The sequence below is a fragment of the Erpetoichthys calabaricus genome, chromosome 3 (assembly GCF_900747795.2).
Source record: "Erpetoichthys calabaricus chromosome 3, fErpCal1.3, whole genome shotgun sequence".
NCBI classification, from domain to species: Eukaryota; Metazoa; Chordata; class Cladistia; order Polypteriformes; family Polypteridae; genus Erpetoichthys; species Erpetoichthys calabaricus.
This window is the reverse complement of record NC_041396.2, coordinates 11326590-11470768: the sequence shown is the minus strand read 5'-3', so window position 1 is coordinate 11470768 and position 144179 is coordinate 11326590. Positions and strand designations below refer to the sequence as shown.

The 144179-nt window shown below is 41.3% G+C and overlaps 2 protein-coding genes across 3 annotated transcripts in view; one reads left to right on the top strand and one right to left on the bottom strand.

Annotated features, from left to right (window-relative positions):
• si:ch211-278j3.3 (E3 ubiquitin-protein ligase RNF19A) overlaps positions 1-20504 on the bottom strand; it is a 144991-nt gene extending 124487 nt beyond the window's left edge. Inside the window, exon 1 of the mRNA XM_028796366.2 lies at positions 20332-20504. The gene's annotated coding sequence lies outside the window, so the exon portion shown is untranslated. The remainder of the gene's footprint in view (positions 1-20331) is intronic.
• A 34718-nt stretch (positions 20505-55222) lies between these two features.
• znf513a (zinc finger protein 513a) lies at positions 55223-124880 on the top strand. 2 transcript variants are annotated; one of them, XM_051924433.1, is made up of 4 exons: positions 55223-55695; positions 97334-97465; positions 108590-108898; positions 123514-124880. In XM_051924433.1, exons 1-4 carry the CDS (start codon positions 55656-55658, stop codon positions 124266-124268), a joined length of 1236 nt encoding a protein of 411 aa, XP_051780393.1. In that variant the 5' UTR covers positions 55223-55655; the 3' UTR covers positions 124269-124880. The 2 variants fall into 2 exon arrangements, with proteins under 2 accessions (XP_051780393.1, XP_028652198.1); XM_028796365.2 differs by having other exon boundaries at positions 108590-109264; positions 123514-124876.
• Positions 124881-144179: the final 19299 nt, after the last annotated feature.

Genomic DNA, 144179 nt, shown 5'->3' with positions numbered 1-144179 from the left:
CTCCACAAAACGAGACCACTTTACTACAGATATGCTTATGTAGTTGAATGACATTTCCCCAGACGCACCCACCCTCCATGATATGTCATCCATCCAGATATCGGACGGAACAGAAAACTGATTGGCACTCTTGGATTTCCGATTCGCTAGCGAATCGCGGGCTTACTAGTTTCTCTCTATTATAAAAAAATAAAACTTGCGACGAGATGTGACTTTTGAAGAGAGACAGAGAGACACTTTCACGTTCCGCGAGACGGTCAAGTCACGTCATACGTACAACCTTTGGAATCAACTGCCATAATACACAAGCAGAGCAGGTTAGAGATAATGGAAGTCGGAAAATTCGAAAAGTCTCAAAAAAAAAGGATAGTAAAGATTGCATTAGCGCAAACAAACGGAAAATATTACTCGGTGAAATAGTGGAAAAGCAAAAAGAGATAGAATAGTGTTTGAGGATATCTGGGGGAGAAGTGATACGAGATGTAGATCACGCAGCACAGCAGCAGCAGCAAGCCAGCAGTTGATCGAGCAAACAGGAGGTAAAACAAAAACTGTATTTGTTTCCAATTGTATCACCGTTGAAGAGGGGGTTTCAGAAAAGCGACCGCATCTCCTTGGGGTGCGTTCAGACCCCCTCTTCACAACAGCATGCAGCACTGGCAGGGGGCGAAGCCAAAGTCTTCCATAAAAACATCAAGTCGAGTTTTGAAAGTCCCTAAAGTCTTACTGTCCACCACACTACTTGGTCGCTTATTCCAAGTGTCTATCGTTCTTTGTGTAAAGAAAAACTTCCTAATGTTTGTGCGAAATTTACCCTTAACAAGTATTCAACTGTGTCCCCATGTTCTTGATGAACTCATTTTAAAATAACAGTCTCGATCCACTGCACTAATTCCCTTCATAATTTTAAACACTTCAGTCAGGTCCCTCTTAATCTTCTTTTGTTTAAACTGTAAAGGCTCAGCTCTTTTCATCTTTCCTCATAACTCATCCCCTGTAGTCCTCTAATCAGTTTAGTTGCTCTTCTCCGGACACTTTCTTGTGCTGTTATGTCCTTTTTGTAGCCTGGAGACCAAAACTGCACCCAGTACTCCAGATGAGGCCTCACAAGTGTGTTATAAAGCTTGAACAGAACCTCCTGTGACTTGTACTCCACACATCAAGGCGCTATATAACCTGACAATCTTAATGGCTTCTGAATACTGACTGGAAGTTGATAGCTTAGAGTCCACTTCTTCCTCTTCTTCATTCGGCTGCCCCCGTTAGGGGTTGCCACAGCGGATCATCTTCTTCCATCTCTTCCTGTCTTCATCATCTTGCTCTGTCACCACCATCACCTTCATGTCCTCTCTCACCACATCCATATTCCTTCTCTCAGGCCTTCTTCTTCTCCTCTTCCCTGGCAGCTCCATCCTTAGCATCCTTCTCCCAATATACCCAGCATCTCTCCTCTGCACATGTCCAAACCAACGCAATCTCACCTCTCTGACCCTCTAATGTCCTCATTTCTAATCCTATCCATCCTCGTCTCACCCAATGCAAATCTTAACATCTTTAACTCTGCCACCTCCAGCTCTGTCTCCTGCTTTCTGGTCAGTGTCACCGTCTCCAGTCCATATAACATAGCTGGTCTCACTACCATCCTGTAGACCTTCCCTTTCACTCTTGCTGATACCCGTTTGTCACAAATCACTCCTGACATTCTTCTCCACCTATTCCACCTTGCCTGCACTCTCTTTTTTACTTCTCTTCCACACTCTGTACTGTCGATCCCAAGTATTTAAATTCATCCACCTTCACCAACTTCGACTCCCTGCATCCTCACCATTCCACTGACCTCCCTCTCATTCACACACATGTATTCATTCTGTCTTGTTCCTACTGACCTTCCTCTCCTCTCTAGATCATATCTCCACCTCTCCAGGGTCTCCTCAACCTGCTCCCTACTATCACTACAGATCACAATGTCATCACCAAACATCATAGTCCACGGGGACTCCTGTCTAATCTCGTTTGTCAACCTGTCCATCACCATTGCTAATAAGAAAGGGCTCAGAGCCGATCCCTGATGTAATCCCACCTCCGTCACTCCTACCACAGACCTCACCACAGTCACACTTCCCTCGTACATATCCTGTACAACTCTTACGTACTTCTCTGCCACTCCTGACTTCCTCATACAATACCACAAAAATCCTTCTCATAAGGTGGACTCTCGATTTTCCGACCGCCCATTGCGTATTCAAACAACTTGATTCATGTAACACTCTGACAATCATGCTAAATTCACAGAGGGGGACCCCCCTAATGTCAAAGACCGATGACGCCACAAAGGCTGGAAGACACCGCTGCAGATCGAGCTGTAGCCACATAACTAATTGAAGATGTGAGTTCCAAAATCTGCTAATTACACCTTTTGGTAAAATTTAGTGAACACATGATTGTGACTGGGCAACACGGTGGCGCAGTGGGTAGCGCTGCTGCCTCGCAGTTGGGTGATCTGGGGACCTGGGTTCGCTTCCCGGGTCCTCCCTGCGTGGAGTTTGCATGTTCTCCCCGTGTCTGCGTGGGTTTCCTCCGGGCGCTCTGGTTTCATCCCACAGTCCAAAGACATGCAGGTTAGGTGGATTGGCGATTCTAAATTGGCCCTAGTGTGTGCTTGGTGTGTGGGTGTGTTTGTGTGTGTCCTGCGGTGGGTTGGCACCCTGCCCAGGATTGTTTCCTGCCTTGTGCCCTGTGTTGGCTGGGATTGGCTCCAGCAGACCCCCGTGACCCTGTGTTCGGATTCAGCGGGTTGGAAAATGGATGGATGGATGGATGATTGTGACTTTTCATGCAGTTGGTCATGCACCGAAAATATGTTTGAGCTTCAAAACCTGCTAATTGCAACAGTGTAGCGCTATAGTTTTAGGTATTTAGTTTCAAAATCTGCTTATGGACCCAGATTTTCCTATTTATCTCCAAAATGTATCTTTTGTACTTAGCTGATTTTGGAACTGAGCTCTTCAATTACAGGCAGGTGGACCTAATGAAGTGGCCACCGAGGGTACATGAAGGACAAGAAAGTGACAGCTCCGGGCTGAGCTCCACAGAGGGGCTCTCAGAGGCAGGCGGCGTAATTCCATCCCACCCTCCCCACTGCTTTATTAGCGCATTCAACTTGTTTGTGTAATCGTGCAAAGCTGCTTTGAATTAAAACTCTCAGCTCAAAGGGTTTCACTGTTCACAAAAGCTCTTTCACGTTGCGAGGAGTAATTGGGAATTATGATTCAGCCAGTGTGTTGGGGGGGGGGGGGGGTGTTGCGGTTACAGGGAAGAGTTGACACATCGCTAAGCAGCACGCGATAAGGCACGAACAACGGCCCCATTTTTCAATCCTTTTTTTTCTGTGCTGCCTCACTGTTGTCAGGAGAACAGAGATTAGGTTCCGCAAGAAGCGTGGAAGGCAGCAACAGACTCGACGTCGAGCACTCCGATCATGGAAAAACTTGTCTGTTCTCATCGTGGGTGATCAAAACAACAGGACAGCCAAGGTGACATGTGGCTGCCTGGAGTGTTTCATTAAATGGAACATCATTCATAATCAAGGGCCTAAAGGACGGCAAGAGCAGGGCGGCCTCAGCAATCTGTTCATCACTTGCCTCCTGTCATGGACAGCATATTAATTCTATTAGACCTCAGTGCAACATTTGACACTCAGGTCAGACATGACATCCTACTGTCCAGAATGGAGAACATGCTGGGTATCTCTGGCACTGCCCTCCAGTGGCTCATGTCCTATCTGACTGATAGGCAAGAGTTTGTTAGTCTTGGCAACAGCAGATCCAGCCCATCACCGGTCACGCAAGGAGTTCCTCAGGTTTTCTGTCCTCGGCCCTCTGCTTTTCTGTATTTATGTGCTTCCCCTTGGCCATATTATCCGTAGCTATGGACTGGGTTATCATTTTTATGCAGATGATACTCAACTCTACTTCAATGTTAAAAGTGGAACTTCATCAGAGCTTTCTCAGCTCACAACCTGCCTTAGTGAAATTAAAACCTGGATGGAGCAGACCTCTTTAAAATTAAATTGCAATAAAACTGAACTCCTGAATGCAACTTAATAAAATGAGCTCCTTCCCAGTTTATCTTGGCGGTGATCTCATCAGACCTGCCTCTACTGCAAAGAATCTTGGTGTCATTTTTGATTCCTCCCTCTCTTATTCTGCCCACATAAATCACATTAAGAAACTTTCTTACTTTCACCTCCGTAACATATCCCGTGTTCGCTCCTTCCTCTCTTTCTCTAATGCTGAGAAACGTGTCCATGCTTTTATCACATCCACCATCGATTATTGTAATTCCCTACTGGCAGGAGTCCCTTCTAATCTTCTATCACAGCTCCAGCTTATTCAAAACTCAGCTGCAAGACTCAAACCAGCAGCAGCGAGCACATCACACCCATCCTGCTCCGTCTCCACTGGCTCCTTGTGTCTTATAGAATCGAATATAAAATCCTACTAATAACCTACAAAGCCTTAAATAACCTCACGCCAAACTACATCAGTGACCTTCTCCATCACTAAGTGCCTGCCCGCCCACTAAGGTTCTCTGATTCTGGCAATCTTGTTGTGCCCCTCACTAATCTACACTCCATGGGTGACAGCAGGGCCTTCAGCTGTATAGCGCCCAGACTCTGGAATGACCTACCAAAATTAATCAGGTCAGCTGACTCCATGAATTCTTTTAAAAAACAACTCAAAACTCATCTGTTCAGGAAGGCTTTTAGCTCTACTTGACTTTATTACCCTTCTCTCAGTTTACCTCCATGTCAAGATGTTCATGTAACCTGTGTGTGTGTGCGAGACCATCAATTATGTTGTCTGTTTTTTTCAGAATTCACTGTCTTAATCTTCTTTATTTATCTGGTTTGTACAATGCTATATACTGTATATCCTGCCATTCTTTATTATATTCTGTAAGTGCCTTGAGCATGGGAAAGGCGCTATATAAATAAAATGTATTATCCATCCTTCCATCCATTGTCCAACATGCTGAATCCGAACACAGGGTCACGGGGGTCTGCTGGAGCCAATCCCAGCCAACACAGGGCACAAGGCAGGAACCAATCCTGGGCAGGGTGCCAACCCACCGCAGGACTCACACACAAACACACCCACACACCAAGCACACACTAGGGCCAATTTAGAATCGCCAATCCACCTAACTTGCATGTCTTTGGACAGTTGGAGGAAACCGGAGCGCCCGGAGGAAACCCACGCAGACACGGGGAGAACATGCAAACTCCACGCAGGGAGGACCCGGGAAGCGAACCCAGGTCCCCAGATCTCCCAACTGCGAGGCAGCAGCGCTACCCACTGTGCCACCGTGTCGCCCAAATGTATTATTATTATTATTATTTATTATGGACTGGGAGCCCCACAAATGCCTGCTTAGAGGGGGATTTACCATCAAACCCCGGCTAGACACAAGGGCAAATGCAGTGTGGTGGATGGCTAGGGCCCTTGCTACAATGGAAGGAATGAGGGAGGAAGCGTGGCCAGGGCATTACCTCTCTCGGAGCTCTAGGTGGCAGCCCCCAAGGGGTTTTAATGAATACAGCCCTGTTGTGATTGGGGGCACCGCCAGGGGGTGCTGCAGCCCATATGGCTGGTGTGAAGTCAACCCGGACACAGAGTGTTAGCATCCAGCGTACGTTTATTTACAATTGGGGAGCGTTTCACCCTGCTCCCCAAAACACCACACAGCACAACACAGTCCCTTCCTTCTCTGCCGCCAATCCACTCCCCCTCAGGATTTGTCCTCTTCCTCCCGACTCTGGCTCCTTTTAAAGGGCACCCAGAAGGACTCCAGCTGCCCAGCAAGCTTCTTCCAGCCACACTTCCGGGTGTGGCAGAAGTGTGACCAACTAAGGCCCAGGAAAGGTCCATATGCCCCCTCCAACAGCGTTGAGCTCCCATGCTCGTGACCCGTGGCTCCAAAAGGGGGGCTGCCCTCTGTCGGCCCATTGGAGAAACTGTCCTGAAAATACTCTCTCCCCAGGTCCTTCCAAGGTCAGGGCGTCCCAGCCGGGCAAAGGACTCCGGCCGTCATCCATAGCAGTTCTTCACCAAAACCCGGAAATGTGTGCAGAAAAGAAGATTTTTAAACTTGATGATTTGCATACATTCAAAGAGAATCATAAGCATATATGAAAATAAAGTATTATATCCTAATGCACGCTAGTATAGTAAAGGTTAAACCATAAAAATCCCTCGCCTGCCTATTTTATTAATTTTCTCTTTGCAACTGTAAACCACCAATATCTGGCTGCTAAGCTTAAAAACTTTAGTCAAGGACAGCGTGTACGTTTAGGGGGCTAAAGAAACGCAAGTCATGAAGGCTTTGGCCATGAGAGAAAAACCAGATAGGCCGTTAGCTTCCACTTGCAGCGGCTAGGCCTCTGCCATCCTGTCTGCCTACCTGGACAGGTGATGTCAAGTCGAGGAAATTGTAGTTTATAAGAAGCAGCGTTATTGTTTTAGGGGTGCAGCTGCCTCAACCTCTAGCCCAATATCTTATGTGTGGGTCCGCCTGATTCCGACTTACTGGTGGGAATCGATTGATAAATAAGTATCAGACGCCTCCACAGGATATGAAGTAATGATGGCAGTTTCGGTCAAGTAATGGACATTAGGTAATGATGGGTTTGAACATTAGGTAATGGTGGGAAGAGCCAAACGGAGGAGAACATTTTGCATAAGTGATAAGAATTTTAATAAATGTAAAGCCCACTGAATTGGCTAATTGCTCATTGAACTCGATTTGGGTCCATGTATGCATCGATTACATCAGGGATCGGCTCTGAGCCCTTTCTTATTTGCAATAGTGATGGACAGGTTGACAGACGAGATTAGACAGGAGTCCCCGTGGACTGTGATGTTTGCTGATAACATTGTGATCTGTAGCAATAGTAGGGAGCAAGTTGAGGAGACCCTGAAGAGGTGGAGATATGAGGAGAGGAATGAAGGTCAGTAGGACCACCAAGACAGAATACATGTGTGTGAATGAGAGGGAGGTTGGTGGAATGGTGAGGATGAGGGAGTAGAGTTGGTGAAGTTGGATGAGTGTTAAATACTTGGGATCAACAGTACAGAGTAACGGGGAGTGTGGAAGAGAGGTGAAGAAGAGAGTGCAGGCAGGGTGGAATGGGTGGAGAAGAGTGTCAGGAGTGATTTGTGACAGATGGGTATAAGCAGGAGTGAAAGGGAAGGTCTACATGACGGTAGTGAGACCAGCTATGTTATATGGGTTGGAGACGGTAGCACTTTACCAGAAAGCAGGAGACAGAGCTGGAGGTGGCAGAGTTAAAGATGCTAAGATTTGCATTGGGTGTCACTACGGTGGACAGGATTAGAAATGAGGACATTAGAGGGTCAGCTCAAGTTGGGAGACAAAGTCAGAGAGGCAAGATTGCGTTGGTTTGGACATGTGCAGAGGAGAGATGACGGATATATTGGGAGAAGAGTGCTAAGGATAGAGCTGCCAGGGAAGAGGAAAAGAGGAAGGCCTAAGAGAAGGTTTATGGATGTGGTGAGAGAGGACATGCAGGTGATGGACAAGAAGAGATGGACAAAGATGATCTGCTGTGGCGACCCCTAACAGGATCAGCAGAAGAAGAAGATGCATCATGCAATAAAGCTTGATCCTGCTGCAGTTTCCTAAGACTATGAGTAGCTTGTTTCTGCCACAACAAGTGCTGCCGGAGGTAGGCCATCAAGTACCTGGAGCACTTCCGGGTGCCTTATAAAAGGAGCCAGCAGACACTACTCCGGGAGCCAGAGTCAGGAGAAGGGAGACAAAGCTTGACCAGAGGAGTGGAGGAAGGAAAAAGAGAAAGAGAAAAAGAAGAAATGGTGTTGTGTTGTGCTTGTTTGGACTGTGCTGGGCTTGTGGGAAACAGGGAAGACGTTTCCCACAAGGGAAAAAAAAAGAAAAAAATAAAGCGTGTGCTTGCACTTGTGCTTCCTGTGTCGGTCTGTCTGTGTCAGGGTTGGTTTCACAACAGGATCTTCATAAAGTAAAAGATTTAACTTGTTTCAAAATGCTCTGTAAACCTTCCCAGAGAATCTAGACGTTCCAAATTGGGACCCAAGTGCTGCCATTTAGCAGGCGACACCACAACACCACATCAGTTCTGATCCCCAACAGGCCTGACCCCATTGGCTCTCCAACGGTTCTAACGGTCGTCTCATAGCCGTGTGAAGTTTTTTTTTTATGGTGGCTGGAGTGCCAATCCTGCCACCAACCCCAATGATTTCCCTGCAAGTTGGAGGACCACTTGCAGGGCCGGGTACAATTTAATATCATACCCGGGACAGAATCCTGGGGTACTGCTGGTTTGACTTGAGAGCTGTGTTGCTCACAGAGTCCCAAATGAGGTACATTGTGAGGGGAGTGTCAGTTACGGCACTATGGCCATGTGGTGTGATTCCCCGAGGGTGATCCGGCTCAATCGTTGAAGGGCCGAGTGGCTGGACCAGGCCAAGGGGGCACACACATACCACCTGGCTGCTTTCTGGAGTGGGGGCCTGGACTGTGTATCTGCGTGAGGGGTTGCTGTCGTCGCTGAAAGTCGGGAACGACGAAGAAACGGACACCAATCTTAATACATAATTCGCCTGCCTCCTCACTCACTCACTCACTCACGTCCGTCCGAAGCCGAATGTGCAGTCGCCTTTTGTGCAGCTGCCCGAAAAACCTTATGAGACCGACATCTTAATCCAACATCACGGCAGGCGGCGGATTTACGGCCGCATAAATTCAAAGAGAAAGGTGACTTCGATTAAAGCTCTAGAGGCCTGAAAGGCGAATTCGACTACAGCTCAAGGCCTAATTACGCATTCTGATTCAATTACACATTCATTCAATACACCAATATCAGGTTTGTGGTGCTTATACTTATTACTATTCCATATTGTACTGGAACATTCATCATTCAATATTATACTATAGGCCTGGAAAATTCATCAACTAACAGTACAAGCCTGTACAGTAATGAGTAAAGCGGACTACAATCATTACAAAACAACTTCTTCGTTACTTATCATTTGTTCTTCATACACGGCTGACACAAACTCGTGCCCATTTCATCTTATGTTGTCGAAACGGGCTCTTTGTCTAGTATAAAATAAAAAGCAATTTCTTTATTCTTGGTGAGTTAAAGAGACTGCAGCCCCCCAGCTCAGTGCCACTGGCTGGTCAGAACAGAAAGTCTGTTAAAGGTAAGAAATCCTCTCTTATATTACCTAGCTAATTCATTAGCCAAAGAGAAAAAAACATGACAGTTCATTTTGAGGTTATACATAGATTCAGTACATTAGTTATAAAGAAATTACATTCCATCCATTTTCCAACCTGCTGAATCCAAACACAGGGTCACGGGGATCTGCTGGAGCCAATCCCAGCCAACACAGGGTACAAGGCAGGGAACCAATCCCGGGCAGGGCGCCAACCCACCGCAGGACAAGAAATTACATTCTTATAGCTTTAATATCTTCATTAGAGTTTGTCTGGTTAGATTAATAAATCCTTATTTATTAATCCATAAGGGACATGTTTCTTATAGTTTTAAGCAAGAATTCAGAAACTATCACATCTACAGTGGTGTGAAAAACTATTTGCCCCCTTCCTGATTTCTTATTCTTTTGCATGTTTGTCACACAAAATGTTTCTGATCATCAAACACATTTAACCATTAGTCAAATATAACACAAGTAAACACAAAATGCAGTTTTTAAATGATGGTTTTTATTATTTAGGGAGAAAAAAAATCCAAACCTACATGGCCCTGTGTGAAAAAGTAATTGCCCCCCTTGTTAAAAAATAACCTAACTGTGGTGTATCACACCTGAGTTCAATTTCCGTAGCCACCCCCAGGCCTGATTACTGCCACACCTTTTTCAATCAAGAAATCACTTAAATAGGAGCTGCCTGACACAGAGAAGTAGACCAAAAGCACCTCAAAAGCTAGACATCATGCCAAGATCCAAAGAAATTCAGGAACAAATGAGAACAGAAGTAATTGAGATCTATCAGTCTGGTAAAGGTTATAAAGCCATTTCTAAAGCTTTGGGACTCCAGCGAACCACAGTGAGAGCCATTATCCACAAATGGCAAAAACATGGAACAGTGGTGAACCTTCCCAGGAGTGGCCGGCCGACCAAAATTACTCCAAGAGCGCAGAGACGACTCATCCGAGAGGTCACAAAAGACCCCAGGACAACGTCTAAAGAACTGCAGGCCTCACTTGCCTCAATTAAGGTCAGTGTTCACGACTCCACCATAAGAAAGAGACTGGGCAATAACGGCCTGCATGGCAGATTTCCAAGACGCAAACCACTGTTAAGCAAAAAGAACATTAGGGCTCGTCTCAATTTTGCTAAGAAACATCTCAATGATTGCCAAGACTTTTGGGAAAATACCTTGTGGACTGATGAGACAAAAGTTGAACTTTTTGGAAGGCAAATGTCCCATTACATCTGGCGTAAAAGGAACACAGCATTTCAGAAAAAGAACATCATACCACAGTAAAATATGGTGGTGGTAGTGTGATGGTCTGGGGTTGTTTTGCTGCTTCAGGACCTGGAAGGCTTGCTGTGATAGATGGAACCATGAATTCTACTGTCTACCAAAAAATCCTGAAGGAGAATGTCCGGCCATCTGTTCGTCAACTCAAGCTGAAGCGATCTTGGGTGCTGCAACAGGACAATGACCCAAAACACACCAGCAAATCCACCTCTGAATGGCTGAAGAAAAACAAAATGAAGACTTTGGAGTGGCCTAGTCAAAGTCCTGACCTGAATCCAATTGAGATGCTATGGCATGACCTTAAAAAGGCGGTTCATGCTAGAAAACCCTCAAATAAAGCTGAATTACAACAATTTTGCAAAGATGAGTGGGCCAAAATTCCTCCAGAGCGCTGTAATAGACTCATTGCAAGTTATCGCAAACGCTTGATTGCAGTTATTGCTGCTAAGGGTGGCCCAACCAGTTATTAGGTTCAGGGGGCAATTACTTTTTCACACAGGGCCATGTAGGTTTGGATTTTTTTTTCTCCCTAAATAATAAAAACCACCATTTACAAACTGCATTTTGTGTTTACTTGTGTTATATTTGACTAATGGTTAAATGTGTTTGATGATCAGAAACATTTTTTGTGACAAACATGCAAAAGAATAAGAAATCAGGAAGGGGGCAAATAGTTTTTCACACCACTGTATATATATAATTCACTAAGCCGCCGCCAGCGCAAGCAAGACACCCATGGAAGCACGCAGGACGGAGCCACGCCCACCAACTCTAAGACCATTGGATAGAATGACAACTCGCAGAGCCACGCCCACTAACTCAGACGCAGCAACTCACAGAGCAGGGCGTCATTCACGTTTGTCTCTGCTACACTCCACATGCACCTCTGAAGAAGCATTTTTATCACGAATGTGAATCGCTGTATGCAGCGTGTAGAACAGTTTGCGAGGGGAATCCCATGGTCTTACAGTTGGTGGGTAGGTCTCTGTTAGTTGCTCTTGCGAGCGGGCACATGACCAGGTGGTGAGTATGCTTTGAGACTGAGGGTGGACACGACAGCACCATCTAAGAAGAATCATATTTGTCGCAGGTGTGAATTGCTGTATGCAGCGTGTAAACCGCTGTATTGTATGTTGCCCTCTCCAGAGTTCCATCTTTTCATTCACCTACAGTCGTATCCTCAAAACCAACCCCATTTGGACAACTGTGTCTTTCAGGGAGTGTTCACCCATCAATACATAATTATGCGGTGTATGCTATGCCGCATGTTGGCTAGTTGTTATTTATAATATCACAAGGTATTCTGTTAGTATCAAGAGGTCAGCATTTTCTCATAAAAGAATGCAAGTTAGTCCCTCAAACTGTGCACAAGCTTAATTCTTTTTCTACATACAGTTAGGTCCATAAATATTTGGACAGATACAACTTTTTTCTAATTTTGGTTCTGTACATTACCACAGTGAATTTTAAATGAAACAACTCAGATGCAGTTGAAGTGCAGACTTTCAGCTTTAATTCAGTGGGGTGAACAAAACGATTACATAAAAATGTGAGGCAACTAAAACATTTTTTTAACACAATCTCTTCATTTCAGGGGCTCAAAAGTAATTGGACAAATGAAATAACTGAATATCAAATGTTCATTTCTAATACTTGGTTGAAACCCCTTTGCTGGCAATGACAGCCTGAAGTCTTGAACTCCTGGACATCACCAGATGCTGGGTTTCCTCCTTTTTAATGCTCTGCCAGGCCTTTACTGCAGCGGCTTTCAGTTGCTGTTTGTTTGTGGGCCTTTCTGTCTGAAGTTTAGTCTTCAACAAGTGAAATGCCTGCTCAGTTGGGTTAAGATCAGGTGACTGACTTGGCCATTCAAGAATTTTCCACTTCTTTGCTTTAATAAACTCCTGGGTTGCTTTGGCTGTATGTTTTGGGTCATTGTCCATCTGTATCATGAATCAATTTGACTGCATTTAGCTGATTTGAGCAGACAGTATGTCTCTGAACACCTCAGAATTCATTCGGCTGCTTCTGTCCTGTGTCACATCATCAATAAACACGAGTGTCCCAGTGCCACTGGCAGCCATGCACGCCCAAGCCATCACACTGCCTCCCTCCACCGTGTTTTACAGATGATGTGCTATGCTTTGGATAATGAGCTGTTCCACGCCTTCTCCGTACTTTTTTCTTGCCATCATTCTGGTAGAGGTTGATCTTGGTTTCATCTGTCCAAAGAATGTTTTTCCAGAACTGTGCTGGCTTTTTTAGATGTTCTTTAGCAAAGTCCAATCTAGCCTTTCTATTCTTGAGGCTTATGAGTGGCTTGCACCTTGCAGAGCACCCTCTGGATTTACTTTCATGCAGTCTTCTCTTTATGGTAGACTTGGATATCGATACGCCTACCTCCTGGAGAGTGTTGTTCACTTGGTTGGCTGTTGTGAAGGGGTTTCTCTTCACCATGGAAATGATTCTGCGATCATCCACCACTGTTGTCTTTCGTGGACGTCCAGGTCTTTTTGCGTTGTTGACTTCACCAGTGCTTGCTTTCTTTCTCAGGATGGACCAAACTGTAGATTTTGCCACTCGTAATATTGGAGCAATTTCTCAGATGGGTTTTTTCTGTTTTTGCAGCTTAAGGATGGCTTCTTTCACCTGCATGGAGAGCTCCTTTGACCGCATGTTGTCTGTTCACAGCAAAATCTTCCACATGCAAGCACCACACCTCAAATCAACTCAAGGCCTTTTATCTGCTTAATTTATAAGGACATAACGACGGACTTGACCACACCTGCCCATGAAATAGCCTTGGAGTCAATTGTCCAATTACTTTTGAGTCCCTGAAATGAAGGGATTGTGTTCAAAAAATGCTTTAGTTGCCTCACATTTTTATGCAATTGTTTTGTTCAACCCACTGAATTAAAGCTGAAAGTCTGCACTTCAACTGCATCGGAGTTGTTTCATTTAAAATTCATTGTGGTAATGTACAGAACCAAAATTAGAAAAAAGTTGTCTCTGTCCAAATATTTATGGACCGAACTGTAAATGAAGAACAAATCATATAGAAGTAATAAATCATATAGCTCTCTGCAGCATGACTAATACAAAATACAGTCCTTGGTATTTGTGAGTTAGATACTTATAATCATTACAGTCAATAATGTTTTTTTCTTCTTTCTCACTGCCAACCAGGATCCTGAGCTGTTTTCTTCATGTGGTGGGTGCAGTAACACGTTGTACCAGTGCCTGCTCCCCAACCTAACTATCCTGCTCTGCAACAAAAGAAAGTTCTGTGGAGCACAAAAGGCGAAAGGATGTGCTCTGTAACATTAATGGCCATCCAATGAACCCCTTTGGACTAGGGGTTCACATAAACAACCAACTGGGCTGCTCTGACAACATGGTGGCACTAGGCCAAATCTGACTGGACCTCCTGAGGAGAGACTCAGGTCTTTTGAATTGTACATCAAGCTGCTGGAAATGTTCTACCGGCCAAGAGGAGCCAGTGTGGAGTTCTACTCTGCAGTCTCCTGGTCAAGCAACCTGAGCTCAAAAGAAAGGCAATACCTGAACAAACGTACCATGAAAGCCTGCGCCATCGCTGGACAGTCTGGACTGGTGGAGGGGGGGGGCAAAATCAGATGTCATCATGAAAAAAATCCCCTCCATCACCTCCAGGAGGCGCTCTGTCTTGAAGCACTTTTAGCCACAGTCTCATTCCCACCACAGTGGCGTCTTTTCTGCCCACTGCTATCTGGCAAATTCAATGCTTCCACTCGTTAAGTTTATTTTTTATTTATTTATTTATTTACTTACTTATCGACTGAGTGATTGATTGGCTGTATTATCTGTCCTGTGAGTCTGTATTCTTGTCTTTAGTGTTATATGCTTCTGAATTTCCCCCTTGGGGTAAATAAAACTTATCTCATGTAATTGAAGTCTCGCGGGGCCTGACGTGATTCTCAAATGAGAATCCACACCTGGAGACAAACCCACTAGAAAGTGTGTAGTGCATAGCGGCAAAGGCTCCGCCCACTTCCTGAAACACCCACCCCCTTTCATTTCTCCAGTCCATGAAGTTCAAAACTCCGCTGGGGTTTTAGGGAGAGAGCAAAAGAAATGAAAAAGACTTGCCGCCAAGAGAAAATAAAGAGTTAAAATTGTTGTCATCCATTCAGAAGCTCAGCAGCACAGAAGATCAATAATTCCTCTCTTCATTGCCATAAGCGCAGTGACAGAAGAGGCACACACACACACACACACACACACACACACATTGTGGCGCCCTGGCTGCTTATCCAGGGCATTACCTCCCTCCAGGAATGCTAGAGGGCAGCCTCCCTGGCTTGCAGCAGTGCCACAGGTTTGGACCATGGAAGCTGAACCCTGCTGGGGACCCGTAGCCACCGCCAGAGGGCATATGGAGAATTGTGAGCCCTTGGTTTGAAGCACTTCTGCCACACCCAGAAGATCTGCTGGAAGAACGTCATCAAGCACCTGGAGCACTTCCGGGTGCCCTATAAAGAAAGCCAGCTGTCACTACAGTACTCCGGGAGCCAGAGTCGGGAGGTGGAAAGAGGAGAAGATGAAAAAGAGAGAGGAAGAAAAGAAGAAGAGAAGTGTGCTGTGTGTACTGCGATTGTGCTGGGAACTGTGAAGGTGGGAGGGAGAGGGAGAGTAGGACTCTCTAGACACCCCTTGGCTGCACCCCATGGTACCCAACAGGGCCGTGCCTACAAACTCCAACTCCCATTAAGTGTCCTGTGGGAATTCGTGGTGGTGCTGCTGCAACCCCGAGCGTCTGCCATCTAATGTTTCGGGGGAGACAATACCAGGAGCATGCCGTATCCCCCTGTCCTTACCAACTGAGGGCATCCCGGCCGGGACAGACTCCTGGCCGTCCCTCACACTAGGAACAAGAGCAAACAAGAATTTTTATATATAAAAACTAGCCGTCCTCCACAGCTCCGCCAGTGTAGCAGTGAAACAGGACAAACTTTAAAAATCAATAAACAAAAAGGTATCGCTAGCTGTAACCAGCAGAGGGCATTCGCTCCCTTGGAATGAGTTCTTTTGTAATTGCGGGGTGTTAAAACTCAAAACTATATAGATATAATATAAAAAGGGCGATACCCCTCCCTTAGTGACACAGCGGTAAGAAATGACATTGGAGAAATAACTTAGCTTTGTTTAGTGACAGCTCACGCTGCACAACAGACGAAGGAAGACAATTCAAAAGAAGTTAATTAGCAGCAAAAACTGGTCACCAATTAAGAAAAGAGTCAGAATGAAAACCTGAAGCCACTGGTGCACTCCAGGGCCGGAGTTGGGGACCCCTGAGATAGATAGATAGATAGATAGATAGATAGATAGATAGATAGATAGATAGATAGATAGATAGATAGATAGATAGATAGATAGATAGATAGATAGATAGATAGATAGATAGATAGATAGATAGATAGTGAAAGGCACTATATAATACACAGATAGAAAGATTGCTGTGAAAGGCACTGTATAGAAAGATTGATAAATAGATGTGAAAGGCACTTTATAATAGATAGATAGATAGATAGATAGATAGATAGATAGATAGATAGATAGATAGATAGATAGATAGATAGATAGATAGATAGATAGATAGATAGATAGTGAAAGGCACTATATAATACACAGATTGACAGATTGCTGTGAAAGGCACTATATAGAAAGATTGATAAATAGATGTGAAAGGCACTATATAATAGATAGATAGATAGATAGATAGATAGATAGATAGATAGATAGATAGATAGATAGATAGATAGATGTGAAAGGCACTAGATAGATAGATAGATAGATAGATAGATAGATAGATAGATAGATAGATAGATAGATGTGAAAGGCACTATATAAGAGATAGATAGATAGATAGATAGATAGATAGATAGATAGATAGATAGATGTGAAAGGCACTAGATAGATAGATAGATAGATAGATAGATAGATAGATAGATAGATAGATAGATAGATAGATAGATAGATAGATAGATAGATAGATAGATAAATGTGAAAGGCACTATATAAGAGATAGATAGATAGATAGATAGATAGATAGATAGATAGATAGATAGATAGATAGATAGATAGATAGATAGATAGATAGATAGATAGATGTGAAAGGCACTATATAACAGATAGATAGATAGATAGATAGATAGATAGATAGATAGATAGATAGATAGATAGATAGATAGATAGATAGATATGAAAGGCACTATATAATAGATAGATAGATAGATAGATAGATAGATAGATAGATAGATAGATAGATAGTGAAAGGCACTATATAATAAATAGATAGAAAAATGTGAAAGGCACTATATAATAAATAGATAGAAAGATGTGAAAGGCACTATATAATAGATAGATAGATAGATAGATAGATAGATAGATAGATAGATAGATAGATAGATAGATAGATAGATGTGAAAGGCACTATATAATAGATAGATAGAAAGATGTGAAAGGCACTATATAATAGATAGATAGATAGATAGATAGATAGATAGATAGATAGATAGATAGATAGATAGATAGATAGATAGATAGATGTGAAAGGCACTATATAAGAGATAGATAGATAGATAGATAGATAGATAGATAGATAGATAGATAGATAGATAGATAGATAGATAGATAGATAGATGTGAAAGGCACTATATAATAGATAGATAGATAGATAGATAGATAGATAGATAGATAGATAGATAGATAGATAGATAGATAGATATGAAAGGCACTATATAATAGATAGATAGATAGATAGATAGATAGATAGATAGATAGATAGATAGATAGATAGATAGATAGATAGATAGATAGATAGATAGATAGATAGATAGATAGATGTGAAAGGCACTATATAATACACAGACGCATCATTAGGTAGCACATTATTTTCTGTCACAAAAGGGACGAGGATGGCTATGCTGGAAGGTCAGCACGGAGTCACTATGTTTGATGTGCCCAGTAATTTTTATGTTCTGCCAATGAGATCAGAAACTGAAGCTGGCAGGCAGTGTGGTGTAGCGGTTAAGACTTTGGACATCAAACACTGAGGTTGTGGGTTCAAATCTTGCTAATGACAGCACTGTGCGACCCTGAACAAGTCACCTGACTTGTGCTCCAACTGGGAAAACCAAAAAGAAATGCAACCTAACACATGTTGTAAGTCACCTTGGATAAAGGTGTCAGCCAAATAAGTAAATGTAAATATAAGTCTGACATACCCAACAAATAGAAGTTGCATAATCAGGCCTATGTTTTCCCTTTATATTTTGTACTGCCATTGTGTGCTGCATAATATTTTATTATTTTACCTCTTTATATATTTATTTTTTGTATATTATGTTGTCCTTATATTTTGCACCAACACTATTAAGACAAATTAGTGTACCTGGCCAATAAAGTGAATTCTGATTCCGATGTCAGCTTGAGGAGCAAGGGACCTGGTGTGCTGCCAGGGAAACAGGGGACATTTGGTTAATAATAATAAAAGATTAATAATTAATTACATTTATTTAGCGCTCTTCTCCTAATCAAGGCGCTTTACATAGATAGTGTGGAGCCACTTCAACCACCACCACCAATGTGTAGCATCCATCTGGACAATGCGACGGCAGCCACTTACGTGCCAGTGCACTCAATACACATTAGCTAATTAGGTGGTGAAGGGGTGAGAGGGATAGTTAGCCAGTAAGGGACAGGGGATGATTAGGAGGCCAGAGTGACCAGGTCATGGTGGGCAGTTTAGCCAGGACGTCGGGAAGCACCCTACTCTTTACGAAACATGCATAGGGATCTTTTATGATATCAGAGAGTCGGGACCTCAGTTTTATGTCTCATCTGAAGGATTGCGCCATTTTCTACAGCCTAGTGTCCCCATCACTGCAGTAGATCACAGGATAAACGCCTTCTGCTGGCCTCAGCAGCAACTCCAGCTTTTCGTAGATGTTCTCCCATCCTAGTGCAGTCTGGTCCCAAACATGCTCAACTCCCAGTGGATAACCTGTTTATTACTTCACCCTGTGTTTTTGTCTTTGTTTATTAACTCTTTCTCTTGTTGTTGTAACACACCCCTGTCACTTGATCTCCTTGGTGTGCTTTGAATTTATGGTGAAGCCCAAGACCACCCCGTCCAGGTAACAAACAACGCCTTCTTCCATCAGGACATTTCTCAGTCTACTTTTCTACTGTAGAACCCATTCAACCATTAGATAGATAGATAGATAGATAGATAGATAGATAGATAGATAGATAGATAGATAGATAGATAGATAGATAGATAGATAGATAGATAGACTGAAAGGCACTATATGATAGATAGATAGATAGATAGATAGATAGATAGATAGATAGATAGATAGATAGATAGACTGAAAGGCACTATATGATAGATAGATAGATAGATAGATAGATAGATAGATAGATAGATAGATAGATAGATAGATAGATAGATAGACTGAAAGGCACTATATGATAGATAGATAGATAGATAGATAGATAGATAGATAGATAGATAGATAGATAGATAGATAGATAGATAATTAATCCCAATGGGAAATTCACATTATCCATTATCCAACCCGCTATATCCTAACTATAGGGTCACGGGGGTCTGCTGGAGTCAATCCCAGCCAACACAGGGCACAAGGCAGGAAACAAACCTCAGGCTGGGTTTGGCACACACACACACACACACACACTTGGGCCAATTTAGAATCGCCAATCCACCTAACCTGCATGTCTTTGGACTGTGGGAGGAAACCGGAGCGCCCGGAGGAAACCCACGCAGACACTGGGAGAACATGCAAACTCCATGCAGGGAGGACCCGGGAAGCGAACTGTAGAACCCTAGTAATGCAAAGCCTACCTCAGAACCAATGGATACAAAGCAGGAACCACTACTGGGTGGTACATCAGCACACACCCTGGCTCAAACCACAACAATTTCAGGACACTGAAGAACCTGTCAGAAAGTCTTTGGACTCTACAAAGACGTCAGAAACCACAGTCAGAAGCCAAACAAACAGAAGGCAACCCTGCCAGCCATCGATCCACAGACTAAGCACTATGACGTGATTCCTCTAGTCACTGGACTACAGATGCCAGTCTGCTGACAAACTTTAATTGGTGAAATTGACCTAATGCTCACAATGATGCCATGCAGTACTCTACACCGGACTGAAAAAAACGACTTTATCTTTTTTAATGAAAGATCTGTTTCTCTCCTCAAAACACCTGTTCTGCATGGATAGAATTCCACATGATGGCAACGCAGATGGGGCATTTGCTGGACACTGCCAAGCAGAAAGGGGGCAACTTTCCAGGCAATCTCTCACCGAGGACGGACGCCAAATTCATAGACAAATATTAATAATGAATTGCTGGGCTGTCTTCTGTTGCCAAAACGCAGGAGGGAGGTGTCATTCGGACTAATTGGTAATGAAAGGTCACTTTCCAGATTGTACCTGCACCGGATGACGTGTTTCTCCTTCAGTTCATCACATCCCAGAGTAAAAGCGATGTGCCACATACTGAGCTGGAGTAAGCGGCTATAGTTCCACAAACACCATCAATTCCCGCATCACCAGACCAACCCCCAACTCCCGGTACAATCATCGATCAGCCCCCATTCAGCAGTTAAAAACCCCCGAAAGGTCGAGACTGGACTCTCTCGTCATGCAGCGTCCGGGCCCGTTGGTTTACAGCACAAGAAGCACGTACCTTTTGTTATTTTTTTTTTTTTAGAAAAGATACACAAGACTCCAAGCGAAGCGGCCCCTCCTGTGCGGCGACATACTACACGGCACTCCTCCGTGGATGCTCCTCACCTCCGAGCACAGCACCGCAATCTGCGTTCGGTTCCTGCTGAGGCTCTAGGCCTGCCCCCTGTCCCCGCCTCCGTCACGTTTACCACGCCCCTTCACTGTACGAGATCACCGCCCAGCTTACGTCACCGACACGCCCCTCTCCCCGCTCGCGTTTTTCTCGCTTCGTCCGCGTCGTTTTGAAAGCGCAGTGCTGATCCATTAGGGGGACTTCACCCAAGCGTCACATAAAATTCGCGAGTATTTCCCGGACCCCCCGTGCTAACGTCACGGCAAGCGGGCAAGGAAAGGACACAGCGGAGAAGATGCGGAATCCAATCCTTAAAGAGAGCGCCTCAGTCAGGAAGCATAAAACGAGAACTGTTTCCAGAGGAGACGACTCAAACGCTTTTTAAAGAGAGCGCATGCGTGAGCTCCTGACCTGAAGGACGACAAGATGAGGAGGGAAGGCGAATGTGGATGCCAGGGGGAGATGATTATTGCAGGCGGTGTTGATGTCCACTTACTGATGATGCTGTGCCAGCCACTGCGACTGTGAAACGCCACTTGGGCTACTGATGTCTCAAATATTTGAGCTTCTTCCGTTAGGTTATTGTGATGAGAAAGAAGGCTCGAGTTCTGAAAGCCTATGTCACACAATACTCCACTTTGGAATACGAGACACATTATAATCCGAAACAAATTCTTTGAAGAAATGAGGTTTCCACATGGGGCGGGGGTGGGGGGTTCATAAGGGTAGGGGGTGCACACCACCCCACCCCACTCCACCTCTTCAGATCAATTCCAGGTATATTTGTGAATTTCCCCTTGGGATTAATAAAGTATCTATCTATCTATCTATAATATAGTGCCTTTCATATCTATCTATCTATCTATCTATCTATAATTAAAAAAATCACTGCTGCACTCTTTATTTAAAACTTTCTTTATAACAACATTTCGGCATGTTTGGCTGACATTAGCAGAACCTTAGGTGCCTCAAAATCACATCAGTGTGTGTTGACAAATTTGCTGATTTTCCAGGATGGCAAATAATAATAAAAATACATTTTATTTAAGGCAGTACAGTGTTAGTGCTGCTGCCTCACTGTAAGGAGACCTTGTCCTGGGGGCTCCCCGTGTCTGCGCGGGTTTCCTCCCAAAGAGCAAAGACATGCAGGTGAGGTGAGATGGTGATGTTAAGTCGGCCTTAGGGTGTGTTTGGTGGGTGGGTGTGTGTTCGCCCCTGAGATGGACTGGCGTCCTGTCCGGGATTTGTGCCTGCCTTGCACCCTATGCTAGCTGGGATCAGCTGCAGCCCCCCACTTCAACCCTGGTCTGGATTAAGTGTATTAGAAAAAAAATGTTTTATTTATGTAGCGCTTGAATTTGCATTGAAACAGCTTAAAGGAAAGCGTCAAGATAAGGTCTGAATTAGCATAGACTGTCCTAATTTCAGGTGTTCATAAGAGATGTAATGATTTACTTCATGAGGTAGAAGTACATAATAAACAAGTACAAGTTATAGTTGTGTCCAGTATTTGAAATATTAAAATGTGTGCTTCAATTTAAATGCCAAATATTTAAATTTTCTCGATTGTAGTGAAAATGACATTTTTTCACTCTCAGATAGAAGTCCATAGTGGCCTAGATCTCTAGTGAAGGATCAAAAATCAAAAAATAATATCATATTCATAATCACTGGCCTTGAAATTGTCATAAAATATGCTTTATGTTTATGCATTTTTAACTTTGTGGGAGTGTCTCTTAGAGGACTGGGACCACCAATAAAGAATCAAGTATCAGAAATATATTTATATTCATGACCAGCACCCTCGAAATCGCATAAAATAATACCATTCCACATGGCCATGCAGGTTGAGGATCTGCAATCGAAAATGTCGGGGAACAGAAGCATTTGAGATTTTAAATATTTTTGGATTTTGAAATAGATAGATAGATAGATAGATAGATAGATAGATAGATAGATAGATAGATAGATAGATAGATAGATAGATAGATAGATAGATAGATAGATGCAAAAGGCACTATATAATAAATAGATAGATAGATGTGAAAGTCACTATATTATCTATAGATAGATGCGAAAGGCACTATATATTAAATAGATAGAAAGATGAGAAAGGCACTATATAATAGATAGATAGATAGATAGATAGATAGATAGATAGATAGATAGATAGATAGATAGATAGATAGATAGATAGATGCAAAAGGCACTATATAATAAATAGATAGATAGATGTGAAAGGCACTATATTATCTATAGATAGATGTGAAAGGCACTATATAATAAATAGATAGATAGATGTGAAAGGCACTATATTATCTATAGATCAATGTGAAAGGCACTATATAATAAATAGATAGATAGATAGATGTGAAAGGCACTATATTATCTATAGATAGATGTGAAAGGCACTATATAATAAATAGAAAGATGTGAAAGGCACTAGATAGATAGATAGATAGATAGATAGATAGATAGATAGATAGATAGATAGATAGATAGATAGATAGATAGATAGATGCGAAAGGCACTATATAAGAGATAGATAGATGTGAAAGACACTATATAATAGATAGATAGATAGATAGATAGATAGATAGATAGATAGATAGATAGATAGATAGATAGATAGATATGAAAGGCACTATATTATCTATAAATAGATGTGAAAGGCTCTATATAATAAATAGATAGATACAAAGATGTGAAAGGCACTATACAATAGATAGATAGAAAAATGTGAAAGGCACTATATAATAGATAGATAGATAGATATATAGATGTGAAAGGCACTATATAATAGATAGATAGATAGATAGATAGATAGATAGATAGATAGATAGATAGATAGATAGATAGATGTGAAAGGCACTATATAATAAATAGATAGATAGAAAGATGTGAAAAACACTATATAATAGATAGATAGATAGATAGATAGATAGATAGATAGATAGATAGATAGATAGATAGATAGATAGATGTGAAAGGCACTATATAATAAATCGATAGATAGAAAAATGTGAAAGGCACTATATAATAGATAGATAGATAGATAGATAGATAGATAGATAGATAGATAGATAGATAGATAGATAGATAGATAGATGTGAAAGGCACTATATAATAAATAGATAGATAGAAAAATGTGAAAGGCACTATATAATAGATAGATAGATAGATAGATAGATAGATAGATAGATAGATAGATAGATAGATAGATAGATAGATGTGAAAGGCACTATATAATAGATAGATAGATAGATAGATAGATAGATAGATAGATAGATAGATAGATAGATAGATAGATAGATAGATAGATAGATAGATATGAAAGGCACTATATAATAGATAGATAGATAGATAGATAGATAGATAGATAGATAGATAGATAGATAGATAGATAGATAGATGTGAAAGGCACTATATAATAGATAGATAGATAGATAGATAGATAGATAGATAGATAGATAGATAGATAGATAGATAGATAGATAGATAGATAGATAGATGTGAAAGGCACTATATAATAGATAGATAGAGAGATAGTAATGACACCACGGTCAGAACAAAACACCAGAATGGTTAAATAACTTTCACCACCAAAGGTGATGCGAAAAGACAATTTCCCTTTGGGGAATCAATGAAGTATGTCAAAATAAAAAAACAGCAAGAAAATTAAAAAGAAAGAATCCTTCTGACTTGGCTGTCACAGTCCCAGTGAGGTGCTGTTTCTATAAAGGACCTATCATTTGTTTCTTCACACACTTCTGCTGAATGTACATAATACTTTACTTATACATAATATGATATCTCAGGGACGCCCTCGATCAAGTAGGGAAATGCAACCAAACTTGTTAAATGATGTCTCTCATATAATAAATAATTCACATCACTGAGCCAAATGAAGTAAAAAAAGCCCATTTGAAAAAAGAAAAAACTCTTCTCATGAAACTTGTATAAAAAAGGAAGAGGACAAAGCCTGAAGAGGAGTGGAGGCCATCCCCCACATCTACCCCCGTGTATTAGTGAAACAGGACAGTGAGGGGGGGTCCCGCCCGGCTCCCCACTCTTAACGTCAGGCTTCCCCCTCCCTTCGGCCTGCTCCATGTCTCTCAGATTTGCACAAATACATCACTCCTGCAAACGAACTATGATTCTTAGTGCGATGAGAGAAGTCACACAGTCAACCGGAATGTTCTCTTGTTCGCTAGCTATACAGAGGTAAGGGACACCCCGAGGCTGGAGTGTAAGTGAGGAGGGCCCCACCACACCTTCCCTCGGCCCACTGCTTTTCTCTCGGATTCGCACAAATAAATCGGTACCGCAAGTGAACTATGGATACATAGCGCGATGAGAGAAGTCGGAAAATCAACCGGAATGTTCAAGCAAATTCTAGAAAAAACCCGATCTAAATCTGTTAAGTAGTTCTCTCGTGAAAAGTGGACAGACAGACAGACAGGTGTTGGATTTCATATATATACAGATAAAAACACAAATGCAAATGGCGTGGACAAAAATGATGGGATCCTTAACCTCATGTTTGGTTGCACAGCCTTTAGAGTTTTCAGTTGTGACCTGCAGAGGGCCCAAACCCGACACGGACAGACGCAGAGGCACAACTGCAAGCTCACACAGTTTTTTTATTTTATTTTTCCTCATGGGAAACACCTTCCTCTGTTTCCCACAAGCACAACACAGTCACCAAGCACAGCACAATACAAAAGTCTGTTCTTCTTCTTCTCCAGTCCCTTTTTCCGCCTCCACTCTTCCTGGCAAGCTTCACCTACTCCCACCCGACTCTGGCATCCCGGAGTAGTGGCTGCTGGCTCCTTTTATAAGGCACCCAGAAGTGCTCCAGGTGCTTGTTGACCTTTTTCTAGCAGCACTTCCGGGAGTGGAGGAAGTGCTGCAATTAAGGGCTCAGCAGCTCTCCAGGTGCCCCCTTGGTGGTGGCCACGAGCCCCAGCAGGGTTGAGCTTCCATGCTCCAAACCTGTGAGGAGCTGCCCTCTAGCAGTCCGGGGGAGGTAATGTTCTGGATGGTCTCTCTCCCCTGGACCTTCCATTAAAGGGGGCGTCCCAGCCGGGGCCCTTGCGCCACACAGTCCTTGCACACAAGTGATTTCTGGAGCTCTGATTCCATGAGACTTCTGCTCCTCTCCACAGGTCATGCGGCCCACTCGTCCTGAACAAACTGCTCCAGCTGGGTCAGGTTTGAAGGGGTCTTCTCCAGACTGCTTCAGTTCTTTCCATTGGTGTTTGATAGCATTCAAATCAGGGCTCCTAGAAGGCCACTTCAGAACAGTCCAATGTCCTTGTTGTTCATTCTTGGTTGCTTTTAGCTGTGTGTTTTGGCCCCTTACCCCATTGGAGGATCCATGGCCAGTGACTGACACAGAGCCTTCTGACACTGGGCAGGACATTTCACTCCAGAATGTCCTGATGGTCTTGAGATTTCATTGTTCCCTGCATAAACTCAAAGCACCCCGTGCCAAATGCAGCAAATCAACCCCAAAACATAACTTCGCCTCCTCCATGTTTCACAGTATCTCTGGTGTTCTCTTCTTTGAAAGCTTCATTGTTTTGTCTGTGACTTGCCAAAAAGCTTCAATTTGGTCTTATCTGTCCAAAGGACATTCTCCATGAAGAAGCATTGTGGCTTGTCAATGTGCATTTTAGCAAATTCCAGTCTGGCCTTTTTCCATTGAGCCCACTGCCACTCAGAAAGCAATGGATGGTGTGATCAGACACTGATGGACCTTCACCTTGGAGTTCAGCTTGGATCTTTTTGGAAGTTGTCCTTGGCTTTTTGTCTGCCATTCTCACTAACCTTCTGCCCCTTCTGGGGTCGAATTTCCTCTTGTGGCCGAGTCCAGGGAGGTTGTCTACAGTCCCATGGGCCTTAAATTTCTTATTAATATTTGACACTGTCGTCACAGGAGCATCAAGCTGCCTGTAGATGGTGGTCTTCTATCCTTTCCCTTTCACATACTGGTCCGTCATTTTCTTTCTGATCAACTCAGACGTCTCTCTGCTTCACTTTCTCTGGTCCAGGTTCAGTGTGGGACACACAATGACACCAAACAGCAGAGTGACAAGTTTTCTCATTCTCTGAATGATTGATGGCACGGCTGGAGACGTGTGTGACACAAATTCAAGAAAACTGCTAGTCTGGAAAAAATCCCTCAAGTCCAATCATTGAGGATCTTTTCTTTGGTGTACAAACAAACACATCCAGGCAATTATAGGAGATCTTTATCGAAGAAGCAACACTGATCTCTTTTCAAACAAGGATAAGGAGGGTAGACTAGGATAAGCTTATAAGTGTGGAGACATTCGAAGAGCTGTGGAACGGGTTTAAAAATGTTTTACATGTAATGCAGGACAGATACAGACCTATATTTGGAATTAATAGGAAATTCTAAAAAAAAAACTCCACGGTGGATTAATAAAGATTTAAAAGAGAAGTTGCAAAGGAAAAAACTTCTTTGCGTAAGAGCGTATGAGAACATGAGAGCAATCATTAAGAAGGATATCAGGGAGGCTAAAAGGAATATAGCAAATAAGGCGAAAGACGACCCGAAGAGATTCTTTCAGTATTTTAATAGTAAAAGAACAGACAAGGAGGAGGAAATAGTGAAGGGGAATTAAAAGATACAGACAGTGAAATAACGGATGCATTAAACTTACATTGAAGTGAAGTGAGCAAGTGGATAACCTGCCAGTGGTAACAGGGACTACTAAGGAAGTACTGAGGGATTTGGAAATTGTAGAGGGAGAAGTGCTGCTGAGATTAAATAAGATGAAATCAAACAAATCACCAGGACCAGATAATATTTATCCTCATGTTCTTAAGGAGGATAGCGAGTGCAGATATAAACCTTTTGACACATATTATTAGGAAGTCACAGCACACTGTAGAGAATCCGAAGGACTGGAAAATGGCAAATATCATCCCATTATATAAAAAGGGTGACAGGGCAGATCCAAGCAACTATAGGCCAGTAAGCTTAACATGTATCACAGGAAAATTAATGGAAGGAATTATTAAAGATAAGATAAGATTGAACAACACCTGGCAAGGACAGGAGACATTCTGAACAGTCGGCATGGGCTCAGAAGTGGGAGGTCGTATTTTACTAACATGCTGAAATTCTATGAGGAGGTAACAAAAGGATACGACCAGAGTGAAGCAGATGAGATTATTTATCTGGACTTTCGGAAAGCATTTGATAAGGTGCCACAGGAGAGGGTGGGCATCAAACTATAAGATGTGGGAGTTCAGGGTGATGTTTTTAGTTGGGCGCAGAATTGGCTCAGACACAGGAAGCAGAGGGTGATGGTGCGTGGAACCTCATCAGAACTGGCCAATGTTAAGAGTGGTGACCAGCAGAGGTTTAGTGTTAGGCCTGCAGCTATTTTTAATAAATATAAATATAAATAACAAGCTGGTTAAGTTTGCAGATGATACCAAGATAGGTGGATTAGCAGATAATTTGGAATCCGTTATATCATCACAGAAGGACTTGGACAGCAGACAGGCCTGGGCAGATTTGTGGACGATGGAATTTAATGTCAGTAAATGTAAAGAATTACACATAGGAAGTAAAAATGTGAGGTTTGTATACACAATGGGAGGTCGGAAAATCGAGAGTCCACCTTATGAGAAGGATTTAGGAGTCGTAGTGGACTCTAAGCTATTGACTTCCTGACAGTGTTCAGAAGCCATTAAGAAGGCTAACAGAATGTCAGGTTATATAGTGCCTTGACGTGTGGAGTACAAGTCACAGGAGGTTCTGCTCAGTCTTTATAACACACTGGTGAGGCCTCATCTGGAGTACTGGGTGCAGTTTTGGTCTCCAGGCTACAAAAGGACATAACAGCACTAGAAAAGGTCCAGAGAAGAGCGACGAGGCTGATTAGAGGACTACAGGGGATGAGTTATGAGGAAAGATTAAAAGAGCTGAGTCTTTACAGTTTAAACAAAAGAAGATTAAGAGGAGACCTGATTGAAGTGTTTAAAATTATGAAGTGAATTAGTCCAGCAGATCGAGACGGTGACTTTAAAATGAGTTCATCAAGAACACGGGGACACAGTTAGAAACTTGTGAAGGGTAAATTTCACACAAACATTAGGAAGTTTTTCTTTACACAAAGAACGATAGACACTTGGAATAAGCGACCAAGTAGTGTGGTAGACAGTAAGACTTTAGGGACTTTCAAAACTCGAATTGATGTTTTTTTGGAAGAAATAAGGGGATAGGACTGGCGAGCTTTGTTGGGCTGAATGGCCTGTTCTCATCTGGAGTGTTCTAATGTTCTTTTCAAACTTAATGACACATCAAAGGCCTGTAGATATCCAATTGCTTGTCATCTCACCAGCTTTTCAGGAGGTGTACAACACATTTTCAATGAGCTGTTAAGGGACCAGGGACGGCACAGTGGCACAGTGGCACAGTGGGTAGCGCTGCTGCCTCACAGTTAGGAGACCTGAGGTTTGCTTCCCGGGTCCTCCCTGTATGGAGTCTGCATGTTCTCCCCGTGTCTACGTGGGTTTGACATTGGTGATCCTAAATCATCCCTAGTGTGTGTTTGGTGTGTGTGTGTGTGTGTGCCCTGCCTGTGATTTGTTCCTACCTTGCGTCCTGTGCTGGCTGGGATTGGCTCCAGCAGACCCCCGTGACCCTGTGTTAGGATATAGCAGGTTGGGCAATGACTGACTGACTGTTAAGGGACCAACAAATTTGTCCATGTCTATGTCTGAGAAATAATGAACTGCATCAAAACTTGTAAAAACTGTAAAGAAATGTATTAGAATGTTGTGGTTTTATTATACTGTACAATACAACTAAGATTTTGCATATGGTGCTCTCCACTGAGTGCAGTACAAGTATGATTGACAGTGCAAGTACAAGTGTAGAAGATACTAACTACTCAATACAGAACATATACATGCAGATTTGTTAAAACACAGAGAGAAGAAGATAGAAGCTTTTTAATCCTAATTGGAAAACAACAATAGCTGTTGTCATACACGTGCGCATGGGAGGAAGTTGAAGGGCTCACGAAAGGATAGTTCCATGCCAGACCAGGGCATGGCAGGGTGCACTAATCCTCCTTCTTTTTCATCGGCAGACCAAGGAGATTCTGCCTGGACTCGAGTTCCTGGCCCGAATGCATCATTGCCGATTCCTGTCCTGATGACATCACTTCCCCTGCCCGGCTATAAAACCGCCATCTTTGCCTGTTACGATTGTTCTATTGTTGGACTGAAGTCTGTTGAGACCTGTTCTATGGAACCAACCTTTCAATTTTAGCGGCCTAATTCAAGTATATGGGCGGCTGCCCCCAAACCCTCTTCCTGTGTTTGTCCAATCTTTTCACACTGTCCATTACTTAATTGGTGAGCTATGGCCAGTTGACAACGGAGCAGATTCAAATTGTAAAAGAGAAAGTCGAAGGCAAAGTTATCATCAACTGCAACTCCGTCAAAAGTCTGAAAAGGTACATAAATCCAATGAATAATATAATGAAGCTGTTAATTACTTTATTTTTACAGCAGCACAACTAAAAGACTGCAACTGAATGAGACGCCTTGAAGAATGTCGTCTTTAATTAGTTGTGTTAGTGAATTAAAGGAGTGGATGGATGAGAACTACTTGTCTTTAAACACCAATAAAACAGAGATGTTAATTATTGGAATGAATGACGCTGATCACAACAATATTCTGTCATCATTTAACTCAGTTGGAATCGCCATTAATTTTACTGAATCAGCCCGCAATCTAGGAGTTATCTTTGACTCTAGCATGTCATTTAAAGCACACATTACAAAGTTGTCCAAATGAGGTTTCTTTCATCTTAAAAATGTTGGGAAATTAAGGCGCTTTCTAAATAAACAGAATTCTGAGAAATTAATTCATGCATTCATTTCTAGTAGAATGGACTACTGCAATGTGGTGTTCACTGGATGTTCAAACTGTTCTTTATTTAGCCTCCAGTTAATCCAAAATGCAGCTGCAAGAATTATTACAAGAACAAGAAAATACGAACACATAACACCAGTTCTAGAGTCGTTACACTGGTTCCCGGCTACATTAACACTAGAATTACCAGAGCCTACGAAAAAACTTGTATATCCGGCCCACCTTAAATCGCTTCTTAAAACCTTTCTCACCTCTCCGCCAGCGTCTTTTGTCATCTAAATGTACTGATAAAGATAAGCTGCCAGCAGCCGGCTATTCCATCCCCCCAACGACTTAGAACGTAAACAGGCTTTTCCCAGCTCTTGCCTTGATTGATTATCTGGGAGTGAAGTGGAGTTTTAGAGTAGAAATAATAAGATTGTTATTTGAAACACACGCATTTCATATGTGTTGCATTTCTACAGTAATTTGTGTAAACACATTGTTAAAACAGAAACGTGTTATATATTCTAGTAGCAATTGACAAAATGTAGGCATAAACTATATAATGTACGAGCTGTATATACCCGGCGTTGCCCGGGGCAGAAGTAACCTAATCGGTCAAACACTTACATATATACCAAAGTAAACCTAATCGGTCAAACAGTTACATATATAAAAAAAGCGAACCTAATCGGATAAACAGCTTCATATATACAGAAGCGAACCTAATCGGACAAACAGCTAATCTATATACATAAGCAAACCTAATTGGTCAAACAGTTACATAAATACAAAAGCAAACCTAATCGATGAAACAGCTTCATATATACAGAAGCGAACCTAATTGGTCAAACAGTTATGCATGTGCAGAATAATTTTACAAACATTATGCGTGTTAACAATCATTAAAAAGAAAAGATTGAGGAACTGTTCTTCTATATGTGATGAAGCCACTAATAAGACAGATTTTTTTCAGGACCCAGCTGTTTCATAACTAAACTACTGCCACCCCAAAGTAATGCCTAATAGTGGTTTTTGGGGTAGCTGTGGAATAAAAAGGGTGTTTTTTAGTCAGTAAGAATCTGACACTACCCTTCAGTACAGGCTGAAGGGTGCCTATGTAAGGTTTTACATCCTTCCCGTATGGAAAAAAAAACATACTAAACTTTTTTTTCATCATTACACATAATCTCAGTCAAATGGAAGTACGCATTCTCAATTTATTTTTATCTAATTTTTACTTTTTCACAAAGCCATCCCATGCCAATTTGTATGAATAAACTTTTGCTAGAGAGTTAGCAAAAGTTTATTCATGCACATATTTTAATATGGATAATCTATCTCTAATCAAGGTTCTCATTTTCATTCTAATTTAAAATAATAATAGATACTCATTTTTTTCTTCTGTTTTAGAAAAACCAATCTATGCCACCTACGTCTTCGTCAAGTCAGCTTCATCCAGCTTCATCACATATAGAAGAAGAGTTCCTCAATCTTTTCTTTTTAATGATTGTTAACACGCATAATCTTTGTAAAATTATTCTGCACATGCATAACTGTTTGACCAATTAGGTTCGCTTCTGTATATATGAAGCTGTTTCATCGATTAGGTTTGCTTTTGTATTTATGTAACTGTTTGACCAATTAGGTTTGCTTATGTATATAGATTAGCTGTTTGTCCGATTAGGTTCGCTTCTGTATATATGAAGCTGTTTATCTGATTAGGTTCACTTTTTTTATATATGTAACTGTTTGACCGATTAGGTTTACTTTGGTATATATGTAAGTGTTTGACCGATTAGGTTACTTCTGCCCCGGGCAACGCCGGGTATATACAGCTCGTATATAATATACACACACACATAAACATTTATATACATATACATATATATACATATCTACATATACACATGTACATATATATACACACACATACATAAACACACACATAAGACTTACTGAGTGAAACGGGCTTTCATTGACAATCATGTTACGTTATTTTTAAAATGTTTCCTTTTTTTTTCATAACCTCTTTAACACACTACTTCTCCGCTGCGAAGCGCGGGTATTTTGCTAGTATATATATATATATATATATATATATATATATATATATATATATATATATATATATACATATACACACATACATGCAGTTTTAATAACACAGAAATCAATATAAACATTAACATCATTATCATATGAGAATATGAAGTAATATATAAGAAGCACATTTCATATAAATATAAATTATTAAACAGTAAAATCTTCTTCTGTAATTTGCTACCGTGGCAATTTGTGTGTCTGTCCAGGATTTTAAATGACCTGTAGCTCGCAAACCGTTGCACCTATACACTTGAAATGTGGTACACATATAGTACGTCACGTCTACTATCCGCTTTATGGGTGATGATTGTTTTAGTCTTTTTATCTTTATTTTATTTTATTGTACAATCAAGTCCTATCTGCGCACAGCAGGGCAGCCGTGTGCGGATGCGTATGGTGTATTCACTCCATGTTATCGTGCATTGCGCTGTCACTGCTATTTTGATAAAAGAATTTGAACAACATATAAGAAGCGTATAAATTATTAAACAGTAAAACATTAACATTTAAGAAATAAAGTTACATTAAGTACTACTGCTGTGCCTTCGGGTATACCTCATTTTTTGTTTGCCCATTACATGCTTAAATGTATACATTTTTTGGTGCACCTACCCGAGAACACGCGACATATAACCGAGCGTGGGAGAAGCATGGATTTTAAACACGCGTTGAGTTGATCTGCTGGTCTCCCTCGTGAAATAACTGGTAATGTTTGACTAAAATCTACAGCGAGTAAAACGACATTAGCTCCTATTTTTTTTTTACGATCTCTGAGATGTTGCTTTTTTTGGTTCAAGGCTTCATAAGCTCTTTTATGTTGTATGGTGTACTTATCCCAAACCATCATCTTTGAATGTTGCAAGACTTTCGCCTTGTATGTAGATCGGGGTAATTACATTCATTGCATTCCTAGTCTGAATCACAATCTGATTGTATGGGTGGTTACCTGGCACTGTAGGGTTGCCACCCGTCCTTTAAAATACGGAATCGTGCCGCGTTTGAGAATGAAATTGCTCGTCCCGTTTTGAATCAATACTGGACGGGATTTATCCCGTATTTTTTTTATCATTTTTTTTTTAAAGCAGCGTCTCATGCAAATCATCCCACACGCATTTTATGAAGATGCCTCCTTTCCTACTTTTGATTGGGTAATACTTGATGTCATCGTTAGTTTGATTGGTGTTTTTAACTGTCCAGTGAGTAGGGCGTGTCTTTCAACCGTAAGCAGATTTTTTGCACTGGTATCACTGACCTCGACGACGGCGACGTTATACGTCAAAAATAAATTACGATAAATGACGATTTTAGCGATACTTTATTACGACGGCGGCTACATAGACACGATCAAATAAAAACAAAAAAATCAAATAATCATTCTACATTTTCAAAACGTCGAAAAAACGACGGAATGAAAAAAAGGCCCACCCGACGACCCACCCATTCCATTTTTATATATATAGATGAAGCCTGAAGTCCAAATATCAAAGACACACTTTCACAAAAGATACAAAAAAAAAATCACCGCCAAAAAAACCCGCCTTAGTGTGCGACATTGATATGAGTTAACTACCACTGCTTCCGTGGCGTAACAGTATCAGTCGCTGACTATGCATCAGAAGCTCATGATTTCGATCCTGCACAACTCCCATTTAAGAAGCGTTCTTATTTTCACTATTTTAGAATAAAAAGATACATTTGATTTCAGTCTGTAACAGCTGGTGTAATTTATGATATTTGTAAAGGTTAGCTTTATTTTTTTTAAATTCACTTTTCATTGTATCAGTCGCGTTCAGGATCCATCCCTACCGCCCCCAACCTGACACTGCATTTTTTACATAAAGACGCGCTATAGTTCTGCAGTGTATCACGATACATCCGACCGCGTGTTTTTTTCCCCCAGTATTCCCAGTCCCCACGTGTTGCTGTATGCTGTTTCTTTTGTACTCCAGGACATGCAGAGGAAAGCATAGTAAAGAGCAGTAACTTCAGCGCTATATGCAATCATCAGACACTCCCCATCTGACACTGCTATTTTCACATAAAGACTCGCTATAGTTCTGCAGTGTACTTGTGACTGCATTGTCGTACCAATGCTTGCGAACTGAAGTGTCTGCATGCACTTTTTGTGGCATTACACGCGTATTTTTTGAGCATGCCCATGTAGCTCAAACACAGGAACATATGTTGTTGTAAAAGTATAACAAAACAAGTGCACTTTTATTCAAGACTATAACAGAAGAAAAAAGAAAGCAAGTTACAGTAGGCGGTTGATATGACAGCTTGCGTGGTGGAATGCTAAGAACTGCTGATTTCCATTCTGTGCTATAAAACTTAACATTTGAATCTGATGATTGCATATAGCGCTGTCTGATTTAGTGTGCGCAAGAACATGCAGGTGGCCAGTTGCTGAGTGCTACAATGCACATTTTAAAAAAAGAAATAGACAAATATATGTGACGTTTTGAAGAAATCATTTTATGACGCGAATAGTACCAATCAGAAAACATCGTCGAAGTAATGCAATATTATTTGAAAACGAACAGCGTCAGGTTGGGTGTGAAGTTTTACTGGCGCTGTTTGAGTCAGATCAGAAGCTGAATAAGCTGAACAAGCTCCTGTTCTGACTCTAAGTAAAAAGCATGAATTAACCAACAGAAATAACTGCGATTGACATTTTAAAGTTAACGATTTACAGTGCATGCCAATTTATAAATTCAATGTCCGTTTGAGGAAAAAAAAATCTTCAAAGCTGGGAATCGAACTTGCGTCTCTGTGGCACAGTAAGGCAGTGGTGCTCCAAGTCAGCAAACTGTCCTTATAACTTATTTTTTTCAAGATCCATAACACACAGACAGACAGAGCACTGCGTAATACAGAGACAGACAGGCAGAGATATACAAACAAACAGGGAAGGCACACGTACTGAAAGAAAAAAAAAATGAACATGTGCGTTGTTTCTGCAGCACTGAATGAGCTCACCCGCTCTAACATCACCCCTCACCCTCGATCTGACTCTCTAAGTAACAGCGCAAGTACAGACACAAATCAAGTGCATGTGTGTACTGTATAATATTAACAAAAAGAGCAGCTTACTACTGAAAACGGCAAATATAGGAGTGAGTGGGGATCGAACCCTTGACTCTTGATTACACTTGGTTTGCGTCTGTACTTGCGCTGTTACTTAGAGAGTCAGATCGTGGAGGGGTGATGTTAGTGGGCGTGAGCTCATTCAGTGCTGCAGAAACAACGCACATGTTGATTTTTTTTTTTTTCAGTACATGTGCCTTCCCTGTTTGTTTGTATATCTCTGCCTGTCTGTCTCTGTATTACGCAGTGCTCTGTCTGTCTGTGTGTTATGGATCTTGAAAAAAATAAGTTATAAGGACAGTTGTTCATGTTAATTGCAGTCTCAATTGTTAAAAAAATATTTTAAAAGGAGCATCCCACATGAAAATATAACGATCTCATTACCTGACAGTCCATACCAATTTACAAACTTTATGTCCGTTTGAGGTTAAAAAGAAAAAAAAGAAGTAACAGTTTATCCCCAGCGGGGAATTGAACTCATGTTTGTGAGGCAGAGAAAAGCTACTCAGTCTGAGAAGCAAATCTTAGCGTGCTATGCCACTGAAACTGTTACACAGGGTTTAAAGCTTTTGTGGAAGTGTTTATTTGATCTTAGGAACTCGGGCTTTACACATTCTACATTTTGTAACATTTATTACTAACATATGAAAAAGTTTCTGTTTTAGCAATGTGTTTACACAGATTACTGTAGAAACGGAACACGCATGAAATGCAAGTATTCCAAATAGCAATCTATTATTTCTATTCTAAAACTCCAGCAGTTCAGTCACTCCCAGATAATCAAACAAGCCATGAGCTGGAAAAACTTAGTGAACGTTCTGCAACGGTGGGGGATGGAATAGCCGGCTGCTCGCTGCTCCTCCAAATCGGCACATTTAGAAGACAAAAGAGGTGAGAACGGTTTTAAGGTGGGCCGGATCTACGAGTTTTTTCGCAGACTCTGGTAATTCTAGTGTTAAGGGCAGATTTCAAAATCCTCCTTTTAACATATAAAGCATTAAATGCTTGCTTGTCTGAACTTATCATGACTTACAAACCTGAGCACACATTAAGATCTCAAGATGCCAGTCTGCTTAGGATTCCAAGGATTAATAAAATAACAGCGGGAGGTCGAGCTTTTAGTTACAGGCCCCCCTAAACTGTGGAGTGGTCTGCCTGCTACTATAAGAGATGCCCCTTCGGTCTCAGCTTTTAAATCCTGGCTGAAGACTCACTACTTCAGTTTAGCACACCCTGACTAGAGCTGCTGATTAACTGTACAGACTGCATCTCTGTTGTTAGTCATTAGCACTAAAACATAAGTAACATGATAGTTATAATTGGATACTAACCCTCACCTATTCTAGATAGATAGATAGATAGATAGATAGATAGATAGATAGATAGATAGATAGATAGATAGATAGATAGATAGATAGATAGATAGATAGATAGATAGATAGATAGATAGATAGATAGATAGATAGATAGATAGATAGATAGATAGATAGATAGATAGATAGATCTTTATTGTCATTGTCACTTTTTACAAAGGAACAACAAAATTGAAGGTGCAGTCGACTCAGTGTGAGGAATAAGAGTTAAAAAGACAAAAAGACAAGAAGAGAGAAAATAATAACAAACCGAATAGTAATAAATATACAAATTGCACTTGTTGACTTAAGGTCTATATTGCACATTGGTAGAATGATACGGATCAGTTTTATTCTGAGTTCAGGGCCATGATTACTTTCGGATAAAAGCTGTCTTTAAGGCGGTTTCTCCTGGTTTTCATTGCTCTGTATCTTCTGCCCGATGGCAAAAGCTGGAAGAGGCAATGACCGGGATGTGATGAGTCCTGTGAAATGTCAATTGCTTTTTTGCGGCTACGGGAGGTGTAGATTTGTTCCAGAGTGGGGAGGGTACAACCAATTGTTCTCTCCACTGTCCTGACGACCCTGGTGAGCGGTTTCTTTTCTGAGGAAGTGCAGCTGCCGTACCACACACACAGTCCGTACGTGAGCACACTCTCGGTGGAACAGCGATAAAAAGCAAGGAGCAGATTTTTTGGGAGGTGGTTCTTTCTGAGAATTCTCAAAAAATACAGTCTCTGCTGCGCCTTCTTCAGCAGCTCCTTGGTGTTGGCGCTCCAGGTCAGGTCATCCTCCAGCTCCATACCCAGAAACCTGAACACCGGGATCCTCTCCACACAGGCCCCGCCAATGATGAGTGGCTGGATGTCAGTTTTGTTTTTCCTAAAGTCAATAACAAGCTCCTTTGTTTTTTTGGTGTTGAGGAGCAGGTTATTGACTGTGCACCACTCTGACAGTCGCTCCACCTCATCCCTGTATGCCAGCTCACCCTCCTTGCCTGAGATGAGTCCGACCACCGTCGTGTCATCCGCAAACTTTATAATCTTGTTGCTATGATGAGTGGGGACACAGTCATATGTGTAGAGGGTGTAGAGGAGCGGGCTGAGCACACAACCCTGCGGCGTCCCGGTGTTGAGGCTGAGAGCAATGGATGTGTGGAGACCCAGCCTGACCCTCTGGGGGCGACCAGACAGGAATTACAGTATCCAACTGCAGGTGAGTAATGGAAGTCCCAGATCTGCCAGTTTGGACACCAGTCGTTGTGGGAGGATGGTGTTAAACGCCGAGCTGAAGTCTACAAAGAGCAGTCTGGCGTAACTCCCTTGCTGCTCCAGGTGGGTCAGGGCAGCATGAAGGGCTGTGGCCACAGCATCCTCCGTGGATCTCTTTGCTTTGTAAGCAAATTGAAATGGGTCCAGGTCTGCTGGCAGGCAGGCGATGATATGACTCCACACCAGTTTCTCAAAGCACTTCATGATGACAGATGTGAGTGCCACTGGGCGGAAATCATTCAGACTGTTCGTGATGGATTTTTTCAGCAGCGGAACAATGATTGAGGACTTGAGGCAGGATGGGACAGTGGCCTGGGACAGGGACTGGTTGAAAATCCTGGTGAAGATTCTGTTTCTCTTCTTGGTACTCAAATGTGCCACTTGGTGCCACGGCCCACCTGCCAAGTTGTTTTGCCTGCCTAAGGTAAAGTCGTCCCTGATGGAGGATCGCAGGAGTCATGGGGTAGAGGGGTCCTTTCATCGGATTGGCTGGCCCAGCGCTGTCTCAGCTGTGGAATGGCCAATAGGGGGAGGCAGCTTGATGGCTGAGGTCTCCAGGACTCTGAACAAATCCAAATCATATTATGGGATATCATCTACTGTTAAATTTTGGTCCGTACTTGTAAAATTTTCATTTTTATACTGTATTGAGGATTACTCCTGTTCTGTTCTGTGTATTGTATTGTATTGACCCCCTTCTTTTTGACACCCCCACCCTACCTGGACAGGAGTCTCTCTTTGAACTGCATTTCCGGAGGTTTCTTCCATTTTTCCCCCTACAAGGGTTTTATTTCTTGTCTTCTTAGAGAGTCAAGGCTGGGGGGCTGTCAAGAGGCAGGGCCTGTTAAAGCCCATTGCGGCACTTCTTGTGTGATTTTGGGCCATACAGACATACATTGTATTGTATTGTATAAGGAGGGCACTGTGCCAAGCGCAGGCTGCGAAGCACAAGTGCCATAATTATAATGCGTTTCTTTGTGCTGCCCACGCTTGTGACACAAAACACATTTGGTAGTTGGTGACAGTTCTTGAGCTTAGTGTTGGGCAGAATGTCCATGTCATGCTGTCTGGACAGTTGTGATAAGTCACACACCTTGTGATGAAGAAACACCTTTAGGGGCAGCGATCTTCATCAGTGCCAGAGCCTGCAGGTTCCACATCATGCCATTGCTCTCTCAATCATTGTTCTTGTTTCAGAATAACATCAGCTTTCTACATTTTTCACAATGACCTAACTATGGACTGTCTATTTATAACTTTATTTTCCTCAAACTGTTGCCTCCAAAACAAATTCTATGGCTATCCGCTAGATGGCAGTATTGTGGTAGGTAACTGAGCCGCGGCCGCAGGGATGACTGCGTCTATCATGGCTGTACATTGAAGTACGAATCCATCCATCCATCCATCCATCCATTATCCAACCTGCTATATCCTAACTACAGGGTCACAGGGGTCTGCTGGAGCCAATCCCAGCCAACACAGGGCACAAGGCAGGAAACAAACCTCGGGCAGGGCGCCAGCCCATCACAGTGAAGTACGAATGATCCTGTTTTTCTTTTTGTTCTTTATTTTTGCCTTATTCAATTTCTTGTATTAGGAATTTGTTACTTTTCACATACCCTCCCCTTGGGGTCAGACTGCAGGGTCAGTCATTTTATATCGCCCCTGGAGTAATTACAGGTTAAGGGCCTTACTCAAGGGCCCAGCAAAGTAGGATCTCTTTTGGCAGTATTGAGGATTCGAACCAGCAACCTTCTGGATACCAGCGCAGATCCTTAGCCTCAAAGTCATCATTCCAATCTGAGCACTCCTCTTCCACCTTTGCTTCCTCTTAAGGGGTTCCACTGCCATCTTGGACCAAACATCGTTGTTGCTATCAATTACTTTCTTTCCACCAGAGTTTGCCTTACGGTGTCCCAACTCTCGATGATATCTATCTAGTCTTCTCTCCACAAGTTTTTGAGTGGCCAAGCCAAATCCCAGAGTTAAACCCCATTGAACAACAGCTGCTATGTCTCTGTCATTCCAACAGATGGCACACCACAAACATTTGTAATAATAAAGTGCATTGTATTTATCATTCCAACAGATACCGCATCACAAACATTAACACTGCTTTTATGAATCCCATTTACAACCTACCTGGACCACCCATTAGCGTCAAGTCTATCCTACCGGGATATCTTGTACCAAATGGCATATAATCAAGACGTATGCATTGCATTTGTCACTACAACGGATGGTACATTACAAATATTAAAGTTGCTTTTATGAATTCCATACCAAATGAGTTTAGTATTTTTGAGTTACATCGCCCTTCAACAATCCTAATCCTGCCTGTAGTGTAAACTGGTGTAGCACTGGGAATCTGCAACTAGAATCTAATGGTGCAACTCCTCCTTGGACCGCCAACTGGAGTCAACCCCATCTTACTTAATTTGTAGCTCCAGGGGTCCTAATGCAATTAACTTCACAGAACATGAAGGGCTAAACTACTTATAAAGCACGACGAGATGATCACCGTTTGTTGTCTCTCTGGCACGATTCCTGGCGGTTCATATATCGGTAGGGCTGGCAACTTTCCTAAACAAAAAGTAGGGACGGTCTAAGGCCAGAGTGGGCAATGTCAGTCTGGAAGGGTCGCAGTGACTGCAGGTGTATGTGCCAACCCAGTTTCTTAATGAGAAGTGAATAATTGCTAATGAAGCCTTTATTGATGCTTCATTTTAGTGGTCTCGCGTGTTAAGGTTCCCCACCCATAGTCTTAAACTGCTGCATTTCCTGCTTTAATGGCTCCTTATTAGCAACTAGCTGTGTAAGCCCATGGTGTAAAAAGCCCAGGCTCCTAGAAACTATTGAAATCATCAGAAAAAAATTTGAAATCCAGAATCGGCTATTTCGTTTTTGCAGACGGGCTCTCCCCCTTGTCTATCAGCGGCTAAGCGAGTTTCTCTCTCATTTGTCTTTCCACAGAGGTTTCACTTTGGCAACGCATAAAGTATCTATCTATCTATCTATCTATCTATCTATCTATCTATCTATCTATCTATCTATCTATCTATCTATCTATCTATCTATCTATCTATCTATCTATCTATCTATAGTGCCTTTCATATCTATCTATCTATCTATCTATCTATCTATCTATCTATCTATCTATCTATCTATCTATCTATCTATCTATCTATCTATCTATCATATAGTGCCTTTCACATCTATCTATCTATCTATCTATCTATCTATCTATCTATCTATCTATCTATCTATCTATCTATCTATCTATCTATCTATCTATCTATCTATCATATAGTGCCTTTCATATCTATCTATCTATCTATCTATCTATCTATCTATCTATCTATCTATCTATCTATCTATCTATCTATCTATCTATCTATCTATCATATAGTGCCTTTCATATCTATCTATCTATCTATCTATCTATCTATCTATCTATCTATCTATCTATCTATCTATCTATCTATCTATCTATCTATCTATCATATACTGCCTTTCATATCTATCTATCTATCTATCTATCTATCTATCTATCTATCTATCTATCTATCTATCTATCTATCATATAGTGCCTTTCATATCTATCTATCTATCTATCTATCTATCTATCTATCTATCTATCTATCTATCTATCTATCTATCTATCTATCTATCTATCTATCTATCATATAGTGCCTTTCATATATCTATCTATCTATCTATCTATCTATCTATCTATCTATCTATCTATCTATCTATCTATCTATCTATCTATCATATAATGCCTTTCATATCTATCTATCTATCTATCTATCTATCTATCTATCTATCTATCTATCTATCATATAGTGCCTTTCATATCTATCTATCTATCTATCTATCTATCTATCTATCTATCTATCTATCTATCTATCTATCTATCTATCATATAGTGCCTTTCATATCTATCTATCTATCTATCTATCTATCTATCTATCTATCTATCTATCTATCTATCTATCGTGCCTTTCATATCTATCTATCTATCTATCTATCTATCTATCTATCTATCTATCTATCTATCTATCTATCTATCTATCTATCTATCTATCTATCTATCTATCTATCTATCTATCTATCATATAGTGCCTTTCATATCTATCTATCTATCTATCTATCTATCTATCTATCTATCTATCTATCTATCTATCTATCTATCTATCTATCTATCTATCTATCTTTCTTTCAGCTTCATGCAGTAGCCTCATCCTTCTTTCTTCTTCCGTCTCGTTAACTTAGGGCTTCATGCTGTAGCCTCACACTTCTGGGACAGACAGACACACACACTTCCACACGTAGATGTTTACATATAACACTAGGGGGCTTCCCCCCTGCCCGCTTCGCTCACCAACCTCTTACCCCGCCTGCGCTATGCTCCGTTGTGAAGGGGGGGGGGGGGCTGAGCGCACTCTGAAACCCCTCTTAAACGGTGATACATTGGGAAACAAGTAACAGTTGTTTTTTTTCTTACCTCCTCTTTGCTCGATCAGCTGCTGGCTTGCTGCTGCTGTCGCGCCACGTGATCTGCACCTCGTGTGGTGCTTCGAACATTTAAAAGCCTGTACAGCACCTGAATATTCGATCTCTTTTCGCTGTTCCGTTATTTCACCGAGTAATATTTTCAGTTTGCTTGCACTAATGTGAGCTTTACTCTCATTTTTTGAGACTTTCGAAGTTTCCAACTTCCATTATCTAACCTGCTCTGCACGTGTATCTCAGGATTTGCCTCCAAAGGTTGTAAGTATGACGTGACTTGTCCGTCTCGCGGGAAGTGAAAGTGTCTCTATGTCTGTCTTCAAAAGATCACGTCTCATCACAGGAAGAAACTCTCGTATCATCGCAAGATTTTTTTTTTAATAATAGAGAGATAAGAGGCAAATGACAAAGGAGCCAGTAGTCCTCCATCTCACTTGTTCCCATTTACACCTGTGTGGATTCATCAGTAACTCTCTGGCTTAATAAAAGACTTAAGTGAAAAATGTGTCAGACTGAAAATGATCCATTTTAGGCTTCACATCATTTGCACGGTGGCACAGTGGTAATGCTGCTGCCTCGCATTAAGCAGACTTGGGTTCGCTTCCCGGTCCTCTCTGCATGGAGATTGCATGTTCTCTCCGTGTTTGCGTGAGTTTCCTCCCACAGTCCAAAGACATGCAGGTTACGTGGATTTGCGATTCTAAATTGTCCCGCGTGTGTGTGTGTCCTGTGGTGGGTTGGCAACCTACCCGGGATTGGTTCATGCCTTGTGCCCTGTGTTGGCTGGGTCCCCCGTGACCCTGTGTTTGGATTCAGTGGGTTGGAAAATGGATGGATGGACATCATTTGGATGATTTCTTTGGAAAGGAAAAAATCTACGATATAAGAGCCTAACATTGCAGACTAAGGCCGGGTGTGGCGCAGTGGTAGTGCTGCTGCTTTGCAGACTGTGGAAGATTGTGGGTTTGCTTCCCGGTTCCTCTCTATGTGGATAGTGTTTTGAGTACTGAGAAAAGCGCTATATAAATGTAATGAATTATTATTATTTAAACTTCACGCGACGCATGCTGCAGCAGACGCTCCTGCTACGCAAACGTTGTAGTGTTTATACTTGCGCGCGTACTTTGCGTACATCTGGAGGAATCCACCAGGTGGCAGTGTGAGATATTATCACGGTGAGAACATGCTTGGCTTCTCTGTGTTGTGAATTGCCTAGAACACCCATTAAATTCCGATGACACCTTACAGCAATATCTCTGAAAAGGATGTTTATTGATTAAATCCAGGGATGTGTCCATTCCAGCAAGCATTGGACACGAGTGAGAAACAATCCCTGGACGAGGCCTCGGCTCATCGCAAAGTGAATACAAGCACACACATACGCTCGCGTCATTTTAGCGCCACCAAATCCCCAAATCTGCATATCTTTGGAAGGAAACTGGAGCACACTGAGGAAACCCAGCAGGAAAACGTGTAAACTCCAGGCAGGGAATACCAGCGACGTGAGTCCCTGCAAGACAGCAGCGCTAACGCTCCGCCACTGTGTCACCCCATGTGTGTAATTATTAACAGTATTCATTATTTAAACAAAATTACTGATTTATCTGTAAAATGTAATATACATACTGTACTTCAATGCATTTCATCATGAAAGTGATATCAAGTATAAATCTAAGGATTCTAAATGTGCAGAGAGTTGGAATATCATACATTTAATGTGCTCAGTGTGGCGATCTATTGTTGGCGATCCGCTGCTGTCAGGAGCAGAGGAAGCCCTAGAAAAAAAGATGGCACAGAAGACGGTATGTGAGACTTTTAAAACGTATCGTGTCATTACGATCGGGAATATGTGACGCTTGAATATAAAAGCACCATGAATACATCTGTATGTCGGCATTTTGCTTCACCACATCGAACCATTTATCAAATATCGAAGCGCGCACACCGATCTCGTAGGATCCACAAAGCGGCTTTCTGTCACATGTAGATAGTAAACAGAGACTCTGATGTCACATTCCAGCTTTTAGCACACTGCGCCCCCCGACTTTTTGCCGGTACAGCAACTCGCGCACGCGTCGCGTTAATTTCTGAGGACCTGCTCAGAGGACGCATCAAATGAACTCTCACAACGCGTGGCGGCCATGATGCGGGTGCATACGCATTCTGAGCGTGAAGTATAAATGAGCCCTTCCATAACATTAAATAAGGCCTGAGATTGGCAAGGATTGGTTTCTAATTAACTCTTTCAGGGCAGATGCCAATCTTTGTCAGCAGGAGGGGTTGAGAGGGGTAATCAACTGTGCACGGTGACAAAACTCGCTGTTACGTTTTAGTTCAACTCTCTTTGTTAGAAGCAAATTTAGCTTCGTTGATCAGACAGAGATTCCCTGCACTTGTGAGCAGTGAAGAGCAAACAATGATAAAAATGGCACTGATATCTGCCGAGAGATTGAAGCGAATGCACAAAGCAAAATACTCCAATGGCAACATTTTGCATATTATCTCTGAATCTGATTCTGATGCAAGTGATCTGGAGAACGAAATCGCAAATGAAAGTGAGGTACTGGCATTAGCTGATCGATCCCCGGCTAATTGAGGTGCTGAGAACATTTGTGTAGCTGACGTGCCTACGGCAGTGTTTGCCTGGGCAGACCACCACTTATAATGACAAAAGGTACAAACCAGATTACATTGCACTGCGACTGCGGCTGTCGTTACCCAATGCGATGCAAAAACAGCTGGACAGCCAGCCTGCCACGCATTTCTGCAAGCCATCATGTCACCCCTGAGGGTCTCGAGCCATAAGAGACTGCGTACTGGCAGCCACAGCACTCAGCAACAGATGTTTTAAGTTGTTTTATGTGTGGAACCATTGCTTTGTGTGCTTTTCAGAAAACTGCGTTTTTTGGAAAAAATTTATTCAGCCCTCAGAGAGTTAAGCAATTAGGTTGGAACGAAAACCTGCAGTCACAGCAGCCACCTGGGACTGACGCTACCCACTCCTGATCTAAAGTAATGAACTGCCTAGAATGGGGGTTTGAAGGGGCATTGCCAGGCCATCCCTCTTGGAGTTTTGACCCAGTATAAAATATGGAACAAACAGAATTCTGTTAGGGAACACAACACATCTGTTTCAAATATGGACAATTCTCTAAAACAGCAAATGGTCGGTCACCCTATATATGGACTTAGCATTTAATGAAAAGAATGAAGAATGGAAAGGCAATAGGACCAGGTGAAAAACCAGCAGAAGTGTGAACGAGTTTAGGAGAAGATGGGGGAGATGTGTTGTGGGATTGAATACAGAAGGTCTATGAACAGGAGGGATACCATAGGATTGGAGGGACAGTGGGTCTGTACCCATTTATATACGCAACGCAGAAGACTGATATTCACAACTATAGAGGGATAAAGCTGATGTCACACACAATGACAGTTTGGGAAAGGGTTAGTGAGAAAAGGCTTAGTATTGAGACCACCACAGGGGGAAGAGCAGTTTGGTTTTATGGCAGGAAGAGGAACAACTGATGTAGTCTTTCCATTGAAACAGCCCATAGAGAAGCATTGAGAAAAACAGAAAGTTTTGCATATGGTGGTCATTAATTTGGAGAAGGTGCCACGTCGAGAGGTCTAGAGGGGCATAAGAGGCAAAGGAGTACCAGAGAAGTATTTGAATGAGGTGAGTGAAGGTGCAGGTTAAAAGCAGTGTTGGGGTAACAGACAAGACCCTATTGTGAGGAGGTCTGCACCAGGGGTCTTCTTGAAGTTCTGATCTCGTTGATCTTCTTATAGATGTGTTGACTCAACAGATAAAAGAACAATCCCCCGGTGCAGGCTTTGCGCTGGTGATGTTGTGTTGTGTAACACCAGAGATGAGGAAGTGGAGAGGAAGTTGGAAGAATGGAGAAGGGCTTTGGAAGATAGAGGGTGAATGAAGAAGAAGAAGAAGAAAGAATATCTGAGGTTTAATGATGATCACGATTCAGAAGTTAGCCTACAGAGAGAGCAACTGAAAAGAGTGGAGAAACTTAAATATCTAGGACCAGTGGTAGCCCAAGATGGTGCATTAGATGTAGAGATAACACACAGAGTGCAGTGTGGATGGAACAGTTGGAAGAAGGTATCAGGAGTATTGTGTGATCAAAGAATTAAGGTGAAGGTTAAAGGTCAGGTTTTTAAGATGGTGGTAAGACCAGCAATGATGTATGGAGGTGAGAAATGGACAGTAAAGAAGACGTTGGATGTGGCAGAAATGAGAATGTGGAGATAGATGTGTGGAGTTACAAAGAAGGGCAGAATAAGAAATAAGATCATCAGAGGTCCAACTAGTGGGAGAGAAATCTAAGAAAGGACAGGAAAGTAGGCTGAAGTGTCATGGACATGTGGTGGAGATACAAGGAATACATGGCCAAAAGAGTGATGGGATTGGAAGTCCAGGGGAAGATAATGTGAGGAAGGCCAAAGCGAAGGTGGACAGATAAAGGTAAAGAAGATCTGATGGAAATCAGCTTGACTGGTGAGGAGGTGCAGGGCCGAGCTGTTTGGAGAAGGTTGATCGAGCACATCAACCACACATAGAAGTGGGGAAAGAAAAAGAAGAAGAAGAAGAAGCTGGCAAGTGAAATGTAAAGTTTTTCATTCAACAGAAGAAAAAGTAACACAAAAGTAAGACACTGTTTATGACACATTACATTTTATAGTAAGTAACTTTATCACATATATTTTTTTAATGGGTAGTGAAACTAAGCTACTTTTAAAAGTAACATTCTCCAGCACTGCTCGGGGCACACAGGCTCCATGCTTGTTTTAGGATTCATGGCAGCTGTTGATGATGTTTAATCTTTTTTTTTAGTGCATTTTGATAACGTTGGCGCAATTTCACAAAGGAGAACTCCATAAGCAGACTTATGGTGTCGTGACTCATTTTGTAATACAGGATATCACAAGGTTAAAAAAATTAAAAAGTCTGCTACTTTTTACCAGTATTAGTTCTGGTTGGCTCATTCTGAAAGCTTCGATGACAGTTGCTGCAACCCTGTTGTGAGGAAAAGTACAAATTCTCTCTTTGTACATAATCAGTTGAATGGGTTGCCAGGTTGTGCAAAAATTTCCAGCCCAGTGGTAGCTGAAAACCTGGCTACTGGTGCTGTGGAGGAGCCCACTGAATTACAGTTAGGTCCATAAATATTTGGACAGAGACAACTTTTTTCTAATTTTGGTTCTGTACATCACCACAATGAATTTTAAATGAAACAACTCAGATGCAGTTGAAGTGCAGACTTTCAGCTTTAATTCAGTGGGGTGAACAAAACGATTACATAAAAATTTGAGGCAACTAAAGCATTTTTTGAACACAATCCCTTCATTTCAGGGGCTCAAAAGTAATTGGACAATTGACTCAAAGGCTATTTCATGGGCAGGTGTGGGCAAGTCCGTCGTTATGTCCTTATCAATTAAGCAGATAAAAGGCCTGGAGTTGATTTGAGGTGTGGTGCTTGCATGTGGAAGATTTTGCTGTGAACAGACAACATGCGGTCAAAGGAGCTCTCCATGCAGGTGAAAGAAGCCATCAGAAAAAAACCCATCCTAGAAATTGCTCCAATATTATGAGTGGCAAAATCTGCAGTTTGGTACATCCTGAGAAAGAAAGCAAGCACTGGTGAACTCAGCAACGCAAAAAGACCTGGGGCCTCATGTATAAACGGTACGTACGCACAGAAATGTTGCGTACAAACGTTTCCACGCTCAAATCGTGATGTATAAAACCTAAACTTGCCGTAAAGACACACACATTTCCACAGTAACTCATACCTTGGCGTACGCAATTTCTCCACTCGGTTTTGCAGACTGGTGGCACCCAGTGTCAAAGCAGTGCTACTGTTCCTGTGTGGTCACCCTTTCTTTCTTAGCTCCACATTCCTGACGCGGCTTTATAAATACACTGAAACTAACTGCATATTGTTTATTAGTGTAATGCATCTGATTGTAATTAACCTGCAGCAATATAATGGTCCAGGGAATAGCCATAGTATTCCAAATACCATAACTGCTTTAGCGTTGTTACTCTCACTGCATCTTCTTCTTCTTTAAGCTGCTCCTGTTAAGGGTTGCCACAGCAGATCATCTTTTTCCACATTACTCTCACTGCACCACTCGGAGTATTTATATTACTGTATCTGAGTGGGGAATCACAGCAGCAGCTAATTGGAAAGAATTATCGGTATACAGCATGAAGCAGACGCTGCCTAAGCCACCGCAAAACGCTTCAGAGACTTTCCTGTACGGACTTTGCGATTTAGAAAAAGTTTCATCCCAAGAACTCTAAACGCACTCAATCAGTCCATCAAGTGCTCCTTGTAGAACTGTTTGTACTTATAAGTACAATCACCTCACTGTAAACTCACACTACAGTTATAATATTACACAACCTCCGCCACTTTATAAAGCGTGTATTACATATGATGACGATATTATTTTTAAAATGAAATGCAGCAAAATATGTTGATTATATTATACAGATAAAACTTTAACTTCATTTAAATAATCAATATTGTTAATAATTAAACATGTGAGGACACGGTGCTGCAGCGCTAGCTAGTTCAGGGATTGTTCCTGCAATGCGTTGTATTCTTGCTGGTGCTGACGCGACACTGGAAAGATAGACGGATATAATAATTAAACACGTACTACTAAGATATTTCAATGTTCCTTAAACGTTTTGAAGAATCGGCGTTCTAAGCTTACAAATGGCTTCACATCTATTACAGAGCTGATTGTGTGGCGATTGGGTATTTGGAGAAAGAAAAGTAAGGACAGGAATTGGAGGTTAGTACGTTTGAAAGAGACAGTACTGCTGTGATAAATTATTTCATCGAAGGTCGCGCATGACGCAGCAAGCCTCTTGCGTGAGACATGAACAAGCACTGCGCCACTGTGTTCCCATGTTTAATAACATGCTTTCATTCCTATCATCATGAAAAAGATGTCACGTATACATCTCAGTATTTTAATTATTCAGAGAGCTGTAATATCATGAATGTAATGGATTATGTGTCCTGTTGGAGAAAGAGAAAGCCTGTTTAAGAAGCAGGTAGTGATTCACACACATAGAGCACAAAGAAGATCAAATACAGAACAAAGCATTTAATGTCCTACTTTAGTTACAATGGGATTTGAGAAACTAGTAAATTAAACGATTTTAAGATGAAGTTTATGATGTTCTACTTTAATGGCAAAATAAACTACGTGATTAAAGTGGAAATTTCGAGATTAAAGTTGACATTTCGTGCTTTTTTCCCACTGTGTGCCTTTTTTTTTTGTCTGTACCCTAATAAGCTTTCATATGACACTCAGACGGTGGGCTACGACTCGCCTTTTCACGCCGACTTTGATATGTGATTTCTTTTTTATTTCGGGCACTGTGCGACTTTGTGAACTTGATCTTTCGAGTTTCTCCGACACTCTGTCACTCGATCAACTTTCTTTTGTTGATTATACCACTGTTTAAATGAACAAATAGTACGTTTTTCCTTTGCCTCCACTTGGTATTCGCTGAAATTCTTATATTTTCCCCCGTGCTTTTCCCATTGACTTTTCACAGAAGGCTATTTATATCGATTTGCATATTCAAAGAGGCATAATTCTGGGAGGAGTTGGGGCGGGACAGAAGGCGCGTGCACGTGCGTTACTTTTCACGCTGATGTAGCGGAAGAACGTGGAAGTTTGCGTACGTACAGATTCCTGCATCTGGATTTTTCTGTGCGTACGCACATTCCCACTTTTGTGCTTACGCCATGTTATAGTGTGAGTTCTACGCACGGCGTTATACATTAGGCCCATGGATGTTCACGGAAGACAACAGTGGTGGATGATCACAGAATCATTTCCATGGTGAAGAGAAACCCCTTCATAACAGCCAACAGAGAAAGCAGAAAAAACATTATTAACTGTAATGATTATAAGTATCCATGTATCCATCCATTATCCAACCTGCTATATCATAACTGCAGGGTTGCAGGGGTCTGCTGGAGCCAATCCTAGCCAACACAGGGCACAAGGCAGGAAGCAGACCCCGGGCAGGGAGCCAGCCCACTGCATATTAAGTATTTAAGTCACAAAATACCAATGACTGTATTTTGTATTAATCATGCTGCAGAGAACTATATGATTTTATACTTCTATATGATTGATCTGCATTTAGTTGGACAGGAATTATGTTTAAGCACAGAAAATGAGACTAATTTAATTCTTCTATGTGAAAATGCTAACCTCTTGATTTTAATAGAACAACCTGTGATATTATGAATCAATGTGATCGTTTTCTTCACTCTTGCTTAAAAATATAAGAAAATTGTCATTTATGAATTAATAAATAAGGATTATTAATCTAATCAAACAAATATAATCTAATGAAGATATTAAAATGATAAGAATGTGAACTCTTTATAACTAATGCAATGAACTTTAAGAAAACTGCTTAAAATGGGTTTGTGTGGGGACTGAGAAGGTCACAGTCTTTAGATAATGTAGGCACCTGGTACTGCTTTGTTTTTCTGTACTCCTATGTCATAAATTAAGATGTCCCCTAATCTATGTATGACCTCAAAATGAACTGTTATTTTTTTATCTGTTCTCTCTTTGGCTAATGAACAAGCTAGGCGATAAAAGGGGGAACATTTTTTCCTTTTTTCAGTCTGCCCAGAACTCAAATCAGTTAGCTGAGCTGGGTGGGTGCAGTCTCACAATTTCTAACTCACCAAGAATAAATAATAAAGAAATTGCTTTTAATTTTAAATTGGTTTTTATCTCGTCATTTCCCGACTTCAGCGCTAACACAACCAAGTGAACAACACTCTCCAGGGGGTCGGCGTATCGATATCCAAGTCTACCATAAAGAGAAGACTGCATGTAAGTAAATCCAGAGGGTGCACTGCAAGGTGCAAGCCACTCATAAGCCTCAAGAACAGAAAGGCTAGATTGGACTTTGCTAAAGAACATCTAAAAAAGCCAGCACAGTTCTGGAAAAACATTCTTTGGACAGATGAAACCAAGGTCAACCTCTACTAGAATGATGGCAAGAAAAAAGTATGGAGAAGGCGTGGAACAGCTCATTATCCAAAGCATACCACATCATCTGTAAAACACGGTGGAGGGAGGCAGTGTGATAGCTTGGGCGTGCATGGCTGCCAGTGGCACTGGGACACTAGTGTTTATTGATGATGTGACACAGGACAGAAGCAGCCGAATGAATTCTGAGGTGTTCAGAGACATACTGTCTGCTCCAATCTAGCTAAATGACGTCAAATTGATTCATGATACAGATGGACAATGACCCAAAACATACAGCCAAAGCAACCCAGGAGTTTATTAAAGCAAAGAAGTGGAAAATTCTTGAATGGCCAAGTCAGTCACCTGATCTTAACCCAACTGAGCAGGCATTTCACTTGTTGAAGACTAAACTTCAGACAGATGTACTGACTGTACATATGCTCTCTTTACATTTTAATATACAATATTAAATCAGCTGGGGTTGGTTGCCTTTCCAGTTTTGAGAATGATGACGAGATGTGTGTCTCGAAGTCCAAACCATTTTCGCCCTGTTTACTCCATGGCAACTTTTCAAAGGTAAGTTTCCCTCCATCCTGTTTTGTTTAGTAATTTGAGTTTATACTCAAATCAACCATAATAAAAGGATCCACAAAGGTTAAATATTAAGATATTGTTTTTAACATTTTTATTTTAAGTCAATGGAGGCTCTGTTCGGGGCTCTTGAGAAGCTAAGCGAGGAGTCTGAGTGTCCTGATAAGAACCAACATCCAGGCCTTTAATGGCATCTTAGGCACGACCATCAGCATTGTGTCTGTCTGCGGTGAGAGTGTCGACCTCGTCATTGAGAGGTTTACTTATGACATTCACGTCTCTGGTGACTCTTCCTATGAAGTCAGTAGACGGATTGGGAGAGCATGGGGGGGTCATGAGGTTGCTGGATATCATGGCCGGCCTGTACACTGGTACTGTGAGTGCTGTGCAGAGTGGAGGCAGGACCCTCTGTGTTGTTCCCAGTTGATTCTGGGGTTCATCAGCGTTGTACTCGCTGTTCTGCTCCTACTCTGTTCAATGCTTGTATGGACTGACTGGGTGTTGGGCAAGGTCCTGGGGGTCCAGCGGCTGTGGGGCATCTGCTGGTGAGGAAAGATTTACAGATCTTGACTTTGCTGACGATGCTGTGATCTTCACGGAGTCAATGGGACTCTGATCGGAGTGCTCGAGAGACTGAGTGAGGAGTCTGAGTGTCTGGGCTTGTGAGTGTCCTGGTTAAAACCAACAGCCAGGCCTTTAATGACCTTTTGGGCATGGCCATCAGCAGTATGTCTGTCTCGTCGAGAGGTTTACTTACCTAGCAATGACATTCATGTGACTCTTCCTATGGATAGATAGATAGATAGATAGATAGATAGATAGATAGATAGATAGATAGATAGATAGATAGATAGATAGATAGATAGATAGATAGATAGATAGATAGATACTTTATTAATCCCAATGGGAAATTCACATTCTTCAGCAGCAGCATACTGATACAATAAATAATATTAAATTAAAGAATGATAATAATACAGGTGAAAAAAACAGACAATAACTATGTATAATGTTAAATATTAACGTTTACCCCCCCTGGTGGAATTAAAGAGTCGCATAGTTTGGGGGAGGAACGATCTCCTCAATCTGTCTGTGGAGCAGGACAGTGACAGCAGTCTGTCGCTGAAGCTGCTCTTCTGTCTGGAGATGACATTATTTAGTGGATGCAGTGGATTCTCCATAATTGATAGGAGCCTGCTGAGCGCCCTTCGCTCTGCCACAGATGTTAAACTGTCCAGCTCCATGCCAACAATAGAGCCTGCCTTCCTCACCAGTTTGTCCAGGCGTGAGGCGTCTTTCCTCTTAATGCTGCCTCCCCAGCACACCACTGCGTAGAAGAGGGCGCTCGCCACAACTGTTTGATAGAACATCTGCAGCATCTTATTGCAGATGTTGAAGGAAGCCAGCCTTCTAAGGAAGTATAACCGGCTTTGTCCTTTCTTGCACAGCGCATCAGTATTGGCAGTCCAGTCTAATTTATCATCCAGCTGCACTCCCAGATATTTATAGGTCTGCACCATCTATGAAGTCAGTAGACGGATTGGGAGAGCATGGGGGAGTCATGAGGTCACTGGAAAGGGGTGTGTGGCGCTCCTGATATCTCTGCTAAGGAACGAAGGTCCAAGTCTTTAGAATCCTGGTGCTTCCTGTCTTGCTATATGGTTGCGACACATGGATGCTATCCAGTGACCTGAGATGAAGACTGGACTCCTTCATGTGTGTCTCATTGGAGAATCCCTGGGTACTGCTGGTTTGATTTTGTGTTGCTCACAGAGTCATGAATGAGACACATGACCTGCATTGTGAGGGAGCGTCAGTTACGGCACAATGGCCATGTGGCGCAATTCTCGGTGGGTCATCCAGCTTGCAGGATCCTAATTGTTGAGGACTTGAGTGGCTGGATCAGGCCAAGGGGACGCCCATGTAACACCTGGCTGTAGCAGATAGAGGGTAATTTCCGGAGGATTCCGAGTTGTTTCATCGTGTGGTGGGTGCGGCAACGCGCTGTAGCAGTGCATGCTGACCTGACCTGACCTTTTGTTTTTAACAAGTTCAAATAACAATAATAATAGCACAAAATAATTCATACATCTAAAACAACTAATGATTAGCAGATACTGGTATACCAAATGAAACACACTGAGCCATCTTCATCCTGTAAAGCACTTTGAGCTACATCATTTGTATGAAAACGTGCTATAGAAGTAAATGTTGTTGTTGATGTTGCGTAAATGAGAAGAACTCAGTCGGTGAGACTTTCACCAACGCCTACTTTCTTTCTACTTTGTCATTAATATGTGAATTTCCCCTTGGGATTAATAAAGTATCTATCTATCTATCTATCTATCTATCTATCTATCTATCTATCTATCTATCTATCTATCTATCTATCTATCTATCTAATTTCTTAAAAGAGTTATTCTCTTCTGAATTAGACTACTGTATTGGAAATACGATAATTAAGAAGTATAAACCACCGAATGTCAAGATCAAAATGTTAAAAAAAATAAAATAAAATAGTATTTTTTCACAAAATACTCTGGCTTGTAATTTTCTTCTTGACGTATTTTTTAAGCAAATTTATCTCCTGAGTAGGTGAAATTTACCCCCCCCCCCCCCCCCCCCCCCCCCCCCGCCTCCGCCTCCGCCTCCGCCTCCGGTTAAGAAAACTCCTGCTCTAAGTATTCTAGGTGTTTTTTGGTGGCATGGTTATGTTCTAAAAATAGCCCACCGCCAAACTAATATTTTTACCAGCAAAGTGCTTTCCAAAATGGCACAGTTTGCCTGAAAAACCGCACAGCTGATAACCATCCCGGGGCTGTTTTAAAGTTAGAAACTACATCTCCCAGAAAGCCTATGCGCGCGTTTGCGCACTTCAACGCGGAAGTCCTTTTTTTTTATTAGGTTCCGTAGTGGGAGCGGAAGTAGATAGCGGCAGAAGGCTGCAAGAGACAGGCAGAAAGTAATTGGATGTGATGAATGTAATGAAGGCTTTCAGGAGGTTCCACTAAAGCCGAGTCATTGGAATACGGCATTCGGCATTTTTCTGAATGGAGCTATCGGATGCTGAACTTCTACCTTGTCCTTGTGTTCTGCTTGCTTGGTGACTTGTCACGCCGCGGCGCGGAGCAAGACTTGCGGGTAGGGCCTTTTTTTTTTGCGGGGCTTTTTCAAAAATGTGAGCGGAGCCCAGATTTAATGGCAGAGCGCGATACGAGGCGCTCTGACAGCAGGCCCCATTGTCTGAGAAGGCGGGCAGGGTGATGCGATAGGCGCGGCGGAGAGCCCGTGCATCCGAAGGCTGGCCCGAGGACGAGTGAAGCTGCACGGAAGATGCCCAGAAGGAAGCAGTCCAACCCGCAGCCGGTGAAATGTAAGTGCTGGTAGTTTGCCTTATCTCTGTATTTGCATTCAGTGTCCCAGATCAGTGCCGGCATTGCATTTTAACGTGAATGGTGCATGGCAGTGTACACATGATCAATCGATAATGCTTGAAAACTCATTTTGGGAGAAGTACTTTGAATGGCATGTAGCGCCTTTTGTCTTCGTGTAGAACTTTTGGGAAGCCAGGTTTAGTAACCATCGCTTTCCGAATGTAATCGTGGTGGCTGTTTCGTGATAAGTTTTCTCGTTGTAGAGTCTCTTAGTGATGTAGATTTAACATGACCTTATGATTTTATATTTAAGAAGTTTTCTATTGTCAGACATCACCTTGGGGTTCTTCAAAGTTGTTTCTATACTTACACTGTGACCCAGTCAGGATTATACAGCAAATCAGTCACGGGAATTTATTTCAATAAGCAAACTTGCATTTGGTATTGCAGTGCAAAGGTGGACCAGTCCAGCCGTAGAGGTCAGCACAGGGTTCTCAAACTCCATTCCTGGAGGGCTGCAGGTGTTCATTCTAACCCTTTTCTTAATTAGTGACTTGTTTTTGCTGCTAATTAACGTCTTTTGAATTCATTTTCATTCACTTGCTCTTGAAGACTCAGACCCCATAATCGTTTCTTTTTCCTCAATTAGCTGTCAAACAATAATGAGAGGGTGGCACGGTGGCGCAGTGGGTAGCGCTGCTGCCTTGCAGTTAGGAGACCTCGCTTCCCGGGTCCTCCCTGCGTGGAGTTTGCATGTTCTCCCCTTATCTTTCCACCGGGTACTCCGGTTTCCTCCCACAGTCCAAAGACATGCAGGTTAGGTGCATTGGTGATTCTAAGTTGTCCCTAGTGTGAGCTTGGTGTGTGTGTGTGTGTGTGTGTGTGTGTGTGTGTGTGTGTGTGTGTGTGTGCACGCCCTGCCCGGGGTTTGTTTCCTGCCTTGCGCCCTGTGTTGGCTGGGATTGGCTCCAGCAGATCCCCATGACCCTGTAGTTAGGTTATAGTGGTTTGGATAATGGGTGGATGGACAATAATGAGATACAAAATGAGCCAGCAAACTGTGTCCATTGTACAATATCTGAAAATAAAGAAAGGTGGATGCCTTGTGAACGTTGATCTGCTCAGGTCCCCAACTGATTTTGACAGTGCTCCTAAGAAAGGGAAAATCAACAATTTCGGAAATGTATGCGGGCAGCAACAAGCCATGGAATTGAAGAACGAGTTTGGTTAACAACAAGAATTAATCAACTGGTTGGAGTGAAATTGGTTGGAGTCTGAGGCCCTGACTTAGTTGGTTTTTCTGTTGGCTCACTCACTTCACATTTCATTTCTGTTTGGGTGCCATTTAAGGAAAGAAATGAAGAAATTCAGAGGGAACAAATCTTAAAAAAAAGTAGTACATTAAGAAGAATTCAAAAGAAGTTAATTAGCAGCAAAAACAGGTCACTAATTAAGAAAACAACAACTACATTTGTTTCTATAACACATTTTCATACAAATGATGAAGCTCAAAGTGCTAACAACAACAACATTTATTTATATAGCACATTTTCATACAAAAAGTAGCTCAAAGTGCTTTACATAATGAAGAAAAATAAAAGACAAAATAAGAAATTAAAATAAGGCAACATTAGTTAACATAGAAAAGGAGTAAGGTCCAATGGCCAGGGTGGATGAAAAATTATAAAAATAAAATAAGAAAAATGAAGAAAGAAAAATATAAAAATAAGATTAGGCAATACTAAGTAACAAAGAATAAAGTAAGGTCCGATGGCCAGGAGGACAGAAAAAACAAAAAAATCCAGAGGGCTGGAGAAAAAAAAAAAAAAAAATCTGCAGGGATTCCGAGGCCATGAGACCACCCAGCCCCCACTGGGCATTCTACCTAACATCAATGATCTCAATTAGTCCTTGGGGTTTTCAGGCATCACGTGGAAGAATTAGATGATCACGGTCATGTGAACCTCTGGCCTTTAATCCATCAATGTAAGGACATCATGGTGCCCTGATCAGGTGGTGGTGGTAGTGCAGGTCACCACCACAGAAAAAGGGCAGCAGAGAAAGTAGAGTTAGTATGGATCACAGAACCATGATAAAAATAATTATGTGAATATACAGAATATCAGGATTACACTATATTGAAGTTATGAGAAAGCCAAGTTACACTACACTCGCCCGGCGAATTTCTGTTGGTCATCCCTTCCAGATTTTAGGTGCATAACAGCAGAAGGCCGCCTCACCACTTCTTTTAAGTTTAGTTCTTGGAATTGTAAGCTGGGACTCATTTGAAAATCTAAGGTTACGATTTGGAGTGTAAGGTGACAGACATTCTGAAATATAGGATGGAGCAGATTATTGAAGGCTTTGTAACCCATAAGCAGTATTTTTAAAGTTGAGTCTCAATGACATGGGTAACCAGTGTAGTGACATCAGTACTGGAGGAGATGTGCTCGGATTTTCTTTTCCTAGTTAAGAAAAGGGTTAGAATGAAAACCTGCAGTCTCTGCGGCCCTCTAGTACCGGAGTTTGAGAACCCTGGGTTAACAGTACCTTAAAAGTAAGTAAGGAAATACAGTGGGTACGGAAAGTATTCAAACCCCCTTCAATTTTTCACTCTTTGTTATATTACAGCCATTTGCTAAAATCATTTAAATTAATTTTTTTCCTCATTAATGTACACACAGCACCCCATATTGACAGACAAAAAAAAGAATTTTTGAAATTGTTGCAGATTTATTAAAAAAGACAAACTGAAATATCACATGGTCCTAAGTATTCAGACCCTTTGCTCAGTATTTAGTAGAAGCACCCTTTTGAGCTAATACAGCCGTGAGTCTTCTTGGGAAAGATGCAACAAGTTTTTCACACCTGGATTTGGGGATCCTCTGCCATTCCTCCTTGCAGATCCTCTCCAGTTCTGTCAGGTTGGATGGTAAACGTTGGTGGACAGCCATTTTTAGGTCTCTCCAGAGATGCTCAATTGGGTTTAAGTCAGGGCTCTGGCTGGGCCTTTCAAGAACAGTCACAGAGTTGTTGTGAAGCCACTCCTTCGTTATTTTAGCTGTGTTCTTAGGGTCATTGTCTTGTTGGAAGGTAAACCTTCGGCCCAGTCTGAGGTTCTTAGCACTCTGGAGAAGGTTTTTGTCCAGGATATCCCTGTACTTGGCCGCATTCATCTTTCCCTCGATTGCAACCAGTCGTCCTGTCCCTGCAGCTGAAAAACACCCCACAGCATGATGCTGCCACCGCCATGCTTCACTGTGGGGACTGTATTGGACAAGTGATGAGCAGTGCCTGGTTGTCTCCACACATACCGCTTAGAATTAAGGCCAAAAAGTTCTATCTTGGTCTCATCAGACCAGAGAATCTTATTTCTCACCATCTCAGAGTCCTTCAGGTGTCTTTTAGCAAACTCCATGCGGGCTGTCCTGTGTCTTGCACTGAGGAGAGGCTTTTGACAGGCCACTCTGCCATAAAGCCCTGACTGGTGGAGGGCTGCAGTGATGGTTGACTTTCTACAACTTTCTTCCATCTCCTGACTGCATCTCTGGAGCTCAGCCAAAGTGATCTTTGGGTTCTTCTTTACCTTTCTCACCAAGGCTCTTCTCCCCCGGCAGCTCAGCTTGGCCGGACGGCCGGCTCTAGGAAGGGTTCTGGTCGTCCCAAACGTCTTCCATTTAAGGATTATGGAGGCCACTGTGCTCTTGGGAACCTTAAGTGCAGCAGAGATTTTTTTGTAACCTTGGCCAGATCTGTGCCTTGCCACAATTCTGTCTCTGAGCTCTTCAGGCAGTTCCTTTGACCTCATGATTCTCATTTGCTCTGACATGCATTGTGAGCTGTAAGGTCTTATATAGACAGGTGTGTGGCTTTCCTAATCAAGTCCAATCAGTATAATCACACACAGCTGGACTCAAATGAAGGTGATCTCCAGGATGATCAGAAGAAATGGAAAGCACCTGAGTTAAATATATAAGTGTCACAGCAAAGGGTCTGAATACTTAGGACCATGTCATATTTCAGTTTTTCTTTTTTAATAAATCTGCAACAATTTCAAAAATTCTTTTTTTGTCTTTCAATATGGGGTGCTGTGTGTACATTAATGAGGAAAAAAAATTAATTTAAATGATTTTAGCAAACGGCTGCAACATAACAAAGAGTGAAAAATTGAAGGGGGTCTGAATACTTTCCGTACCCACTGTAAATAAAGAAAAGGTTATAAAAGTGAATCATAATTATCATATGGATATCCTAATAGTACATGGGATCATTCTTTAAGAGACATTAGAAACTTTGCTTTTTGATGCCGAAAGAGTTGTCGGCAGCTTATCATTCTAACCAAGGAACTGCTTCTTGACTTTTGCCATACCAAAGAGTCTCTACGCCCAGTCCATATTATGGATATAGAGATCCTGCATTGCACTGTACTTAGGGGTCCACATTTATGGAAGATTATTCATGGCAAAATGAAGGTCAATACAACGCGTTTACTACATTGCAATACATATGCATGTGGTGCATTTAATCTTGAAAATTTTTATTATGAAACTAGCTGATCACCCAGTGGCTTCGCTCACTGAGTGCAAGGGAAAAAAATAAAATAATAAGTTTGTTAATTGCCAATTTTATTTTTCAACAAATAAAGAGCATTTACAATAACCTAGAAATCAATATAAACATTATTAACATCATTATCATATGAGAATATGAAGTAATATATAAGAAGCACATTGCATATAAATATAAATTATTAAACAGTAAAATATTTTGATAAAAGTATTTGAACAAGATATAAGAAGCATATACATTATTAAACAGTAAAACATTAACATTTAAGAAGTAAAGATACATTGAGTACTACTACTGTGCTTTCGGGTATACTACATTTTTTGTTTGCCCATTACGTCCATAAATGTATAAATTTTTTGGTGTACCCACCTGAGAACACGCGACATATAGCTGACCATGGGAGAAGCATGGATTTTAAACACGCATTGAGTTCATCCGCTGGTGTCCCTCGTGGAATAACTGGTAATGTTTGACGAAAATCTCCTGCAAGTAAAACGACAGTACCTCCCATTATTTTGGTAGGATCTCTGAGATCTTGCATTGTTCGGTTCAAGGCTTCATAAGCTCTTTTATGTGCCATTGTGCACTCATCCCAAACTATTATCTTTGAATGTTGCAAGACTTTTGCCTTTCCAGAGCCCTTGTGTATGTTGGAAATTGCATTTTTGTCGTGAGTGAGGTTTAATAGTAATTGCAATGCCGAATGTGCTGTATGGCCTCCATCTAATAATGTAGAAGCAATTCCCGATGACGCTACAGCCAGAGCTATGTCACCATTTGCTCTCTCGGCAAGAATCAGGTTTATTAAGAATGTTTTTTCCTGTTCCTCTGTGGTCATACGTAATTTCCGCTTCAAACGCTCATACATTATTTCCGTTTTAAAAGCGAAAAGAATTTTTTATATACAATGGAACCTCGGTTTGCGAGCATAATTCGTTCCGGAAACGTGCTCGTAGTCCAAAGCACTCGTATATCAAAATGAATTTCCCCATAAGAAATAATAGAAACTCAGATGATTTGTTCCACAACCTAAAACTATTCATATAAAAATTATTAATGCAAAATATAAAGTAAAAATACATAAAACAAATTAACTTGCACTTTACCTTTGAAAAGAACCATGGCTGGTGTGAGTGAGTTTCTAAACTGTTGTGGGATTGCACCCAACGGGATGACATGCTGAAGAGCATCCCAAAGCAATCGCAGTCTCCCAGCGCTGTAGCAGTTCTCCATAAAAGCGAATCCGAAAAGATCGCGAACATGCTATAATCACCTGCCGTCAATGGATGATACAAGGAGCATTATAAATGTGCAGTGCCCTGCCTGACTGCTGTGTCTGTGTATAAATGACCGCGCTGTTGCTGTTTCAAGCTGAATAAAGCTTGTGTTGCTAAAGTACTGAGACTCAGCTTCGTGTTTTAGGGTGCAAGACGGGGACTCGCACGTCACAGCACACACGCACACACACGCGCACAGTCACAATGCTAATGCTGTAGTAAACACTATACGCTCGTACGGATGTTGACTATATGAGTGAGGCACGCCGACTCAGATGGCGAATAGGAGACGATTGCCCACAATCCCGCAGTGAGAGAGAGAGAAGAACCATCAGCTCAGTTGTGATCACATGACGCTCAGCAGACAAACTACTCGTACTGCAAGACCTCGCTCGTTTATCAAGTGAAAATTTATTAAAAATTTTTGCTCGTCTTGCAAAACACTCGTAAACCAAGTTACTCGCAAACCGAGGTTCCACTGTGTGTGTGTGTGTGTGTATATATATATATATATATATATATATATATATATATATATATATATATAGAGGTAATTAAAAACAAACCAACCGAATGTTTGATTGCTTTTCACTACAGCACACACTCATCCTGTCAGTTTAAAATGTAATACCAAAGTGTACTTTATTTTATGTCATGTTTATAGGTCACCTATCATAACTAACAGCAAATGAAACCAATTGAGTTTCCACTTAGCCTCTTCTCCTAGTGCAGGATTGGGTAGTGTCGGTCCTGGAGAGTCGCAGTGGCTGCAGGTTTTTGTTCCAACCCAGTTTCTTAAAGAATAGTCAACTATTGCTGATGAAGCACTTACTGCTCAAGTGACGTTTTGATGCTTCATTTTAGTGGTCTCGCTTGTTAAGGTTGCCCGCCCTTAATTGCTCATTTCAGTCTGCATTCACTGTGTTTAATGGCTCCTTATTAGCAGTAAGCAGCCAGCAGTTCTCCATCTCACTTGTCTCCATTTACATCTGTGTGTGTTCATCATGCACTGTTTGATTTAATAAAACACTTAATAGAAAAATGTGACACACTCAAAATTATCCATTTTTGGCTTCAAATCATTTGGATGATATTCTTGGAAAGAAAAAAAAATCTACACTATAAGAATCTTGCATTACAGACAAACAAGCCATAAAACTAAATAAGGTCTGAGATTGGCGAGGATTGGTCTCTAATTAAGCAACTGCGTTGCCAAGCAGCTCTCTAGGACCGACATTGCCCACCCCTGTCCTAACGCATTGCATTTTGATTCAAGACCATACGTGAGTCACGCCAAAACTGAATGTATCATATTCAAGATTCATTTTATTCATCAGATACACTATTATACATGTACATTGTGCAGTGAAATGTAAGCCTGATTAGCTCAACAGACAGTGCATTACAGAAATAATATAAGTAAAAGATCCCAAACTATTCTTTAACATTTCAGTAATTATTTACTGCTTTGATGCTGATCGTCTGATCATAAAATAGGTCATTACGATGGAAATTAACAAGAAGAATTCCGAATTAATTGCAGAATTCCGGTATTTGAGGGTTCCTCTAAGCCAGTGTTTCCCAGCCTCGGTCATGTGGCCTGAGATTCCTAATCGGTGACAACACCTGATAACACTGATCTCATTAAATTAGCTGCGATTATTTTTCTTTTATTCTACATTCAGAAAAGCACAGCAGCATGATTTTTACATTTATAAGACATTTAGAAATATTTCTTCTTTTCCTATATTATATTTTGCCCTTTCTCTGTGCAGATTTTCCCCTTTGTTGTATCTTATCTTATTAATAATAATTAAAAATGAGCAGAGCAGACATGCTGGCAAACAACACTGAATAATCAAAGGCTGCAAGTACTTTAGCATCAGACCCACTAATTAGTAAATAATGGATTAATTAAACAATAAAAACCCTTATAAAAGTAGAATGAAAATCACGATGAAAATATTGTTAAAAAGAAAAAAACTTAAATTATTACCATACTAGTAACGACGCACTGCACTATAATATGCAGTGAATGCACTTGACTAGAGCATTCCTAGTCTTCCTCCTCTTTCTCTGTACATTTACCATTCATTCGCTCAGACATTGATGCGCTTGCTGCTTCCTGAGCAGCTCATGTTTTCTCCATCCTAGCGGCCCGCTTCTGCTCTTCTTTCTTTGTCATCTTTTCGCATTAAAACTGATTAAGTCAGTGTTTGTGTTGCAATTACTTAGGACGTTTTCTTTACTTTTTCACTGAAGCTGGCACTCATGTCTTCAATGTGCCTCAAGAATGATTTAAGATATGAAGAGGTAGGGGAAGTGACGGCGAAGGTGGTAGGGATGAGGACACCCATACGCATGTGCTGCATGGCCACCCCGCTAGCCGCTACCAAGCGTTGATTCTACAAAAAATAAAATAAAATAAAAATAAAAAGAGGAATAGCCTTGGAGATCAATCATCACCCTGAAAGCGGATGGTAGATGTCACATAGTATATGTGTACCAAATTTCAGGTCAATAGGTGAAACGGTTTGCAAGCTACAGGTGATTTAAAATACTGGACAGACAAATGGACAGCTCGGTAGCGTATTATATGTAAAGATAACTGCTTGGTACATTTTAATATAAATATGTATGTGTGTGTGTGTGTGTGTGTGTGTGTGTGTGTGTGTGTATATATATATATATCTATATATATAAAAATGGAATGGGTGGGTCGTCGGGTGGGCCTTTTTTTCATTCCGTCGTTTTTTCGACGTTTTGAAAATGTAGAATGATTATTTGATTTTTTTGTTTTTATTTGATCGTGTCTATGTAGCCGCCGTCGTAATAAAGTATCGCTAAAATCGTCATTTATCGTAATTTATTTTTGACGTATAACGTCACCGTCGTCGAGGTCAGTGATACCAGTGCAAAAAATCTGCTTACGGTTGAAAGACACGCCCTACTCACTGGACAGTTAAAAACACCAATCAAACTAACGATGACATCAAGTATTACCCAATCAAAAGTAGGAAAGGAGGCATCTTCATAAAATGCGTGTGGGATGATTTGCATGAGACGCTGCTTTAAAAAAAAAATGCTAAAAAAAATACGGGATAAATCCCGTCCAGTATTGATTCAAAACGGGACGCGCAATTTCATTCTCAAATGCGGCACGATTCCGTATTTTAAAGGACGGGTGGCAACCCTACAGTGCCAGGTAACCACCCATACAATCACATTGTGATTCAGACTAGGAATGCAATGAATGTAATTACCCCGATCTACATACAAGGCGAAAGTCTTGCAACATTCAAAGATGATGGTTTGGGATAAGTACACCATACAACATAAAAGAGCTTATGAAGCCTTGAACCGAAAAAAGCAACATCTCAGAGATCGTAAAAAAAAAAATAGGAGCTAATGTCGTTTTACTCGCTGTAGATTTTAGTCAGACATTACCAGTTATTTCACGAGGGAGACCAGCACATCAACTCAACGCGTGTTTAAAATCCATGCTTCTCCCACGCTCGGTTATATGTCGCGTGTTCTCGGGTAGGTGCACCAAAAAATGTATACATTTAAGCATGTAATGGGCAAACAAAAAATGAGGTATACCCGAAGGCACAGCAGTAGTACTTAATGTAACTTCTTAAATGTTAATGTTTTACTGTTTAATAATTTATACGCTTCTTATATGTTGTTCAAATTCTTTTATCAAAATACCACTGACAGCGCAATGCACGATAACATCGAGTGAATACACCATACGCATCCGCCCACGGCTGCCCTGCTGTGCGCAGATAGGACTTGATTGTACAATAAAATAAAATAAAGATAAAAAGACTAAAACAATCATCACCCATAAAGCGGATAGTAGACGTGACGTACTATATGTGTACCACATTTCAAGTGTATAGGTGCAACGGTTTGCGAGCTACAGGTCATTTAAAATCCTGGACAGACACACAAATTGCCACGGTAGCAAATTACAGAAGAAGATTTTACTGTTTAATAATTTATATTTATATGAAATGTGCTTCTTATATATTACTTCATATTCACATATGATAATGATGTTAATGTTTATATTGATTTCTGTGTTATTAAAACTGCATGTATGTGTGTATATGTGTATATATATATATATATATATATACTAGCAAAATACCCGCGCTTCGCAGCGGAGAAGTAGTGTGTTAAAGAGGTTATGAAAAAAAAAAAGGAAACATTTTAAAAATAAGGTAACATGATTGTCAATGAAAGCCCGTTTCACTCAGTAAGTCTTATGTGTGTGTTTATGTATGTGTGTGTATATATATGTACATGTGTATATGTAGATATGTATATATATGTATATGTATATAAATGTTTATGTGTGTGTGTATATTATATATATAATATATATATATATATATATATATATATATATATATATATATATATATAAAAGACAGCAACAGTTATAACAATGACAACACAATTACATTGACAATCATGTTACGTTATTTTTAAAATGTTTCCTTTTTTTTTCATAACCTCTTTAACACACTACTTCTCCGCTGCGAAGCGCGGGTATTTTGCTATATATATATAACGAGCTGTATATACCCGGCGTTGCCCGGGGCAGAAGTAACCTAATCGGTCAAACACTTACATATATACCAAAGTAAACCTAATCGGTCAAACAGCTTCATATATACAGAAGCGAACCTAATTGGTCAAACAGTTATGCATGTGCAGAATGATTTTACAAACATTATGCGTGTTAACAATCATTAAAAAGAAAAGATTGAGGAACTGTTCTTCTATATGTGATGAAGCCACTAATAAGACAGATTTTTTTCAGGACCCAGCTGTTTCATAACTAAACTACTGCCACCCCAAAGTAATGCCTAATAGTGGTTTTTGGGGTAGCTGTGGAATAAAAAGGGTGTTTTTTAGTCAGTAAGAATCTGACAGTACCCTTCAGTACGGGCTGAAGGGTGCCTATGTAAGGTTTTACATCCTTCCCGTATGGAAAAAAAAACATACTAAACTTTTTTTTCATCATTACAGATAATCTCAGTCAAATCGAAGTACGCATTCTCAATTTATTTTTATCTAATTTTTACTTTTTCACAAAGCCATCCCATGCCAATTTGTATGAATAAACTTTTGCTAGAGAGTTAGCAAAAGTTTATTCATGCACATATTTTAATACGGATAATCTATCTCTAATCAAGGTTCTCATTTTCATTCTAATTTAAAATAATAATAGATACTCATTTTTTTCTTCTGTTTTAGAAAAACCAATCTATGCCACCCACGTCTTCGTCAAGTCAGCTTCATCCAGCTTCATTACATATAGAAGAAGAGTTCCTCAATCTTTTCTTTTTAATGATTGTTAACACGCATAATCTTTGTAAAATTATTCTGCACATGCATAACTGTTTGACCAATTAGGTTCGCTTCTGTATATATGAAGCTGTTTCATCGATTAGGTTTGCTTTTGTATTTATGTAACTGTTTGACCAATTAGGTTTGCTTATGTATATAGATTAGCTGTTTGTCCGATTAGGTTCGCTTCTGTATATATGAAGCTGTTTATCCGATTAGGTTCGCTTTTTTTATATATGTAACTGTTTGACCGATTAGGTTTACTTTGGTATATATGTAAGTGTTTGACCGATTAGGTTACTTCTGCCCCGGGCAACGCCGGGTATATACAGCTCGTTATATATATATATATATATATATTATATATATATATATATATATTTTTTTTTTACCAAACTTAGCGAGGTTGGGAAACACTGCTCTAGAGTGCCTCTTTCTCTTGCACGATTTTGGCTCAAAAACTAATCGGCACATCGTCATCTCATAACAGGCATCAGTTTTGAGTTTGGTATTGTTCCTTCCACCTGTTTTTGCTCCAAACCGTCCTCAAGAAACTGTAACACACACACACAGATGCACACCCATCATCGAGATATCAATATCTTCGGCAAAAACCTAAAATGTTGAGATCCATTGAAAACTGGAGATAAAAAATTTTGACATCTAAAGCTTTGCTCCACCTCTATAGACGAAAGGTTATTCTGGGGGTGGGCGCAAAGCAAAAAATGACCATTCTGCACCCAGAGGTGGGGCAAGGGGTGTCAACATTTGGGGTAATAGGTGCTCTGTCACTTCAGAGTCTTTCTCTGTTCTAGCAGCTAGCTCAAGTTTCGTCAGTGTGAAATGACTAGCCAAAACGGAGAAAAATATTTTATGGGTGTTCTTCAAAAGTTTACTGTTACGTTGTCTATATAATGCGTTATGCTTACCTTATTTCATATTGTTCAATTCTTCTTCTGTTAGTCCTAATAGATCCGTCTGGAAGTTTAGCAATAGCTGGTGCATCCCTCTGAGCAATCTGATTGGTCATTTTGGTTTTGGTAACGGAATCGAATGATCAAGTACGAGTGTGAGACACACGAGGTGGAGTAAAGGCTTAGGAGGCATGCTGACATTCGCCTTCATAGAATGGAGGTATAAAAGTGGACCTTGAAATGACAGAGTCTGAGAAGCAGACTTTATGGGAACACGTTTGAAAGAGAGAATTTTGAGCGAGAGAGGTTCAGACACACGAGAAAAGGCACTGAAGATGAAGGTTCATGCAGGGCAAGAGATATCAGATATTTTTAAAATGTATGTTGCCCGTCATTTCATTTTTCCACCTGCTTAACCTGGTTAGGGGGACTGGAGCCAAAATCAATTTTTTTTTCCTCTCCCCTTTTTTCAGCGTCTGCATCTTTAGCTTCAGTGCTCCTTTACATGCAGCATTACGGTAGTTGAGCGAGCACACATCTTTTTGCTGGAAACTTCCTGTAACCAAAAAGCAATTAAGCAGACTTAGAGAGAGAGAGAGAGGACCAAAATATCAGCTTTTACATTAAAGCAAGTGGAATAATAAAGTGAGAAAAAGGAATCGGAGCAGTCGTCCTGTGCACTTAGACAAATTTCAAGAGAAGTTACTTTAATGAGTTCATGTAATTTTCTAAGCCGCTTAAACTAGGCCTGGGTCACAGCGAGTGGGGGGCTGGAGCCTATCCCAGCTAGGGCACAAGATGGGAATAAACCTTGGGCAGGGCTCCAGTCTATTGCAGAGTTAACACACACACACACACACACACACCCAACACACACTAGGGCTACTTTAGCATGGGAGAAAACCCACACAGATATGGGGAGACCATGTAAATTCCACGCAGGGAGGACCCAGGACGCAAACACTGGTTTACTCCAATAGATAACATGGAAGGAGAGTAGAATATAAAATATATATAAATACTGACAGTAATTTTTAAACCTGCTTGGTCCTGTACAGGGTTGAAGGGTTGTGCTGGAGCCAGTTAGCAGCACAAGGCAGGAACAGACCCTGGGCAGGGTGCCAGTCCATCACAGGACTAGCACTCACCCAGCACACAGTAGGGCCAATTTAAGATTTCCAGTCCACCTAAACCACATGTTTATGAACTGTGGGAAGAAACCCACACAGACATAGAGAGAATATGCAAACTCCACACAGGGAGTGCCATTGTACCGACTACTAACAGTAACGGCAGCTTTAAAATACTGGTGTATCCGTGAAGTTGTTCCCCAACTATCATATAAGTAAAGAAGTATTGGCATTCATAAATAAGTATAAAGCAGTGCTTTAATTTTAATGTTTGATGAAAATGCAGATTCCCCCAGCGTAACAACTAATCGGTGAGAAGTTTTAATCCTAGGGGGAATTCAGTGTATGTTTTGTAAAGAACTAGTCGTGGTGCCTGTTCAAAGACAGGTAGTTACAAATATTTTTTTATTTATTTATCTTTTGCCCTACGTGTACCTCTGTGCACCTTTCCTCTATTTCCTCTATTTTCACGTGTCTGACCCTCCGTTTAATGGTGCTGCCTTTCTTGAGCATATTCCCGTTAAGCCTGCTTCTCAGACTCTCATTATTTTTGAGACGCAAAAATCTCCTCCTTTTGAGGTTTAATATCTGCCATCTTTTGAAGGCAACTCTTTCGGCCTGTCTTATACTCCTCCTTGTGCGTCTCACACCCGCACTTCCTCTTTCATTGCGTCACCAAAGCCAACCTGACCAATCGGATTGTTCAGGAAGACATGGACCTTAGTGTTTTATTATATAGTAGGTGATATCATCATGGACTACCTTATTTATCTGACCATGTGCACATACTAAATTTATTCTCTGATATTTTCTCTTTAGTAACTGAAAAATTCTGCTTAAAATCAATAGTAAAAATGAAAATTCAAACATTATTATGTAACTACCATTGAGTCATTGAATCCGGTTTAAACAAACCCTTTAAAGCGGTTTTTCTAACCTGCTTTTAAAACCTACATTGACAGAGACTCTCTCTGTTAGGTTTGTATCATTTACTATCGCATCATTAGCTGGTTAGATAGATAGATAGATAGATAGATATAGATAGATACTTTATTAATCCCAGTGGGAAATTCACATTCTCCAGCAGCAGCATACTGATACAATAAATAATATTAAATTAAAGAATGATAATAATGCAGGTGAAAAACAGACAATAACTTTGTATAATGTTAAATGTTAACATTTACCCCCCCGGGTGGAATTAAAGAGTCGCATAGTTTGGGGGAGGAACGATCTCCTCAATCTGTCAGTGGAGCAGGACGGTGACAGCAGTCTGTCGCTGAAGCTGCTCTTCTGTCTGGAGATGATACTATTTAGTGGATGCAGTGGATTCTCCATAATTGATAGGTTAGAAGACTTCCTTCTTTTTTCGGGCTACTTCTATTTAGGGGTCGCCCAATCGGATCATCAGTCTCTATCCGTCCGTCTTTTACGTCATTTTCTGCCACACCGACTATCTTCATGTCCTCCCTTACCACATCCATAAACCTCCGCTTTAGCCATCCTCGTTTCCTCTTGCCTAGCAGTTCCACCCTCAACATTGTTTTCTCCATGTACCCCTCATCTCTTCCTTGCATGTGTCTAAATCATCTAAACCAGGCCTCTCTCACATTGTCACCAATCTGTGTTGTCCCTCTAATATACTCATTTCTAACTCTTTCTACCCTTGTTAATCGTAGCATCTTTAATTCCGCCACTTTCAGATCTGCCTCTGTCTTTTCATCAGTGCCTGCGTCTCTAAACCATGCAACAAAGCTGGTCTCACTACCATTTTATAGACATTCCCCTTTACTCTTGTAGTTGCTCTTTCTTCTATCACAGATCACTTCTGCCACTTTTCTCCACCCAGTCCACCCTGCCTGCACTCTCTTATTCATCTCTCTGCCGCAATCTCTGTTGCATTGGGCTGTTGAACCCAAGTATAGTGGAACCTCGGGTCACGACCGTAATTCGTTCCAAAACTCTGGTCGCAACCTGATTTGGTCGTAACCCGAAGTCATCTTCCCCCATAGGATTGTATGAAAACACAATTAATCCGTTCATGGACCATACGAGCTGTATATAAATATATATTTTTTTAAAGAATTTTAAGCACAAAAATAGTTAATTATACCATAGAATGCACAGTGTAATAGTAAACTAAATGTTTACTTACTTCTTCTGGTCACTCCACTCCAGTTCCTTGATCGCTCAGCTGGAGCGACCGCTGCCCCATCAAGTGTCAGCCAAAACACCCTTAGTTTGGGCTCTCTCACTCACTCACTCACTCGCTCTCTCTCTCACTCTCTCTCTCTCGCGCTCTCTCTCTCACTCAGTCGCGCTCGCGCTCTCTCGCTGCACAGCGAATGCACAGGGAAAGACGGAACACGTGCAGAAATCATCGGCACGTACGGACCGGAAGGGAAACTGGCTTGTTCGTCACCAGAGTGTGTGGTTGTGAACAGATGCAAAAGTTTGGCGTACTTTTTGGTCGTAACCCGATTGTTACGTGGTCCAGGACATTCGTGACCCGAGGTTCCAGTGTATTTAAATTTGTCTACCTTCACCCCATGTGCTCCTTGCAGTGACACTTTTCCAATGCCTTCCCTCTCATTCATGCACATGTACTCCATCTTACTCCTACTGACTCGCATTACTCTTCTCTCCAATGCATACCTACACCTCTCCAGGTTTGCCTCAACCTGCTGTCTACTCTCACTACAAATCACAGTTTCATCTGCGAACATCATAATCTACAGAAACTCCTGTCTGGCCTCATCTGTCAACCTGTCCATCACCATTGCAAACAGGAAAGGGCTCAGAGCTGATCCTTGATGTAATCCCACTCTCACCTTGAACCAGACTGTCATTCTTACCACACACCTCACCACAGTTGCACTGTCCTCATGCATCTCCTGCACCAGTCTCACATACTTTTCTGCTACTCCCGACTTCCTCATACAGAACTATAACTCCTTTCTTGGCACCCTGTCATACGCTTTCTCTAAGTCCACAAACACGCAATGTAATTCTTCTGACCTACCATCCACACTCTTAAAGGAAACATTGCATCCAGAGCATTGGAAAGGCATTATATAAATAATGTGTTACTATTATGATGATTATTTGTAGTACTCTTTCCAGGCATGAAACCATATTGCTGCTCACAGATCACCATCTCTCCTCCCAGCCTAGCATTCATCAGTCTTTCCCATACCTCCATGGTGTGGCTGATCAACTTTTATACACCTGTAGTTACTGCAACTCTGCACAGCTCCCTTATTTTTACTTTCTTGTATACGAAGTATAGGGAAAGTATTGTGATCATCCGAAGATTTCATTTCGAGATGTTGATGAATCTCAAAGTTTTAGACCTCCCTGAGTCCGAAAATACCATTTTTGGAATCGTGTGATAACTTGAGTGCACTTTCGCTTAGGTCAACCAAATTTTGCATACAAGTTTTAGGTAGATTTCTGTCAACATTTGGGCTATTCCTGTTAATCGGAAGTGGCACTTTACCTTTTATTCATGCAGCTGCAGAGTCCAATTTATTCAGCTTTACTTTTATAATAATTGTTCAATATATTATTAATTTGATTTGATTTGTTGTTGATGGCTCTTTAATGTACATAATATAAAAATATAATCATTGTCTTGTGGTTTTCTCCTCAAATATCCATCCCCATATCTGAGTTTACAAGAAAGTCTAGAGGAGACCACTCACGATTTTTGAAAATTGGCACTAATGTACTTCTCCAATCCTCGGGCATCTTCTAGCTTTTTCAAGATTTTGTTAAATAATCCATTTAGAAACTCAACTGCCATGGCACCTGAGTATCTCCATTCCTCCACAGGTATATTGTCCGGGCTAACTGCTTTTCCATTTTTCATCCTCCTCAAAGCTTCCTTCACTTCAGCCTTGCTGATCCCCAGTACCTTGTCATTTACTATCTCCACTTCATCAAACCTACACATTCTCTTCTTTTTCAATATTCATAAGTCCTTCAAAGTATTCCTTCCACATCTGCACACTCTCCCCGTTTGTCAGCAAATTTCCATCTGCTCTCTTTATCACCGTGATCTGCATCATGTCCTTCTCTGCTTGATCCCTCTGTCTGGCCGATTGGTACAAGTGCTTTTCTCCTTCCTATCTATCCAGCTCCTCGTATAGCTCGGCATATTCCATTTCCACCTCTCTCTTCAGCTTACACAGCATCTATTTGTACACTGGTCTGCTTTCGCCATCTCTCTGGTTATCCCAATTCTTTTTCACTACCCTCTTTCTCTTTATGCTTTTCTTTACTTCCTCATTCCACCACCAAGTCTCTTTGTCTTCCTTCCTCTGTCCAGATGTCACTCCAAGCACCTTCCTAGCTCTCTCCTTTCCTACTTCAGCTTTGTTGTTCCAATCATGTATCAGGTCTTCACCACCACCCAGCACCTGTCTCACTTCATTTCTGGATTTCACACAGTAGTCGTCCTCTTTCAGCTTCCACCACCTAATCTTTGCTTCCATTCCCACTCACTTCCTCTTTGACACAATGAAATTCATCCTGCATACCACCAATCAATGCTGTCTAGTTACACTATCAACCTGCCATCACCTTACAGTCTCTAATCTCTTTCACATTGCATCTCCTACATAGGACATGATCCACCTGTGTGCACCTTCCTCCACTGTTGTACGTCACTCTGTGTTCCTCGTCCTTCTTCTTGCCCAGTAAGGTGCCCATTAACATGTGGATGAGAAGACTTACTAGGTTAAATTAATTAAAATGTCACAAACTCCTAGTGCTTTAATTGTCCAAACCTGCCCCCCTCTTTTTTTTTATATTTGTCCAAAATTTAAGGCTTCCTGTATAAAATCAATCTCGTCGGCTTAACATTAATTCTTTATTACAGAACTCTCATAAAACAACCATTGTTTTGTAGTTTCCACATTACTGCAGTCTCCAAACATGCACAAATCTATTTCTGAGCCAACTCCATAATGAGATACAGTAAAAGTGGAAATAATGAAACCCTGTTTGTGTGCTTGTTGGCTTTTTTTTTCTTCTTCAATAAGTACAATTCTTGCAAATGGTCTGTAAAATTCCCAGGTTCAAACATAACACCTTTCCAGACAGGACTTCTCCTGTTTTTCTTTTCAACATGTGTTGATGTGTATTATCACCATTGTGAACCATTTTTGTACTAGGGGGCTCCGCCCCCTGCTCGCTTCGCTCGCCAACCCCTGGCGTTGGGGCATGACAAAGAGTGAGATGTATGAATTAGATATAGAATAGTGTTCAGGTTTGGATGATGCCTATAGAAATAACAAATAGAGTGTTTGGCATAGAGTAATGTTTTATTGGAATATTTCTTTGTATACAACATTAGTAGTAAAGATGGTTGCTGCTATACCTTCTGCATTTGCTTTTGTATTGGCCTCCTTTTCAACTTCATGTAGCATTTTTATAGACTTAGCTAATGGGTGATTGTTTATGACATGAGTGATGTTTCTCATTATAAGCTCTGTGCATTGTTTGTTTTCAGGAAGGTTCATTCGTTGATAGATTGCCTCATCTGTATCTAGGATGTAGATTTGTGCATATTTGCGTTGTTGATTTGTTTCAGGGTGCACTGTTCCAATGCGATGCAATAGTTGTCCACATATGCGAAAGCAGTATGGGCCATTGCCTTTTGGTGGCCTGATATGTACTCCGGTAGATGCAAAAGCAAATGAACTATTGTAGGATCTAATGCAGTTCATAAAGTTTTTACTTTCAGGCACATCGTTAGTTAGAAGCTTCTGTAGATATTCAGGATATGAATGTAAAGGAGGCAGTCTAATCTGCCCCTTTTGACAACAACGTTTAAGTTCATTATTTGTATTGCCAGTTGTTTCTTCTGGGAAGTTAAGTGAATGACAATGATTGCAAATGACATTCATTAATCCCAATGAATTTTCCTCAATAGTGGACTCATTATTGAAGGCGTTGTCAGCCAACTGGCGTAAGCGTTTAGCAGGTGTCTGGCGTTGATGTCCGCAACGGGCATGTTTTGCTTGTGGCGTTTGAGTGCCGTGTTGTTGCATGTCCATTATTTGTGACGCGCTATTTTGGAGTTTTAATTGATTCGCCTCCGCTTTGCAAAAAGTCCGTTTCAGTCTACGTCGTGCATTGTTTGTATCGAGCCTTGTCCGTTTTTGTATGTCGGTCAGTTGAGCTTTCTGCTTTTGGAGGCTTGCTTGCTTGTTTTCTGGCAGTTCATATGCGCGTTGTACACGTCTGCGTTCATTTATTCTGTCTCTTCGCTCCCTTTTTTGTATGTGTGAGACACGAGCTCTTTCGGTTTGAAATCGTGCTTGTTTCGATGCAGCACTTTGAGACGCGCGCTGTATGCGTCTACGTTCATTGTGTCTGTCCATTTGGGCACGTCTCTGTAACGGGTTTACTTGAGCTTTGCGTTTTTTGATCCGAGACATTTTTTCTCCCGGAGTTTCCTTTGCGCGTTGTATGCGCCGCCGTGTATTTTGTTGTTTCATTCGTGTTCGTGTGTTTGGTCCCGTTATCCGATCTGAATCGTTTTGTACCCGTGACCGTGTATTCATGACTTGTTTGTTCCGCAGCATGCGAAATATGGATAAGTAATAAGGAGGATCGCACTCACTGTTAATATGTAGCCTTTTCTGCAGTTGAACGGTTAATAGTGCTTTATTGTAAGGAGATCCACCTATGCTGACACCTATGCTGCCTAGTGTGAAGGTGTTGAGATGACGTATGTTTAATATGGACGTTTCCTTTAGAAATGTGGCTTTGGGTGTCACTTCTTATTGATGTTGGGAGGGGGGGAGGGGGGGGTTGAGGATTGTTGTTGCGCGAGCGTCTTCTTTCTTTTTGTGTTCCAGGGGCTTGTTGAATCCCCCTCTTTGTGTGTGTCCCGTCCGTTGCTTGTAGGGTGTGTGGGGTGGTTTTGTGTTCTTTTTTTTTTGTGTTCCAGGGGCTTGTTGAATCCCCCTCTTGGTGTGTGTCCCGTCCGGTGCCTGTAGGGGGGGGGGGGGGGGGGGGCCTTGCTGTTGTGCGCGAGCGTCTTCTTTTTTTTTTTGTGTGCTAGTTTCGTGTGCAGTGGGTTTCGTGCGGCGCCTGCGTTTGACTAATTTTTCTGTGCCTTTTCCTTTTTTCTGTGCTCGCGGCGCCTCATTTCTTTGACTCCTTTTTTTATGTGCTCACTCCTTTTTTCTGTGGTCTTGTCCGCCTCTCGCGGCCCCTCATCCGCCTCTCGCGGCCCCTCATTTCTTGTGGTGCCTGCGCAGTACGTCTTTTTGCGGCTACGGCCCATGGCCGGATGTCCCTGCGTCCATCCGGTTTAGCATTCTCAGTTAGTAATATGGATTGTATTACCCCTGCATCCAGAACAGGGTTAACACATTTTTTGGGAGTACAAGTACCTTACACGTCAGAGGTGGCAGGGATACCCAGTTTAGCCAACTAAAACCCATTGGTCTACCTGTGTGGCTGCTGGCAAGACTCTGATGTGGACCCAGGCCTTAGTTCAATTCACAAAGGCCCGAGGATAGTCTGGCAGACAAGTTGATCTGTGACTGTGGATGAGCGGAATGAGGCTTGCAGAGCTGGACAGCGTGTTTGTTCAAGCAAAACAGATGAAGTAGCAGGGAGTATACGGCGCTGCACAACACCTAAGCGGCATGGCGGAGCAACTGCTGAAGAAGCCAGTAGTTCTCTTTAGGGACACTCGCCACCAGTCTGGCCTAAAGTGCAGATTCTATTGCTCCGTCTCCAAGCACCATGGTTCATTACAATATACAGTTTTTACTTGCATATTATTGTGCCTTCCTAAGTAAATCATGTACTTGCAGTCACGCATGAGTGCGGTACTGACTTTTACTCAGTACTACTGATACTGTAAAAAAGCTATTACCTTTACAATTTTGAAATTTTGGTACTAAAATATTATATGATATAAAATGTTATATAACACTGAACCACTGACGTTCACAGGAACAGCCTCTAACTCGCTAAGTTTATGTAAAAGAAGTCTATGACTGAAAATTGACGGAAAAGTTGTGTAACTTTATGACATTGGCTTTACAAGAAAACGAGGTGAAATATTTAAAAATTAGTGATGAAGTTGCAAGAAATTAACAGGCAAAGGTTTTCCAGTGGGCTGTAGACTAAGGAAAGAGAGAAGGGCTTTTGGGATTGTATAGAAGATGGCAGAAAAAAGACAAGATAAAGTAGATGAGATGGGAATTATGAAGGATAAAAATACCTGTAAAAAGTGCATTGTTAACCCTTGTATACTGTACATGGAACTTTCAACAAACAGAATTGCGTACCTCAGGTCTTTAGAGACCCGGCATATATTTTTATTTAAATCAAGTCACAAATAACAATAACTGTCCAAACTTGTATTGAAACATTTCCCCTGAACACTTCTTTTTAAATTTATTTTTAATAATCTCTTTTTGTTTTTAATATTTATAAATAACGAGCTGTATATACCCGGCGTTGCCCGGGGCAGAAGTAACCTAATCGGTCAAACACTTACATATATACCAAAGTAAACCTAATCGGTCAAACAGTTACATATATAAAAAAAGCGAACCTAATTGGATAAACAGCTTCATATATACAGAAGCGAACCTAATCGGACAAACAGCTAATCTATATACATAAGCAAACCTAATTGGTCAAACAGTTACATAAATACAAAAGCAAACCTAATCGATGAAACAGCTTCATATATACAGAAGCGAACCTAATTGGTCAAACAGTTATGCATGTGCAGAATAATTTTACAAAGATTATGCGTGTTAACAATCATTAAAAAGAAAAGATTGAGGAACTCTTCTTCTATATGTAATGAAGCTGGATGAAGCTGACTTGACGAAGACGTGGGTGGCATAGATTGGTTTTTCTAAAACAGAAGAAAAAAATGAGTATCTATTATTATTTTAAATTAGAATGAAAATGAGAACCTTGATTAGAGATAGATTATCCGTATTAAAATATGTGCATGAATAAACTTTTGCTAACTCTCTAGCAAAAGTTTATTCATACAAATTGGCATGGGATGGCTTTGTGAAAAAGTAAAAATTAGATAAAAATAAATTGAGAATGCGTACTTCGATTTGACTGAGATTATCTGTAATGATGAAAAAAAAGTTTAGTATGTTTTTTTTTCCATACGGGAAGGATGTAAAACCTTACATAGGCACCCTTCAGCCCGTACTGAAGGGTACTGTCAGATTCTTACTGACTAAAAAACACCCTTTTTATTCCACAGCTACCCCAAAAACCACTATTAGGCATTACTTTGGGGTGGCAGTAGTTTAGTTATGAAACAGCTGGGTCCTGAAAAAAATCTGTCTTATTAGTGGCTTCATCACATATAGAAGAACAGTTCCTCAATCTTTTCTTTTTAATGATTGTTAACACGCATAATGTTTGTAAAATCATTCTGCACATGCATAACTGTTTGACCAATTAGGTTCGCTTCTGTATATATGAAGCTGTTTGACCGATTAGGTTTACTTTGGTATATATGTAAGTGTTTGACCGATTAGGTTACTTCTGCCCCAGGGCAACGCCGGGTATATACAGCTCGTTATATATATATAGCAAAATACCCGCGCTTCGCAGCGGAGAAGTAGTGTGTTAAAGAGGTTATGAAAAAAAAAGGAAACATTTTAAAAATAACGTAACATGATTGTCAATGTAATTGTGTTGTCATTGTTATAACTGTTGCTGTCTATTATATATATATATATATATATATATGTATATATATATATGTATATATATATATATATATACATATATATACAAATATGTATATATATACATATACATTATATATACATATACACACACACACAAACATATACACATATACATATATACATATCTACACACATACATATATATACACACACATAAGACTTACTGAGTGAAACGGGCTTTCATTGACAATCATGTTACCTTATTTTTAAAATGTTTCCTTTTTTTTTCATAACCTCTTTAACACACTACTTCTCCGCTGCGAAGCGCGGGTATTTTGCTAGTATATATATATATATATATATATATACATATACATACATATACATGCAGTTTTAATAACACAGAAATCAATATAAACATTAACATCATTATCATATGAGAATATGAAGTAATATATAAGAAGCACATTTCATATAAATATAAATTATTAAACAGTAAAATCTTCTTCTGTAATTTGCTACCGTGGCAATTTGTGTGTCTGTCCAGGATTTTAAATGACCTGTAGCTCGCAAACCGTTGCACCTATACACTTGAAATGTGGTACACATATAGTACGTCACGTCTACTATCCGCTTTATGGGTGATGATTGTTTTAGTCTTTTTATCTTTATTTTATTTTATTGTACAATCAAGTCCTATCTGCGCACAGCATGACAGCCGTGGGCGGATGCGTATGGTGTATTCACTCGATGTTATCGTGCATTGCGCTGTCAGTGGTATTTTGATAAAAGAATTTGAACAACATATAAGAAGCGTATAAATTATTAAACAGTAAAACATTAACATTTAAGAAGTAAAGTTACATTAAGTACTACTGCTGTGCCTTCGGGTATACCTCATTTTTTGTTTGCCCATTACATGCTTAAATGTATACATTTTTTGGTGCACCTACCCGAGAACACGCGACATATAACTGAGCGTGGGAGAAGCATGGATTTTAAACACGCGTTGAGTTGATGTGCTGGTCTCTCTCGTGAAATAACTGGTAATGTTTGACTAAAATCTACAGCGAGTAAAACGACATTAGCTCCTATTTTTTTTTTTACGATCTCTGAGATGTTGCTTTTTTCGGTTCAAGGCTTCATAAGCTCTTTTATGTTGTATGGTGTACTTATCCCAAACCATCATCTTTGAATGTTGCAAGACTTTCGCCTTGTATGTAGATCGGGGTAATTACATTCATTGCATTCCTAGTCTGAATCACAATGTGATTGTATGGGTGGTTACCTGGCACTGTAGGGTTGCCACCCGTCCTTTAAAATACGGAATCGTGCCGCGTTTGAGAATGAAATTGCGCGTCCCGTTTTGAATCAATACTGGACGGGATTTATCCCGTATTTTTTTTATCATTTTTTTTTTAAAGCAGCGTCTCATGCAAATCATCCCACACGCATTTTATGAAGATGCCTCCTTTCCTACTTTTGATTGGGTAATACTTGATGTCATCGTTAGTTTGATTGGTGTTTTTAACTGTCCAGTGAGTAGGGCGTGTCTTTCAACCGTAAGCAGATTTTTTGCACTGGTATCACTGACCTCGACGACGGCGACGTTATACGTCAAAAATAAATTACGATAAATGACGATTTTAGCGATACTTTATTACGACGGCGGCTACATAGACACGATCAAATAAAAACAAAAAAATCAAATAATCATTCTACATTTTCAAAACGTCGAAAAAACGACGGAATGAAAAAAAGGCCCACCCGACGACCCACCCATTCCATTTTTATATATATAGATTACACAATCAGGTTCACCTACTAAGCCCAGAAATGCAAGACCACTGTAAAATGTAATCCCTGATGGAGGATTGCAGGAATCATGGGAAAGAGGGGTCCTTTCATTGGGTTAGCGCAATTTCAGCTGTGGAATGGCCAAATGGGGGAGGCAGCTTGAAGAATGAGGTCTCCAGGACTCTAAACAAATCCAAATCATATTATGTGATATCATCTACTGTTAAATTGTACTCCGTACTTCTAAAATTTTTATTTTTATACTATATTGAGGATTTGTTCTGTTGTATTGTATTGTATTGTATTGTATTGACCCCCTTCTTTTTGACACCCACTGCACGCCCAACCTACCTGGAAAGGGGTCTCTCTTTGAACTGCCTTTCCTGAGGTTTCTTTCACTTTTTCTGTACAAGGGTGTTTTTTGGGAGTTTTTTCTTAGAGAGTCAAGGCTGGGGGGCTGTCAAGAGGCAGGGCCTGTTAAAGCCCATTACGGCACTTCTTGTGTGATTTTGGGCTATGCAAAAAATAAATTGTATTGCATTGTATATGGCTCCTGGTACACTCGGCAACAATTAACTGTTTTGCAGTCCAGTGATATGTAGAACATATTTGTGTTTTTTTTTTTTTGTGCACTTTTGTGTTTGTAAGAAGTTTATTCAGGTGATATGACTTATGCTGTTTCACTTTGTGATGCTGCTACAGCTGCCTGTCCCCTTCACCTTCAAACTCCTCTGCCTCCTTGTCTCATCTCTGCCCCTCTACAGTTCCCTGCCCAGAATGTTCATAATCTAGATAGCATCAAAGGTATCTCTCTGTACTGCTTCACTTTGTTGTTCATCGCTTGTCTCCTTGGTGCGTGCTTCTCAGTCTCTCTCTCTCTCTGACTGCTGTCAATGACAGGGACTGTTTGGAGGGCTTCCTATGCTGATAAGTGCCACCAGCATTTCTTTTCTTATCCCTGATCCCTTTCTAAACTCATAAATACCTAAAAAAAGAAAAACAAAATTAGCAACATGATAGAAACGCTGCTGTCCTGATACCCTATGTGTTTTGGGTTTTTTTTGTCCACTTTTGCTTCTGTAAAAAGCTGTTTCAGGTGAAGTCGCTTGTGCCGTTTCACTTTTTGCAGCTTCCTGACTCCTTCACCTTCATTATCCTCTTCCTCATCTGAGCTCTGTCCTTCTACAATTTACTTCAAACAACATTCATGGTCTGATGGCATCAGATATAGCCCTCTTCCTGACTTATAATCTGCTATCAACAACAAAGGCTGGCTAAGCGTTGTGGGGTTTTTTTCTTATCTCTTTCCTTTGTAAACACATAAATGCCTGCATAAGAAGTAACAAGATAGAAATACGGTTGTAATGAATATATAGAGGTACAAAGAAATCTGGGGGGGGGGGGGGGCACATTCTGTTTGAGAGCAGTTTACAAACACTGCACTTAAAATACGCAGGAAAAAATTACTGACACTTTACTGCATTCAGGGTTGCTAGCAGCCCAATACGTTTTAGGCAAATAAATGATCCTGGTAAAAATACATTTAAATTATGTTGGCATATTTTTGATAGTAAATTGTTGTAGATGAAATGAATGAAGCATACCTGGGGAAACTGCATCCACACTTTATTATATGACCCCTTGAAACCTGTAAACATGACATTATGTGTTGCTAATGACCTGAAGTATGTATACTAGGGTTCAATTGGTAAATGGAAACATAATGAGTAATGATTAGCTTGAGAATATGGAAGGGCTTTGAAATCAAAATGAGGGTTTTAAAGGGACAGCGGAGATGGGGAATGGACCCAACTGAATTGTTGTCTTGAGGAGTTGGACCTGGACCTGGAGGACCGATTGATGTTGATAGATTGAAAAGAAATGATCCTGGACTAAGAGAAAAAAACTCTGCTAGTACAATAACAATGGTTAATCCTTGGCCGTTCCACTAAATTACAAACTAAACTGATTGATTTCCTTTTTAACTATCTTGGGCCAAACCTCACTTTAGATTTACTTGTTTCCAACATCTTGCAGAAGATATGAAACACAAGCACTTGTTGCCAGTGTTTTCTTGCCTGAGACTCTTTTGCTTCTGTGGTTCTTGTGCTGTCTATGTTCTCATTGTCTTTGTTGTTCCTGTTCTGGTAAATCAGCTGAAGCATGTAGGAGAGTGGGAAATGAGATCTTAAGTTCATCCAAGCTGAATGAAAGGTCTTTTTAGCTAAGTAAACCTGTTTCTCCCTCCATTTTAGGCTTATCCTCGAGCCCCATGCAAAGTGCACCATTTTCCCTTGACTTCAAACATTTTGCTTTAAGGTGTAATTACCTTTTACAGTTGTAACGATGCCACGTATTAGGGTTTCTTGTTTTGTATGTCCTACTTAATATCGTATTATTACTGCACCAGTAACGGCGTACTGTACGATGATGTGCAGTGAATACACTTGACTTGAGCATTCCTAGTTTTCATCCTCTTTCTCTGTACATTTAGCATTCGTTTGCTAAGAGGTTGATGCGCTTGCTGCTACGTGAGCAGCTCGTTTTATCCACTCGAGTGTCCCATTTCTTCTCTTCTTCTGCCGGCATCTTTTCACGTTAAAACTGATTCAGTGTTTGTGTTGCAATGACTTAGTATGTTTTTCTTAAGTGCCAGTTTAAGTGAAAAATTAAGTCTTCAATCTGCCTCAAGAATGATTTAAGATATGAAGAGGTAGGGGAAGTGACGGCGAAGGTGGTAGGGATGAGAACGGCGCCCGTACACATGTGCTGCACGGCCACCCTGCTGACGAAAGTTGATTCTACAAGAAAATAAAAGAGTAATAAAAATCATCACCCCGAAAGTGGACAGTAGAGGTCACGTAGTATATGTGTACCAAATTTCAGGTCAATAGGTCAAATAGTTTGTGAGCTACAGGTGACTTAAAATCCTGGACAGACAAAAACAGCCATGGTAGCGTATTGTATAAGAAGATATGCAGAGATTCCTATGAGTGTTTTGCAGGGAAATTTTATGAGAGTTGTAGTTGTGTTATTTAGGATTGGAGACTAACCGAACAGAATATCAAGGAAATTCATTTCCATTGTATGTATCTTCACAAGCAAACATGAGGCAGTGAGATGACCTGACGGGAAAACTTACTTACCAACCTTCAAAATTTACACCATTGGCAAACAATAAGATCATTCCTGATCTAGTGGTGCTCATCAGCAAAGAGTCGTCTTGGGCAGTTAGAGTCTGAATGTCTGAAAGATCTTTTACACCAAGAAAATCTGCTTCATCTGGACCCTATGACTCTCCCTGCAATGGAATACATTCTGGAATGTGTATGTAGTGTTTGGGAGATTTTGTATGCATGTATAATATGATTCATTTAAAGTGTTTATAAATAGTTTTACGTACGACGGTATGTCGTTAATTTTCCACACTTTTGGGATAATTTTTTTGCTGTTGGCTGTACAGTTTTCCTCACGCACATGCGGAAATGTGCCATGTTTGTAGTCTGATCAAGGTTGAAACTTTACCACTATGTCAGTTTCTCTTGTTGTTTTCTTGGAGTAAACATGGCTGCTTCACTCACTCATTTGCACCAGAGAAGAGCAGCAAGCAGTGATCCATGGTCAGCTACTCTACGTAACTTGCTCAAAAAAATCTAAAAGATTGTATTGGCAAGATTTTCCTCTTGGAAATCTATGCTGGCAGTTATTTAGTATATTATTCTCATTTAGGTATGTTTCTAATTTGTTTCTTATTATACAGGGAGATTCACTCAAAAGAGGCCCCAAATATTCTGTAATAACTCTAGCAGCAGAAGCAATTTGAACGGAAACAATGTGCAGTGTGCTCCTCAGAATTATGGAGCTTTGAACAAACTGGGATGCCCCTGAGTCGGAGCGATGAGGTAGGTGCCAGACCGCCATCATGACATGCATACCGCCCTGTACCCCTTCACTCAGTCACTGGACTTCTCATCAGGATGATGGCTTACAGTATTGAGCAGCACATTGTCTTCATGGTGTGAACCTATTGGGTCACCAATTCGTTTAAGCAATGTCAGAATCAACTGGATGATCGTGAATTAACAGAAGGTCACTTCCAGCAAGTTGGAGCAACATGTCACACATTGGCAAGGAGCATGGAAGAAATTGAGTCCTCTTTTGGCAACAGGGTCATTTCAAAGGGGTTTTGGTCACCACAGTCACTGATACCACCAGACTTCTTCCTCTGGGGTGTTCTCAAAGGAAAAGTCTATCAGAACAAGCCTCACACTGTGGAAGATTTGACGGAAAACATCCAATGTGAAATTGCTTCTGTTTTCCCAAAGACACTTGCCGATACGTTCGGGAACATGGAGTGCTGCGTTGAAATGTGTCTGGCAGAAAATGGAAACCACTTCCATCATCGCATGTAATGCAATTGATTACACATACGTCAAGGTATAGAGCGTATCTTTTTGGTTCATATTGCTTCATCCTAACAGGAGATAAAACGAAATATTCGTGGCCTCTTTCGAGTGAAACTCCCTGTAGATCCCATCATTTTGCATAGTACAGAAGTAAGGCTTATTGGTCTGTAATTGCTAGGATCCCTTTTGTTGCCAATCTTTATTGGAGATTGGATCACATTTACAACTTTCCAGCCCTTAGATACTTCTCCACTCTCAAGTGACTGCTTTAATACGCTTAAATGAGTGTTTATAGATGACGTCTTTCATTTCTTTCAGTACAATTAGTAGAATTCCCATCAGTTCCAGTGGTTTTATTAGTTTTTTGCTGCTGGAAATCCTTCTGTATAGTGACATGGGGGAAATAGTACAGCTGCATTTCTGTGGTTAAGTGAGTGTTAGCAGAAGGCTGTTTTGCACAGACTTGGACTGGAAAGCCCTCACATCCCCAGTTGAGAAACAGCACTTTTGTCTTATGCCACCAAGTAACTTCTTTTAACCCTTTAGAAAATTAACATTCCACAAAATGTTTATTCATAAAGAAAATATATAATTTTATAATAACATATTTGGATATCTGAGCTAAAAGTGAGACAAAAATGCCTCTCCCATAAATTTGCAGAACAGCTTAATCCAGTTTAGGGTTACAAGGGGTGGGAGCGTATCCCAGCAGTACCTTGCACATTTCAGGAAGCAGCCTTGGACAGGACACATACCTGTTGTTATCAATCGGTTAGCAGGCATTTGGACGAGGCTGCCCTCTGAGCCCATATGATACTATAGGTGCCAATGGGTTTTTTCGACATCCCACACGATTTGCTTCCAGCTGCTTCAATCTTTTGCTATCACCTTGGCCTCTTTTAGACTGAGATGTTGTCTGAAGTTGTCCTCAACTTGACATGCCCAAGTTTTCTTAGGTGCATTTTGTTGTACCTTCCAAATTGTTGGGCGTTTTCGCCATAGTTGATTTTTGTTCATTCTGCTCACATTGCCAAGCCAGCATAGTCTTCTTTTCTAAATTTCCTCGACTGTACTGGGTTGTTGGAGGCATCTGATCCTTATCGTTTCATTTTGTAGGTTCTGAGAATTTTCTTCCGGCATCGCATCTATAATGTTTCCAGCCTGTTGACATCAGTCTGCTAAAGCATCCAGGTCTCTGAGCCATATAAGAGGACCGGGATGACGAGTGCTCGGAAGAGTTGCATTTCAGTCTTGATTTCAGTCTTGATTGTTCTATTGTTTTATTGCCAAAGGCACCAGTTTAGCAACTCAAAGGCAGCTGTGACTTGGTAATTCGGATGAGAACCTCAGAGGTAGTGGCTATTTTCATATCCTGCATGATTGACCCGAGATATTTGAACTCCGATACTTGCTAAAGCCAAATGAGCGATGCACCAATATGCCATCTCAGTCTCTTGCAATATGTGCAGTTAGCCTTTAGATACTCGCTGTCTTATCCAAAATAACATTGTGCCATGCATAGTTCAGAGAAAGTGCGGTTTTACTAATAAGCATTCCCTAATACCATGTTAGGCACCACAGTACCTAATGCATGTATGCAAAATTTGGTTGACCTAAGTGAAAGCGTACTCAAGTTATTGTGTTTACATACACAGACAGGCGGACATACACACAAACATAATTCCAAAAATGGTATTTTCGGACTTGGGAAGGTCTAAAACGTCAAGGTTCATCAAAATATCGAAATAGAATTTTTTGGAGGATTCCAATACCTTCCCAATACTTTGTATACGAGAAAGTCAGGGAGATCAAGATTCATCAAAATCTCAACATCGAGTTTTTGGACGATTGTAATAATTTCACTATACTTCGTCTACGAGAAAGTAAAAAGAGCCTGCTCTGCCCTTTCTTCTATAGTTCCTTTGTGTTCCAAGACCAGTCCAACCTGTCATTAATGTGAACCCCCAAGTACTTGTAGGAGTGGACCACCTCTGAGTAGTGGCCAGACGTAGAGGCTCTTTGGTGCAGCAAAAGTCAATAAGCAGTTTTTTGGTTTTGATGATGTTAAGATGGAGATAATTCTTTCTCCGCCTGACTCCTCTCCTCTGTCTCATCCTTCTTTGTCAATACACCCCTAAGTGCAGAATCATCTGAGTATTTCTGCAAGTTACATGACCTGCTATTATATTTATAGCCCAAGATGTATGGGATGTGCAGAAAAAAGAGACAGGCCTGTTTCTTGTGGTGCTCCAGTGTTGTTGTCGTACTCCTTGAGTCTCACAGACTGTGATCTGCCCAACAGATAGTCCATTACCCAGGACACCACAGGTTCATCCATCTGTATATTTCTTGAGTTTACCATTTAACATGGATGGCTGGATGGTATTGAAGGCACTGGAGAAATCAAGAAACATGATTTTCCCAGTGCTGCCACATGAGAATGAGCTTTGTGGAGCACATAGATAATTGCATCCTGAAGTTGATATTGAAGTTCTGCATCAGAGTTTGAAGTCAGCAGTATCAGCATGTATTTCAGCTTGAAAAGAAAGAGGAAAAAAAGGGAAACACACTTCCCTTTTACACTTCCCATTTACAGAGTGCTAATGTCCTGCCCAGGCCAACTCATGCAGGTCACATACGTAGGCGTGGATCTGCTGCGCCCATATGCCCATTACCGCCTCCATTTTAATAGTACACTTTTGTAAAAATAGGAATGAGCATGCGGGTAGAGCTGATATGCAGCTGCCTTCAAGGAGTATTCAGACCCCTTCACGTTTTTCATATTTTGTTAGGCTGCAGCCTTATATTAAAATCATTGTTCTTCATTTTTCCCTCATCAAATAAAGTGCAGCTCCCCAGAATGACAAAGCAAAAACAGAATATTGAAAATGTCTGCAAATTTTTTAAATTTTTTTTTTGAAATATCACATTGACACAAGTATTCAGAACCCTTTACTATGAGCCTTGAAATTTGGCTTAGATGCCTCCCATTCTGTTGATCATCGCCAAGATGTTTCTATACCTGAAGTCCAACTGTGGTCAATTCAATTTATTGGACTGACTGGTTAGGAAAGGGACACAACTGCAGAAATCAAGCAGTGAGGCTGAAGGAGTTGCCTGCAGAGCTTAGAGACAGGATTGTGTCAAGTCACAGATGTGACTTGTGAAGGCTATCAAAATGAAAAAAAAAAAAAGGAATGTCTTCAGTATTTCAGATTCCTGAGTGCGCAGTGGCCTCCCTAATTCTTTAATGGAAGAAGTTTGGAACAACTGCAACTCTACAGCCAAACTGAGCAATTAGAGGGAGAAGGGCCTTGATAAGAGTGACCAAGATCCCAATATTCACTGTGGCTGAGCTCCAAGGAACCTATGTGGATATGGGAGAAACGTCCAGAAGAACAACCACCACTGCGACATTCTAGTAATCTGGGATTTATGATAGAGTGGCTAGATGGCTCATGAGAGCCCAACTGGTGTTTGCAAAAAAGCACATAAAGATCTCTCTGAATATGAGAAACAAGACTCTGTGGTCTGATGAAACCAAGGTTGAATTGCTTGGCCATGGATCTGAATGTCGCATCTGCAGAAAAGCAGGCATCACCTGTGCCATACCTGTTCGGCAGTAAAACATGGTGGTGACAGCACCATGCTGCAAGGTTGTTTTTCGGTATCGGATGAGTTAGGGGAGAGCTGAATGGAGAAGAGTGTATAGATATCCTTTATAATAAATCTGCTCCATAGAGCTCTGGGTCAAAGGTATGCCTTCCAACAGGACAATGACCCCAACCCACAAACTAAAGACAACACAGGAGTGACTTGGGAACTGCTCTGGGAATGTCGTTGTGGCCCAGCCACTTGAACCCAACTGAATGTGTCTAGAGAAGCCTCAAAGTAGCCTGTCCAGTGATGGTCTCCATCCAGCCTGACAGAGTTTGAGAAGATCTGCAGAGGAGAATGGCAGAATGTCCCCAACTCCAGATATGTGAAACTTGTTATGTCAGACCCAGTTAGACTCCAGGTTGGACTGGACTTGCTACAAGAAGGGCTTCAGCAAAGTACTGTGTAAAGGGACTGAATACTTTTTTTAAAATTTTTTTTAAATTTTAAACTTTTCCAAAATCCTGTTTTTGCTTTGACATACTGGGGTCTTGAGTGTTGTTTGATATGGGAATAAATTAATTTAAATAATTTTAGGATAAGCCTGCAACATAAAGAAACAGCAATTAAGAAAAACTTTTAGAATGTCTAATTACATTTTATATCAATAAATTTCTATAGATATAGATAGATATATATACAGTCATATGAAAAAGTTTGGGAACCCCTCTCAGCCTGTATAATAATTGACTCTCCTTTCAACAAAAAAGATAATGGTCTGTCTGTCTTTCATTTCCTAGGAACATTTGAGTACTGGGGGTGTTTTCCGAACAAAGATTTTTAGTGACAAGTATTTAGTTGTATGAAATTAAATCAAATGTGAAAAACTGGCTGTGCACAAATGTGGGTCCCCTTGTAATTTTGCTGATTTGAATGCCTGTGACTGCTCAGTGCTGATTGCTTGGTTGGATGAGCTCGTTAAACCTTGGACTTCATAGACAGGTTTGTCCAATCATGAGATATAAGGGTATTTAAGGTGGTCAATTACAAGTTGTGCTTCCTTCTCTATGACTCTCCTCTGAAGAGTGACAGCATGAGATCCTCAAAGCAACTCTCCAAAGATCTGCAAACAAAGATTATTCAGTCTCATGGTTTAGGGGAAGGCTACAAAAAGCCATCTCAGGGGTTTAAACTGTCCGTTTCAACTGTAAGGAATGGAATCAGGAAATGGAAGGCCACAGGCACAGTTGCTGTTAAACCCAGCAGGTCTGGCAGTCCAAGAAAAATACAGGAGCGGCATATGAGCAGGATTGTGAGAATGGTTACCGACCCCACAGATCACCTCCAAAGACCTGCAAGAACATCTTGCTGCAGATGGTGTATCTGTACATCGTTCTGCAATTCAGTGCAATTTGCACAAAGAACATCTGTATGGCAGGGTGATTAGAAACAGAGTCGCTTATTGTATGCCAGTGCTCATTTAGACAAGCCAGATTAATTTTGGAACAAAGTGCTTTGGATTGATGAGACAAAAATTTAGTTATTTGCTCAGAACAAAAAGCGCTTTGAATGGCGGAAGAAGAACACCACATTCCAAGAAAAACACCTGCTACCTACTGTCAAATTTGGTGGAGGTTCCATCGTGCTGTGTGGCTAGTTCAGGGACTGGGGCCCTTGTTAAAGTTGAGGGTCGGATGAATTCAACTCAATATCAACAAATTCTTCAGGATAATGTTCAAGCATCAGTCACAAAGTTGAAGTTACGCAGGGATTGGACATTCCAACAAGACAATGACCCCAAACACAGTTGGAAATCTACAAAGGCATTTATGCAGAGGGAGAAGTACAATGTTCTGGAATGGCCATCACAGTCCCCTGACTTGAATATCATCGAAAATCAATGGGATGATTTGAAGCAGGCTGTCCATGCTTGGCAGTCATCACATTTAACTGAATTGGAGAGATTTTGTATGGAAGAATGGTCAACAATACCTCCATCCAGAATCCAGACACTCATCAGAGGCTATAGGAGGACAGCGTCTAGAGGATGTTAGTTGAGCCTCCTTTTGCAAATCTAAGTATTGATGTCATATCTCTATTGGGGTGCCTGTCTAATTTTGTTATGATGCATATTTTCTGTTAATCCAATAAACTTAATGTCACTGCTGAAATCCTACTGTTTCCATAAGGCATGTCATATGTTATAAGGAAGTTGCTACTTTGAAAGCTCAGCCAATGAGAAACAAAAAACCAAAGAATTAAGAGGGGTTTCCAGACTTTTTCATATGATTGTGTATAGAGAGACAGACCTATGCTTTCACTATATTTATATCTCTACCTATCTATGTACACACACACACACACACACTTTTTACCAGTTTATTTTCTTAACACATCGACTGCTGTACTATTTATTTCCAGGATGCTGCTGTAATTGTTTATCATGCATATATGATAAATAATGAATTCTATTAAAACTCATTAAAAATATAAAAACTGTATTGGAAAACAACAGTAACTCTTTCAAATGTACAGAAAGTATTATATGCTTTAATTTCACCATCAAAATGAGACTTTTATTCATACTGAACAAGAGTCCTAGAAGCATGGCACATCAGAGTGCAGACTTGTAAGGGCTCGTTTATACTTCACGCTCAGAACGCGTATGCGCCCGCATCATGGTTGCCATGCGTTCTCAGCGTTCATTTGATGCGTCCTCTGAGCAGGTCCTCAGAAATTAACGCGATGCGTGCGCAAGTTGCAGTAGCAGCAAAAAGTCGCGGGGCGCAGTGTGCTAAAAGTTGGAATGCGACATCAGAGTCTCTGTTTACTATCTACATGTGACAGAAAGCCGCTTTGCAGCTCCTACGAGATCGGTGTGCACGCTTCGATATTTGATATATGGTTCGATGTGGTGAAGCAAAATGCCGACATACAGATGTATTCATGGTGCTTTTATATTCAAGCGTCACATATTCCCGATCATAATGACACAATACGTTTTAAAATTCTCACATACCGTCTTCTATGCCGTCTTTTTTTCTAGGGCTTCCTCTGCTCCTGACAGCAGCGGATCGCCAACAATAGATCGCCACACTGAGCACATTAAATGTATGATATTCCAACTCTCTGCACATTTAGAATCCTTAGATTTATATTTGATATCACTTTCATGATGAAAAGCATTAAAGTATGTATATTACATTTTACAGATAAATCGGTAATTTTGTTTAAAAATGAATACTGTTAATAATTACACACATGGGGGTGACACAGTGGCGCAGCATGTCTTGCAGGGAGTCACGTCGCTGATATTCCCTGCCTGGAGTTTACACGTTTTCCTGCTGGGTTTCCTCAGTGTGCTCCAGTTTCCTTCCAAAGATATGCAGATTTGGGGATTTGGTGACGCTAAAATGACGCGAGTGTATGTGTGTGCTTGTATTCACCTTGCAATTAGCTGAGGCCTCATCCAGGGATTGTTTCTCACTCATGCCCAATGCTTGTTGGAATGGACACATCCCTGGATTTAATCAATAAACATCCTTTTCAGAGATATTGCGGTAAGGTGTCATCGGAATTTAATGGGTGTTCTAGGCAATTCACAACACAGAGAAGCCGAACATGTTCTCACTATGATAATATCTCGCACTGCCACCTGGCGGATTCCTCCAGATTTACGTAAAGTACGCGCGCAAGTATAAACACTACAACGCTTGCATAGCAGGAGCGTCTGCTGCAGCATGCATCGCGTGAAGTATAAATCCGGCCTTAGAAGAACGTGCCGCAAATATAACACGTTTCTTTGCATTGTGCACACAAAACATTTGGCAGTTGGTGACTGTTTGCGCTTGGTGGGTGGCAGAATGTCAATGTAGTTGTGTCTTGACAGTCGTGACAAGTCGGACACCTTGTGAGTGAAAACGCCTTTGTTGCAGCGATTTGCATCGATGCCAGAGCTGACAGGTTCCACATCATCCAACTGATTGTCACTTGCTCGATCACTGTCATTATTATCAAAATATTAATCTTGCAGCAAATCTAGTTATTTGAAAACGTCAGCAGCTAATCCTAACCTTTTTTCTCGATGACATAAAACACTTATTTTCCACAAGCAGTTTACACCAAAAAAATCTGTGGCTATCCACTAGATGGCAGCACTAAAATAGGTAACTGAGACATTGCAGCCAACCTCACCAGGAAGCTGGCTGCCTCTATATTAGCTTTATACTGAAATGTGAGTTCTCTCACATGTTACATCTTGACAGGCGCAGTGGCATACGGCTTAGCTCGTAGCTCGCATTCTAAGTGTTAAAGAAAGTTTCACTGGGTTACAAAGACACATAGGCATTGATCTGACTTCTAGGCGAGATACTTGAGTTTCTCACACCTTCAAGATTTTTTTCAAGTACCAGGTGCATTTGTTGTTAAGCTCTCAAAGGTAATTTCCAAGGCTTCCATTATTTTGTCCTCCTGGTAGCTGTTGACAACCCTTCATGTCTATTATTCCACCTTTTTTTCAAATGTGTGCAGCTGACATTTCCTTCTCAGGTAAAAACTGTTTCAGCACCTCCAGGTTTTCGATGGCTTTCGTGAATGAGTATAAGAGAGCTTCTCCTGCTTGAGAGGTAGATTATTGGAGAGCTCTGCTGCTAGGATTGCTTTTAGTTTTGGGTGTAACAATTCGGCCCACCATGCTGCATGAGATGAATGTCACTGCTAACCTGTCCTAAGTTGCGGCAGATCATAAAAACGAGCCCCCCTGTACACACCTTATTTTAAAATGTTCAGTCAAACCTGATGCCGGAGCATTTATAGTCCGAGACAAAAAAAGACTAGTGGTTAATATCCATAAACACATGAGGAATAGTCTTACATAAAAGAAAAGACAGGAGAAAAAAAGCATAACAATCCCTTTAATCTGAAACCCAAAATAATCCTATGTGACAATACAAAAAAATATATCTATACCCCTCCTCCAATTCCCCTTCCAGAGCTTATAAGTAACTTCGCAGTTCCAGCCCCTGTGGGTGGCAGGTGAAACGAAGAGTACTAATAGGTGCCGACTCCTAGCAGCGAAAAATCTTCACGGTAAAAGCTATACAGTCAGTCTGCGCCATGATAAAGAACATTAAGGTCTTTGAGAAGCTCACCTGAGTCCGTGGGAAATGGCGGAATGCCCAATTCACCAGTGAGAAAAGAATTACCGACTTCCACATAACTGCCAGGACTTAGTCTCATGGCCCAGTCAGATGCTAATCTGCTTCGTTCGATTTTCACCGTCATCTTCTTGGCTGTCTTCTCTCTCTTTAAACAGTGCATGTTATGCAAATTGCTCCCCAAAAATAAAAAAAAAGGAAACTGGAAGTCACCTCTGGGGCACCACGGTCAATCTCGGTCGGTAACTACAATCCCCACAAAACCCGATCAACAATCAGAAAAACACACTTTTATTTATGTGGCAGCGCTACAGTATGGTACCCACAACTTATTTGTGTTGACAAATTGCCAGTGCAATTTACATTTATATTTGTAGCAGACCCTTTTCCCAAATTAACTTACAAAAGAAGTCAACATAATCGAGTAAACTTCAGTCTGGGAGGGCAGTTTGGTAACGATTGTGTCAAGCAGAGTTAAATATACAGTGGTGTGAAAAACTATTTGCCCCCTTCCTGATTTCTTATTCTTTTGCATGTTTGTCACACAAAATGTTTCTGATCATCAAACACATTTAACCATTAGTCAAATATAACACAAGTAAACACAAAATGCAGTTTTTAAATGATGGTTTTTATTATTTAGGGAGAAAAAAAATCCAAACCTACATGGCCCTGTGTGAAAAAGTAATTGCCCCCTTGTTAAAAAATAACCTAACTGTGGTGTATCACACCTGAGTTCAATTTCCGTAGCCACCCCCAGGCCTGATTACTGCCACACCTGTTTCAATCAATAAATCACTTAAATAGGAGCTGCCTGACACAGAGAAGTAGACCAAAAGCACCTCAAAAGCTAGACATCATGCCAAGATCCAAATGAGAACAGAAGTAATTGAGATCTATCAGTCTGGTAAAGGTTATAAAGCCATTTCTAAAGCTTTGGGACTCCAGCGAACCACAGTGAGAGCCATTATCCACAAATGGCAAAAACATGGAACAGTGGTGAACCTTCCCAGGAGTGGCCGGCCGACCAAAATTACCCCAAGAGCGCAGAGACGACTCATCCGAGAGGTCACAAAAGACCCCAGGACAACGTCTAAAGAACTGCAGGCCTCACTTGCCTCAATTAAGGTCAGTGTTCACGACTCCACCATAAGAAAGAGACTGGGCAAAAACGGCCTGCATGGCAGATGTCCAAGACGCAAACCACTGTTAAGCAAAAAGAACATTAGGGCTCGTCTCAATTTTGCTAAGAAACATCTCAATGATTGCCAAGACTTTTGGGAAAATACTTTGTGGACTGGTGAGACAAAAGTTGAACTTTTTGGAAGGCAAATGTCCCGTTACATCTGGCGTAAAAGGAACACAGCATTTCAGAAAAAGAACATCATACCAACAGTAAAATATGGTGGTGGTAGTGTGATGGTCTGGGGTTGTTTTGCTGCTTCAGGACCTGGAAGGCTTGCTGTGATAGATGGAACCATGAATTCTACTGTCTACCAAAAAATCCTGAAGGAGAATGTCCGGCCATCTGTTCGTCAACTCAAGCTGAAGCGATCTTGGGTGCTGCAACAGGACAATGACCCAAAACACACCAGCAAATCCACCTCTGAATGGCTGAAGAAAAACAAAATGAAGACTTTGGAGTGGCCTAGTCAAAGTCCTGACCTGAATCCAATTGAGATGCTATGGCATGACCTTAAAAAGGCGGTTCATGCTAGAAAACCCTCAAATAAAGCTGAATTACAACAATTTTGCAAAGATGAGTGGGCCAAAATTCCTCCAGAGTGCTGTAAAAGACTCATTGCAAGTTATCGCAAACGCTTGATTGCAGTTATTGCTGCTAAGGGTGGCCCAACCAGTTATTAGGTTCAGGGGGCAATTACTTTTTCACACAGGGCCATGTAGGTTTGGATTTTTTTTTTCTCCCTAAATAATAAAAACCACCATTTACAAACTGCATTTTGTGTTTACTTGTGTTATATTTGACTAATGGTTAAATGTGTTTGATGATCAGAAACATTTTGTGTGACAAACATGCAAAAGAATAAGAAATCAGGAAGGGGGCAAATAGTTTTTCACACCACTGTACGTATGTTACAAAGCCTAATCTGTTAGATATTCAGCAAACAAGAGTCTTTACATGATTCTTAAAATCATGGAGGGAGTCAGACTTTTGAATGCAGCTGCGCCGATCGTTCCACCAGATTGGAGCTACACATGAAAAGAGTCTGAATTGAGATGTAATACCACACAGAGGTGTCATCTCATCAGGCGACCAGAGTGGACGAGAAGGAGCACAGGACCTCACAAGCGTCTCCATATGTATAAATGTATGTATATATGAGGGCAATCCTAAAAGTAAGGTCTCCTATTTTTTTAGAAATACAAACAACCGTTTATTTTCTATAATGTTTACATCATTTTAAAGGTTAAAGTCTTATTTATTTTTCTACATAATCGCCATTTCGGTCAATGCATTTTTGTAGATGCTGTGGTAGTTTTAGTATGCCCATGTCATACCAGCTCACCGCCATGTCCTTCAGGAAGAGTTGAACCTCATCTTTCACTTCTTTGTTGGAGCAGAATCGCCTTCCGGACAAATGTTCTTTCAACTTAGGGAACAGGTGGTAGTCACTGGGTGCCAAGTCCGGACTATAGCGTGGGTGGCTATATTGAAGTTCCAACCGCCAATCTTTACGCATGTTTTCCTCAACATTCGCGACTGTCTCATCGGAAATTGACGGTCTCCTGCGCGAACTTTGCACTTGGCGGTAGCGTTCAATGGGAGCTCCATTTTCAAGGGCTGCCAAGTCAAGATTGAGCATCCCAGCGAAGCCGCACATGCTTGTTTGGGAGTGGAGGAAGCACCAATCACAACAGTGTGGCCAACAGCCATACAAACATTTTCTCTACGTCCCCACCACTTTTGAGACCTTACTTTTGGGATTGCCCTCGTATGTGTATATCAATCTGATTGTGTGGGTGGTTACCTACCAGGTAACGCATGTGGTTGGTCTGCAAGTCTGCAAACATCCGCCACAGGCCCAGTCAGTTGCGAGAAGCAGATCATAGGATGTTACATAGTTTACTGTCAAATAATGCAAAGAGTATGTGACACGTGTTTCGCCCTTAGATCGAGACTCAGACTACGGATGCTATGAATGTAATTACTCCGATCTCCAGGCTGTCAAATAAACGAACCACAAGCCGTTTTGCAGCGTAAAGGGACTTTGTCTCTGACGCTGACGTCCGAGGTTTCGATTCCCGCGAGGGGTATAGTGAGTGTGTACGCTTGATGAGCCCAAATGAGGGCGAAACACGTGTAGTAGTAAACTATGCAACATTCCATGATCTGCTTCTCACAACTGAGAGGGCCCGTGGCGGATGTTTGCCGACTGGCAGACCAACCACATGTGTTACCTGGTAGGTAACCACTCATACAATCAGATCGAGACTCACACTACGAATGCTATAAATGTTTTTTATTTATATATAAATATATATATATATAATTAGTGTGTGTGTTACATAGTTTGACATAGTTCTTACCCTGCTTACTTTAGGTAGTTGTTCAAGTAATAAGACCTTAAGGAATAATCCTGAGCCACGTAATCTTGATTTTTGGAAAAACAGTGTAGTATTTATACTTGTCATCCATGGTATGTGCAAATTAAGGAGGGGCCATTTGCCATGTTATCTGATAATTCACATTTCTGCTTGCAGTGGACTCAGAAGATGGATTAGGAGTCGATAATCCAGGAGGCCTTGTGTTGGAGAGCGACTTCCTCTTGGGTCAGAACTTGGAATTTGTGGACAGCGATGACAAGATCTTAGGATTTGAAAAAGATTCTGAAGGTTAGTGTACATTTTTATTTTTATTTTCTGTATAAATTGTAAGAGAACACATACTTGGGGCAATTTCAAATTATTGATTAATGAATAATCAACAGTGTTCACTTTGTATTCCAAACACAAAATCAGATTATCACCTGGATATAAAATTCTTTGAAATGTCATTCTTTGCAGTTCTCAACAAGGTGTTCGTGGAATCCAAATTATGCAGGCTACCCAGAAAAAAAATGTAAAATATCAAAAACTTTTATATAAATTTATTTTCATTTAAGTTTTTTACTTTCCTGTTGTTATTAATTCTTGCCAACATCCCCACCAATGTCACTTACAAGTTTCTCTTTTTGTTTTTTGAAATCCACCAACTAAGTTTACCCACTGAGAAAGCCGAAAGGTAGAAAGTTATTACAAATTGTTGTATTTACTATTTAACCATAGTTAGTATTTGAAAGCTTCTTTATATTTTTCCATCTGATGCAGGGTACACCAAATTGACAAAAATGCCCGTGGAGACAATTGGATCCCACCTGGGCAGCTTAGAGCCTAACATAAGTAGAGACTGAAATGCTTGAGTAAAGAAAACGTGAAATTTAATCAGAGGGCATCAAATATGGGGTTTTTGGTATAAAGGCAAGCATGATACCCATTACACAACTAGCACAACCTGTGTAGTCAAATGGATAGTCATGTGAAAAAGTAAATACACCTTATGGAAATTGTTGACTCTTTCAACATACTGTATTTGAACAGGCAAACTCTAGGTCTTCATGTAAATTGTGCCTACAGATCAAGGTGGCATGCTTGAACACAGGATGCATCCGGTTGTCTTGGTGTATTCATTCTCATAATCTACATGAACAAAAATGCGGTTTTGTTTAGTGAAAAAATATGTCCATCCCTACATTTATCACATCAAATCCATAATTTTAGAATCGGATAATTTAGATGAGGTGTCAATGCTTAGAACCTCCTTATACTGTTTATAATCAGAGAATCAGGACCTCGGTTTTACATTTCATTGAAAGGATATGCCAGTCCTTACAGCAAATTGTTCCTGTCACTGCACTGAAGCATTGGGATCTACATACAGACCACAGGGTAAGCGCCCCCTGCTGGACTCACCAACACCTCTTCTAGCAGATGACCTCTAATCCAAGTACTGGTGGGCCCGAACATGTTTAGCTTCAGGTGGATGACCTGATGATTTGCTCTAAAAGCACATTGGAATGTAGTGGGGACAGGCACCCCAAGATATAGGAAGGACCAAGATGATCGATGTATCAAATTATCAACTTAACCCTCATCAATACAGTGATTTTCATATGCAGTATACACTTTGCTTTGTGCTGAGGTGACATTTCTGATTTCAGAGGTGGCACGAAGTCCGATTGTTTCAAGCTACCTTGATTTCTCTGTGAAACTTAATGTGATGGTCCCCTTACCTATGTAAAGAATGGCCCGGCTAGCAAAAGCAGCTCATTTTAATGAGTTTTACTGATCTATCTAGAAAATGGGTAAGAGTTACTGATAGTCAATTCCTTGGAAACACTAATTATTTCAAGTTCTCATGTAGTTGAATTTGCTCATACCAGTTTCCATGATTACTCTGACTTTAACCTTGTACACAAGCCTCGTTTTTTTCTTTCAGTAAAATGATTGCATGATCTTTCCCTGGAGCCAAGTAATGTTCTTTGACAGCTATCGCCTTTGCAGCAGTTTGAATAGCTGGCATTACCAGTGGGTGGCAATATTTGTATTTTTCACTTCTTCACACTTATTAAATCAAGTGTTTGCAGTTCTGCTGCACTGTTTGTAGTGGAATTTGACCTACATTTTAAAAAGCTGGCAGACCCAGTGTCTAGTAAGATGCAAGTAGTGTTTATGAATTGATACAATGAACACTCGAGTCACACGTGAAAAGCAGATGTCACATTTGTTTTGCCTTTTGTTTAATGGTTGCAATTTATTTGTGGACGTGATTGGGGATATTTCCCTTTTCTTACTAAAGGACCATGTGCCTTTTGGTTTAGCCCAAGTGTTTTTTTTTTTTTTTCTTCAAGCCTTCAAGGGTTAATAATAACTGAACAATTTTTTGGTTGTAGCCTTCCTTTATGTTATCTTCAGCCGGTTGGGGCAGTCTGTGATATACCCAGTGGCTCAGTTCAGCTAGTCTGTGACTTATCCCCACAAACATATAATTTTGTCTTGAGTCTTAGGGGCAGGCTTGTGAGTGTGTGATAGATTAGAACCAATGAGTGCTTAACCAGAAGCACAATGCGTATAACGTAGCTGTGTGGAATAAGGAACATGAATGTTTTGGTACTGACAAATTGAAGAGACCCTCGTCGATGTCTTGTGTTTTTACATACTATGACATGATGGGGAGAAAAGAGATGACGATGTGGCTGAACTCCCTGTACTTATAAAGCCTTCACACTGAAACCGACTCACTCAGGCAGCACGTCATTGGCTGTCAGAGAAAGGTTGGAGCTTGCAATTCTTTTGGAGATTTGAAACTGTGCTAGAAAGTGGTTACACAGTGGTCTAATTTGACATACCCAGCAATTGCTAGTCCTGTAATTTGATAAGCTCAAGGAACAAGACAAGCACCTGCAGTCGTCAAGTTTGACATGGCCTCCAGCTAGAAGTCATGTAGCGTGACCTTTTTAAAGAGACACATTAGTTTGATGCAGTTTAAAGACTTGCTGTCCACTTACTGCAGAATATGAGTGAATCTGTTTACTTATTATCATTCTTAAAATATTGCTTTATCATCAGTCATGTTACCTGAGGTCATATACATTCTCTCCCAGGCCACCTAACCAGGAATGATCAGTTCTCGACCTGCGCCCTAGCAGCAGTCCGCCAATCAGCTCTCTTCACCCAAAGCCATGGTGAAGCATTCTCCGCTCACTCTATGATGGTATAAAAAGCGTTTCTCTTCTTTAGTCCCGTAATGCCGAGTGCCGCAAACGTGTTTCAAAGAAGCTTTCTTGCAATACCCAGACACCCCATGTCCATAGGCTAACACAATGAATGGCTTCATACTTTGCCCTTTTCCTCTCTGAGGCCTCTCCTATCTGTTCTTTCCATGGTCCTATGAGCTCAACCATGGCAATGAGTCTTGTTGAGTCTGATCAGAGTGCTATGTCAGGTCTAAGAAATATCTCGTAAATATGCAAAGGGAACTTTACTTGCTTTCCCAGATCTACCCTCATTTGTCAGTCCTGGGCAATGAAGAGCAACCCCACTGCTCTCTGTGTTCCTAGTGTTCTTGATCTCGCTCCCTTCCTGACAAAACAAATGATGTTCTTCCCAGGGATCTCTTTCCTGTCACTATTAGTTGCACTACTGTAGTCAGGAGCACCTGGTCATGCCACCAGCTGTAGTGACCTAAAATGTGCTCTAGCAGCAGCTTCTTGGGGCAGTGTGGTTTCTCAATGAGACCCAGCAGTGCAGATTGGGTGGATTCTGGAGAAAATTGTAAACTGCCTAGACCAGGAACTTCACATGCCGTGGCTCCTCCAGCCACAAGTTATTTCAGATATTTCTTTCCATTGCATGTGCCCATCTTGTCCAGAGCCTTTGCTACTTTAAAGCAGGGGTCCTCAATCACTGTCCTGGAGGGCCGCAGTGGCTGCATGTTTTTTGCTCCAACGCAATTGCTTAATAAGAAGCACTTATTGCTCAAGTAACACTTTTACTTGTCTGGCTCGTTAACATTTTGAACCCTTATTTCTTATTTTAGTCTTAAAACAGCTCTATTCTTGTTTTGTAACTGCTCCTAATTAGCAATAACATGCCAATGACAAGCGAGACCAGCATTTCTCCATTTAGCTTGTTTCCATTTACACCTGTGTGTATTTATCATGCACTAATGGGTTTAATTAAATACTTGGAAGGAAAGTGAAGAGAAAAAAAAGTGAAGGACTGAGAATTACTCCTCCATTTTAGTCTTCAGATTATTTGGATGATATCCTTAGAAAGGGGAAGAAAATCTAGGGTATGGGAATGACCTGACATGGCAGAGTTAAAGCACTAACAAGCCATGAAATTAAACTATTGGCAAGAATTGCTTTCTAATTAAGCTACCGAGTTAGAACAAAAACCTGCAGCCACTGCGGCCCTCCAGGACTATGATTGAGGACCCCTGCTTTAAAGTATGAGTTTGGTATTTTTCAAGTCAGTTATTTCTTCACAATCATGGTATATATTAATTTGCCACATTAACTGAAATGTTTTATATATCTCTCTATTGTATAAAAAAATCGTGGGACGAGACAAGACTTTTTCACAGAGACGAGATGAGACATTTTCAGAGAGATCATTTCATGTACCGCGAGACAAGACTTTGTGCCAAGAGATGAATTGAAAACCTAACGGGTCCAAGTGGAGGGCGGAACAGTAGAAGAAGAAAAGACAAAGAGTAGGAGACAAAGTAGAACATCGTAAAGAAGTTCAAAAACGTTGGTGCGATACACATGTAGAGCAGGTTAGAGATTATGAAAGTACTAAAATTCAAAAGTCTCAAAAAACTGATAAAGATCGCATTATCACTAACAAATGGAAATTTTACTCAGTGTAATAACAGTACAGAGAAAAGAGATCGAATATATGGACATAGGTGATATGACAGAACTAGTACAAGTTTAATTTCAAAGAAACTACAATTCAGTCAGGTTTATATTTAGGAACACAGAGAAGCGATGCAACATAGAATCAAAAGAGTTAAATGATCGGACATACTTAGAAATTCTATAGCCAATGATGGATACAAATCCACACGTCCAAAAATATCGCACTTTACACGAAATTTATTTGAAAAACACGAACAAAGAAGTTTTCTTGGATTTCTATATGAATCTGAAAGATCATGCTTGCATATATAATAAACCAACATGTGACGAATTGCCAGCAATACTGTGTTTCCCTGAAAATAAGACCTACTCCAAAAATAAGCCCTAGTTAAGATCCGGCGTAGGCGCCTTTGTGTGAGCGATAAACGCCTACCGCTACCGTATGTATACAGATGAACAGGAAATAAATAATACTCCCGACAAGATGAGTGCAAAAAGAAAGAGCTGTTCTGTCGAGTACAAGAAAGGAATTGTGGAGGAGTCCCAGGGCAAAATCTTACTGCTTTCTGCAAAGAGAAGAAGTTGGATATCCGAATGCACTGCGAGCAGGCTACATGGACAAGAGGCGCTCATTTAAGGAAAGCTCTATTGCTAGACATGAGAGATTGGGGCCAATTGTTCTAAAGGAAATGGAGTCACAAGAAATTCATAATGGGATTCGGGGTTTGGAGAGTTATGATGATGTTCCAGAAGATGATGACATGACTGTATTTGAATAAACGGAGATTTTTGTTCAAGAATACTAGGGCGTTGTGCACCTGGCCTGCTTTGCACGCCAGCCACTTCGCGTCACTGCCGCTCGCGTTGTGAAAAGGGGGCTGAACGCACGCTACGCGGTCGGATCAGCCGCTGTCTTACTGCTGCCGAGCTGCGTCTTCCTGTGCAGCAGCTTTCCTTTTGTCTCACTGCCTTGTCTTGTGGGTCGTTAAAGTGTCTCCGAGAAGATCATATATCGTCTTCTTCCAAGATTTTTTTTTTATAATATTGAAAAATGTAGATTTTTGTTCATGGAAAAACTAGACATCACCTGAAAATAAGCCCTAGCGCATCTTTTGGAGGATAAATTAATATAAGACCTTGTCTTATTTTCAGGGAAACACGGTAATAGTTTGGAAAGATGGAGATATCAAAGACAGAGTTGATATTCGTGTTAGCACAGCACGATTCGTCATATGCGGCAAATCTGGGAAATGACTAACGCGCAGGGCCCACACGGGGGTTGGCGATCGAAACAAGCAGGGGGCAGAGCCCCCTTGTAAATTTTAAAAATACTCTGTTACAGCTTACATTAAGGCTCTTTGGAACTCCACATTCATATGTGAAAAGCCTCAAAACTTACCAAATACGTCCATTTTCTTAAGCTAAAGATGTTATTGAGAATTGATCTGTGTCTTGAGGTTACACACATATTGCAAAACAGTATTTCCATGTCGTTGTTAAGTAGGGAAAAAAGCAAACAATTGTTGTGAAATTTAGCCATTTCAAAAGGAAGACCGACTAGTAGCCTCATGTCTCATCCACTAAACAGTGTCATCTACAGACAGAAGAGCAGCTTCAGTGACAGACTGCTGTCACTATCCTGCTCCACTGACAGAATGAGAAGATTGTTCGTCCCCCAAACTATGCGACTCTTCAATTCCACTCGGTTTGGGGGTAAACGTTAACATTATACAAAGTTATTGTCTGTTTTTACCTGCATTATTATCAATCTTTAATTTAATATTGTTTTTTGTATCAGTATGCTGCTGCTGGAGAATGTGAATTTCCCCTTGGGATTAATAAAGTATCTCTATCTATCTGTCTATCTATCTATCATAGATAGATAGATAGATAGATAGATAGATAGATAGATAGATAGATAGATAGATAGATAGATGTATGTGTATGTATAGATAGATAGATAGATAGGATCTATCTATCTATGGATCTATCTATCTATGGATCTATCTATCTATCTATCTATCTATCTATCTATCTGTCTATCTGTCTGTAACATACAAAAAAAAATCCTACGATCGCAAATATTGTTTAACTCCAGGGAAGATACTGTGTGAAGGTCTGGGTTGGCTCCACCCTCCACAGTCACTTCCAGGAGACATTTGAACCTGGAACTGTCATTAATTTGAGGCAGGAGTGGAACTATCCATTGCACAGTGAACATGCACATGCTGCCAATTTAGCAATGGCAAATAGCCTAAATTCAATCAGGGTGTAGTTCAGTACAGATGTTTTTAACAAAGGCAGAGTGGGCTGACATTCCTACCTCAAAGTGCCAGGTTGTAGAGGACGTCTGCATATATTTGTAGATTGTTTGGCATCAGGGTCAATGAATTTACTCACTCCCAAGACATTGTGCCCAATTTCTTTACTGCTGTATCGTCACCTAGTGCGAGTCATCCTCAACAACAATAACATTTATTTCAATTTTGTCGCCAATTATCTTGCAGAGAGATTCTCATTTGGGTTCAGATCAGGACTGTTGCTGAAGGAGGTTCTAATACACATTAGCATTCACCCTGCCATATAGCTATATGAGAGGCATGACTCCAGCTGCAGAGAACATCCCTAATAACCATGGTGCCACTTCCTCCGAACTCTTCTGACTCCTTCACACACCTTATGTTCAGTCTTTTCCCAGTTCAGTTTTGAACATAATGTTTCTTATCTTACCAATTAAATTAAACTTGCTTTAGTCCCAGAAATTAAATTATGGTCAGTTCTCCTCAGTTCACACAACATGCCCCTCAGCAAAAGGTAGTTCAGCTTTTTTTTTTTTTTTTTTTTTTTTTTTTTCTTGCTGTTGAGAGGCTTGGTGACTTCGGAATGGGCCTTCCGTCTGAATTTTCTAAAGAAGTCAAGACACTATATGTCAAAACAAATTCTTGCCCTGTTTAGCATTGAATTGGTGAACAATTCCAGCTGCGGTGTTGAACAGATCTCCCTACTGAGAGTCTCTGTATCATCCCGTTTTCTTGTGGGTGATCGGCCTTTTTTCAGGACTGGAATGACTTTGTTTCTTTGTACAGCCTCACTGAGAAAAAGGAATTGGAGAAGTCGTCCTGTGCAGTTAGACAAACAACACGAAAAGCTTCTTTAATGAATTCAGACCTTTTTTTATTTTGTCCTTTAATTTAAAATGGACAGTTTGGACAGAGAGCTTGTTTTAAAGTGCAGCAACTTACATTTTCAATTGGAAAAAGAAAAGACAAATATGAAATTGCTGCTTAGTAAACAATGGGCCTGTTAGCTTAACAGTTAAATGTGTCTTTTACTTATAAACCTGGTAAGCACGTTAGTCTTCTGTCTTCTTGATAAACAACTTATGAACATCTGATACATTTAAGGCTTTATTTTAAAGATATGTACTGTGTTTATTATTTGTTGCCATGTGTCCTACAGTATATGGCGGAGAGTTGGCTCTGAGGCTAGGGATCTGCGCTGTCAATCGGAAGGTTGCTGGTTTGAATCCCGTAAATGCCAATAGAGACTCTGCTCTGTTGGGCCCTTGAGCAAGGCCCTTAACCTGCAATTGCTGAGCGCTTTGAGTAGTGAGAAAAGCGCTATATAAATGCAAAGAATTATTATTATTATTATAACAGTATATGTTTTGGTAAGAAACTAGTGCTACATTATTGAAATGGTAATCTATATTTATAACTAGCCATGTGCGCACAACTACGTTGCGCGTGTTAAAGTTGTCTGTGAAGGGCTCCCTGTTTAAACGCGGCTGCCAGTCGTGAACTGAGCCCTTCGTCGCACAGCATTATGATTTTTTATAAGGGAAACAAAATTACAAAACAAAACCCTTGGACATTGATGGGAACGGCCTACTCAGAATCACTGTCCGAATAGTAATTATGTGGTGGTGAAGGAGCATTTCTGCTTCTCTCCATTCACAGTCCGTCTCGTTTCCTCTCACGATCTCTTCTCAACCTTTCTCCAATCTCGCAGGTTGCTTTGTGGCAATCCAAAGAGTAAGGAAGAACCAATGTTTCTTTCTTGAACTCCAAATGCTGACTGATGGAAAATCACAGAAGTGTGTCCGACTTATATACTCTGACTGCCGACTCCAAGAAGCGGGTGAACATTTGATTTGGACGAAGTGCTGCCAACGACTGTCGATAAAAACAGAAAAAACCACAGTCTCGGCAACAAAGCAGGTGTCGACGCCAGATCTAAACACAAAGAGTGGTATCGACAGTGTTTGTAAAGAAAAGTAACAACCAAGGCAGTGTCAGGGGAACATTAATTCGCGGACAAACAAAGCTCAAGATCCAAATGAAGATTATATATAAAGATTAGTTCATTTAAAGCACAACAATTTGTTTAGTTTGAATGTCTGTGTTTTGAGGTGTGACTGGAGTACTACAGTCTTCAGTACTATAAGCCTGGAGGAGATTCTTAATGCAATGCCTATGTTTTAGCTGTCTCTCTACTGCCATCTAGTGCTGCTTCTTCTAATTCATTCGCGGACAAACAAAGATCAAGATCCAAATGAAGATTATATATAGAGATTGTACATCAAGAATTACAAATGTCTAGCTGATACAGTGAAGAAAAAAAACACCTGTACAAATATAGTAAATGTATACTTTATCGTTAAAAAATAATCTGTAGTGCAATTAACAAATATATCAAATATATTAAATGTACAATATATATATATATATATATATATATATATATATTTTTGTTAGACATGGTGAAAGTTTTTTTTTTTTTTTTTTTTAATATAAGCCTCATTTCAGATAGGTACATTTAAATAATATGATTGCTTATAATTATGAGAAGCATTTTTTATTTTTATCTATTATGGATACATATTTTTGTAAATATTTTATTAGTATGTATTTTAAGGAACTTGTATTTATTTTAGTATTATTTTTATGATCACTGAACAATAAGCCTACAAAATTTTTTTTTGTTAATAAAAAAAATGAAGAGCTATTACCTGTGGTCTATAGTTTAATTATACAAATACACTTTAATTTGGAGCATAAGGTTTCTATGCGTTTTGTTATGCAGGAGCTTAGTGAAAAAAGTTTTTTAAAGGGATAAAGGAAAAAAAATATCAGTCAGACAATCAAGTAACATGAAATAAGAGATTGGTATCGGCCTTAAAGTCTGATCAGAGCATCCCTAGACATTACTGATATAAGCCTTGAGTTACCGGAGTCACCAGATTCTCCTGGCCCCAGTATGGGATTCTGGGTAGGCTGGTCAAGGGGCTTAAGTGAAACTGGTGGGTGAGGGAATTGGGTTTTGGGGTTGGTTGCTCATTTCCGTCAGTGACTGCTCAATTCCCATCATGCTGAATAATCTTGTATTTTGTCTTTTTATTTGGATTGTACTCTTGATTGACTTGCAAAGCAATATGTAATGGCACGGCCTGTGAAGGGTCCAACATAAATTTAAAGATAGACTGAGTGAGTGTTCTGTCATTTGAGTCTGACTAATGTGTGATGTACAGTCATTCTGCCGCCGAAGAACAGTCCATAATTTAAGTGGGTGTAAACTTTTCACCACTGTATCTGTATATTCAAGGGTTAACCCCTGGGCTGAAGAAGCAGAAACACAATAACCCAAGACGACGTCACTCCAGCAAACTGCTGGCAAACACAGTCCAGTTTATTAGGTGAAGTTGATGGTGAGGTATGGAACAATGATCAAGTGAACAGCCCTTTGGAAAAATGTTAATCTTGTCCTGCAGTAGTTCAGTCTCTGGTGATGATCTGATAGAAGGAGCGCTTTTTGTGTAACAAACAAACAAACGAATAATCCACGCAATGAACAAAGAACGTAAATACAGAAAATAACTGGACTCCTCGGTGAACTGATTTTTGTAATCAAAATAATCTCATATTACGACCAATTCTGTTCCTTCGCACTTTTGTTATGGATCAGATGCGTAAAAATGCATTCCACAGAGTCACCTTATGAGCCTTGGATTCATTTGCGTTTAATGAAGGTTTCTGTGAGGGCTACAGCAGTTGCTTTGCTGTTTACAGTAGTCTGTAACTGACAGAGCGGAAGTACTAAATGAAATGTAGTAATCACCTGTTTTTGGGAATAGTATATCGTGGCAGCTGTAATTGCAATTAACATACGATTAATTGTGCACGCCTATAAATACAAATTAGTGTTTAATTGATGATTACTGAAGAAATCATTCTGATTCATCTCTAATCTACCGAATTCCCTGTGCCACTATCATTACATCACGCTGGTTCAGTAAATTGATAGAAGATGTCTGCGGTGTGCTGTATACATTACCCAGCTAATTAAAGTGACAAATTATGGCATTGTGTCAGTGCATACAACATTCTGAAAGTGTTTTAGCAGTTACGGCCTTGAAGCGAGGTGGACCTGCATGGCCACCTCCCTCACCTCTTTATTTCTCTCGGCTCTCCCTGGATATTCTGTTCAGTTTTTGGTAACGACGCAGAACATTTGCATTGACGTTCCAATTTTTCTTCCGCTCCTTTTCTTTTAGATTCAGTTGCTGCAGAGATTGTTATCCCCGTCTACTGTCTAAGTGATGATGAATGCTCAAGTTACAACCGGCTCAGCATGGAGAGTGACGTGGACGACCCCAAAGACAGAGAGAGTGACGGAGAGGAGAATCATCGGCCGATGCTGCAACACTATCTCTCCTGCAAAGAGTGCGGCCAGTTGTTCGACTCAACCTTGGGTGGCCTGGACCTCTCGGCTCCGTGCTGTTTGAAATGCAGTGCCGACGACTCCAGAAACAGTGACTTGACAGCTGCTAGCGGGGACAGGGTGTCCAGCTGCTCCGCTCCAAGTAAGCACAAGATGTACTCTTGTAAGCTGTGCAACTTCTCTTCACGCTATTCCAACCATCTGAAACGACACATGAAGACCCACAACGGAGAGAAGCCCTTTAAGTGCCCACATTGCCCCTATGCCTCTGCCCAGCTGGTGAACCTCCAGCGACATGTACGCACACACACCGGCGAGAAGCCTTTCAAGTGTGAGTACTGTGCCTTTGCCTGCAATTCTCTGGGCAACCTGAAGAGGCACGAGCGTATGCACACCCAGGACAAGCCAAACAAGTGTGACCTCTGTGATTATCGTGCCAACAACAGTCGTAACCTGAAACGACACATGATGGGCCATGAAATGGAAGAGTCTTCTGTAGAACCAGAAGGTAATTCATCAGAAATGCCTGGGAAGCTGTTGGAAGTTCAGGTTGATGCACACAACTGACACCAACAATCTGATGTCCTATACTAATAGGCCGTTGTCCGTGCTCACTGATACAGAAATATTTTGTAAGCAAAGTTTCAACCGTACATGCAAAGTAGTCAAAAGATTCAATCCTGAATTAGAACAACCCATTTTCATCACACACAATCCACCACAGGGACACTGTGGTTATGTTCACACTACACTGTAAATGAAGCTAGTCTGGTTTTTCAGCTCATATCCATTTTTTATTTCACTGTTCAAATTAATTTTGTAGGCTATTCAATATGAGTGTGTGCAGATACTTATCCTTCATCTGCCCCAAATATCCAGAATTAGTTAAAATTGTCGGACAGATATGGTCGAATAGACCCCAGTGAACACTAAGAGCATGCTGGCAGCTGGACTGCTTCACATTGTTCCAGTGCAAGATGTCTGCAAGTTTCACACCCAGTGATGGCAAGGAAGCGACACAGAACATGAAAAATTGGGGTTGTTTCTTTGATTGCAATCAACACAGCATCAGTATGTATGAAATTCCAAGCTGTAGAGGTGTTTTGATGCAAAACAGTGGCTTGACAATATCAGAATGTCAGGGGGAGGGACACGGCATTTGATTACTTACATCGACATCGGACTGCAAAGTTGTCTTACAGAATTGTGGAGCTTGAGATGTGCTACTTCTGTTGGAAAATACGCCACAATTAGGTTGTAATGGGATAGCGTCAGTTGCTCCGGGTGCTTATTAAGTCCTCCACCACCTTGCTGTCTTTCCATTTGCATGCTGAGTCAGTCCTGTCTTGATTTTGAAAACTAAGAGATGACAAAGGTCGCATAAACATGCACAACAACGTTAACTGGGGAAAGTTTCTGAACAATAATTGTAATTCAAGCATTTTATATATATATATATATATATATATATATATATATATATATATATATATATAATTATACACACACACACATACAGTGTATATATACAAACATACAGAGATAGGAAGTCAAATATGTTAAAAGTTGATTTAGCCAGGAGTCCTGTTTAACTGGTAAAATCCCCCTTTGTGTTGGTGTCGTCTCATAGACTAAGGCTGCCTAACAGCATGGCATATTTCCATCTGTCCCTTGCCATGTGTATCAGTTGTTCTCTGTCCAGTTCCTTACATTACTCATCCAGAATGATGATCTTTCCTCATGCACATTTTCTTTCAATCTTTCTTTCTCTAATATATTGTAATATCTTGTAATTGTGTCTTTCTATGTGTGCAAAGTATTTATTTTCTTCTTTTTTATTATATATTGTCCATGTCAAGGGTTTTACTCAATTTATGTAGAACCTTGTTATTCTTTCTTTCTCTGTCCATTACTGGCAAGCTAAAAAAAAAAGAGAAATGGATGGTGACATTTTACACTTTTGGTGATTTGATGCCCTCTGGTGTCCAACTCTGTGAATTGCAGTGCAGGAGCGAAGTCTTCTTGGTGCTTTGTCTGGTGGTTGCATGATGCCTTGGTCTTTGTTCCAAGGAGTTTATATTCTTTCTGCCTTCCTGAATCAGCAAGGGGGATGGAAGTGATGCAAGGCTTCTTCCACTGCACTCCACTGGCCCGGTGTCTCCCTGGTGTACCTTTTAAAATGGTCCCCTTTAAAAACTTACAATGCCTGCATTGTGCAAGTCTCCCATCTATCTATCTATCTATCTATCTATCTATCTATCTATCTATCTATCTATCCATCTATCCATCTATCCATCTATCCATCTATCCATCTATCTGTATATGTGTGTATATGTGTGTATATATATAATATATATAATCATGGCATTCGTAGTCTGAATCACAGTCTGATTGTATGGGTGGTTACCTACAAGGTAACGCTTGTGGTTGGTCAGCAAGTCGGCTAACATCCGCCACGGTGCCCTCTTTCAGTTGCGAGAAGCAGATCATAGAATGGTTGAAATAGTTATACTGTCAAATAATGCAAAGAGTACGCGACACGTGTTTTGCCCTAATTCTGGGCTCATCAGGCGTACACACACGCTGCATCCCCTCTCGGGAATCGAACCTCGAACGTCAGCGCCAGAGGGGCCTCTGGCGCTGACGTTCGAGGTTCGATTCCCGAGAGGGGATGCAGCGAGTGTGTACGCCTGATGAGCCCAGAATTAGGGCAAAACACGTGTCGCGTACTCTTTACATTATTTGACAGTAAAACTATTTCAACCATACATATATATATATATATATATATATATATATATATACTGTGTGTATATATATATATATATATATACTGTATATAAAATGACATTCATAGTCTGAATCACAATCTGATTGTATGGGTGGTTACCTACCAGGTAACGCTCGTGGTTGGTCGGCAAACATCCACCATGGTGCCCTCTTCAGTTGCGAGAAGCAGATCATATATTATATATATATATATATTATATATCTATCTATCTATCTATCTATCTATCTATCTATCTATCTATCTATCTATCTATCTATATATATATATATATATATATATATATATATATATATACATTTATCTTTATATATTTATTTATAAGTGTGAATGCTTTGGAAATGGATGTGCGGGTATATCCATATAGATTTTATTTATTACTATATATATATATATACGAGCTGTATATACCCGGCGTTGCCCGGGGCAGAAGTAACCTAATCGGTCAAACACTTACATATATACCAAAGTAAACCTAATCGGTCAAACAGTTACATATATAAAAAAAGCGAACCTAATCGGATAAACAGCTTCATATATACAGAAGCGAACCTAATCGGACAAACAGCTAATCTATATACATAAGCAAACCTAATTGGTCAAACAGTTACATAAATACAAAAGCAAACCTAATCGATGAAACAGCTTCATATATACAGAAGCGAACCTAATTGGTCAAACAGTTATGCATGTGCAGAATAATTTTACAAAGATTATGCGTGTTAACAATCATTAAAAAGAAAAGATTGAGGAACTCTTCTTCTATATGTAATGAAGCTAGATGAAGCTGACTTGACGAAGACGTAGGTGGCATAGATTGGTTTTTCTAAAACAGAAGAAAAAAATGAGTATCTATTATTATTTTAAATTAGAATGAAAATGAGAACCTTGATTAGAGATAGATTATCCGTATTAAAATATGTGCATGAATAAACTTTTGCTAACTCTCTAGCAAAAGTTTATTCATACAAATTGGCATGGGATGGCTTTGTGAAAAAGTAAAAATTAGATAAAAATAAATTGAGAATGCGTACTTCGATTTGACTGAGATTATCTGTAATGATGAAAAAAAAGTTTAGTATGTTTTTTTTTCCATACGGGAAGGATGTAAAACCTTACATAGGCACCCTTCAGCCCGTACTGAAGGGTACTGTCAGATTCTTACTGACTAAAAAACACCCTTTTTATTCCACAGCTACCCCAAAAACCACTATTAGGCATTACTTTGGGGTGGCAGTAGTTTAGTTATGAAACAGCTGGGTCCTGAAAAAAATCTGTCTTATTAGTGGCTTCATCACATATAGAAGAACAGTTCCTCAATCTTTTCTTTTTAATGATTGTTAACACGCATAATGTTTGTAAAATCATTCTGCACATGCATAACTGTTTGACCAATTAGGTTCGCTTCTGTATATATGAAGCTGTTTGACCGATTAGGTTTACTTTGGTATATATGTAAGTGTTTGACCGATTAGGTTACTTCTGCCCCGGGCAACGCCGGGTATATACAGCTCGTATATATATATATATAGCAAAATACCCGCGCTTCGCAGCGGAGAAGTAGTGTGTTAAAGAGGTTATGAAAAAAAAAGGAAACATTTTAAAAATAACGTAACATGATTGTCAATGTAATTGTGTTGTCATTGTTATAACTGTTGCTGTCTTTTTATATATATATATATATATATATATATATATATATATATATATATATATATATATATATATATATATATATAATATACACACACACATAAACATTTATATACATATACATATATATACATATCTACATATACACATGTACATATATATACACACACATACATAAACACACACATAAGACTTACTGAGTGAAACGGGCTTTCATTGACAATCATGTTACGTTATTTTTAAAATGTTTCCTTTTTTTTTTTCATAACCTCTTTAACACACTACTTCTCCGCTGCGAAGCGCGGGTATTTTGCTAGTATATATATATATATATATATATATATATATATATATATATATATATATATATATACATATACACACATACATGCAGTTTTAATAACACAGAAATCAATATAAACATTAACATCATTATCATATGAGAATATGAAGTAATATATAAGAAGCACATTTCATATAAATATAAATTATTAAACAGTAAAATCTTCTTCTGTAATTTGCTACCGTGGCAATTTGTGTGTCTGTCCAGGATTTTAAATGACCTGTAGCTCGCAAACCGTTGCACCTATACACTTGAAATGTGGTACACATATAGTACGTCACGTCTACTATCTGCTTTACGGGTGATGATTGTTTTAGTCTTTTTATCTTTATTTTATTTTATTGTACAATCAAGTCCTATCTGCGCACAGCAGGGCAGCCGTGGGCGGATGCGTATGGTGTATTCACTCGATGTTATCGTGCATTGCGCTGTCAGTGGTATTTTGATAAAAGAATTTGAACAACATATAAGAAGCGTATAAATTATTAAACAGTAAAACATTAACATTTAAGAAGTAAAGTTACATTAAGTACTACTGCTGTGCCTTCGGGTATACCTCATTTTTTGTTTGCCCATTACATGCTTAAATGTATACATTTTTTGGTGCACCTACCCGAGAACACGCGACATATAACCGAGCGTGGGAGAAGCATGGATTTTAAACACGCGTTGAGTTGATGTGCTGGTCTCCCTCGTGAAATAACTGGTAATGTTTGACTAAAATCTACAGCGAGTAAAACGACATTAGCTCCTATTTTTTTTTTACGATCTCTGAGATGTTGCTTTTTTCGGTTCAAGGCTTCATAAGCTCTTTTATGTTGTATGGTGTACTTATCCCAAACCATCATCTTTGAATGTTGCAAGACTTTCGCCTTGTATGTAGATCGGGGTAATTACATTCATTGCATTCCTAGTCTGAATCACAATGTGATTGTATGGGTGGTTACCTGGCACTGTAGGGTTGCCACCCGTCCTTTAAAATACGGAATCGTGCCGCGTTTGAGAATGAAATTGCTCGTCCCGTTTTGAATCAATACTGGACGGGATTTATCCCGTATTTTTTTTATCATTTTTTTTTAAAGCAGCGTCTCATGCAAATCATCCCACACGCATTTTATGAAGATGCCTCCTTTCCTACTTTTGATTGGGTAATACTTGATGTCATCGTTAGTTTGATTGGTGTTTTTAACTGTCCAGTGAGTAGGGCGTGTCTTTCAACCGTAAGCAGATTTTTTGCACTGGTATCACTGACCTCGACGACGGCGACGTTATACGTCAAAAATAAATTACGATAAATGACGATTTTAGCGATACTTTATTACGACGGCGGCTACATAGACACGATCAAATAAAAACAAAAAAATCAAATAATCATTCTACTTTTTCAAAACGTCAAAAAAACGACGGAATGAAAAAAAGGCCCACCCGACGACCCACCCATTCCATTTTATATATATATATATATATATATATATATATATATATATAGTAAGTTCCCTCCATAATGTTTGGGAAATACACATTTTTTCTTGAATTTCCCCCTCTGCTCCACAGTTTAAAGTTACAAATCAAACACTTGTTATAACTTGAAAATTTTATTAAAGTGCACACTGCAGGTTTTCATTTCAGGGAATTTGCATACATTTCATTCACGCCATCTGTTTTCTGCATGGTCACATTTCAGGGCATCATAATGTTTTTTTGACACAGCAATTGCTGGTCTGTTAAATCCATCATATTTAGTTCTTTGTCTCGTATTCCTGTCATGCAGTAGCTGCTTGAAGTCTGCTGAGGGGCTTCTCTGGTGATGCTCTGCCAAGTCTCTAATGCAGCCATCTCATCAGCTCCTGCTTGTTTTGGGGGCCTTGTCCTCTTAAGTTTTCTCTTCAGCATATGGAAGGTCTGTTCGGTTGGATTTAAATCAGGTTACTGGCTTGGCCATTCAAGAAGTTTCCAATTTTTAGCTTTGCAGAACTTCTGTTTTGCCCAAGCAGTGTGTTTGGATTCTTATCTTGTTATAGGATGAAGTGCAGTCCACTGTGTTTGGAGACATTTACTGGAACTTGAGCAGATCAGATTTTTCTACACACTGTCAGCAGTTCCATCATCAGTTCCATCATCAGTGAAAGAGACGTGTGCCAGGACGTCAAGCCATAACACCCCCACCACCATGTTTAACCGATGAGGTGGTCTGCTTTGGACCTTGGACAGTTCTTTTTTTCCATCTCCACACGTTGCACTTCCCAACACTCTGATGCAGGTGGTTCTTTGTCTAATCTGTCCACAAGACATTTTTCCAGAATTCTGAAGGCTCTTTTAAGTCCTGCTGGTAGTCCTCTCTGACACATTCACATCTGCCTCTTCAAGACTGTTTCTGATCTGTTAGACGGGCATTCTTCTGTCCTCAGTAGTGTCATTGTCCCAGAAATTATGGAAGGCACTGAATCTATCTATCTATCTATCTATCTGTGTGTGTGTGTGTGTGTGTGTGTGTGTGTGTGTGTGTGATATTAGGGCTGTCAGAGTAAGTGTTAATGCATGCAATTAATTACACATTATTTTTCCATAAAAGCATTCTCCACTTGCCCAGTTTGACACCCTTTGACTGCGGCCCTGACAAGGTCAGCATTACTTGAAAAACTAATCTCCACTTTTAAAGATTGTCTATAAATTGCCTTGTTAAACATTGAATTGCTGCGTAAACATGGCCCTATATCAGTGTAGTTATACACCTGACCAGCAGCGCTCAACCTGTGTGGTACACAGACAGCTGTTAGGTGGTATGTGAGGAAACCAAAAAAAACAATTAGTACAGAGTGGGATTTAAAAAGATCGTTGGTTACACAGAAGCCAAACCCGAGTCCCCATGCTCAACTGTGGTTCGATTCTGCCATTTTGTCTCTTGGTGCTCAGCCCAGGGGTGTTGTGGGAACTGTAGGAAGAGATTTGTGTATGTGAGTAGTTTTCAATTTTAGTCCTGGGGGGCACTTGTGGCTGACCGCAGGGGTTTTTTTTTTTTCTCCCACCAGTTTCACCATAAGTGCATCATTTTTGCATTTCTGTTGCTTTGACCCTTTGGTCATCTGACCTACTTGTATTGGTATCATCGTAAGGGTTTCTTTTTGCTCAGTCCTCACTTCTGTTTCTGTGGATGCTTCTTACTTCTATCACCACTTGCCCCCATCCACGTGCTCTCAGCTTAATGTTGGCATCAGGGTTCTTTCACCAAGTGGTTCCTGGTCTAGTTTGTTACCTTTTGCTTTGGGGTTACATGTCAATGTCTGACCTGCCACGTTTGAAGCTGAGTTTTGCAAGATGTGCCTGAGTCATCCTCATCTTTTCAGGATTTCCTCTTCCATGAGATGCTACTGTGTTCATTTTGATGATCTTTCACCAATGAATGCGTGGATCTTCCCTGTGGTGGTCTCTGTTCCTTACAGAAGAACTGACTTAATACTTGAATTTGGAGCTTCGGCGCTCCAGATGTTCGTTAGATAGATGAAGGCTGCCCTTTGCCTTGCTCATTCTAGCTTTGATATCCATATGTGTGCCTCCTTGCTTGACCACCATACTGCCAAGGTACCTGTTGTCTTCTACCTCCTCTTCCAGCTGCTTCCTCATTTTACATTCTTAACAATAGTAGTGTGAACGGTATCATCAAATTTGAAGTTTGCTCGTTTTCTTGAGCATTTTTGATATACAGGCTGGTCTCTGGTGACATTAATTGCACAGTTACAGACAAGCACACAAAACTACAATATTACTATTCAACTTCGAATGAAATTGGTTGGAGTTTGAGGCCCTGAGTTAGTTGGTCTTCTGTTGGCTCCCTCTCTTCACATTTCACTCCTGTTTGGGTGACATTTAAGGAAAGAAATGAAGCAATTTAGAGGAACGAATCTTAAAAGAGAAGTCAATTAAAATGAAAGGAAAAGGAGTTAATTAGGAGCAAAAACAGGTCACTAATCAAGAAAAGGGTGAGAATGAAAACCTGCAGCCACTGGGGCCCTCCAGGAGTGGAGTTGGGGACCCCTGGTGTAGCTGTTGGGAAGGGGAGGTCAATCGGCAATTAGCGATGGGTGTTTGTGACTGTGTTAGGCCTTTACCCAACTCCGTGAGGTACCTAATCAATATATAAAAATATAGGATGCTTAAGTATTAACATGCCATATATGCCAGTGGCTCATTTTAGTTATTTATTTTGTGATATACAGTAATTGCTTCCCTGTCATTTTATGTATTTCTGTAAAATCTTTGTATATAATTAGAATGTTTCTCTGTCTGTATGTTCCCTATACAATCCTACACCCTTTGACTGATCCTGACCACATGCTCTCTAGGACCACGTGGACCAGATAGACTACATTGGAACACAAAATCGTGACCCTGGAGCTCCCAGTGGGGTTTTTTTTTTTTCCTACGTTTGCTTCAGTTTGCACACCAGGGCCCCCTGCTGGCTCAGAGCAAATGAAACATCTGAACAGACAGAAGCCTGACTAGCAGACTAAATGAGCAGAGCTTAACATGACTTGCATGGGCAATGCCATGTGTTGATAGATAGATAGATAGATAGATAGATAGATAGATACTTTATTAATCCCCAAGGGAAAATTCACATACTCCAGCAGCAGCATACTGATGAAAAACAATATTAAAGAGTGATAAAAATGTAGTGCAAGTTAAAAAGTGCAAGGTGGAGAGTATGAGGCAGGTATAACAGACAATAACTTTGAATAATGTTAATGTTTAACCCCCGGGTGGAATTGAAGAGTCGCATAGTGTGGCGGAGGAACGATCTCCTCAGTCTTTCAGTGGAGCAGGACGGTGACAGCAGTCTGTCGCTGAAGCTGCTCCTCTGTCTGGAGATGATCCTGTTCAGTGGATGCAGTTGATTCTCCATGATTGACAGGAGTCTGCTCAGCGCCCGTCGCTCTGCCACAGATATCAAACTGTCCAGCTCCATGCCTACGATAGAACCTGCCTTCCTCACAAGTTTGTCCAGGCGTGAGGCGTCCCTCTTCTTTATGCTGCCTCTTCAGCACACCACCGTGTAGAAGAGTGCGCTCTCCACAACCGTCTGATAGAACATCTGCAGCATCTTATTGCAGATGTTGAAGGACGCCAACCTTCTAAGGAAGTATAGTCGGCTCTGTCCTCTCAGTATTGGTAGTCCAGTCCAATTTATCATCCAGCTGCACTCTCAGGTGGATGGGGTCCATCAGGGGGCCTGGTCCTCCTAAAATCCACCACCAGCTCCTTGGTTTTGCTGATGTTCAGGTGTAGGTGGTTTGAGTCGCACCATTTAACAAAGTCCTTGATGAGGTCCCTATACTCCTCCTCCTTCCCACTCCTGATGCAGCCCACGATAGCAGTGTCGTCAGTGAGCTTTTGCACGTAGCAGGACTCAGAGTTGTATTGGAAGTCTGATGTATATCGGCTGAACAGGACCGGAGAAAGTACAGTCCCCTGCAGCGCTCCTGTGCTGCTTACCACAATGTCAGACCTGCAGTTCCCGAAATGCACATACTGAGGTCTATCTTTAAGATAGTCCACGATCCATGGCACCAGGTACAAATCTACTCCCATCTCTGTCAGCTTGTCCCTGACGAGCAGAGGTTGGATTGTGTTGAAGGCGCTAGAGAAGTCCAGGAACATAATTCTTACTGCACCACTGCCTCTGTCCAAGTGGGAGAGGGATCGGTGTAGCATGTAGCTGATGGCATCCTCCGCTCCCACCTTCTGTCTACTGTTATATAAAATGGAATGTCGTGTGATTTTTCAGGGGGCTGTTGGTGAGGCCTGATCAAGAGGAGAAGTGCAGCGCAACACAAAGAAGAATCAAAGGGTTGTTGGTTAACTCCTGCTTTGTTGGCTTTTCTTCATAGTTTAAGGGCTATGGTACTGCCCAACTTGAACTAAGAGGACAAGTCAGACATGACAGCATTCATGGTTACAACCCAGCGTGGGGTTACCACAATTCTGGACTCCCAAGAGCAGAGACATTAATAGAGAGACAGTGTAGATGACAGAGGGGACAGCTAGCAATAACAACAGGGTCACCATTTAAAAAAAGACAGAAACCTTTGCTTTTTCCCCAATATTAACCCACTCTACAAATATACCCAGACAACGGTGGGTACTTTGGCTGGTAAGTAATAAAGCATTATGCATTTTTACTGATTTTTTTTCCAACTTCTATACAAAATTAGGTTATAGATGTTGGAGGGAAAAGAACTCATTCGTAACCCAAGGACTCTCTGCATTCATTTTTTAGAAACTAACCTGGGAAGAAAGTGGGTTTGATTTTCTTTGCAGATTCTGAACAGAATTATGGCAACCCATCAGCCGGCCTTTGACCGAAAGTCCGTGGTTGAGGTTGCTTGACGTGGGCTGTAGGAGTTTGTAGTGAGGCTCAGATGGAGAGAACCTGCAGTGAAAAGAAGCTGCTCTTGCAATCCGAGGAGATTGGGGACTTCTCCTTTAGTCCGATAAGATGGTCAGGGCTGTGGAGTCGGTACACAAAAACCTTCAATTCACACTCTGACTTCTCAATTTATGGTACCTCCAAGGGCTCATTTATACTTCACGCTCAGAACGCATACGCGCCCGCATCATGGCCGCCGTGCGTTCTGAGCATTCATTTGATGTGTTCTCTGAGCAGGTCCTCAGAAATTAACGCGATGCGTGCGCGAGTTGCAGTACCAGCAAAAATTCGGAGGGCGCAGTGTGCTAAAAGTTGGAATGTGACGTCAGAGTCTCTGTTTACTATCTACATGTGACAGAAAGCCGCTTTGCGGATCCTACGAGATCGGTGTACTCGCTTTGATATTCGATAAATGGTTTGATGTGGTGAGGCAAAATGCCGACATACAGATGTATTCATGGTGCTTTTATATTCAGGCGTCGCATATTCCCGATTGTAATGACACGATACATTTTAAAATTCTCACATACCGTCTTCTGTGCCGTCTTTTTTTCTAGGGCTTCCTCTGCCCCTGACAGCAGCGAATCGCCAGCAATAGATCGCCACACTGAGCACATTAAATGTATGATATTCCAACTCTCTGAACATTTAGAATCCTTAGATTTATACTTGATATCACTTTCATGACGAAAAGCATTAAAGTATGTGTATTACATTTTACAGTTAAATCGGTAATTTTGTTTAAATAATGAATACTGTTAATAATTACACACATGGGGTGACACAGTGGCGGAGCGTTAGCGCTGCTGTCTTGCAGGGAGTCACGTCGCTGATATTCCCTGTCTGGAGTTTACACGTTTTCCTGCTGGGTTTCCTCAGTGTGCTCCAGTTTCCTTCCAAAGATATGCAGATTTAGTGACGCTAAAATGACGCGAGTGTATGTGTGTGCTTGTATTCACCTTGCGATGAGCCGAGGCCTCGTCCAGGGATTGTTTCTCACTCGTGTCCAATGCTTGCTGGAATGGACACATCCCTGGATTTAATCAATAAACATCCTTTTCAGAGATATTGCGGTAAGGTGTCATCGGAATTTAATGGGTGTTCTAGGCAATTCACAACACAGAGAAGCCGAACATGTTCTCACCGTGATAATATCTCGCACTGCCACCTGGTGGATTCCTCCAGATTTACGTAAAGTACGCGCGCAGGTATAAACACTACAACGCTTGTGTAGCAGGAGTGTCCGCTGCAGCATGCGTCGCATCGCGTGAAGTAGATCTCCGGCCTAACTCTTGACTCCAACATTTTAATTTTTGGTACCGCTGACTCCAACTCCATTTACTGTGTTGGTGGAAAGTACACAACAAACAAGATAAAAGGCATTTCATCACTGCCATTGTGAATCATCAGGTTACTTTTTAGCACCCTAACCTGTTGAAGTTCAGGTTGTGGCTTACAAACATTAAACATAAGACTAAAGTTAAAAGGACGCTATATGTTTAACTAAAGTCTAGAAGAAGAAATGTTTAATCAAATCTGTACATGTGAAATTGGAAATCTGAACACATTATAGTTTACACTTAGAGTGAATCAACTCCAGTAACCCAATACAGTGGAACCTCGGTTCACTAACGCCTCGGAGCATGTACAAATTGGGTTACGACCAAAAAGTTTGCCCAACTTTTGCATCTGTTCACGACCACACACTCGGTTGCCGAACAAGCCAGTTTCCCTTCCGGTTCGATGATTTCCGTACGTGTTCAGTCTCTCCCTGTGCAGCGAGCGTGAGAGAGAGCCCAAGCAGGGGTGTTTTGGCCGACACTTGGTGGGACAGAAGGGAGTGGAGTGACCAGAAGAAGTAAGTAAGCATTTAGTTTACTATTACACTGTGCATTCTATGGTATAATTAACTATTTTTGTGCTTAAAAATCTTTACAAAAATATATATTTACATACAGATTGTACGGTCCGGAATGGATTAATTGTATTTACATACAATCTTATGGGGGGAAATGACTTTGGGTCACGACCAAATCAGGTTGCAACCAGAGTTTTGGAACAAATTACAGTCGTGACCCGAGGTTCCACTGTAATTACTTCTGTGTCTGACTCCACAGCCCAGGAGATGTTCGTACTCTCCACTCTGAATCCGGGGGCCCTGTGTCTGAGAGAGTGCTGTCTGTGCACATTGATCACCGGTGACGCTGTTTGAAAGAACATTCTTGGCCAATGAGCTTTTGCTCCGCCTCCCTGTATCCAGTATCAGGGTTGTCGGCAGGTGTTCCCACCATTTCTGTTGCTATATATCTTTATATAGCAAGCTGTGTGTTCCAGATTGACTGACTTTATTGACAGACAAGAAATTCATAGCAATCTGCAGGCAGCCTAAGAAAAAATGGTGTTTATTAATGGAACAATTTCATGACCCTGCGGCCCAAGAAAATCCAACGCAAAAGAGAAAATAAAAATGGAGAAAACAGCAATGATATTACGAACGTAATAATCAGAATTGTGCAGGCTTAGTGCCGCTCAACGGCAGTTACAAGATAAATGGCGACATACAAGTCAGTGGCGTCGGATCGAGTGTTGATCCGATTTGTGTATTGCATACAAAAACGTGCAACACTCTGAATGGTGCTGTGAAAAAATATATGCCCTCTTCCTGATCTCTGTCTTTGGTTATTCATAATACTTATTTCTAACCTCTAAACAAATTTAGCATGATACAAAAGGCAGTCTGAGTATGCACGATAACCCATTTGTAAATAATCATTTGGTTTTTTGAAGGAAAAATGGTCACCAACACTTCTATCATCCATTTGAAAAAGTAATTGCCCCCTTAGGCACTCAGTTGATGGACCAGGCTTGATTGCTTGCTTGCTCGATTAGCTCTGTTGAATCTAAACTTTTGCACATTTGTGAAGTTTGTAAAAATTCTTAGTACCCCAAAATGAGAAACAGGAGTTTGAGTGTTGGTTCATGTGAAGGGAAAAAAATGAATTTAAATTATTTTAGGCTCCAATAACACAAAATGTGAGAAAAGTGAAGGGGTCTGAATACCTGATGAATCCACGGTGTTCACCAGTGCCAGGAGGAATGTGGGGTCTTTTGTCCACTAGCAGTCCCTACTCTCGCCTCACTGCCTTTCAGATCGTGCTGTAAATTTTCAGATCGTAATGATTTAAATTAAATTGGCCATTCACCCATTTATGCCGAAGGTTGAAATTTTTGAGTTTGTGCATGAAATATGTTGCGTAGAAAAATCTAAGGAACAAGAATTTGAAGAGAAAATTTTTTTATTACATTCCATTGTTGAGTTATATGGCATTCCAAAATTGGAAAACTAGGCAAATCCACTTCTTACATTATACATAACATATGCCATTATTGGAACGACAGTCACATTGGAGTAACATAAGTGGGTTAAGTGATCGATACTTTCAGTCTTTCCTTTTGTGCCCTAGGGTTGAGTATGAATCAAGGCACAAAGCAGTAGAGTTTGGTAGGTTTTGATCGGCCTCCTAAACAAGTTCTCTCTTCTACTTTTAGATGCTGTTGTGTCCGACCTGACCCTCCATGTGAACAGCAGCACAGACTTCCTTCAGACCTACAGCAGCCTGAAAGCCGACATGGATCCCCGCAGCCTGCTCGATTCCAGAGATGTGGCAGAGGAGTCGGACACCCTACCCGAACTCCTGTTCCCTTTCACATGTCGCCTTTGCGGCCTAGTTCTAGACGATGGCTTCATGCACGAGGATAGTTCGTCCAACCAGATCTGCAGCAAATGTGGCCAGGAGGTACTATCCCAGGAGACTCCCAGCAGCCCCGAGAAAACGGACAAAGTGTACTCTTGCGCCCTGTGCCCATTCATAACCCACTACCCCAATCACCTCGCCCGCCACATGAAGACTCACAGTGGAGAGAAGCCCTACAAATGCCAGCAGTGTGATTATGCTTCTGCCCACTTTGACAACCTCAAGAGGCACCAGCGGGTTCACACTGGGGAGAAACCCTACAAGTGTGACTTGTGCGATTACGCCTGTGGTAATCTGGCCAATCTGAAGCGGCACGAGCGCATCCATTCGGGCGCCAAGCCTTTCAAGTGCAGCGTTTGCAGCTACAGTTGCAACCAGAGTATGAATCTGAAGCGGCACATGCTGCGTCACACGGGGGAAAAACCCTTCAAATGTCAGGAGTGCCCTTACACTACAGGCCATTGGGACAACTATAAACGACACCAGAAGAAGCATGGCCATTCGACCGAGGGCTGGACTAAATTTCAGATGATTGAGGAGTCCTCGTAGTTGTGACTCTGTTGAGGGTTCAAAAGAAATGCACACTACTGGGCGGCTCACCAGTTGAATTCATATCCTCAGACTTGTTTGTTTCTTGGCCTTTAAATTTTGTGTGCCAGTCATGAAAAGCCCAGGGTTTGCTTTTTCCTGTTCTTTGATGGGAAGGGTGGCAGACAGAGGACAACAAAAAAAAAATACACGAGGAGGAGAGAAGTCCAGCGGAAAGGGAACATGTGTGGCATACTGCAAAACGGGGCCGTAGTCTGTGCCCATGTAAAAGGTTAAGAAATGGCAGGGTTAAACATGAAGGCCCTGAGTTCAGGCGTTAAATCAGCCTTTAGGAAAAGAGTGGGGTTGGGGGAGGACGGACTACACTGCCCATCATCCAGGCTGGATGGCTGCTCAACTTTTTTGTGTCCATTGGGTGATCGTAAAGGAACATTCTGGTTAGGATATTTAACATTTACAAAGTCCTGCCCCTGCCTTCCTTCCATGCCTTTGATGTTCCCAAAATAAAGTCATGAAACGGTTGATAAAAAAGAAAAAAAGTGAGAGTGAATAACTGGAGCGAATCGACACGCTCTTAGAACCGATGGAAATGTATTACTGCGTGTTAATCGGGTCATACAAAGGACTAAAGGGGTGGGAAGTGGCATTTAAAATTAAAGCAACGTTCCTTAATTTGCTTAATTTGTTTAGGACCAGCACTAATCCAGCCACGTGCAGAAATGTCCAGATCACCTAATAAAATAAAGTGCGATAAAAATGACTGGGATGAGCTGGGCCAATGAGGACACGCGAATAAGTAAGAGATAGATAGATAGATAGATAGATAGATAGATAGATAGATAGATAGATAGATACTTTATTAATCCCAAAGGGAAATTCACATACTCCAGCAGCAGTATACTGATAAAAAAAACAATATTAAATTAAAGAGTGATAACAATGCAGGTATAACAGATAATAACTTTGTATAATGTTAACGTTTACCCCCCCCGGGTGGAATTGAAGAGTCGCATAGTGTGGGGGAGGAACGATCTCAGTCTGTCAGTGGAGCAGGACGGTGACAGCAGTCTGTCGCTGAAGCTGCTCCTCTGTCTGGAGATGATCCTGTTCAGTGGATGCGGTGGATTCTCCATGATTGACAGGAGTCTGCTCAGCGCCCGTCGCTCTGTCACGGATGTCAAACTGTCCAGCTCCGTGCTTACAATAGAGCCAGCCTTCCTCACCAGTTTGTCCAGGTGTGAGGCGTCCTTCTTCTTAATGCTGCCTCCCCAGGACACCACCACGTAGAAGAGGGCGCTCGCCACAACCGTCTGATTTTATTGCAGATGTTGAAGGATGCCAGCCTTCTAAGGAAGTATAACCGGCTCTGTCCTTTCTTACACAGAGCATCAGTATTGGCAGTCCAGTCCAGTTTATCATCCAGCTGCACTCCCAGGTATTTATAGGTCTGCACCATCTGCACACAGTCACCTCTGATGATCACGGGGTCCATGAGGGGCCTGGTCCTCCTAAAATCCACCACCAGCTCCTTGGTTTTGCTGGTGTTCAGGTGTAAATGGTTTGAGTCGCACCATTTAACAAAGTCATTGATTAGGTCCCTATACTCCTCCTCCTGCCCACTCCTGATGCAGCCCACGATAGCAGTGTCATCAGTGAACTTTTGCACGTGGCAGGACTCCGAGTTTTATTGGAAGTCCGATGTATATAGGCTGAACAGGACCGGAGAAAGTACAGTCCCCTGCGGTGCTCCTGTGTTGCTGACCACAATGTCGGACGTGCAGTTCCCGAGACACACATACTGAGATCTGTTTGTAAGATAGTCCACGATCCATGACACCAGGTATGAATCTACTCCCATCTCTGTCAGCTTGTCCCTAAGGAGCAGAGGTTGGATTGTGTTGAAGGCTCTAGAGAAGTCTAGAAACATAATTCTTACAGCACCACTGCCTCTGTCCAAAGTGGGAGATTGATCGGTGTAGCATGTAGATGATGGCATCCTCCGCTCCCACCTTCTCCTGATATGCAAACTGTAGAGGTTCAAGGGCGTGTTGAACCTGTGGCCTAAGGTGGTGAAGCATCAGCCGCTCCATGGTCTTCACATGTGATGTCAGAGCGACAGGCCAGAAGTCATTCAGCTCACTAGGACATGATACCTTTGGGACTGGGGTGATACAAGATGTTTTCCAAAGCCTCGGGACTCCCCTGTTCCAGGCTCAGGTTGAAGATGCGCTGTAGAGGACCCCCCAGCTCCAATGCACAGACCTTCAGCAGTCGTGGCGAAACTCCATCTGGACCCGCTGCTTTGCTGGTACAAAGTGTCCTCAGCTCTCTGCTCACCTGTGCTGTTGTAATTATGGGTGGGGATGTCTTTCCTATGCTGGTATCAGCAGAAGGATGTGTGGAGGGTGCAATACTCCGAGGTGAGAGTGAGAGTGGGTTAGGGTGGTCAAACCTGTTAAAGAAGTTGTTCATTTGGTTTGCTCTCTTCACATCTCTCTCGATGGTGGTACCCCGCTTCGAGCTGCAGCCAGTGATGATCTTCATCCCATCCCACGCTTCCTTCATACTGTTTTTCTGCAACTTCTGCTCCAGCTTTCTCCTGTACTGCTCCTTCGCTGTCCAGAGCTGGACTCGGAGTTCCTTCTGCACGCGCTTGAGCTCATGCTGATCACCGCCTTTGAAAGCCCTTTTCTTCTGGTTCAAAAGGCCCTTGATGTCACTTGTAATCCATGGCTTGTTGTTAGCATAGCAGCGTACTGTTCTTACTGGATCTACAATGTCCAACCTCCTCAATGTTCGCACTATGTGACCCCGGCAGGATATCTCAGTCCGTAGTTCCATTCTCCCAGAGTATTCTCTGCCTCAGGGGTCCACTTCCTGAATGATCGTGTGGTTGTAGGTAGGACCCTAACTTATGGTTTGTAGTGAGGCTGAAGCAGAACCAGGTTATGATCTGCTTTCCCAGGCACAGGCAGCGGGGTGGCACTGTATGCGTCTTTAACGTTTGCATACAGTAAATCAATAGTCTTATTTCCCCGGGTGTTACAGTCCACATACTGGGAGAAGGCAGGTAATGTTTTGTCCAGCATCACATGGTTAAAGTCTCCAGCGATTAGCACAAGCACCTCAGGGTGCTGCGTTTGTAATTTAGCAACAGCAGAATGGATGATGTCACTTGCTGTGTCCACGTCTGACCAAGGAGGAATGTAAACAATAACAACAATGAAATGTCCAAACTCCCTGGGCAAGTAATAGGGATGCAGACATATGCCCAACCGTTTGATGTCCCTGCAGCAAGTGGAGATTTTGACGTTTACATTTCCAGAATTGCACCATCTTGTATTGACATAGAGAGCGAGTCCTCCTCCTTTCCGCTTCCCGCAGGTACTTGCGTCTCTGTCCGCTCTGTGCTAAACCCAGGTAGCTCCACGTTAGCATCTGGGATGGTGGTAGTTAGCCACGTTTCACTAAAACACAACTAACTGCATTCTCTGTAGGTTCTGACATTTTTCAACAGCACTGAGTGTATTGGGAGAAGGGTACTAAGGATAGAGCTGCCAGGTAAGAGGAAAAGAGGAAGGCCTAAGCAAAGGTTTATGGATGTGGTGAGAGAGGACATGCAGATGATGATGGTAACAGAGCAAGATGATGAGGACAGAAAGATATGGAAGATGATGATCTGCTGGGGAAACCCCTAATGGGAGCAGCCAAAAGAAGGAGACCTTTTTGTGAATATCGCATTGAATTTTGATTCCGTGTTTGGACTTGCATCGTGACAATACAACGTAGAACTGCCCGTGAGTGAATATCGTTTCTTTCTCTCTACATGAACTGTGTCTGACAATAGCATTCACACAAATGAGAAATGATTGAACTGTGTGTGTGGTTGTAAATGTTTCAGATGTGGGCGGGAATTTTTTAAATCTCTTTGCATAAAGACTTGTCTCGCGGGGCTTCAACATTTTTCTCGCGGGATTTCACTTTCCCCAAACAACCAATCTTTTAATTCTTGCGGATACGCCTCTTCATTGGAAAGAAACACAACTTTTCTCTGACGACAACACGAATTAGACGATCTACAAGTCTCCGACTTAACTCTTAAATCCAAACAATATATTCGATCTCTCTTTGCTGTTCCGTTATTTCACAGAGTAATAATTTCCATTTGTTTGTGCTAATGTGATCTTTACTATCATTTTTATGAGACTTTTGAATTTTAGTACTTCCATTATCTCTAACCTGCTCTGCCTGTGTATCACGCCAACGTTTTTTTAATTCTTTATGATGTTCTACTTTGTTTTCTATTCTTTGTCTTTTATTTCCGGCCCCGGGTGTGGTTAAATCTTTTGGCACAAAGACTTGTCTTATGGGATGTGAAAGTATCTCTTTTAAAAAGTCACGTCTCGTCTCTCTGAAAAGGTATCGTCTCGTCCCAAGATTTTTTTATCTCTCTATTATATAAAAAAAAAAAAAAAATCCTGGGAGAGAACGACTAGGGAGACGAGACGTGATCTTCATGTGAAGATCACGGAAGACACTTAAAAGACCCATGAGACGAAAGAGATTGGCCACGGAGCGTCTCGTGGGGACCTTAAACATGAGACTTTGTGCCAAGAGATTGACTCAGGACCGTCTCGCGGGGACGTAGAACATGAGATTAATGCAAGACACGCTCTACTTACAACCTAATAAGTGCAAGAACAGCAACACACTCGGTCATGTCAAGGGTTGTGAGATCCATATAAAGCGTATAAGGACAATACGTTATAGAAGAAAGAGCAGCGCAGAGAAAAGAGACTGAAAAGCATTGGAGAGAAAAAAATGCAAAAAAGAAAAGGTGCAAATTCAGAAAATAAGGAAAGTAATAATCCGTCCGGAACAAGTGGAACTGAAAAAAAAAATGCACGTCCAGTTGGGCTCAGAATTAAAAGACAAAGTAGAACTTCATAAAGACGTTCAAAAACGTTGGCGCGATACACATGCACAGCAGGTTAGAGATTATGAAAGCAGTGGAATTCGAAAGGCTCAAAAAGAAGTTGGCGCGATACAAATGCAGAGAAAGGTAAAGAATATGAAAGGAAAATTAGAAAATATAAAAAAAAAGAAAGTAAAGATCGCAAACAAACGGAAATTATTACTCAAAAAAAAGGGAAAATAATCAACACGGAGCAGGAAAAAAAAGGGAGCCAAACACATTCAGAGCAAGTTAGAGAAAATGAAAACTAGAATTCAAAAGACTCAAACAAACAAAACGTAGGCGAGGAACACAAGCAGAGCGAGATACAGAATATGAAAGCAGAATAAAACGACCGTGTCAAAACCGAGAAAGTAAAGATCGCATTAGCACAGACAAAGAGAAATTAGAACTGGGAGAAATAACGAAAAAGGCAAATAGAGATCGAATATAAGGACACGGGTGATATGTCAGAAGTATGGAAATATTGTAAGGGTTTGAAGTTTACAGTGGGGCAAAAAAGTATTTAGTCAGCCACCAGTTGTGCAAGTTCTTCCACTTAAAAAGATGAGAGAGGCCTGTAATTTTCATCATAGGTAGACCTCAACTATGAGAGACAAAATGAGAAAAAAAATCCAGAAAATCACATTGTCTGATTTTTAAAGAATTTATTTGCAAATTATGGTGGAAAATAAGTATTTGGTCAATAACAAAAGTTCATCTCAATACTTTGTTATATACCCTTTGTTGGCAATGACAGAGGTCAAACGTTTTCTGTAAGTCTTCACAGGGTTTTCACACACTGTTGCTGGTATTTTGTCCCATTCCTCCATGCAGATCTCCTCTAGAGCAGTGATGTTTTGGGGCTGTCGCTGGGCAACACGGACTTTCAACTCCCTCCAAAGACTTTCTATGGGGTTGAGATCTAGAGACTGGCTAGGCTACTCCAGGACCTTGAAATGCTTCTTACGAAGTCACTCCTTCATTACCTGGGCGGTGTGTTTGGGATCATTGTCATGCTGAAAGACCCAGCCACGTTTCATCTCATCTCAGGTTTTCACTCAAAATCTGATGATACATGGCCCCATTCATTCTTTCCTTTACACGGATCAGTCGTCCTGGTCCCTTTGCAGAAAAACAGCCCCAAAGCATGATGATTCCACCCCCATGCTTTACAGTAGGTATGGTGTTCTTTGGATGCAACTCAGCATTCTTTCTCCTCCAAACACGACGAGTAGAGTTGTTACCAAAAAGTTCTATTTTGGTTTCATCTGACCATATGACATTCTCCCAATCCTCTTCTGGATCATCTAAATGCTCTCTAGCAAACTTCAGACGGGCCTGCACATGTACTGGCTTAAGCAGGGGGACACGTCTGGCACTGCAGGATTTGAGTCCCTGGCGGCGTAGTGTGTTACTGATGGTAGCCTTTGTTACTTTGGTCCCAGCTCTCTGCAGGTCATTCACTAGGTCCCCCCGTGTGGTTCTGAGATTTTTGCTCACCGTTCTTGTGATCATTTTGACCCCACGGGGTGAGATCTTGCGTGGAGCCCCAGATCGAGGGAGATTATCAGTGGTCTTGGATGTCTTCCATTTTCTAATAATTGCTCCCACAGTTGATTTCTTCACACCAAGCTGCTTACCTATTGCAGATTCAGTCTTCCCAGCCTGGTGCAGGTCTACAATTTTGTTTCTGGTGTCCTTTGACAGCTCTTTGGTCTTGGCCATAGTGGAGTTTGGAGTGTGACTGTTTGAGGTTGTGGACAGGTGTCTCTTATATTGATAACGAGTTCAAACAGGTGCCATTAATACAGGTGACGAGTGGAGGACAGAGGAGCCTCTTACAGAAGAAGTTACAGGTCTGTGAGAGCCAGAAATCTTGCTTCTTTGTAGGCGACCAAATTTTCCACCATAATTTTCAAATAATTTCTTTAAAAATCAGACAATGTGATTTTTCTGGATTGTTTTTTCTCATTTTGTTTCTCATAGTTGAGGTATACCTATGATGAAAATTACAGGCCTCTCTCATCTCTTTAAGTGGGAGAACTTGCACAATTGGTGGCTGACTAAATACTTTTTTGTCCCACTGTGAGTCAGAGAATTTCAAAAACGTGTTTTTACCTCACATGCATTTATTGGTTACTTTACAAAAAAAAATTATTAAGTGCTGATGCCGTCGATCGTATTGTCTGTGCTGAAATTCCAAACAGAGAGACTTGTCCTGAATTAGGGTACAAAGTCACTAAACACACGTCTCACTGACCTCATTTCAAACATTCAGCACGTTGGGACTCCAAAGATTCCAAATGTTGTTTTTAACGAAGTTCTGAAATAAAAGTGAAACTAATGAAATAGCAACAATTCAAGGAAAAAAATCAATCTTAAAAGTGTGTATCCGGAAAACCAAACATGGGGGTTGGCGAGCGAAGCCCCCTAGTATAATAGAGAGAAGTACATTTTCCAAATAACAGCAGGTGTTACCTGTGAAAGTTAAAAGTCAATCAAAGCAGAAATCCACAATTTAAAAGCCAGACTAGAGCCGTGCAGATGTGACGTTTATTTATTTTTCCTCCCTGTCTCACTTGCTCTTTCCACAAGTCTCTCCCTCGCTGTCTCTCCAGCTCATCCCATCGGGTGTTCTCAGCTTGCTGGTAGCTGTGGTCCAGCCTTTCGGTTCTCGTCCTAAAAGCCTCACTCGGCATCTTTTGTCTTCCACCAAACTCTCCTGGCATCCATCGGATCCCGAGAAGGAACTTCCCGATCGGCCCTTTGCTTGATGAGTCGAGCACAGTCCACCCTTTGAGCGCCACCCGCTCTCCTCAGACACCGTCATTCGGTCTCCCATTTCTGCTTATTTTTCCTTTCCATGGTTTTTCTCCTTTGTTGTCCTTTCCGTGTTTCCTACGCCGACTCTCCTTTTATACTGTTAGGGATACAGGTGGGCTGGAGTAGATTACAGACCACCCAGCGCACTAATGAGGGGATTGATCAGACCGCACATATCTGCACGTGATTACCACTCTGGAGCTCCTCCGCCTCGCACACCTACACCCCTCTGACGCCTGAGCACGCCTTTATTTTATTTTAAATTCGGGGAGAATGTGCAGTCAACCTGGCATGGGAATAAAACCCCTGATTCAGGATCCATGAAGGTGGGCAGCAGGCCCTCAAGCGATGAGTATATTTTGTGAAAGGAGAATTTCATTCAGTTCTGGTTTATGGATAGCAGCGCCTGTTGATACGACTGGGTGGCCCTCTTTACACACACAGGATGACCATTTTAGAAAAGAAGGTTCATCTCCCCAAGTTTTTTTGTGTCAGGTGTGTCCAACTCTGGTCCTGGAGGGCCACAATGGCTGCAGGTTTTCATTCTCGCCCATTTCCTAATCAGTGATCAGTTTTCGCTGCTAATTAACTCCTTTACCCTTCATTTTAACAGCCCTGTTTTTAAGGATTCGGTTCTCTGAATTAGTTTCTTCTCTTCTTGGCTGTACCAGTCATTGCCTCCTAAGGACAACATGGTATCAGCTACAGGAAGGGTGTCCAGCTCTGGTCCCAGTCGGACGCAGTGGCTGCAGGTTTTCATTTTAACCCTTTCTCCTAATCAGTGATCAGTTTTTGCTGCTAATTAACTCCCTTACCCTTCATTTTAACAGCCCTGTTTTTAAGGATTCGGTTCTCTGAATTGATTGGCTGCCATTTAATGAAGAAACAAAACACAAACGAGACGTGAAACGAGCCGACAGATGACCAGCTAAACTGGGATTTCAAACTCCAGCCAGTTTCGTAATGAGAAGCCACTTCTTGCTGTTCCTTAAAGCCACCATTGAATATCAGGACTTGTCGTTCTGTCACAGCAGACTGTTGATTTTCTGTTTTTTTTTTGTTTAAGACCACCATCAAGATGTTTTGGTGACCTGAGCAGACCAACATGACCGAGACCTTCACCTTTCTTTTATTTTCAGGTTAGCTGGTCATGTGGTGGCTTGTTTTGTATCTCATTGGCTGTTCATTAAGGAAAAAGACTAAAGGGGTCTGAGTCACGTCAATTAAAACTGAATCAGCAGCGAAAACGGCTCACTAATGAAGAAGATGGTTAGAATGACAACCCACGAGGACTGGAGTTGGAAACCCCTGGTTTATGTGCACCTCAATAGTCCCGTTCCTAAGGTGCCACGTGATCCCTTCTTCTACTGTAGAAAGAGGAAATCGGGTAACAGATGCAGATTTCTGACCCAGTGATTGGGCCACGGAAACCCGTCGTCTGCGCTCTCAGTCTCTGCTTGTGTTCCCTTTTGCACATTTCCAGCAGCCACGGGCAGAAAGCGATGCGTTTCCCAAGAGAAAGTGCTTGGCTGATGGAATTATTCCTTCTCCTTGCTGTGAGAAGTCAAACAAAATGAGCCATTAAATGAGCTAACTAAAAAGATGACAACATGCAGGCCCCTTCTTCAGGCGAGACGGAATCAACTGTGTGTCGTAATCTGGTTAGTCAGCCAGTAAAAGGGCCATTGGACTTGACTTGTACCGCGTTAGCCATTATGAATGTAGTGACAACACCTTAGGACTTCTGCTTGCTGAAATACTTTGTTGTGAAATTATAGAAATTGTTAAATTAATATCAATGAGCTGAACATACAGTCGTGCTTGAAAGTCTGTGAACCCTTTAGAGTTTTCTGTATTTCTGCACAAATTTGACCTAAAACATCATCAGATTTTCACTCAAGTCCTAAAAGTAGATAAAGAGAAACCAAAATGAGACAAAAATATTCTACTTGGTCATTTATTTATTGTGTAAAATGATCGAATATCACATATGTGTGAGTGGCAAAAGTATGTGACCCTTTGCTTTCAGTATCTGCTGTGACCCCCTTTGCAGTAATAACTGTAACTAAACGTTTCCGGCGACTGTTGATCAGTCCTGAATTTTCGCCCATTCCTCCGTACAGAACAGCTTCAACTCTGGGATGTTGGTGGGTTTCCTCACATTATCTGCTCACTTCAGGTCCTTCCACAACATTTCGATTGGATTAAGGTCAGGACTTTGACTTGGCCATTCCAGAACATTCACTTTATTCTTCTCTAACCATTCTTTGGTGGAACGACTTGTGTGCTTAGGGTCGTCGTCTTGCTGCATGACCCACCTTCTCTTGAGATTCAGTTCATGGACAGATGTCCTGACATTTTCCTTTAGAATTCTCTGATATAATTCAGAATTCATTGTTCCATCAATGAAGGCAAGCCGTCCTGGCCCAGATGCAGCAAAACAGGCCCAAACCATGATACCACCACCACCATGTGTCACAGATGGGATAAGGTTCTTACACTGGAATGCAGTGTTTTCCTTTCTCCAAACATAACGCTTTTCATTTAAACCAAAAAGTTTTATTTTGGTCTCATCCGTCCACAAAACATTCTTCCAATAGCCTTCTGGTGTGTCCACATGATCTTTAGCAAACTGCAGATAAGCAGTAATGGTTTTTTTTGGAGAGCAGTGGCTTTCTCCTTGCCACCCTGCCATGCACACCATTGTTGGTGAGTGTTCTCCTGATGGTGGACTCATGAACATGAACATTAGCCAATGTGAGAGAGGCCTTCAGTGGCTTAGAAGTTACCCTGGGGTCCTTTGTGACCTCAACGACTATTCCACGCCTTGCTCTTGGAGTGATCTTTGTTGGTCGACCACTCCTGGGGAGGGTAGCAATGGTCTTGAATTTCCTCCATTTGTACACAATCTGTCTGACTGTGGATTGGTGGAGTCCAAACTCTTTATAGATGGTTTTGTAACCTTTTCCAGCCTGATGAGCATCAACAACTCTTTGTCTGAGGTCCTCAGAAATCTCCTTTGTTTGTGCTGTGATACACTTCCACAAACACGTGTTGTGAAGAGCAGACTTTGATAGATCAAAACTCAGGGTGTCCACTCACACCTGACTGTCATCCCATTGCTTGAAAACACCGGACTCGAATGTCACCTTCAAACTAACTGCTAATCCGAGAGGGTCACATACTTCTGCCACTCACAAATATGTGATATTCGATCATTTTACACAATAAATAAATGACCAAGTAGAATATTTTTGTCTCATTTTGGTTTCTCTTTATCTACTTTTAGGACTTGAGTGAAAATCTGATGATGTTTTAGGTCATATTTATACAGAAATATAGAAAATTCTAAAGGGTTCACAAACTTTGAAGCACGACTGTACAGTGCTAACTAATCTCAGGAGCGGTGTTGGGGTAACACGTTAAAAGTAACATGCAGTGCGTTGTCTGATTACTTATTAAGGTAACGAGTAACCGGACTCTGCTCCTGTGCACCTCAATAGCCCAGTTAATCACAGAGTCCCATTCCTAAGGTGCCACGTGATCCCTTCTTCTACTGTAGAGAGAGGAAATCGGGTAACAGATGCAGTGATTGGGCCATGGAAACCCGTCGTCTGCGCTCTCAGTCTCTGCTTGTGTTCTCTTTGCACACTTGCAGCGTGTGATCGAGAACAGGCACTTTAGTTTAATGGAGCCGTTTGAACCAATGCAGTGGCCGCTGTTCATACCGAGAAACTTGGGGGCTCAGGCCGAGGATATGTGGAAAGGGAATACGAGTCACTGCAGTCGTGCTGAAGGTGCTGAGAATGAGCCAAGTGTCGGTGTTCACAGAGTCTGCTGCTTCAGTGTTTTCAGATCTTTCAGTCGGATGTTTCTCTGGTGTTACAATGACAAGCAGTTCAGAAGTTTCAGAGGCCTTTAGTGACAATGACATGAAGTTTATGCTCAAGAGTCCATGTTTGCAGTGTTGGCCCTTCTTTCTTTCTCAAGACCTCTGCAATTCGCCCTGGCAGGCTGGCAATCAACTTCTGGGCCCAATCCTGACTGATGGCAGCTGCCCATCCACTGGGGAAGGCATTTTTTGTTGACTTGGATCTTACACTTGTTCTTGTTTTTAATAATTTTTGGGTGGTGAATCCAGAAATGACCCCGGGGTTTTGCTATCACGTCCAGTTTTTATGATACAGGGTACCCTCCATTTTTGTCAAAAAACATACAATGAAATAATAACTTGAATGTACTGTTTATTTAAATTTCTTTTCAAGGTTCTTTTATTTGCCATTTGTGCATAAAACCAACAGTCAAAGCACATTGGAATTCTTGTGCAGAGCTCTGTCCGAGTCGTAGTAAAAGATTAAAAACCAGTAAAACAATAATAAATAATGTAGTTTATTAGACCAGCACTGTACAGAAAGGTGGTAATATCTACACACAAAAAATATACAATAGGTATTGCACAGTTACAATATTGCACATTTCTCACTCGTCATTTACATGATAAGTGAAGTGAGGTAGCGTCAGGTTATTACACATACGAATAACCTTTATTGTTCATACAAAGGATTTATTGTTACTCTGACATTTTAAATGTTTTACTGTAAAAAAAAAAAAAAAATTAATCAGGTAAGTGGTTAGAGTAAAAATTTACACTTATAGCTTTTCCTGGAGTGTTCAGTATTAGGACAATCCCACCAGATGCTCCAACAATAGTCAGCCATTGTATGTACATCCCGTCTACCTTCATACCGACCTTCCATGACCTTCACATCTTGGTGGAATCGTTCACTTTGCTCATCACTGACTTACAAAGATGGCTACACAGAAAACGCACCTCGATGCTCATACTGCAACCAGGCATTGTGGAGCTCTGCGAGAGGGTCTGGACAATTTCTGTGTAATTATTTGCTTGTGTCTTTCCAAGAAAGTCCTTGACAACGGCTTTGAATGATAACCAAGCATTCTTTTCGACTTCTGATGTTGTCCTGATGAAATGTTCATCTTTGATGAGCTGCCGAATCTGTGGACCACCAAACACAGCGGCCTTTATTCTATCAAATGACAGGCTAGGAAACTGCTTCATCAGACCCCGCTTCATGTGCAGAGGCAGAAATATAATAGATAGAAATAGAAATGAATGGCAATATAATAGATAGAGATAGAAAGGAAAGGCACTATATTATAGATAGAAAGAAATAAATAAAAGGCACTATATAATAGACAGAAAGAAAGAAAAGGCACTATATAATAGATAGATAGAAAGAAATGAAAGGCACTATATAATAGAAAGAAAGAAATGAAAGGCACTATATAATAGATAGAGATAGAAATGAAAGGCACTATATAATAGACAGACAGAAAGAAAGAAATGAAAGGCACTATATAATAGATAGAGATAGAAATGAATGGCACTATATAATAGATAGAAAGAAATGAAAGGCACTATATAATAGAGATAGAAATGAAAGGCACTATATAATAGAAAGAAAGAAATGAAAGGCACTATATAATAGAAAGAAAGAAATGAAAGGCACTATATAATATACAGATAGATAGAAATGAAAGGCACTATATAATAGAAAGAAAGAAATGAAAGGCACTATATAATAGATAGAGATAGAAATGAAAGGCACTATATAATAGAAAGAAAGAAATGAAAGGCACTATATAATAGATAGAAAGAAATGAAAGGCACTATATAATAGATAGAAATGAAAGGCACTATATAATAGAAAGAAATGAAAGGCACTATATAATAGAGATAGAAATGAAAGGCACTATATAATAGAAAGAAAGAAATGAAAGGCACTATATAATAGATAGAGATAGAAAAGAAAGGCACTATATAATAGACAGACAGAAAGAAAGAAAGAAATGAAAGGCACTATATAATAGAGATAGAAATGAATGGCACTATATAATAGATAGAAAGAAATGAAAGGCACTATATAATAGATAGAGATAGAAATGAAAGGCACTATATAATAGAAAGAAAGAAATGAAAGGCACTATATAATAGATAGAGATAGAAATGAAAGGCACTATATAATAGAAAGAAAGAAATGAAAGGCACTATATAAGAGATAGATAGATAGAAATGAAAGGCACTATAATAGATATAGAAATGAAAGGCACTATATAATAGATAGAAAGAAATGAAAGGCACTATATAATAGATAGATAGATAGGTAGATAGATGAATGGCACTATATAATAGAAAGAAAGAAATGAAAGGCACTATATAATAGATAGATAGATAGAAATGAAAGGCACTATATAATAGATAGAAAGAAATGAAAGGCACTATATAATAGATTATCTATCTATTATATAGTGCCTTTCATATATACAGTATTTATCTAATGGGCTCTAAACCAGTCTTTTAAAGAAAAGGCACAATTCCTGGAAATTCTTAATTCCAGGAGGAATTCTTATTATATTATTATTTCTTATTAATTCTTATTAAATCTTGTCTTTCTACTGTCAAACATGCAAAACATTAAACGTACAAAGTTTGAAGTGTACAAAGTTTAATAATGATACAAATTATAATAATAATGATGAATAATAATCATATGAAATGAATAATAATGATGATGCTGATACCGTATATATTGTCAAAATTTATCTTTGAATGAGAAAACTGCTTACCGTGTTTCCCTGAAAATAAGACCGGGTCTTATATTAATTTATCGTCCAACAGATGCACTAGGGCTTATTTTCAGGTGATGTCTAGTTTTTCTATGAACAACAATCTACATTTCTATTATATAAAAAAAAAAAAAATCTTGGAAGGTTTGGACGGAGACGATCTGTGATCTTCTCGGAGAGACTTTAACGACTTGCACGACAAGGCAGTGAGACAAAAGGTCAGCTGCTGCACAGGCGTTTAAATGCTCGACACGCAGCTCGGCAGCAGGTTGATCCAACTGCGTAGCGTGCGTTCAGCCCCCCTTTCACAATGCGAGTGGCAGAGATGTGAAGCGGCTGGCACGCAGTGCGCCCCATGGTGATGGGCGAGTGAAGTGAGCCAGGGGGCACAATGCCCTAGTATTCTTGAACAAAAATCTCCGTTTATTCAAATACAGTCATGTCATCATCTTCTGGAACATCATTATAACTCTCCAAACCCCGAATCCCATTCTGAATTTCTTGTGACTCCATTGGCCCCAATCTCTCATGTCTAGCAACAGAGCTTTCCTTAAATGAGCGCCTCTTGTCCATGTAGCCTGCTCGCAGTGCATTCGGATATCCAACTTCTTCTCTTTGTAGAAAGCAGTAAGATTTTGCCCTGGGACTCCTCCACAATTCCTTTCTTGTACTCGACAGAACAGCTCTTTCTTTTTGCACTCATCTTGTCGGGAGTATTATTTATTTCCTGTTCATCTGTACACATACGGTAGCGGTAGGCGTTTATCGCTCACACAAAGGCGCCTGCGCCGGATCGTAACTAGGGCTTATTTTCAGGGAAACACGGTAGGTGTTTCGTCATTTACCCGACTCTGTTCAGTATTACAGTTCGTCTCAAGAACAATTCTTTCAATTACGTCATCACCAGGAAATAACTTCAAGTAAATACGTGGATCCTGGCTGTCAACCTTCACTTTTATTTCTGGCTGCCCCACAACATCAAAATGAGGTGTTGCTGGTTTATTTGAAGCAGGGTCACGCGAGTGAGCGCCACGTTTGGATTCATCAGAATTCCTTTTAGTTTCACTGCCTGAAGACAGACTCACTTCGACAGCACAGCTCACATCACTGGCAAGAGCGGGCGGCTGAAGAACGTATCTTGTGAGGTGCCATTATGAGGCTATAGGAGAGGGCGTGTCTACACTGTTGCCCAGGTAATGCTCAGACCTGACTCTTACATGAGACGCCCGTTGCCCGGGTAACGCTCAGACCTGACTCTTACATGAGACGCCCGTTGCCCGGGTAACGCTCAGACCTGACTCTTACATAAGAGACGCCCGTTGCCCGGGTAACGCTCAGACCTGACTCTTACATGAGACGCCCGTTGCCCGGGTAACGCTCAGACCTGACTCTTACATAAGAGACGCCCGTTGCCCGGGTAACGCTCAGACCTGACTCTTACATGAGACGCCCGTTGCCCGGGTAACGCTCAGACCTGACTCTTACATAAGGGATGCCCGTTGCCTGGGTAACGCTCAGACCTGACTCTTACATAAGAGACGCCTACACCGTTGCCTGGGTAACGCTCAGACCTGACTCTTACATAAGAGACGCCAGTTGCCCGGGTAACACTCAAACCTGACTCTTACATGAGACACCTGTTGCCCGGGTAACGCTCAAACCTGACTCTTACATAAGGGACGCCCGTTGCCTGGGTAACGGTCAGACCTGACTCTAACATAAGGGACGCCCGTTGCCCGGGTAACGCTCAGACCTGACTCTTACATAAGAGACGCCCGTTGCCTGGGTAACGGGCAGACCTGACTCTTACATAAGAGACGCCAGTTGCCCGGGTAACACTCAAACCTGACTCTTACATGAGACACCCGTTGCCCAGGTAACGCTCAAACCTGACTCTTACATAAGGGACGCCCGTTGCCTGGGTAACGGTCAGACCTGACTCTAACATAAGGGACGCCCGTTGCCCGGGTAACGCTCAGACCTGACTCTAACATAAGAGACGCCCGTTGCCCGGGTAACGCTCAGACCTGACTCTTACATAAGAGACGCCTACACCGTTGCCCGGGTAACGGTCAGACCTGACTCTTACATAAGGGACGCCCGTTGCCCGGGTAACGGGCAGACCTGACTCTTACATAAGGGACGCCCGTTGCCTGGGTAACGGTCAGACCTGACTCTAACATAAGGGACGCCCGTTGCCCGGGTAACGCTCAGACCTGACTCTTACATAAGAGACGCCTACACCGTTGCCCAGGTAACGCTCAGACCTGACTCTAACATAAGAGACGCCCGTTGCCCGGGTAACGGTCAGACCTGACTCTTACATAAGGGACGCCCGTTGCCTGGGTAACGGTCAGACCTGACTCTAACATAAGGGACGCCCGTTGCCCGGGTAACACTCAGACCTGACTCTAACATAAGAGACGCCCGTTGCCCGGGTAACGCCGTTTCCACTTTTACAGCTCAGGTAATCCCCGGCTCTAACGCGGACACGAGATGCGTCTCCACCGTTGTCTGAGTGACACTTAGGACCAACACTTTTAGCTCCGTGTTCACATTTGAGTCACACTCGGCTCTAACGCTGGGGAGGTTAGGATCAAACCGGTTCATGCTAAACATTAACATCCCATTCTGTAGCGGTTGCAAGATGCTTCACACCGTCCTAAAATGGTGATTTGTTTCGTTTATTTCAGGGACCCTGAAGAACGCACCCACCCAGCCACACACACTAAGATGAATCAACATTAACAAACAACACACATGTAAAAGGCCACCCAATTTCCCCAATGGTGGTAACACTGAACAAAAAGAAACCCAACAAAGCACTGAGCACAAAACGGCAAACCCTCCCAGTCTAGTCCAGCAGATTCAAATGGGGAGTGGGAGCGAGATGAACCTCCAGGGTGAACTCCCCTCTGAATGAGATGCACAGTTCTGTCCTAACAGCGTCCAGCTTTTGAGTGAAGATTTCAAGTGTTTGAGAAGACAAAGACGTGACCAACCAAGAAAGCAGCACACGAACAAGCAGACAGACACAGGACAAGAACATAAATCCAGAACGTGTGTGACGTAAGCTTGGTGGTTGTGGTCCAGCGGAGGCGGACATGTTGAGAAACACACCAACACAGCTGATCGCGATTTCCTCTCCTTTTGAAAAGCAGAGCCCCGATTTCCCTTCTTCCATCCAGCAACTCCTGCGACAGCCTGACGCCGCCCAATAGCACAGCACCTCCGGGGGCTGATGGGAATTGAACCCCCAAAACTGAAGTGCAGTGACACCCCCATGTGGCACCGTTACACCTTTCTGCGCTGAAATGTCCCCCAAGGCGCCGTCTTTTCCATCTCTTTAACTCTTTGAGGGCCTAATATTTGTTCCAAAAAACAGTTTTCTGAAAAGCACACAAAGCAATCAATTCACACAGAAATCAACACAAAACATCTCTGCCTGCGTGCTGTGGCCGCCAGTTCGCAGTCTCTTGGGGCTCAAGCCTCTCATGGGTGGCAAGATGGCCGACAGGAATGCTGTCTTCGGTGGCAGGGGACACAGCGGTGGTCACGCTCGTAGTGCAACACAATCTAGTTTGTACGTCTGGTCATTATCAGTGGCGGTCATTCCAGCCAAATGTTGCCGCAGCCGCATGACCTCCACGAAAAAGTGTTCGGCACCACAATCGGCTGATGCTGGTAGCTCATGATCCTTTTTAACAAGTCAAGAGTCCAATTCAGCGATAACATGTCAACCGTTGTCCATGGAGTATTTTGCTTTGCACATTCGCTTCGATATCTCGCCAGATGTCGATACCATTTTTGCCACGGTCGTCCCTAAACCTAACCCTAACCCACGGGAGTGCAGGGAATCTCGGACAAACCAACAAAGCAATGAGAGTCGAACTAAAAACGTAACGGCGGGTTTGGTCACCGTTTACAGCGGATTACCACCCTCAACGCCTCCTCCCGACAAGTCGACATCCGCCCTGAAAGAGTTAAACAGGAATCCACAATAAATGCTGGAACCTACCCAGGGTCACAAAAGGGTGTTGTTGGTGTGAGCGATGAAACGGGTTTAGTCCTGGGACAACGACGCTCTGGAGGATGGTGGAGATGAAGCAGTCGGGACTGTGAAAACAAACCGCTGTGGATTGGACAGAATGGCTGGCGTCTTTTGAACATGAAAGAGGGGGTGACCTTCAAGCGGTGGTCTCCTGAGAAAAGCTGAAAGATGAGCTGTAGGACATCAACGTGTGGAAACAGCAGGGCATCCAGGATTGGGAAGAAGGCAAAACTGAGGTGACTGCGGGGTTTTCATCGGTTAGAATTGCCTCCTAATGCTAACCGGCTTACGAGTCGATGAGATGGCAGAAGTGACCTCCTGCTGGTAACCATTGGTGGAGTCCTGTGTGACGGGAAGGCAACAACAACAGCATTTATTTCTACAGCACATTTTCATACAAATGAAGGAGCTCAACGTGCTTTACATGATGAAGAAAAAAGACAAAATAAATAAGAAAATTAAGTAATACATTAACATAGGATAAAAGTAAAGTCCGATGGCCAGGGAGGACAGAAAGAACAAAAAAACTCCAGACGGCTGGAGGAAAAAAAAAAAAAAAATCTGCAGGGGGTCCGAGGCCACGAGACCACCCAGCCCCCTCTAGGCATTCTACCTCACAATCAGTCATCAGGGCATTCAGGGTTCTCATTGGAAGAACTTGATGAGGATGGTCATGTGGACTTCTGGCCTTCAGTCCGTCAATGGAGGGACATCACGGGGCTTTGATCAGGTGGTCAGAAAACTGGAAAAAGAACAGCAGAGAAAGTAGGGGTGAGTACGCAGGCAGCTCTACTGCTGTATCATCGTGATATTCCTCTCTACTTCAGCGATAAGTGTGCTCATCAGGTTCATTAACACACACACACATAAATATACGCACACCACAAAAGTCCCGTGTGAAAGACGTATACACGACACGTTATTCTCCAGCACTTTAACCAACACAATTACCGTATCAATAACACGGGCACAGCCCATCATTCCCTGCTATTCCAAGAGACTTACATATTGTAGGCACTAACAACGTACGATGTCTTAGATAGATCTCAGACCTAAATATTACTTTGGGGCCACAAGCTTATTTTTGAACATACAAAGACTCAACATCCCTGGCTAGCTAGTAAATGTCTTACTGTGACGCACTGTCCTACCTACAACCACACGCTCATTCAGGAAGTGGTCCCTGGAGGTTGAGAAGGCTCTGAGAGACTGCTTTGGAACTACAGACTGGGATATCCTGCAGGGATCACATAGTGAGAACATTGAGGAGGTTGTTGACTGCACTACTGACTACATCAACTTCTGTATGGACATTGTAGTTCCAGTAAGAACTGTACGCTGCTATGCTAACAACAAGCCATGGATTACAAGTGACATCAAGGGCCTTTTGAACCAGAAGAAAAGGGCTTTTAAAGACGGTGATCAGCATGAG

Bases quoted from the DNA above. Each gene is read 5' to 3' on its own strand.
- znf513a (XM_028796365.2), top strand. From the start codon at position 55,656: ATGCCCAGAAGGAAGCAGTCCAACCCGCAGCCGGTGAAAT. The intron at 55,696-97,333 runs GTAAGTGCTGGT...TTCTGCTTGCAG, and splicing joins CAACCCGCAGCCGGTGAAAT to TGGACTCAGAAGATGGATTA. The intron at 109,265-123,513 runs GTAATTCATCAG...TTCTACTTTTAG, and splicing joins GTCTTCTGTAGAACCAGAAG to ATGCTGTTGTGTCCGACCTG.